This window comes from Vanessa cardui, chromosome 4 (genome assembly GCF_905220365.1).
Source record: "Vanessa cardui chromosome 4, ilVanCard2.1, whole genome shotgun sequence".
Taxonomy (NCBI): Eukaryota; Metazoa; Arthropoda; class Insecta; order Lepidoptera; family Nymphalidae; genus Vanessa; species Vanessa cardui.
In genome coordinates, this window is record NC_061126.1 from 12,011,806 (window position 1) to 12,153,309 (window position 141,504).

Genomic DNA, 141,504 nt, shown 5'->3' on the forward strand with positions numbered 1-141,504 from the left:
GTCGATACCGATTCGATCATCGTCCAAGCTAATAAACACAAGCAGAACATAGTATATTTAGTTTTGCTAGTACTGTATCCAACAACTCATAGTGAATCCAGTTTTTAGGGTAAATGAATCAGTGTAATTGTGCCTGTAACAAGAAATGTAAAATCTTAGTTGTTCTATCTCAATGTTGGTAGTGCATTGGCGATGTCAAAAAATTCCAAATGCAGAGATTTATATTGTCAGTGGTGATCATCAGTCAGTGTTTTGCATTTAGGCGAACTTATAATTCCGAGCCACAGTAAATAAATGTCGAATAGAATAATATTGGCAACATAGTATTGGCAATGATGACAATGCGCCTAACAAAATTACCGTCTTCACAGCATTTGTGTTATTACATCATGTTTTATCATATAAAAAATAATCCAAGACTTGTCATATAACTCCTTTCAAACACAGAGATAACGTATTACAAATCAGAGGCTCCAACAAAATTCAATTTATTAAATAAGCCCGCTCGCAGCGAGACCAAATACTAAATAGTCGCGCTGCACTCTTTCTCGTCTTTATTGGACCATATTGAGCCTCTGTGAAATGTGTGAAATTGCCAACAGTGGGATTCAAGACAAACTTTTGAAACGAGTTTCTCGCTGAAGCGGTCGGTAAAGAAAACTAAACAGTTCCGGAGTCGTGGAAGTTGGTCGGGACAATCATATCGGGTGAAATTTATCGGGAAAACTAGATCGTGAAATATATAAATGATTATTCTTTTTGAATTTTATGAATTTTCAAATTATTTTCTATGAAACTGGTGAGGTCTATTATTTTGACTCATCTATGTAAATACTTTATCCTTATACTGTATTTTCAATGAAATGTTTCATTTTGTAAGGCGAGTAAAGTAACAAACTATTAGATGACCGACTGCTGGAAAAAATCACCTACTTTCTGGCTTCTTTTGGAGTCTATTACGCAACATAAATACTCGCTGACAAAATAAATGATAATTTGTGGAACGAAATGGATTAAATTAATACAAACTTATTTTAGGATATTCATAATTATAAGATCGCTATTTCGTTATGAAACTAAAAAAGCTTGGACTTTTTAATCTTTATATACCGATCACCGTGACCCAAAGCAAAAAGAGAAAATAAGAAAGTGTTGTAAAGTGCTGGTTTTTCAAACAACTGATATTCGAGAACAATCTCGTGATGGTTCTTATGACTTTTTGACAATGGTGAATCAATTCAAATTTCACATAATAAATACATTTATCTATTTGCAAGAACTTTTACATAACCTTATAACGTTTACAAAAGTAAAATTTCCAAAGGACAAACGCTTACATAACCTCATAACCTATTAATATGGCATGGATTATATCATAGGCAGTTCACATTCTATGAAGTTTATTAGCACTACTATCAAGATTAAAAGCTGTTGGCCAAGGGTTGGACCCTTTAATTAAGAGCCCTCGAGTCTCCCCGTACTTATATCACCCTGTCGTTCACAGCCCAAATGTGAAAGTTAATAAATCCCTTGTATAACCGAAACTTTAGTCAATTAATAATCTTTATTTAAATGTTCCGGGTAATATATTGCTTCTAGTGACATATTTATGGGTATATCAAAATTCATTGTTTATTAAGAAAAGTTCAGTAAATACATAATTCATTATTAATGTAACTAATGATTTCCATTATTAGAATACCTAAAATTTTCCATTAAATACATTTCATTTGCATTCATTTTATTTGAATATGGAACTGCCTAATAGCTTTAGGTTCAAATTCTACATTTTGTTATATATATGAATTGTCAATAAGCTATCTATCTGTTTGTTAACTCATCACATCTTAATCACTGAATCGATTGTAATTAAATTTGACAGAGATGTGCTCTGTGAACTGTATAGTATATGGAGACATAAGCACATGAATTACGACAGATTTCAATGACGGTGGAGTCGCAGGAAACGCCTAGATTTATATATATTTTATTTGGATTTAAAGCACGATAAACATTTTTTATTCAATTGATTGAAAAGTGTTTTAAATGTGCCATTACCACATATACAGGTTTATTCTGATTATATAATTCGTCAACCTAAAAAGTGCCTGAAGTTGCAAAATACTCTAAGTTTTAAGGTATTTCTATAAAAACTAGTAATTTTGAAAATTGTCGAATTTGTAATATTATTATTTTGTATTAAAATACTTGCTTACTATATAACTATATGTTGGCAGTCAAAATCAACAATAGATGATACAAAGGCTGTATATAATAAGGTTAGGTTAAGGATTGATTCAAGCATGCACTGTGATGAGGCGTACCTATTTATACACAACAACAAACAAACCAATCCGAGTGTAATTAAACGTCAAACTGTGAACGGAGAAACTAAAACAATTACTACTACATATAGCGCAAATGATGAGCGTGAGCGATCTTAGTTCACTTTATGAAGCTAACGTTCTAATGTTACCAGTTAAATCGTCACGATCTTTTCGTTCGATTTTTGAATTTCTTTTTAAAAATCAAATAGCTTCCAAGTAATAAAATTAAATAAGGTAACCAGTTCATATCCCACAAACTAGCTAAGACCCCTTCCTTCGAGGAGAGATTTTAAGGCTAATTCCACTGTGATCCAAAGCAGGCAGGAAGTCATGATAGAATTTAATTAAAATGAACCGTTTTCATATGAAAACAACATATGAAAAACAATGGTGTCTGACTGGGTAGACCATCTCGGACCATCTCGGATTTACTCTACATCTACTTGGAACAAGTAATATTTCAATTTTTTGTTTGATTAATTTTCAGTAGTATTTTTGCATCAAAATAAATATTTGAATATAAATAAACAAAATACTCGCTCACTGTATTGCCCTAAGCTATATTTTTACAATATTTCTCTATTATGTAATTCTAGAATAGCTTTTATATCACTTAAAATATTGAAATTCAGTAGACGGTCAATCAGACTGAATAATTTAGATTTTGTCTTACAAAAACTTTCTAAAGTAAACTTACAACGTCAAATTTAGTAGTGCTTATCCGGAGTCGAAGCAATTTTATTTTCTTAACGTGCTTTTTTTGTAACATCTTGACGTTAGAGATTAAAAATTTATGAGTTATGAGATTGTTAGACCTATTTAATCCTAGGTACGATACATATACCACGATATATATACATTAATATTATAAACTTACCTTTGTAATTTTGTACAATGCTTTCGTTAGATCACATTTAGAGTATGCGTCAACTGTTTGGAATCCACAATATGCAAAATATGTCAACTTAATTGAAAATATTCAAAACAAATTTATCAGGAGGTTGCGATACAAATTTACTTTTCCTGACTCTGTTTTTATGCCACTTGAAGAACGTAGAGAACAAAGAGACCAAATGTTTCTTTACAAAATATTAAATAATTTAATTGATTCTCCATATCTGCTCAATAAGATTTTATTTAAATGTCCTCGTTTTAACGCTCGCTCTCAGGATACTTTTTCAGTACCTTTTTGTAAAACTAATTATGTATTTCAAAAATTCTTTTATTCTAAGATCTTGTAATAGTCATAATAGAAAATACAACCACATTGATCTGTTTAAAAATAGAGTAGTAGTAAGTAAATTTTAGAGTAGTAAGTAAATTTTCTAATCTTTTGAAAAATACTTATTAGTAATTAACCATAACCATATTTACGTAAAAATTTTACTTTGTCATAAATAGTTATATTTTATGTAACATCAAAATTAGTCTACTTCCCTGTTAAAACAGTAGTGGAAACTTAACTGGCATAAGTGTTAAAATATGATTATTATATTAGTTGTACTATACGATATGCTGTATGTTTCCCTAATAAATAAATAAATAAATAAAAATAAATAAGTAACTGTCTGTCTGTCTTTGTTGTTGTTGTTTCTTTCACGACCAAACCGCTAACCTAACACATGACAACTAACCCTAAAACGTGGGTGACTACTTAGTATATTTATATATATATATATATATATATATATATTAATTCAATGATTATAAATTCATTTGTTAACAGCAATTTTTAAGTAAACAACGCTAAATCTTTTGACTTAAAACGTTTGTCAAGTAGCGGCGACCGTTTGATTAACTTTGGCGCCCGGGTTATTTAATGTATTTTGCGTATTAACAGATGTAGCTCTTTACTTGTCGTGTAATTTACTTTCACTGTCCTCACAGTTGATTTTAGTAAAAAGTTAGATAACGTTTAAAAAGGTATTGAAAACAAGTATAACATGTATTACTTTTTTATCCTAATAGATTGATTTGTGTGTTTTTTTAACATTTGTTCTAAAGTTATATTTTAATGATCGAATGATTTACTCACTTTCATACCAGATTAGTATTAAAATTGTGCATACAGTGTTACCCCGTTTCCATAATCAGTGACTTCCAGCAAAATGTATACATAATATAACGCACATACTGTACAAGTTGATATATCTCAACATCCAGCCCTTCTGATATTATAATAATCATCAATGGCAATGGATCACTCGATTGTTAGCAATAACTTTATATCATTATATGTATAGCTTAAAACAAAGTCGCTGTCTATCTATCACTATGTATGCTTTGATCTTTAAAGTAACAGCTTGAAATTTTCCCACTGCTGGGCTAATGGCCCCCTTTCCCATATACCAATAACTATAACTACATTATATAATCGTAAATCGACTTTTAAGTAGTCTAATATTTTTCATTTCATTTAACTTAGGAAGACTCTAAAAAATATGTTGAATACGCAATTATTTTTATTACTTTTTTGTGCATATTCATTTGTTTTAAAATAGTGTTTTGTTTGAAGTCAGTTTTTCTTTTTGTTAAAATTTTTATTTATTACGAGAAATAATGGCTTATTTTCGTAGCGTTGTTAAGCAAAACAGCATTAATCCTTATTCAATTAAGTACGTTAAATACATTGTGCATTTAATAAAGATCAATTTGGTATTTTACAGCATGCATTTTAAATTAATATTTTCGAAGATATTACAGATTTTAAACGCTATGAACTTTATATAAAATGACATCTGTAGTATGCTTAGTAATAGTCATGTGAAGCCGGGCGGATTAGTTTACCTAATAAATGAAAAAGAAGACCATTACAACAGATTTGTATGTGAAGTTAAAGATAATAATTGGCACTGACCGAATGTGGCCTCCAAGGCACGTTGGGGAGAACCACAATTAATTTGAAATTTCCACATGCACTAGCTAAGGATAGATTACACATAGCGTACAGATGGAATACCATCTGTACCTGACCGTACAAAACCACCGAAGCGGACTACGATTTTAATGGTGCTTTTATGATCGTTTACCGAAGCCACAATTGAGACGAACTTCAACGTCACTTAATATTCATATTTCTCTATATTGTCATATGGATATATAAAAATACATTTTAGACGATTGGATATCAATAATTAATTTGTTCTTGATTTTCTGCATTATTGTGTTGTATGATTGTGTTTGAACCGCCATAATTATAATGCGCATAACATGATGAAAAGGCTCTACTTGAAGGTTCCTAAGTTATATTTGTTCGGAGAGATGAAGACTGGTTCTGGCAGAGTGGGTAGAACCACTAAATACAGAAATCGTTTTAAAAAAATTATTTTGTAAAATTCCGAACATCTATTTGGTGTTGATGAGAATACAATTTTGACGACTGTACCTTTTGTTAGCTGTTAGCTGCTCTTGAAGCACATTAAGAGATTGGTTGTGCATGCTGTATTCAAAAGGCTCGATCACCTTTGCAGGCCTAGCTAGAAGGAGTCTCGGAGAACTACCGGTGATGCTTATAGTGCGGTAAGAATAGCTCCGAGGACTATTACTCAGTCTTTTTGCCTGGAATGGGTCGTTGGAGGCACTCTCAACACGCTTTTACATCATCGAGTGAAGCTCCTCCTCCTCACATATGCGAATCAGAGCTCGTTTTGATAGAACATCTACCTTGAACGATTACCACAGCGGCGAAATGTACCCGTCGTTGAAAGACTTTTGATATGGCGATCAATGGAAGAATTTAATCTAATTTTGTTCTTTAATAGTCAACTAATGCTTTTTTTTGTCTGATAAAAAATATATCTTTTGAGTTAAATTACTAGTGAAAGAAAAAAATATACAACAGCTTACAATTGCTACGGATAACTTGTAACAACTAAAAAGTACCAACAGCTAATTCTGAGCTGCAAAGGCTACTAGTTTAACCAAAACAATTACTAGGGACATAGCCGAGTAAATTGGCGCTTTGATTAAACTGAAACCACGTCACACCTTGTCACGAGTTTATTACTGGCGGTTGCTTGGCTTCAGCATGATGTATTTATTCTGACGTTGCCAGCAAGCGATATTTAAATATTTTACGTATATTTATAAATTTAACTGTACTTTGACATTGTAACTACAATTCTGAAAAAGAGTAACCACTGAGTTTATTGCTGGTTATTCTAAGTAGAATATACTCACTAGCGATACTAACTTACTCGAATATTATGATTTTAATTAAATATTTGTTCATAATTTACTCATTCGATTTTGCAGTTAGCAGCAAATACGAATACGACATGAAAATCTTAATATCTCAAATAAAAAGTAGGGAAGCGATTTTATAATTTTAAAAAGAATATTTTTTTACGATCTGCGTCAGTTGCAATAATTTTCCTTGTCGCTACAAATCTGTAGAGGTCAACCAGTCCCAACACTAATTCCGATTGCGAAATGTACCAGTTCCACTAAAACAATTACCACGAACATCGTCGAGCAAGTTACCGCTTTGATTAAACTGAGACCGCGTCGCACCTCGTCAAGTTTATACTGTCAGTGTGAAATGGTTCTGGAGTAATAAAATTGTAAGGTCGGTAGATTTCGTTACCATCAAAGTATGTTATAACATCGTTATGCTGAAGTAGCTGAGGTTTATGTTTATGGCGTTTGATATATATATTTTTGCTTGAAATGTCAATGAAAAATATATAAAAAAATATTACATTTTAATATTGACTTCATATCAATTTACTTATTTATTATTAGTAAATTAGTATTATGATTAGATCAATAAAAATCTGTCATAGCTATGAAAGGTTAACAACACAAAGGGAAGTTTAATTTATGGCTTTAAATTGCTTAAAACTACATTTCACAATATTAATTGGATTACAATCAGAAAAGACTATTCCAATGAATTTATTACGAAAGATAGCAAAATTATATTTGCAATTCAATGATAAATCATCTCTCATTATTGAGCGATGGCTTTCCATGTAATTAAATTTCTGATTTAATGATAATACGCTATGCAAAAATAAAATTAAATGTCGTATAACATTAATAAAATTGATAAGTTTCACAAACGTCATAATTATCGAAATATATATTTTTTATTCCCGTATATATAATAATTGTTATTATAAATAGAGATACATATGTAGAGATAAACTTTGAAAGAGTAAAAAGTGAAAACTCTAAATGACAACATAACATAAGATATGAAGAAACGTTTATTTGAGATACTCAAATTTCAAAAATAAAAATACATACCGGCAAAGTAAACATACATTGCATAATTCAAGCATAAAGAGAAAAATGTATTTAAAATCGTGTTCTAAGTAAGTTTACCATTCAGATTCCGAATTGGATTCCAAAGCCGAACACTGATTTTCAATGTTATCGTACGTACGTAAATATAAAATAATAATACTAAAACAACAACTCAACATAAAAATAGTAACCAAAATTGCATTAAACGTATGCTATAATGATGCGATTTGTTTTATTAAAATGTCTTACATATAAATACGAGAATTTTTTATAATAAATCTGTGGTGACTACCAAGTCTGAATTATATACTACCTAATTTTATTTTGAATTATAGGTTATAGTAAGTACAGATTATATTATTGATAAAAATGAATTTTCAGCGAAGACAAAGATGTAAGCAGAAGTAGAAAAATCAATAATACATAATTTAAAATCAAAAATAGGATTATTATGGCAATTTAAGTTAGTGTCCTTGTTAAGTTTATTTTTGATATGTGTAAGCTCTTAGCAGAGTAAAAACATTAAACGGTTTTGCAATTTGTAATTTCGAACCAAATAAATTACTAAGAAAACAACCGTAATGATCTTTCCGGCTGTGCTCTGTAACACAACTTTCTTTAGGTTTCCGAGTAAAAGTTTTCATAATATGTTCAATATATATATATGTATATATTTCGCGGGCAGTTGGCAAAGTCACTTGATGTTAATATTGGTCACCTCTACTCTTATCATTTGGCACTGTAAGAAGATTCTGACATCGACAAATCACCACCAACATTGGCACATAGATGTCCTCTAGTTACAATATATACAATAGCCCTTCAAAACAATACTAAATATTTCTACTTGACATTGTAATTGATGGGTTGATGGTACTTAACCAGACATTCTTACCAATCAAATTAACCAAGTGAAATAAACCTCACTTATCTACTAAACATCAATACTATTTTTATATTGTTAGATGAGGAGTATTTATTTTTATATTTTACTCAGTGGCTTTATGTATGCCCATCTAGGTGCATGTAACTCTTCAAATATTCTATTAACAAACATCGATATTCTGTATTGTTGTGTTAAAGTTGGAAAGTTTAGAGAGTCAGTGACGGACATACAGGACGTTACATCACATGCAGTTTATACCTCTTAATGTCAACCTATGAACAATTACAGCTATTCTAAAATAAACATAATAATACTTTTCATTTTATCAAGGAAAGTATATAAGAAGTATTAAATAATTGAATCATTAAAACCGACCAAAAATATAAAGCCAGAAATAAATTTTAATTAAATTTACGAAATAGCGAAGTTTCATTATAAAATATTTGATTTGCGTACTCGTATATCTAATAAGAACAGAAGACATCAGTCTTAATTAAGGAACAACAATGTGCTTAATTGTGGTTAATTAATGTTGTTAATTTGCACAACGAAATGACATTAATTGAACAATAGGCTTGCAGTGTGCTAACTCGGTTTATATAACGATACCTACCTGTCTGATTTGATGCTTATGAAAATATGCATTATACGTATTATTGATTTTTACTAGCAAAGTACGAATCGTCAGATTTGATGAATAGGGATTATACGATAATATAATACATTATTATTTTTACTTATTAATATCATTATCGTTTATAGTTTCTTCTATCATTTAAAAACATACTCTAACGTATCTACTCTCACGTGTTTACTTGTTAGATCCTTTTATATTTTAAGTAGTACCAGTCTTTCTGTTATATACTAGTTTTACTATACTCCTACAAATATGTTTCGGTTTTATAGGTTATTGAGAAATTGTAAGTACAAGCACCAGGACAACAACTAAGACCTAAAATTGATGGCGCTTTGGTTATATAAGAAATGGTAAAAAAAATCATGCGGCACACATCACACTATATGGACAGTGGTGATTAATAATATTAGAAAGCCCATTCTCCCTTCCACCTACTAAATTAAAACTAAACTACTCATTATGACCATTCTAATGTTCTCAATTATGATACATCTGCTTTAAGTAACCGTTAAAGCATTAGGTAGTCGCTTTTCAAACCAAAAGAGAGCTACGTTACTGGCATTTGACATTAGGTTTTTTGGCATGGATAATTAATAAACTAAGAATATTATACTTTTTATTTTATATTTTATAGTATAGGTTGGCGGACGAGCATATGGGCCATCTGATGGTAAGTGCTCACCATCACCCATAGACAATGAAGTTGTAAGAAATATTAACTCTTTCTTACATCGTCAATGTGCCACCAACCTTGGGAATAAACATGTTATATCCCTTGTGCCTGTAGTTTCACTGGCTCACTCACCCTTCAAACCGGAACACAACAATACTGAGTACTGTTATTGTATTTGGCGGTAGAATAACTGATGAGTGGGTGGTACCTACCCAGATGGGCTTGCACAAAGCCCTACCAAAAAATAAAATTATAATGTAAAATTATAAAATTATACATTATTATACTTCAATGAAAAAATAAACTAAACGTGAATACAACTTTAGATACGAAAGCATAACGTAAGAAATTGGTTTAATGGATTGTGACGAGTATCTGTTGTGTCCTTCTTACTTTTGTTCTATGTTACGAGTTTCATTCACACGTCCTCGTTCAGTCTTGGTGGACAAAGTGTGGTTGCACACTCTGTGGAGTTAAGCTGAAGTTTTGTTTAACTATAGGTGATGCAGTTTTCGTGAAGATTCGTGTAATATCGGAAATTACTTGGCAACTTATCATAAGTTGCCAAGTGATGTGCTTTCTTCCCAGCCGTATTTGAGCAGAAAATTAAATACGATTCTTAATTGCCATTTACTGAATTATTACGTATTAACAAATAATTAATTTTGAAGAACGGAAAAACGTCACTGGCCGGAAAGAGAGCAGCGCTGTGGCTGTATATAAAAAAAAGTAAAATGTGCGAACAGACGTCAGTATATAACAAAATAAACAAAACAAAACCTGTCATAGAATTCGAATCTCGTATAAACCATAAACCAATTGAATAGACGTGCGTTCCTTACTAGTGTCACTGAATTACATTTCATCTACAATATTAACTTGATTATAAAGAAGGAGGCGTCATTACAACTGGCTCATCCGCTTTAATAGCTTGGTTACAGGCAAAGGCGTATAACAGCAATGTGGAGGCATAAAGAAAGGGATTGCCTATTACGGCAAGCCTGATTGTTCTCATTTCTTTAATTGAACTTTGAAATAGGAGATAATGCGAAATTTTATAATTCAATTCAAATTGTAACAAAATACATTGAAATTGTCATGCTTGTAATAACATTGTGAACAGTACAGGTACAAATCTGCTTAATGATATAAATATCATCATTAAAATCAAAATCAAAATAAACTTTATTCAATTGGGCCTTTACAAGCACATTTGAATCGTAATTTAACAATTAAGTGAAGCTACCACCGATTCGGAAAGTAGATTCTACCGAGAAGAATCGGCAAGAAAATTAGTAGTTACTCTTTTTAAACATTTAAAAAATACAATCATATTAGTTAAATATATATATGTATGTAATGTATCCTGCCTGGAAGTCAATAGGTATTAATTCCATGCTTTTTTATCATCTACAAAATTTTGTATCGAATAATATGCCTTTTTTACTAATGTATTTTTTATAAACGATTTGAATTTACGAAACGGCAAAGTTAAAAATGCCTGCGGAAATATAGTTATGCACTTTTAAATTGTTATTAAACTTACCGAACTATAAGTCAACTAACTAAAACTACTGAACTAAGTCAACTTACCAACAGTTCGGAATGTATCTATCGAGAAAAACTACCAATTAACTTAATAGTTTATCTTTCCCAATATTTAACATTAGGTAAGTTACATTTAATAATGTATTTTACCGGAAAGTCAAAAATCAATCGATCAAATTAAAGAAACATTAGTAAGTATATATTACATATCCTTTAAAATTTTACTTTATTTAATTTTAGGTTTGAATGGTGAGTGAGCCAGTGTAACTACAGGCACAAGAGACATAGCATCTTAGTTCCCAAGGTTGGTGCCGCATTGACGATGTAAGGAATACTTTATATTTCTAACAGCGTCATTGTCTATGGGTGATGGTGACCACTTAGCATCAGGTGGCCCATATGGTCGTCCACCTACCTATTCCATTCCATAAAAAAAAAGTTCGCACTACCATCTCTTGTTTTGTTAGTTTTATAGGACGTGACTATACCAATCAACCATTCCCCTTGACAATTAGCATATACTTGAACACGGTGTATAATCGTTTGAGAAAAATTGTATCGGATAATAGTCGTCAAGATCATTTAAAAAAAAAGTTCTGCTCATTCGTTAATATAAATAAGGAAATGTATATTCTCTCCTACAAAAATACCTGCAAAAGTGATACAAAAACTTATATTGCTTATTTTAAAATATAAAAAAAGAAATCTTGAAATCTGGTCAGTATCTTTAATAAAAGTCTCACCGTAACTTGAATGCAAAGTTTTCGTCCGTGGCCGATGTGATTTGAATTCAATAAACGGCTTCGACTCAAGGATCGCTTTTCATGGAAATGAAGGGGGTATATTTTATTTGAAAGAAAGAATAATACCATCGCTAGTAATCGTACTGAAAGTAATGTATTAAAATTTTTCTTAAAAATGCTCTCTTATGCTTGAGTTGTCGTATAATATTATTGATATTTATACGACAAATATGTAAAAGTATATCTTAGTATGATATGTCCTAACCGTATAAGATTTATAACATTAAATGCTTAAATATATACAAATATAAACTAAAACTAGTTACTATATAAATCTTGACCCCGTGGAATGGTGGCACGATCGACAGAATCGACAATTATGACATGATTCTTCGTTTCCAATAGTTTATTTTGAAAATTCTGTTGTAAGAAAAAAAGCAAATTAAATCATATCAATAAAAATGAAACAGCCAAGATCTTTAGTAAATAGGAAATGTAATTTACATGTAACTGAGAGTCGTGGGTTAAAATAGAACAACTGTGTTTTGAAATTATCTTCGCAAATTGTGAACGTACCTTTTATGAAAATTAACTAACATACTGAAAAACGATACATGTTCCCTGTAATGCACTCAAACAGTGTGAATTTAAAAAAGAAGTTTCAAATCTTCTCCTTAAGACGAATAAGTAATTATCAAGAAGTGAGACGTGACTGGACGATTCATTACTTTAAAAAAAATTAGAGATATTTCAGGTAATCCAATGAAAGCGATATTTAACACCAATGCCAGGTAAATTTAAATTAAAAATCCAAAGTTAATTCCGAGATAGAATGCGGATAGGGAAATTAAACAAAAATTAAAACGATCTTAGTGCTAGTTCAACGTTCTTTTAATTAGCATTCCTTTAGAACAACTTCAACAGACGCTTAACGGAAGAAACCGTACAAATAAATAACTTCACATTCATAAATTTTAAACCGATTACTACCTACCTTGAACTGTTTGTTCTTACAACACGGTTTTAGTAGAGATTTTTTCAAAATTACTTCATAATAGAAAAAAATATTGAAGGTTTCAATATTTATCTTTTGCATGTATTGAAGTTGTATGTATGTATGTATGTATGTACTATTTACTATTTGTTTCCAAAATAATAATAATAGAGTCCTTTGTTGTGACCACAAGTTGAAATAGTTCATGTGTTTTTAAGTAATATCTTGTTGCTGAGCAAGAGTAAGTAGATAAGTAAGAATATTTGCTATGCAATGGTAGAAGGTTCTGTCAAGGAACTTTCTTTTGATAAATCATAATTTACTTCTCATATCTTACTTATCATAATTCTCGCATGACTTGACAAAATATGATTTTGAATCACTTTCTGTAAATAATTTATTTCATTTGATAATTTGATATGATACATAATATTACATAAATGCAATATTATGTATCCTTTAAAATGTTTATATTTTAATTGTATCGCCGTTTTCGTTGATCTTCAAAGGTTCAACCTTGAAATAAACATACCAAATTCAGATACAGACAGAGATACTTTCGCATTTATAATGTTACGAGTATTAAAGATTTTGTTCGTAAAAGTTATGAAGCATAATGATGACGTTGTTGATTTTATACAATGGAAGGGTTTTCCTAATCCGTTCTATTTATTATACATTGATAAATAATCTATGATCATCTTAAAATACACCATTGTGATTCATGATGTACTTATTTAATTAAATAATATATATACACATTATAATTGAGACAGTATACATATTTTATGTGTGTGTATGTTTTCATCTTGTTGGTATTCATACACACATGTACATTTTAATAAGTAAGTATATTATTTATTCATCAATACTTTAATAGCATTATTGTGGTGATGAAAACCGATACTATTGAGTCGTGTACTATTCCCAAGGTTGTCTGGAAGAGATCGCTTAATAATAAGGCCTTTGTAAATCTTCTCTACTTTAACCTTATTTATATATATATTTTTTGTTTAATTGAATATAATTTATTACTAATATTAAGTCTATTAAAATTGATTATACAACTGTTAATAGAGAAAGTTTCGCTGTCGTATTTAAATGTACACTCAGCGGCAAAAAATGTGGCCCAAACTCTAAAATTCTTATAACATGCAATTTTGGTGTTGCGTATGAGAATTTTAAGTGGCAGCGTATCGTGGCGTTAGTTTTTGTTAATTTATGAGTTTCAAAGTTATAAAAAAAGTTTATTTGTTTAACGTAAGTGGCACTTACCGCTATTAAGTGTAAAAACGCCCAAAACTCAGTTGAGTTAAAGTTCGATATTAAAACGGTCGTGCATTTAACCCTTATTGTTTTGTTTTTAATTTAATCTTTAGTCATTTTTCTTACTAAAAACTGAAAACTATGGCCTTAAGTTCAGCACAAATCGCTCAAGCTGTGTTACTTCGGAGTCAAGGTTTAACGCAGCGTGAAATCGCTGTATCTTTAAATTTACCACGTACAACTCTAAGATATGCCCTAAAAAGATACGATGAGACCGGCCTATACACGAGGAGACCAGGAAGTGGCAATATCAGATGCACATCAGCTCGAGATGACCGATTTATCATCCTCGCAATATTGAGAAATCGTTTCCTTACTGCGGGTGAAATAATGCAGCGTCTACAAACGACAAGAGGCGTCCGTGTAAGTGAGCGAACAATAAGAAGAAGAATGGAGGAACAAAACCTGCGTTCCCGAAGACCAGCACGAGGTCCAGAACTGCTCCGACACCATCGTGTAGCTCGACTTCAATTCGCTCGCGAACGCGCTAATTGGACTCACGAGCAGTGGGCTAAGGTTCTGTGGACCGATGAATGCAGAGTAGCCTTAAGGCATCCAGATGGTCGCGAAAGTGTGTGGAGAAGGCGAGAAGAAAGGTTTTTATCCACCACTACCTGGCAAACAGTAAGTTTTCATGGTGGCTCTGTTATGGTCTGGGCAGGAATAAGTTCAGACGCACGTACGGAGTTAACAATAATCGAAGGTCGCTTAACAGCAGTGCGATACATCGAAGAGGTCCTCCAAGAACATGTTTTACCATACATGGAATTTATTGGAAGCCAGGAATTTCTTTTAATGCACGATAATGCGCGACCTCATACAGCATTTTGCGTGAATAGCTACCTATCGGAGGTAGGAATTTCAAAATTGGACTGGCCAGCACGAAGTCCGGCTTTAAATCCAATAGAACATGTATGGGACATGCTTAAAAGACGCATCAGATCCAGCATCAACCCTCCAGAGTCTACCAGTGATTTAAAAACCGCCTTAATAGCCGCCTGGGAAGAAATACCCCAGGTTGACATAAAAAACATAATTAAATCCATGCCTGATCGCATGCAGGCAGTCATCAAGGCTAGAGGAGGCAATACCCGGTATTAATTTTAAGTCCCGTAAGTTTTTGTAATTTTTTTTTAAATCTTTCTTTTGTTTATTTTTTTCCAATTTTAGAGTTATTTGTTATTTTTAAGATAAAAAATTAATTAATTGAGGTATTACTTTTTTTTACTTAATATTCACTTTAATACCTTTAAATTTTATGTACAAAAAAGAATACCCCTATTTCGTGTTTAATTTTTGTGTTTAACCACATTATGTGTTTGGGCCACATTCTGTGCCGCGGTTTTTTTACGTACACTTATGTGAACTCAGCACTTACGAAGTCAGTATAATAACAATAATGTACTTCATTATCATTGATGCCGCGAGAAATGAGTGGAACGAATGAAATCCTGATATACGAAAAATAATTAAATCACGATATTCGCCTACAAATTAAATATGACAGTTATTATTCCGTTGTCGATTTATACGACGAATCTTTAGGATTAAAAGGTCAAATGTTACCAACATTGTACTAACATATGTATACAATTATTCGATTCAATCGTTTCAATTATATCGATTTGACTTTAAGCGAGCACTGACAAATGACAATCTATTTTAACATTTGTCAAGCTATTTGTTACGTACGATATCTTTATGTCTGAAAGTTCTTAAATTGTAGTACTCTAGTGCTTTTGTACTCACCATAATTCACTGAAGTTTGCATATCATGTCTGCGGTATACGAGTTTTCGAATTATACACAAACGATCCATTCTGACTTTGCTAGACTTGTATTATTACATCACTGTGATATCTTTATTAAATTTTATAATTTTTATTCTTGGAAAATGATATGCAGCTACTGAATTTATCGTAACTTTTTAGGTGTTAAATTTTATTCAAAAGAATCTATTTAATATACTTCAGTGCATTTAGATTTAAAAGTACGTAAATAAATTTAAGACTAAGTATTTGGTATATTCGAAGAATAATTTATCGTATATAAATAATCTTTTTCAAGCATTCGTTCAAATCGTTATTATTAAATGGTATTTTGTTATCACATTCATTGGATACAATATTAAATAACCGCATACTTTAATTGACGTGGAAACGTGATTTGCTTTCTGTATTAATTTTATCACTGCATTGAATATTAAAGCAGCTGTAACCACTAAATCAAATTTTCGCAGCTTCATAATTGTCAGTGATAATAAAACTACACGGGCACAGCAAAAACTAATATTTGTACACCGCGTACATGTAGATAATGCTGTTAATAAATGAAGCATGCCTTTGTTTCGCTGTATAATACAATCCTATTGTAAAGGTTATTTATGTTTCCATTATGGTTGGTCACGATGGTAGTTTCAGCAATAACCACGCTATCATTAATTTAAATTGAATTATTAAGTTCTCCTAACTTACCACCCGTTTAATTTTGAGCTGCAATGTTTCAACTCCCTGCCTCTACCTGCATTTGCATTGTTACAAGGAGCATCCTCGGTCATATTATATTCCTGTTCGAATTGTTTCTCAGGTCGTTTTTAATTGTGCCAGTTTTAATTACTAAAATGATTTGCATTATCGAATTTAATGTATAATTTTATATTATGTTGAACATTACCCTTAAAATCATTTGTAAAGTTTGGCATTATATTGAGATAAATTATAAACTGAACTATTTCAAAAGTTCTTTCCGCACGAACGATAGTTTTTAAACTACTGTTATTTGTTTCATTTGCTTCCAATTCACATGCATACGTGCATTTGTGAATTTGAAGTATTTATAATGCTGATATAATTTTATTTTATTTTAGAATTATTATGTTATATCCGTATTTGTACTTGATAAATGAACAAAAATTCGACTTTTTGATTTCGGCTAACATTGTGCATCCAGCATTGTTAAAGAACTAAATCTCAGGTCAAGTGAATATATGCTAAGAGCTGAAATGACCCAGTGGGTTACACGCATGCATCTTAACCGATAATTACCAGTTCAAACTCAGGCAAGCACCACTGAATATTCAGGTGCTAAATTGTGTTTATAATTCATCTCACGCTCGGCGGTGAAGAAAATCATTGGAAGGAAACTTGCATGTATTTAATTTCTTGAAATTAATTCTCTTGCATATTCTAACAACACGCATTGGATTGTGGTGGTGAAATATGTCCCAAATCTTCTTCTGAATGTATTTTTACGTGTAAAAAATGTAAAAATGCTAAAGCATTCAAAAATCGATACTGAAAACGACTCACCATCCATTTCACCAAGAACAGCATTCCAGCAATATGAAAACAGTGTCTCAAAAATAAAAAGGGATCAAGAGTCAAATAGTAAGTAAGAAAAAAAAAATTACAGCCATTATGAACACGAGGATATGAAATCCACAAGGGTACATTACAGTGATTAACAGTTATTTGATCTCCCCTTCCATATTATATCGGGGCCCAAAACTTGATAGCGGAGGAGTTAACCACATTAAAGCATAGATTGATGGAACAATCAATTGACTGTAGTTCGGAACGATTATGGTAAAAGTTTATTCGATAGTAAAGACTAACTTTAGGACTTAATTTCAAGATGTAGGTTTCGGGGAAAGTTAATAGGCATATTCACAAAAAAGATGTGAAAACTTATTGTCTTATATTTGTTGGCATTTATTTACTCTAGTCAATACTTTTTTTTGTTAATATATGATTAGGTACCGTATCGTAAATGGACTGCTGATGGTAATTGCTCTTTACTGCCCACCGATATTAAATCGCTGATGCTCCTCTAACAATAATTAATATGTTATGACCCATGTTCCTGTATACTGACTCAATCACCAAATCTGAATATCTGATAAATGAATGGTACCTACCCTATTGGATACAACATTTGCACAAAGCCCTACTGACCGAGTAAAGTATCATAAGCTGAAATCTATTAAATTCTTAAACAATTGACAAGCGATTGAAATTCGTCTCGAATTCGACTAAATAACAAGTTATTTAAAATACACGCCTGCGATAAGTCTCAAGGGAATTTATGTCCATTATGGCGGGAATATTTTTAGCTCAGGAGTCAGACGTTCGGCATTGTCCTATTCTATTTGAACATCGACGATATGACGTTACGCCTGACAAGTCTTAAGACATTTTCGATTTCGGTTCGAGATACCAGGGTAAGCGTGGAACATACTTTTAGTCGCGAGTTTAAAGCGATTAGCTGACCGAAATGAGGTGTTAGAATTGTTGTATGTGAAATCTGTATTGACGTGGCTTTGTAGTATGACCAACTCTTACGACTTGTCTTTTATATGTAAATTAATTCTTTCAATATCCATTGAAGATTACTTTCAATCATTACCATTTTTGTGTACAGTACTAGTACTATACTAGTACCTACCTACTGTAAGTATAAATGTTTTTTTTTTTTTTTTTATAGGGTAACATATCTTCTTTACATTCAGGTCTTTTGACTCTTTCAATATTTGCACGACTTGATAAAGATTTTATTTCAAAATGATTTGCACAAAATTACCATATTTGATATAAAATAATTACTTATTGACATTTTATTTCTTAAACAAAAGACGAACAAGCAATACAGATTCGAAAATAGGATTCGCTGTAAGCTATTGGCTTCGTTAATTTACGATCGCTAGGTTTCTAACTTGGTCCCTCTTTATACGGAATCGTTAAGTCGTTTCAAGACGTTTCGAACCTCCCGCCTCGCGGCCAAATTACCCCTTTAGACTGAATTTCTCCCCGAAACTAACTTTGCTTACTAAAATTAATTTAGTGGACCCGCCATTGTACGGAACAATTTAATTTTCTTGTCCACGGAGCGCGTTCCGCTAGCTTTAAACTTGGAGTGCTTTTTAAATTTTTTGATCGTTTACGCAAAATGCATATCCATGTTTGATGTTTCAGATTGCTCATTCACAGATTGATATGATAGAGCACAATTGATTTTTGAACAAACATCTGTCTATATGAATTGATTTGAAATTTGCTAAATACGAAATTCGGAGTCAAGACTTTAAACCTATAAAGGCAAACGTGATATCACTAAATAGTGTAAAACGAAGTCGCTTTATCTGTCCCTATATCCCTGTGTATGCTTTAAAACTAAGCAACCTATTTTGATGCGTTTTTTTTTTGTAATAGATAGCGTAATTCGAAGGGAAGGTTTTTGTATATAATGCATGGACATTATGGTAAAGAAATACTGATAATTTTAGTAGTTTGTAATGTGATGTCATAGATAAACAAATCCTGTAGTATATTTAGTATCAGTATTGAAACCATGCGAAGCCGGGACGAGTCGCTAGTTCAATGTATAAAACTATATCATTATATTTTTCAAATATTTTAAGGAGAAATAGTTTATATTTAATTATTTTGTAAGACAATAAATTAACCTTTCCGAATATTAACATTACTCGCCTTTTCGAAGCAGATGCTTGCAAAATTGTAACAATTTTACTCAAACTTTCCTGAAGGAATTGTAGAATCTTAAACAGCTCTGCAGGAAGTTCGTAGCAGCATATAATATTTATCTTTCATGGGCGAGATGTAGAAATGGTTTTTTTCTGCTTATTGGAATTGTTTAAATTTTTTTCATTTTATGTAGTTAACTTACAGTAAAAAGATTTTTTTCTTAGACATAATTATAAATTATTTTGAGTGATAGATGAGACGTGTTTATATTGTGTGCATTAAATTTGGAACTGATAATATATATGTATATTTTTCGCAGTTTGGACTCATAAATGGATTTTTATCAATAACAACCAGCCATTGATACTAGCACAGAAAGAAATATTATGTATCCGGTAGGATGTTAATCGACCTAATGTGTTTTGTATCTTTTACCTGTAGTTACATTGGGTCACACATCCTTAAAATCGAAACATACCTACCTTCTGTTGCTAGTGCGAATATAATCCGATTGAGAGGCTTGCACAAAGCCCTACTACCAAATAAAAATTTTCTTATTTTCTTATGTGTCAATAACGTTAAGTGATAATGAAAACCTGTTGAAATTTGAAGGTTCCTCCAGAATATTATTACACTTTAATATTATTACAGCCCTTTATTCCAAACAATTAAGTTATTTGTATGTATATAGTTGTGTTGTTGTTTTAAAAGATACACTGAACTGAGGGACATTACACTTTAATAATCATATTAAAAAATATTAAAAAAAAAATATTTATGAAAAGGCTAGTTATAGTTACTCTCTGGTTTTTAGAAATCTCTATAGTCTTGTGTTTACATTACCCAACAAGCAATATCCCTTGATAAAACTGGATTTATCAGTATTATCAATTGGCTATATATGATTTGTAAAAGCTATTGCAAGTGTATACTGACAACAACAATTAAAATTTTCAGTTATACAATATAAAGGGGAAATCACACTTGCGTGATTAAGCGAAGATAGTATTGTTATTTTTTTGGGATTCGGTGGTAAAAGAACTCAAGTCTCGCCTTGTGGAAAGCGACTATCACCGCACTTGGACATCTGAAACATCAGGGGGCTTACATGTACCAAGTCTTATTGGTTAGGAAACACTACCGACAAATCGCCAACAGACCGCCTAGAAAATACAATTATATTGTGTTTATATATATTTAATTATATATGTACATTGTACAATTTATTTACTATTTTTTATTTTATGGTCAGTTTACAAAACAAAATGGCAATCAAAGTATACATATGATTACATTTCTCTTGATATAGATACGAAATGCATTTAATATTTAGTACCAATTAGCGTCTAGTCCTTATGGACTAGACGCTAATTTAAAAATTGAAAAATTGTATTCTTGGTCTCTTCTGCTGTTATCAGCAGAAGAGACCAAGAATACAATTTATTTTTTGTTTAGGTTTTTTTTTAGGTAAGTCACCATCATCCATAGACAATCACACTGTAAGAAATATTAACTATTCCTTGCATCGTCAATGTGCCAGCAACCTTGGGAACTAAGATGCTATGTCCCTTGTGCCTGTAGTTACACTGGCTCACTCACCCTTCAAACCGGAACACAACAATATTGAGTACTGTTATTTGACGGTAGAATAACTGGTGAGTGGGTGGTACCTACCCATATGGGCTTGCACAATTCCCTGTCACCAAGTAAAGTGTTATTCGAGGTATATAATATGTCATCCTTGCAAGATTTTTACCTGTGCCGAAAATTATCTCATTGGTTGTCTAGCTTGATGTAGCATTTTAACCAATCATGTTAGCTTATCGTATCGCTTTTGCAACCTGGTGTGTTCAATACCTAACTACACGCGAAATAAATAGAACTTTTTCATCACGCGGACTTTTTTATCATGTCAATAGACATGATTGCTGTATCATTCAATATCGACGAGTACTTTGAAGTTGAACAAATAAAACCGAAATCGAATAGACCTAAACAATTTGAACTTGGAACTTTGGACGAATAATATGATATAATATTCATCACGTTATATTCTTCAAGTGACCGGATTGTGTGTACGACTATTTTGAACTCTATGTCAGATATGTAAGAGTCGAATGTAATTTAAATTCATATTGATGATTTAATTCCTTCTAAGGATGTGTGTATCAAAGTCACATATTGGTACTCGCAACTGAAAGAGGCAAATCAGGCTTTATAGCATTTGTTACTAATGACAAGAAATCAAAGATCACAAAAGTAAAAGAAAGCTCATGTTATGTAAGGCTAAAACTTCTTGTTACTTGCTATGTTTTTTTATGAAATAATAAGAAAAAAATTGATTTAAATTTAAAAAAAAGGATTATTGTTTACACAGGACCAAAATGACGATTGTAACAAGAATTGGTTCCATCTCATTCCACTGTTCACGATGTTGTGACTTTCTGGACCCTAAGAAATTATTACGATTTACTTAATAGCTTTATCCTCAGTCATATTTCCAGCGATACCGTTGTTACTTCGTTTTATATTTAGAAAACTGATTTTTATAATAATTATACATCTTTACATGTTACAAAACAATGTCGCTTTTTCTGTCCCTATGACCCTTTGTACGCTCAAATCTCTAAACGTAGTAAACTAAAACTACGTTTAGAGATTTGATCGGATTTTGATGCGGTTTTTTAATAGATAGTGTGATTCGTGGAGAAGGTATGTGTTTATAATACATGAATAATATAGTAAAGAAACACTGATAAATTTAGGAGTTTGCAATGTGATGTCGTAAATAAACAAATTCTGTAGTATGTTAAGTATCAGTATTGCACCTGTGTGAAGCCGGGGCGGGTCGCTAGTACATAATATAGCATTGAGGCTACTTGTTGAAGATCTTGATATGTTGGTATTGTTCTCTCTTTTTTAATATAAACTTAGCATTAAATTTATGAGTCACAAACTACATAAGCTTGCTTGCCTAGAAAATATTTTCATATTATGAAGTTTTCGTTGAATTTGATTGAAACTTCAACGCCGGCTTGAAATACCTACTCGTAAAAATTACAATGTATACTCTCCTCTTAAAGTAGATGTTATTTACTTCCATGATGAAACTTCAAGTCTGAACATACTTTCAAAGTTTTAACCACAAGAAGTTTTTAATAACTGTATTAAGTTAAAGTTCACGTTGTAATAAATAATATCAGAAATGCATTTTGCAAACAGTAACAATGTTTTTAATTATTTTAAAAAAGCAAATATTTTCAAAAGTTACAAAATAATAATAACAATGCTAAAATACATACAATATTTATATATGTTTATGATATTATTTAAAATTGTCAGATTAAATTACGACCTTTTAATATCTCCGCACTAGAAATAAATAAATTAAAATTTACACAAGTTATTGCCAGGCAGTATCACAATTTTAATTTTTTTTTAATTTAAAGTTGATGTCAAATAGTTATTATTGAATTCTACGAATGAACAACGTAATTAACAAAATCAAAATAAACTTTATTCAAGTAGGCTCTTGCAAGCACTTTTGAATCGTCATTTTACAATTAAGTGAAGCTATCACCGGTTCGGAAAGTAGAACCGGCAAGAAACTCAGTAGTTACTCTTTTTCAACATTTAAAAAATACATATACGTTTCGTTAGTTTTTAGTAATAATAACATACGAGTAGGAAAAAAATTATATATTAAATATATATTAAATATAGAATATAAACTACGGAACAATGAGAAGAATAAAAAAATGTATACTTTTATTTTATATTGCGTGATGAATTCTTCCATAGCCATTCACTACCTAGATAGCAATAATTGTTATATATTATTGTGCTACAGTTTGAAGTGTACATGAAATCTTAGTTCCTAAATTTGGAATATACCATTGTCTATAGAAAGTGGTGATCACTTAGTAGTAGGTGATTAATTTGCCCGTATATCTACAATTTTCATTAAAAAAAAATTGCTTTATGAACTAGAAACTTATTAAAATGTCTTGTCAAATACTATGTAGTCTAACGACGATGTCAGAGTTGCACATCTAAAAGAACGTATGTCGCTTTGATCCGCAAAACTTTAAACAGCTCTTAAAAATGGACAACAAAATATGTGGAAGCTAGTACAAGTTAAAGAGCGCAAAGTAGAATTAAAAAACATATATGGTTCGTATTGCAATTTGCAACAATCACGATATACATGGCATGTTTAAACATAGTGAAAAATATTTTTTCTAATATAAATATTGTAATGTCCACAATATAAATTAAATCATACATAAATATTTGTAGTAGAATATTTTGTGTAAATCATGACCTAAATTCGGATACAATTGCTCTCATTCGATTGGGTGTATTTATTTATTGAGCAATTCAACAGCTCCTATTAAATAATTATGAAATTGTTTAAAAAACTAAAAAACATGCTTTTAGCACGAACTAAAAATTGTAATTGATAATTTTTTTCGTATCCCATTAAACAAAACCTTTCATTTGATATCATGGGGTGCATTTCAAATAGCCTGTCAGCCATTTTGGAGATTCCGCCATATTGGATTTGTAATGACGTTTCTTAGCTAGTCATGTATTGTCACCATAACTCAGAGCGTGTGAAAATTTAACCCTAATCGAAGACTGGGAAGAGGGTCAAATTAAGATTCTAAGATTTTCTTACATAGGTACATAGTTAGTTAGTATACATTTATATTGTTTTAACAACTAAAAGACAATTCAAATAAAATTAGTTTCTTTAAAAATTATAGTAACAAAAACGCAATTTAATATGTATATGTGTGCGTCTGTCTTGCTGCTGTGTTTGTGTCTATGATTGCGTCTTATATGTGTGAGTAATATAAACTGTCATCATTGTTTTAGGATATGAATTGGTTTTAAGAATTGACTGGATTTCAGGTAAGAGTGAACATGATGCAGTTGTAGAATTTTAACCGAAGGACCAATTTTTCATGGACTATCCTATGGCGAGCATGTGTCGGGCGAAAATCTGTAATAATTCTACAAACTAGCACGGAACGGCGCACTAAAAGTTGGGAACTTGCTACTCACAATGTGTAAAAGGAGTCTTGGTCCAAAAGATGATTGAGGTTATTACTTTTATTTTACTTATATTTGAAATCGGAATAAATCAAGAATTTACAATAACATCGCTGTTGCACATTATGCTGGACATGGAGAATATCCGTTCACATAACCGTTAAAAAATATGGCTGAAATCATTGTAAAATATAATTTAGTTCTTTTTGGGTTCAAAACATGATCTGGCAAAGTCATATCACACATCACTATCGGGGTAACGACTTGCCAGGCCTGTTTGGCTAACACCAAGTCTAGCAACGCCCTGGAACCCTTCCAACCGCAAATCGCGGAATTTATTTGCCTTCAACCGTTACTAGTGCATCTACGTGGCCTGTTTACAAAATGCATTGATACGATGGTGTAAAGTTACTGGATGAGACAAAACAAAATATATTTATATGATTATCAGTTGTACAACGTTATGCAAGCCTATCCAGATCGGCATCACCAAATCATTATTACTGTGCTCAGATTTGAAGGATGAGTGAACCAGCGTTACTACAGGAACAAGGTACTTAACATCTTAGTGTCCAATATCGGTGACGCAGATACATTTTTCTTATCTTGTTTATCATTTTCTTACATATAGCATTTTTTTTTCTATTCACCTAACAATAATACAATAAATCAAAATGAAGGCAAATTTGCAGGATCGACTATCAATTGGCTATTGTCATCGTACCCTAGCACAAGTTTTCTGGGTAATTGGAAGAATTTCAAATATTAGAACCTCCTCGAAAAAAAAACATTTAAAGTACGGATACGTTTAATTTGTAAGGTTTAAATAATACATTATGGAATAAAATAATGAAACTAATTATTCATGAGATTGTAGGTATTAATTAGTCAGTTGCTAGAGAAGTAAGAACTAAACTATCTACTAAGGCTAGGCTTACTAGCTACTAGGCTACATATTAAGTGAAGTTCCTCTATTCGATTGGGCTTATTGTAGTGTTATTCAAGGAACTTCGTTAACTAAACTTTGGAATCTGGAATTGGTTTTTTACACGCTCTATTATTCACTGGAATTAATTATATTTAAAGTAGGCATAAAAATAAAATTTTCACCATTTTGTTCTGAAATTTGCGAAAAATGCGTTGTACTACGATTATGTTCACAAATAATTGATCTTTAAAAATCTTACTAAGCCTTCCATTATATAGATTCTAGATCAGGTAGCTTTGTTGAGAGTGCAGTATTTTAGTTGGTCCAGTTATGACGTTGCAAGTCGAGTATTGAGCGATAAATAAAGTTCAAGTATCGGAATTTTAGCAAACGTTTCCTAGAAATGCGGTAACGAATTTGTCAGATTTTCAAGTAAGAACTTAATAAGACTTCTGGTAGATTTTTATTTATTTGATTTAAAATAATTTCAATTTAAAATAACTATGATTTTATTTTTAATATGTAAACATAATAAAGTAATTTTAATAAATATCCTTAGAAAATGACTCCTAAGATTAGTAAGCTCTTTACAAAAAAAATTAGATTCAGAACTATTGTGTTACTAAAACGCAGTGGGAATTGACAGGCTGTTGTTGTTGTTTGTTCTAATCTAAGTCTAGTAAAAATCTAAGTCAGTTTTTCAAAAACTGCGTAAAACAAAATTATAAGACATGACGTATCACAACATTTATAATTAGAAACTAAATGGTTCGCTATTTGTATCAATGAACAGATAAGAAAAAAAAATCTACTTTTGAAAATATTTAAATGACGAGAGTTTAAACATTGTTAAAAAAATAAGTTTCAATTGTATTATACAGACACATGTATAAAAGAAAGAGACAGAGACACAGATAAAGAGACAGCAATATCCCTCGGGAGGTCTTTCTAGGTACTACTAGTCTTCTGTTAGCCGCGTTAAAGAACTTCGTTCCAAAAAAACATGTCTATATCTTGGTTCATTGAATTAAATAACGATTTTCTGTTAAATATTAATGACTATGAATATAGAAAACTGATAATTATTTTGTGCATCAATCAACTCGTTTGAAGGTTTAAATGAATATTAAAACCAATCATTAATAGGGCTGTCAGTTTAAGATAAGATATAATCGAATATTTTTTGAAGGATGTTACAAGAGCTTTCATTATAATTATTAATTACTTCCAGTTCGGGGACCAAACTTCAATAAAGATTCACCTTAATCATTTAAAAAATTAACTTTTGTCATCACCAACCCTGAAATTATTTTTAAAAAAGATTAAGTTCAGGTTTCGTCATTAATTTTGTTTCCAGATTTTCCCACTGGTAACTATGGTTGTTGGATCAATTTTTTTACCCTTTAGGGCATGGTCTTTTATAGCACTAGTGCTAATTTTTTGTAGGTCATTTAAGTGCTTTATCATATCTGATAATTGCCATCGTGCCTTCAGCCCAAATCTTCATGGATGGCCACGCCAAAGGTCAGCGTCATTAAAAACTCATGATCTGTCTTTCTGTTATAGCATCAATAATGTTTTAAACTATAAATCATACTTGGTGGTTTGTTTGTCGAAAGTGACAAAATGAAGATTAAGGGATAAGATTTATTCTATAAAAATAAAAACAAAAACGGTAAAAGTCATGACTACATAGAATGGTGTCAAGAATGCTAGCAGAATTTCCCCTTTGAATTGCATTTCCGTTCCTCTGGGCAAAAAAATGAGTCTGTTGTCTGTCATCAGTGGAGACATTAAGGCGACGTGTGTTATACTTTTAATGAAGGTTTTTGGGACTAAGGGTCGTGATTACTGGTGTCTCTTTGAAATCAGTTTCTTCTTCTTAATGAGATTAATTCCTTTCAAAATAATTTATAGCATTCAGATTTATATTATCATTGACGGTTTTGGAATTTGAATACATAAGCCGTGGACAAAATTTGACCAATGATTCACATTTTTGTAATATAATATATATGCCTGTGTGAGATACTTATATGTGTTAAGAAGCCATAAATCTTAACAAATTATGAGTTCAAGCCTGTGGCAGGTGTGTCCGTTAATCCATATTCAAGTAGCGTGGTGAGGTATGCTAGAATTTTTTTCCTAAGGAATTAAGAAGAGTCCTGCCAGCAGTGAGAGTAAAGGTTGTTGCATGCTCATAATTAAATGTACCTACTTCATATTTTCATGCCAAGCACATTTGTTTTTTTTTATTTACACCCGTTCAAAGCTACCTTTTAACTAACAATATGGAGCGGCGTAGATTAAAAAAAAATGTCTGTTATTTGAAGCAATAATAGGATGTAGAAGACAAGTATATTCTTTAAGCCTATTTTTCATATTTAAAATATGATGATTACTTCTAATTAAATTGAGATTTACAAGCCTCCAGACGTGTATTTACGCATGACGAGAACCATTTGGAATAAATATGCTAAATTTCAGTTGCCTTTATTGTTTAACTTAAATATAGGTTACAGAATTTAAAAATAAATCTAATGCATGTATCGCAGCCCTGTTAATATCTTAAAATGAGAATGTAAGGTAAGTTTAATAAAATTCATAATATAAGAAACGCTTTGATGTACTTTGTACGTGTATCATGTATGAAAGGTTATTTACAGGGCACGAGGATGTGTGAGAAATGTAATATGTAAGATATTGGGTGATTTCAAAAAGATAGATACGAAATTTTATACACGTTATATCCTAGTTTATTACTCTTAGGTTTGATATCTATTTTGTAGACTAGATTTTGTGACACAGCTGATTCCTTGATAGTTCAATGAAAGGTTTTTGCGACATAATTATACTCTCATTACATTACTTTACATTAACAGTCTGTTAATTTCCCACTGTTAGGATCAATTCAAATCAAATCAAAATAAACTTTATTCAAGCGGGCTTTTACAAGCACTTTTGAATCGTCAATTAACAATTAAGTGAAGCTACCACCGGTTCGGAAAGTAGATTCTACCGAGAAGAACTGGCATGAAACTCAGTTGTTACTCTTTTTCAACATTTAAAAAATACAAATTCATGTTAGTTAATACAATTATTTAAATTAATATATCCTGCCTGGAAGTCAACAGGTATTAATTCCACGCTTTTTTATCATCTACAAAATCTTGTATCGAGTAATACGCCTTTTTTACCGATGTATGTTTTATAAACAATTTGAATTTACGAATATCTGCAATATAGGTATTTATCTTTTACATATGCGTAAACTTTGTAATTCCACCTCTGCTTCCAGCGTAAAACTAAGACACGAAGCGTTCAGTCTGAAAGTCAAATATAAAGATATAGTTCCCGTAATGCAGTTAATACTATATTAAGCAATGATGGAGTATTTTGTATAATATTGTAATCGTAAAGGCTAGACATCATTATTTTCTAAATGCTCTTTGACTTCATATTATTAACGAAATAATGTACATATATTCTAAACAAAATACTAAGAAATTCGTATCTTCCCACAAATAATGAAAGTAAAGTACCTACAGACAAACGCTTGTTTAATTTAGCCCAAAAACGTTTATTATCTTTAGGGAAATTTAGCAAAATCGTGACTCGAATGATACATTCTGATTTTCTTATTTATTATTTATAACAGTATTTCGAGTAGTATTTTATAAAATATTTATAATGTTTGAATAATACCAATTTGACATACAACTGGGAATATAAGAATCAACATCAAACAATGTGCTCGTGAAAAATATGCTTTTATGTTTAGCCTACCGTACCCCCATGGATATTTGTTATAACGACGTGGAGGTTGGATCGACATTACTAAATTTATAACATACATATCATTATGATGTATTGAAAAAAATTTATTTTTTTTTCTAAAGCTATAATGACGTAATATAATATTTAAACGTATGGGTGGATATAGCGTTTTTAACTTGCACCTTTTACGAGCAGTTACAGTTCCTCTGATGATTTTCTATAATAGTAGTCTTTTCTGAGGAATTTTAGGATAAGATTGCAACATTTTGGTGGACTTGCAAATGGTCAAGTCATATTTTATACTATTTTTATATATAGTTTATTATTCTCAGCTTAAATATATATGATGAAAATGTGCTATCTTGTACAAATCACTACCAAAAAATAATTAAGATCGTGTAATAATTAAGATCACTCGTGTGTTTATTACTCATTGATGGTCGGCGGTGAAGGAATACATCGTGATGAAACCTGCATATGTTTAATATCAATTATTTCTGCCATATGTGAATCCACCAAACGCGCATTGGAGCAGCGTCGCGGAATATGCTCCAAAATCTACTCCACAAAGGGAAAGAAGACCTTAGCCCAGCAGTATGCAATTTATAGGCTGCTGTTGTTGTTGTTGTTTGGTCACATGTCGTTCATATATGATCAACAACAACTGTTCTGTTTAAAAGCGCACGAATGTTCTTGAGAATGTATTGCTTGATAATTGGTAGTTAAAATGAATGTCAGTTGATCTTCATTATTAGTGGGCTGACCACGATCAATCAAAAATATACCTAATTCAAAGAAGCTTTTATAATCACTTTTGAATAACAACAACAACATTTAATATTGTTATTACAATTTAAGAAATAGACGCTTTGTAAGCCTTTTATCTAGTAGTACAAAGTTCTTTTATCATAGGGTCCTGTTTGGTTTGTGATCAGAGAAGTCGTCACTGTAAGACATATAGATATGGATTTAAACCTGGGAATCACATTCGGGCAGTTTTTGCGCGACATGATATCTCAGATCTTCGGTATGACATGTGAATTATTCATAGAATATTTTGCTTCAGTCTGCGAACTCAAAATCATGTATGTTTAAGGGACTAAGATGTGGATTGAGTTTCGATGTGCACGACCGGGTTCTATTTACGTAGAAATTTCACTTTTAAATGTTCGCAAAGCTTTGACTTGTTGAAATTTTTGCTTTTTAAACACGTCAGTGAGGTTTGATTTTTTAGCTATATTTGGATTCGAGAAAGATTTTTCTGTTAACATTCGTATAGAATAACATGTTAATTTTAACGTTTCAACTTATCAACGAAACGATTTGACAACTTAATAAAGAAAATATTTAATATCGATTAGTACGATGTGATAGGCGTTCCTGCGATTGAAATAAATCTATTAAAATCAATTTTACTAACAATGAGCGTTATTGAAATGCTAATAGGCTATTAATTTTTAGTACCTCTATAATACTTGTCCCACAACTTTCAACTAACCCCGACTCCGGTACAAAGCAATTAAAACTTAGCCCATTCATCTCTTCGATTCTGGCACGTTTAGTTTTTGCTAATCGTATGCTTTACAATACAAGTTTTAATTACTACGTATTTGCGGGCCATAAAATTTATCTTCGGCTTTCAACACACCGATATTATATTGTGTCCCAAAAGTTCCATTATTAAATTAAATTACGTTAGTACCGGATACAAGGTTGTATTGTATCGGTTGCTACATTAACATTGTTTTAAACTAAATTAAATTAAACACGCACTCTGCTTAATTTGCAACTGATATTGTTTTCACATGGAATATGGTTATAAAATTTATAACGGTCAACGAAATTTTCGTTTAAATTTCGTTTTAATCGAGTGATAGCAGAATGTATGAGGACACAGAAAAGGTTGAAGCAAATTTTTGTGAGGTTTTTTTTTTGGTAACTGTATTGACGATAATTTAGATAAACGCTTTGTATGTATTACAAACATTTAAATTAATCCTTATGTCATTGTGTATCTCTCTTTAACTGAGATAAGCTAAATTTATAGTTTTAAATAGAACGTTATAGGGAAAATTTCGTAAATGCATTCTGAGAATTACTTAAATAACATTTTTATATTTATATATTAATCAGTGGACGAGGACCGAGGAGAGCATGATTTGAAGTATATTTTTTTCTTTGCATTTGTTTAAAAATAAAGGTGAGTTAAAATTAACGATGAAACACAAGAACACGGTTCTCATAAAACTATCACCTAATGATATATTTTTTATTGTTATGTTTTTTTAATGGCATAGATTTTTAGTAATATATTTCAGTAATAAAAAAATAAAATGATGTTTTATATATTAATAATATTGAACTATCGAATACTGTACAAAAGAAAACTATGGTAGTTTCTTTGATTTGATTCCACAATAAGGGTTGGTTGTTACACATATGCCCAAAACTCGTTGAAATTAGTCACATGCTTTCCTCACAACGATTTTTTTACCAAGATGAATTAAAAAAATACAGCACCACAGTTTTAATTATTGGACAATATTGGACAACATCACATACATTACTTTGATCCCAATGTAAGTAGCTAAAACACTTGTCTCATGGAAAATTAGAAGTAACGACGGTACCACAAACACCCAGACACAAGACAATCTAGAAAACTAATGAACTTTCCTTCATCGACTCGGCTGGGGATCGAACCTGGGATCTCGGAGTGGCGTACCCATGAAAATCAGCGTACAAACTACTCAACCACGTCAATAAATTATTTTACCCCATGTAAAGAAAAAATCTCATAAAATGTTTGAAATAGTGTTTATGCTACAAGAATTTATACAGACATTTTGCAGTTCTCAATGTCTGTTTCTAAGCTCACTGAAGTTTATATAACACGGAATAATGGCTATTGAATGTCCAAACACAGATGTCTCGTTGCAGTTCATAGCCTAGGTTTAAACCTATCTGGGTAGAAGCCTACATTCACCTGGGGTTGTTCAATTTGTTTGTTTATCTATTCAAATAACGCAACAGTATAAATAGAAATTTTCGAATTTTCTATCAATAAAACAACAAAAACAATTATTTTGTGCCATGCTTATTTTTTTAAATAAATTATTGCACGTGGCTTCGCTTGCATTTTAGGGGAAGTAGTATTAGGTATGATAAAATAGCCTATAGGAAGGAATAAGGAAGGACTCCTTGGAATTAAAGCTTACTACTACTACGAGCAACAACAGCATACACGGGTTTATTTGGGAGACTCTGTACCACATGTAATATGATCGTGGAATTGAAAAATAAAGTAAGTTATATGATGTAAGTCTTATATATATTTCTTGTAATATGTATATCTTAGCCCGAAATTGAAGATGTTTTGTAAGAGACGTGTACGAACATTTTTTGTAAGTGTGGTGAGATAAGGTTCTAATTTTCTCTTCAATAAATTTTTTGAAGATTCACTGGACATGTTTTAAATTTAAATACTCCCAATGATGTTGAGATGTTATGAAGGAATTATCCAAAAACTTATAGAGATAACCGAGTACTGGGGGTGTAAAGTAAAATAAACACAGTTACAAGCAGACATAGCAAAGTCTACAAATATGAAATACATACCCTTACTAAATGTTTTATATTAATCTCTTATAAAATATGTTTCCGGAAAATTCAACCATTCAAAAGATACCTTACCTTACCTAAATATAATATTAATCCAAACAATATTTGACAAATTTCAATTAATATTATATATTTTCAAATACTAAATAAAAATCGAAAATTCTAAAAAGTTTACCTAAAGCAAAAGTAGTAAACCAGGCACTCAAAACTTTGACCAAAAGCGGTTGGAACCAATCTACAGGCTGTATTTCTTGGTTGAAAACATTTTAACGCGGTCCAAATCTAACCATACATTTGTTAAAGCGTTAATTCAAACAAAGCAATGCAAATCTAATTTTATTAATTCTAAATAATTATATAAACATTTAAGTTTTCTATGTATATCTAAGTTTAAATTAGAAGAACTTGTTTATAAAGAAAATTAGCCGAGATGGCCCAGAAGTAAAAACGCGTGCATCTTAACCGATGATCGTGGCCGGGCCAAACAGCACTGATTTTCATGTGCTTTATTTATGTTTATACTTAATATCGAGCTCGGGGGTGAAGGAAAACATCGTGAGGAAACCTGCTAGTAACGAATTTCATCGATATCCTGTCACATGTGAACCCATCTGCCTACATCGGAGCAGCATAGCGTAATATGTTCCTAAACTTTTCCACTAAGGGCGAGGAGATCTAAACCCTGCAGTGGGAAGGGGAGGTTGGTACTGTTATTACATAGAAAATACATTATTGAATAAAATAAATGCATATTCCAAATTATATTAGCTTTAAAATATTAGTTTCTGATATATTAAACTTAAAACTCTCAAGAGAAAACTATTAGTCATAGATCATGAACAAAACACGTTAATTAAATAACCACGTAGTGAAACTTGGTTCAAACTCCTAACTTATGCTAAGTATGTCAAGTTATTCAGAGCTTCGGAGCATCGACCGCACTGGATATTAGAACGCAGTGTAACGTAATAAAAATCTATTTTCCATGTTTAACATCGTAGCTGTAAAGTATCTTCGCTTCAGCTTCTACATTTAACTCAGTATACACTGAAAGAACATAAAACCCGAACGCTAAAAGGTTGTATAAAGTTTGAGAATAGGTGCCACGTTTATAAAATTCCCTTAAGACATGCTAGAGTACATTCGAGACTGTTATATGTAAATATCATTTTATTTATATTGTCAAAGTTTGTGCATATTTTAGAGTTTGAATTATTATAAATGTGAAAATAACTTTGAAAGTCTAACATATGGCAGTAATAAGTTTCAATTATTATATCCATTGTTTTAATGTTTATACTAAAGAAAAATATTCCATATCTGAGCTAAGGTCTCTCTCCTTCTCAAAGATAAGGCTGTTAGATTATTTCAGAAAGCTGCTTCATTATAAATTAGTGGACGAATTTTCTAGGAAATTTGTCATTGTAATTAAAATGAATATTATTTTTAAAGCAAGTTTATTTTACTTTTTCCTTGAGGTAAAAGTTATACATTAATATTATAAAAAATACAAGCACACTATAAAAATTATAATAATAAATTAATCATTATAAAATGCTTTTGAAACGCTTGAAATAGCGTAAATTAATATTTTTTTAAATAACCTTTTTGGAGGGAAATTTGAATTAGATAATTTTATCTGACGGTAGATAAATATAGACAATAGGAAACTGTAATTGTTTTAGTTGAAAAAATAAAACATTGACGTAACGCAATAACGCATTTAAATAATCCTATAATTAATTTAACATTTGTAGGAGATTTCAATAATTACTTTACGAGTTCAATTGAGAAGAAATCGAAATTTTAAATGTTTTCTCGTAAAATAATTAAACGTATGTATAATAATATAAATATCGAACTCTGTCGTTTCGCATAATTTCGTAGATGTGAGATTTCAAAGTTACCAGGGTCAGTGAATCACCCTCAAGAGATTTCTAACGGGCCTTCGAGTTAAAATTTATATCGGACCTAGACCCTAAAGTTAGGATCTACTTTATTATTGCTTTATTCGGGCGATAAGTAAAACTAATTTAGTTGAGGGGAACGAGTGGGAAGATGTTTGTTTCGTAAGTAGTGTAATTATAGTATTCGTTTTTGCTGTTAATACACTGGGACCTAGGAGTCATAGTGCAAAATGCTTAGAAGTATAACACTCTCATCTGATAGTAGAGCTGTTTCCTCTTTCCCTGAGGATCGAAGTTGCGATTTAACGGGAAAATGCTGCTAGCACTCTTGCTACCGTTCCACGCGAAGATTTGGATGAAGTAATACAGTAACTATTTTTAAGTCAAATTATTACTATATTAAATACTATATATTAGAATTTATAGATAACTTAAACGAGATCTGTCAAAAATACGGCTAACGGTTAGAGTGAGAGAAGAGGAGCCTGCCTACTGCTGCCATATGCGTAACAGAAAAGGCAGACAGACAGATTGGCACCATAACGCGTTACGTGACAAAGTGGTATACACTCCCAAAAAAATTTATCACTTTAAAAAATAAAGATCTGATCTAAGAATTTCTCCTTTACGAGATGATTTGTGCCTAATTCGACTGATTTCGATTCAATAGGCTATTAGACAATGCGAAAAATAAAGCGTCAATTATTGTAATCGGTGTATATTATGAGTTTAAAAATGGTTATTTATCAACGAAAGTTGAAAATAATACTTAATTTATTCAAAAATTTCGATCCTGATTGGCCAGGCTTATGATGAAGTCACTTACTTGTTAACCTTGCTTTTCTACTATATGTACCACAGATTAAAACATAGGAAAGTGACGTCACTAACCCTATTGCAACGCCATATTGTCCAAGTAATGTTTTCAAGCGCTATTTAAATATGGAATTTTTAATATGACTTTTCTCAGCAAATATGTACTAGAAATAAAAAAAAAATACTAAATTTGGTTCTTAACCTCTACTAAATAATATAAAATTGTTTTTAAAAACCAGTCAAATAGCCTATTGACACTTGGTATCAATTTTCTGAAAACTTTCTCGAAAAATTCTGCTTTAGTACTACACAGAGCGATTTCTATAAATCTGTAGTCCGTATGACAAAAAAAAAATACATCGTGAAGTACGCTGACTATTAGTAACTTTATATTTACGTATTTATAAATATGTCATGAAAGTTTTTCTAATAAACACGTTTTCACAGAAGCACTTGATGTATAAATTTCTGGGCTTTGTGAAAGTCTGGGTAGGTACTACTCCTACTTATAAGGTATGCTGCCTTCAAGTAGCCATACTTGGTAATATTGTGTTGCAGTTTGAAGAGTGAGTGGGCCAGTGTAACTACTACCAAAAAAGGACATCATTTCTTAGTTCCCAAGTTTGGTGGAGCATTGGCGAAGTAAGAGATTTTTGATATTTCTAACAGCGACAATTTCTATGGGTGGTACCCACTTAACAGCAGGTGGCTTATTTGTCGGTTACCTATTACATCAAAAATAACACAATTGCCTTATCAATTCTTTAAAGACTCGAGTACCACGTATCAAAGCGAGTCATAATTATTTTTATCATGGAACTGTATTTTTTTATTTTTATTAAAACAGAATTTTTCAAAAGCTTAGTGTGAATATTGCATTTACTCTTTTAAAATACATAACATGAATTAATTCGATATTCAAATAACTGTTTTATTCATTGTAATCGGTTTACAAGTACGAATAAAGTTATGTTAGCTTAAATTTGTTTGAAAACTAAAATATGAAATTTTAAATTAAACATCGAATTTCAGCATCACAATAATGTCATTGATACCATAAAAACAATAATATAGATTCGTATTATATAACGCAACTATAAATAATATTAGTGAATTACTTTTAAATAATAAAGAATTAGAGTAATATTTTCTGGTTCATTTAATTTTAATAGCCAGTAAACAATGCAAATAATTAATTTTAAATCGATGTATATTGATACAATTCAATGCGTTGCTTAAATTTGTAATATTTAGCAAGCTTAAGTCGCCTACGGAATACTACAGCACTCTATAGGAGCTATTAGAGCCATGGAAGCCTTTGACTTACGATACCTAAAAGCGTTCCCAAAGCCATCCACTTCAATACTAATCAATGCCGAATCCTGATAGATGTGACCTATCTAGGCCCAATTTGCCTTGACCTTCTAGGTTAAAATTGACCTACTGATCAACTAGCTGGTATGGTATGGAAGTTACACTCGATGCAACATAGCCTGACCTAGGGCTGGTGAGAAAACCACAAAGCCGACTAGACTAAACCTGCTCCTATAACGTGTGACTAATTTTACGCTAGCGATCCGGCACGGCTTCGCATGAGTTCAATGCTGATGCTAAATATACGACAGTTTTTTTCTTGTTTCTTTACTATATTGTCCATGTATTAAATACAAAAAACTTCCTCTCGAATCACTCTATTTATTAAAAACCCATATCAAAATTCGGTGCGTAATTTTTAAGATCTAAGCATACATAAGGACAGACAACGGTAATCGAATTTGTTTTATACTATGTTATGATGATTTGAATTTTTCCATATAGTGTACTCTTTGAACATAGATGAGACTGTAAATGGACTTTAAAATAATATGTAAATAAAGTCATATACTTATGATTGTTTTTAAATATTAAAAAAAAACTTAATACTATGTCTATTTACACTTAATATAAAAAGCGATTGTTTGCTTATTTTTAACTCAATCTCTCTTCAAACCGGAACAGTTTACGGTACTAGGTATTGTAGCTTGATAGTAGAAGGTTGGTTGGAATAGACACAAATCAACAACAATTATCCACGCAGATAAAGCCTAGGATGTATCCCGATCTCCCGCGCTTAGACACAAATGTAGCTATGCTGTAATTGCTTATACTTACATATTTATCTTCTTCAATACAGGAGCTAAATTCTGAAAATAAGATTTTTTATTATTAAAAGGTTTATTTTCGAAGTATATCAAATGTTTTAAATTCCACTTCAATTCATAAAAATGATTGTATATATAAATAAAATAATTGAGCACGAAATAAATTTAAACAGAAATTAAGAACATGACAAGTCAGTGATCTGAGCTCCATCTCAGCTCTCCAACACAAACTTTACCTTTTTGAATATAAGAAACAATAATGAATATATAATTTTATTACATTTCGTTACAATATATAATTTTTAATTCGATCTAAAAGAGATTATCTCATCTTGATAGATCGAGTTTTGTTAGTATAATTTAGAATTTATGACATTATTCTAATAAAAAGTAATACCCAGTTAACCCTACGTAATTTACCGGCCATTAAACCTCCTCTCATAAAATTTCACCTAAACCTTTGAAGAATTTAAAAAATGCAGAGCCTATTCTACTTTTACTGCCTTTTAGCGTTAACCTTTTACGTTCCTTGCATACTTGTGCTCTAAACTAAAAGAACTATGTACAGTTTTATGTATTAGAAACTACTTTTACCTGCAGTTTTACTTGGATTAAATACATATTTATATGTATACATGGCAGCTGAACTTTTTTAAACGATTAAGAATATAATTCACCATATTTCTCCAATACAGGATGGAGCTCCACTTGTATATATGGTATATAAGAACAGCTTTGTCATCCGACACACAAGATTATTTTATACAATTTTCCACGACTGCCAAGAATCGGATGAAGTATGAATATCAAATTAAATAGATACACTTTCAGCGAATCTTGCTCCCACTTAAGCCACTGAATGAGGTCATCTCAAATTATGATTTTGTTTGGTCAGAAAAAATAGTATATGTTGTCTTTCTTCGAATGTATAAAAATGATTACATTTGCATATAATAATAATAATCTCTAAAGAAGTAATAATTATTAAGTAGTTACCAGTATTGTTTTTATATTGATTCAATGATAATAAAAAAAAATATTAACGTTATTAATGACGATTCGAAAGTATTTGATCAAAGTTTACTTGAATTTGATTTACTTTGAAACTTAACTACAACCTTAATAACTTTATTGTTAGTATTAAAATAATAACACAAAGCAATATTTAATGCGAATATTTCCACAGACACGCTAAATTTATAAACGTTAAAGTATATGTAAGTTATAATATTGAGCCTTATTGAGTCTTAGCCTGACAAAAAAACTAGTCCTTTCGAGGAATCAAAGTAGAGCACATATTAGTAGAAATCAAACTCTTGTTGTAACTCTTGACGTTCTAGAAATTGTGTCTCGATTTTATGCAAAAACAGTAAAAGTATATGGTAATGTATATGGACGTCCTCAGGCACGGTGGAGTGACGATTTAAGCAAGGCGGCAGGCAGGAGCTGGATGCGAGTAGCCGGAGAAAGACCACAGTGGCGTGCACTTGGAGAGGCCTATGTCCAGCAGTGGACGGGTACGGGCTGATGATGATGATGATGATATGGTAATGAAATTAGAAAAGACCCGATTTCAGAATTTAGTCTTGTAACCAAAGCATTGCATATTTTCTTTAGAAATAGATCATAATCTTGTCACTTAATTGATGAAGCTATCAGTGATTAATAATTGTAAACGAATTTAATAATTTCAATATATTTTATGTGTAATGAATCAAAGCTGGGATTATAAAAGCCTTTCGCCTAGTCCCTTGCCAAGAGTTTTTTGAATTCGCTTTTCCATTAACTTATTGTATTTCTGTTGAAAGCTATGTACAGGCAAAAGCAAAATTGTTCTACGGCTATAAAAAAAAATAGAAAGGAATGGAGTTTCTAGTACTTTGTGCAACGTTATATTTTTGGTGCATAATTTTACATTAATTACAAAACTCGGTATAAAATTACTCGTCGCAGGTCGGGCTTTCACCGTTTGATAATCTACGACGAACATCAATTATTTCTTTAAATTGCTGTATTTTTTTAATTTTAAATGTGCCAATTTTTGACAAAAATCAAAACAAAAAAAGGTCAAGCCACATTTAATAAATGTATAGGCATACTTTTTTTTACAAAAACGAATAACATAATTAAATTTGAAATACTATTCCGTCTATTATTATCATCCACATTATCATGTATTAATATAAAATATAGGGCAATTATTCTTCAAATTACTTTTAAACTAGTTATCACCCTCAGCTTTGCTTGAGTTTTAAGGGTTAGGTTGTCATGTCTTAGGCAAGAAAGTAGCCTATCTCCTTCCTTAGAGTTCTAACTTCATAACATACTTCATCAAATTCGATTCAGCGTTTTGGTAGCAAAACATCGACAAACATAAACACAGTGTTATATTCACATTTATAATATTACTATACATTAATTAATCACCAAAGTTGGTATTTTGAGACATTCAGTATAATGATGTCACATTACACGGGTGAAACGAAGTGTTAACTTCGCATTTTTTTTTTCAATAGTCATTATATTATGTTTCTTTGCTGTCAAAGGGCTTTTGTGTCTCTTGAGTATTGGAAGCTTATTCCTGCATATTACTTCAAAAATGATTGGTGGCGCATATATCAGAAATCATTTGGCATGTACAGATTTCCTCGCGACATTTTTTTTTTCAAAACTAAACCACGTATGTATATTATTATAATTTAAGCTTTTACCAAATAACTTCTGAACTGTTTTTTTTTTTTTCAAATTACTAAATGGAAATGATATGTTTTAATAGCGTTTTTTATTTTATCATTATTTTTTAAAAGTATATATAGTTGTTAATACAATAAATTCAAAGCTATAATCAATATGATATAATAAAATACGAAACAACATAGCAATTCGAAACGCAATGTCGCTACCAGAGTCATGAATTTCATCCAAGTTAATGGATTGTATTTAATCTTGAAATGAATAGGAACCGTTTTTATTGTCAGGTATATCTTTTATTTTATACCCCGTGCCTATTTTCATTTGTCACAGATATTTCGCGAATGTAATATTTTAAATGATTAAAACGTTTAATTCTTGTATTAAATTTAATGCATAACTCATTAGTTATGTAAAAGGAAAGAGAAATCCGACCATAGTGTTATCTTTTTTTGAGGTCATCAAAGTTCACCGATAGTATATTGAAGCCTCGGATTATAAAAGGCGTAATTCAACAAAACCATGACGAAAAACAAGTGTTAATGTAGCTGTTGTATCAATAAGGATATCGTTTAGGGAAAATGTGTTTTTTTTTTCAGTAGAATGACTTTATTTTAGTGACGGTTGCTTAAATCTGATTAAAATTTTAAAATAAGAATGTCTTATAAGCCTAATGAAATAATATAATCCGTAATGACATGTGATTCCTAGCATATAAATTGAATATAGTTGGAAGGTATTACAAGGGAATTTCAGCGTAGATAATAATCGACTTGAGTCCGTATTTTACGTACAATCTACCGTGTTCAAGGTTTCTATATTTTACTATCGTTATAACTAACTGTCATATGTTATCAAATTTATTACTCCAAATGATAAATGTATATTAGCTGAATATATATTATTAATTTCTAGGAAGCACCATTGATTATAAGCTGCAATGGAGCCCTCATATTAATAGGTAGGCGAATAGATTGAACTCTACTGTTCGCGGTTAGAAAATTCAATCTTTGATTTATGTGGGTACGACGCCGTATTCACTACAGATATTATCACAGTATAATTTCGTATGTTCGTAAAAAATATGGCTTATGTAGAATTTTTCCTTATATTATTAGGACACCGCGTAGTCAGGTGTTGTATTGAATAATTATAAAACAAATGATTCTGAACTCTTTTGATAAAAACATACCTACGGAATGAAACAAACACTGAAACAGAAAGATAAAAAATTGCATTATAAATAAAATTGTTGCAAAAAAAGTATGAAAAATCCCGCTAAATTTCTTTGACCCATGACTTTTACGAAGATTTTTTTAAAACGTTTTTGCTTAGTTGCTACCTTATTGTGTATCTATGTATGTATATGTCTTCTAAACTATTCCTGAAAGTTTTAAGAAACGCGATTATATCGTCGAACAGTATATAATTGAATTCCATTCGACAGCTCAAGCCATACTGTTCCCCCATTAAAATATCGACTCCCCACCAAGCCGTTAAGCAATCCCCATCTCATCAATTAGTAGTGCCGACATTCATTTAAACATCTACCTTCTGTTGTATTCATTCAAGTGTTAACTCGATGTTTCCTAACATATATATATAATTAGTCGTTAGTTTCATTATTGACGTTTGATTTGACAGTTTCGACGAATCGATGTTTATATATGTATGTGTGTGTGTGTATATGTATACAGGCACAAGTAGTGTCGAGTGAAGGGCAATGTAAGTGCTGATATCTATGAGCGTCATAATTAGTCGTTAGGAAACGTCTAGTTAACACTTCAATTAAATATAAGAACGTAGATGTATATATATTTAATGTACATATGTTTAAATCTATTCGTTGGAAATGTCAAAATCGAATATCATGAAACTGAAAAAAAATTGAATACATATAAACTATTTAGTATATATATAAACTATTTAAAATGTATATGTATATAAAAAACGTAAAGACGCATACGAGTACATGAGTCATCTGAATGGCCACCATTAAATAGAAATATTGGTATTTTAAGAAATATTAATAACTCTTTTAAAAACAAAGATCTTATATTCTTTGCGCCTCTACACTGGCATACCCAAATTTCAAACAGACATAGTACTAATAATCCTGTCGAAATTAACAAAAAGTTGTGGTAAACAGTTACGCTTGAGTATAACATCAGTAGTGGAATAAGTTTCAAGTAAATAGAAAGTCCAAGATCAGTACCAATTTGTAACACAACGCGAATTATTTTCAACTTGCACTATATCTGAAATTTATTCTATATCACTAAAAGTGTAGAAATAGTAAACAGACCCGTACCTCGAAACCACTATTGTATTATAATATGTACATCTGCACATGAAAAGCTTATATTGAACGTGTACCGTTTCTATCAGTCACGCGTTTCACTCGATTTTCCATATTTTTGAAGTGGTGTGTCGCGAAGTGCCTTCGGAGAATGAAATATAATATTTCAATTTCATTTATATTACAATTTGTTCTCTTTTGACAAAAAATATTTATATATAAAAAGGTATTTCAATCAGCTTATCCAGAGACGTGCTTCTCTGCCATTGCCAAAGGGTAATCTGAAAAAAAGTGATTATAGGCTAATTTCCGATCACTGCCTGGTCCACTGGTATTTAAAGTAGGTCACTCGTAGGTGCTCTTTAGTTTTATAAATTTCATTCGATATGTTTTTTCCTCGTGTTCTTTAATAAATCGATAAATGCCTGAAATGATTTCCATGTTCATCGCGTTTTTAAAAAAAATCTTCTTTCAAAGACCGAGATGGCCCAGTGGTTAGAACGCGTGCATCTTAACCGATGATTTTGGGTTCAAACCCAGGCAAGCACCACTATATATAAGTGCTTATTTTGTGTTTATAATTCATCTCGTGCTCGGCGGCAAAAAAAAAACATTGCGAAGAAACCTGCATGTGACTAATTTCATTGAAGTTCTGCCACACGAACAGCGTGGTGGAATATGTTCTAAGCCCTCTCCTTAATAGTACAGGAGGTCATTAGCCCAGCATTAGGAAATTTACAGGCTGTTACTTTTTTTTAAAAAAAAAAACGTTAATAAATAACTTTTCTTAGTTCGGAAATAACATAAATTAATAGTTTATTACACCTTCACGCTCGTAATTGGGCGGTTAAGAAAATGCCTCCACTTATTTGTTTTGGAGTTTTATCCACCGCGCTACTCCAAAGCGAATTGGTTTTATTTTTATTCTCATTTCACATAGATTGACAAACGCCACCTCTCATAGACTGCAGCACTTACATTGGCCTTCCCTGTCATCTCTTGTGCCTATAGTTACAGCAACTAGCTCATCCTTTAAAACGGAACAATACTAAGTATAGTTATACTTACAGTTGTATGGCGGTAGAAAATATTATGAAAGATAGAATTTTTTATTTGATAAGTGGATGATACCTATCCTAACAAACTCGCAACACCCTACAACTCATTAAATAAATTGTAATATATTTTTGATGTATTCTGCAAAATCAAATGCGTATCTGCAAAACCAAATAGGATGAATTAAAATTAAAAGCTTCGGACGGAAGAACGATTTAGACAATGTATTTAAGTGGGAGTTAGGTTTGAAACTAACTCGGATTCCCGTCAGCCTAGATCCACAAGTGGCGAAAGTTTTAAATTCAATCAATTTCTAGTTCAGAAAATCCTCTTCAAAGTTTACGTATTTCACAGCAGAAGTTTAACGTTTCTATATTTTTTCGCTGTTTGTATACAGATATGAATAGAAATGTAATGGATCTAGAAAAATTAAAATACAATCCAAAAAGAGCTCAAGAGATAAGTACGCGAAATTATTCATTATAAAATAAATGCAAAATTGTTTCTAATTGTTTGTAATCCAAAGTTATTACGCGAAACACATGGCAGTGAAGACTGCATTGACTATCGAGTCGAAAATATGAAACAACTAGATTCTGGTAGAAGTATAACAAGACCTGCGAGTAATCGAGTCAGAGGTGCTCCGCTGCGAATTATAAGAGTCGTAACTTCCTCTTGTGTGATTATTATTGTTCAAAGGGAGAGCCTAGAACTGGATCAGAAAAGGACAGACACAGACAAAGTAATGATAGCAAATTCGTGATATACACTGATCCCGCAGCTCTTTTTAGCTATCTATCCCAGGATGCCCATCAAAAAGGTTTTAGTAGGAAATCTCAAATACCCCGGTTCCAATATGAAAAAATTGTAAAATATAATACGAGCAGGAATAATAAAATCACTTTAACTATTTTAAAATTGGAATTGTTATGTATCATTTGCTGATTCCATTCCATTCTTTTATTATTCAAATTTAAGTTTACGTATTTCTCGACAAACATAGTATTCATGAATTCTCAGAATGTTTCTTGAATTTCAGAACAATATTATGCTTTAAAAGCCAAATACTGCAGAGAAACTACTGTGATGTCTCTCTTGTGGACAACTGCCATCAAGTTCGATTCCTTTAACGAATTATGTTTGCTCTTCCGATATATTCGACAAGTTCAGATCGGGTGCATATATTGAAAATGCTACTTTGAAAACAACGTTGCTCTTTACTGCTATTGCTTTGATAGCCAATAACTTTAATTATACAAATGTGAAATGTTTATGGACTATTTGATTTTTGTTACAAGTACCTTTGAAACAAAATTTATTTATTAATGGCCTTCGCGAATACTGGCTGGTACGATTTTTTTTAATCATAATCTCCATCTTACCACGGTTTGTATTTTAAAGCCAAATACCTACAATAATTTAGTTTTTTTTATATATTATTTTATATCTAATAAGATAAGTACATATATGTATGCATTTTCGATATCAGGTGCTGTACATTATTTTATTTAACTTTTAAATATATTAATATGTCACTGTATTTATTTATTATGATTTTATCTGTTTTCAACCGACTTCCAAAAGGAGGAGGTTATCAATTCGTCTGTATTTTTTTTTTTTTTTTTTTTTATGTTTGTTACCTCATAACTTTTGACTGGGTGGACCGATTTTGATTATTTTTTTTTTGTTTGAAAGGTAGTGCTTCCCGTGGGGTCCCATTTTTTTTTAATTTTTTTCCGATGATGATATCCGTATGAAAACGACATAAGTCTTAATTTTGCATTATGTATATGCGCGACAAATAGGTGAATAACTCAAAATCACGTTTACCAATTTTGATGACTGTAGTAGTAGACTGAGTAGTTTGGTGAAAGTTTGGTAAGGTTCTGTGCACAGGATCCATGACAAATTAAGGGAACGGGAGGGAACGGAACAATTCTGAGGAGCACGTTAGCAATACTCGGTCGAATCTTTCATTTATGGGTTACTTGGATATTTGAATCACCTTCCGGAACGTGGTTATGTTCATGTTATTGTCATAATCGAATATTATAATCAACTAGCGACCCGCCCCGACTTCTCACGGGTGCAATACTGATACTAAATATACTAAAGAATTTGTTTATTTACGACATCACATTGCAATCTTCTAAAATTGTCAGTGTTTCTTTACTATATTGTTTATGTATTATATACACAAACCTTCCCCTTGAATCACACTATCTTTTAAAAAAAACCGCATCAAAATCCGTTGCGTAGATTTAAAGATATAGGGACAGAGAAAGCGACTTTGTTTTATACTATGTAGTGATGGAACTCCTATACGGCTTGCAGTTAGGGTGCGATATGGGGCAGAATTTCTTACTATCTTTAATCAAATTTTGTGTATGTGATGTGATGTCATATGATGTCCGAAATATAGTTGGTCTTTTTCAAAGTTTTTTTGCTGAGTTCGATTACAGCTCTTTCGAGGGATCCTTGTAGTTTACGCCGCGTGACGTATTAAATCCGCATTTTCGAAAGTCTATTTTTGCTTTATTCGCAAGATTCTTTTGAAATTGTCCTCGAAGTAGTTTCTTACTCATATAAACGGAACGCTTAATCTATCCATATTAAAAAAAATTAGTTAGTCAACATCAGCTTCACTCAAAATCAAAAAATAAATAAAAATTTTAACAAAAAGAAAAACCGACTTCAAACAAAACACTATTTTAAAACAAATGAATATGCACGAAAAAGTAATAAAAATAAATGCGTATTCAACATATTTTTTAGAGTCTTCCTAAGTTAAATTAAAAGAAAAATATTAGACTACTTAAAACTCGATTAACGATTATATCATGTAGTTATAATTATTGTTATATTTGGAGTCGGTGTCAGCCAATAAAACCCTACAGTATATCTATCAAAAAACAATACGAGAATACTTTAACAAATATGTTTTTTACAAATTACCTTTTACACAATAATATACTGGATCAATCAAGGGGCTCGTATCGCTTCTTTCTTTTGATTGTTGTGGCAAGGGCACCGTGGCTGACACCGGCTCCAAATATACCAATAACTATAACTACATGATATAATCGTTAATCGACTTTTAAGTAGTCTAATATTTTTCTTTTAATTTAACTTAGGAAGACTCTAAAAATATGTTGAATACGCATTTATTTTTATTACTTTTTCGTGCATATTCATTTGTTTTAAAATAGTGTTTTGTTTGAAGTCGGTTTTTCTTTTTGTTAAAATTTTTATTTATGTTCGCCCCTATCTATTGTTCACACCCTTCTATATCTGTTTCTCTCCTCTACTTTAAGGTTGCTTCTCTACTGGAAGAGATCGCTATTTGGTAAGACCGACTCTTGTGTATCTTTCTCAGTCATTAATTTGTTTGGAGCTCTTAAGTGTCAAAATGTATGTGTTTCCAGAAATTGAATTTGTAAAAGCTTTATTTGTGACTCACACTGCTACAGGAAACTATATTAAAAAGTCCACTTTCACATAATAATAATATAATAATAAGAGCAACGACACAAAAAGAAAGGTTACCCGGCATTGAAACTCAGGGAAGCATACAATGACCCGCAAAGTTCAACGCTGATTTTGAATGTCCGTCTCAGAAGGTTTCGCCTTTTTAGCAATAATTCCTTTGCGATATTCATGGTACTCTAATGGTACTTTATATTTTTTAGGAACCATGCAATATACTTATAATTCCATATATTTAAATTGTTATTTTACTATCAATGATAAGAGCTATGGTTTTTTGAGGATTGGGTTGAAATTAAAATTAATGATGACGGGCTGCATGCTTGTCGGGTGTTTTTATTTAACTTTACCCATTAATACGTATATGATTAAATTTATAAGTGAAGTCTATACCAGTTCCACTGAAACAATTGATTACTAACAACCTGTTTTTGTGTTGATGTACTAAGTCGTTTGTCATATTATGAACTAAATAAGTATTTGTTTTGAATTCTTTTTTCAAACTTACACTCGTTTCTAATTTAAATATATGTATTGTAACGAATCGAATAGAAAAAAAAATATTTCGAAGATAACTTGAAAAATAATAAGACTTTAAAATAAAGTTTCGAAACGATTTACAGATAAAAATGTTATGCCACAAAAGATGAGAAAAACATCTTATAAGTTTCGAATTGTTTATTTCAAAGTTTCAAGCATTTTCGTTGAAGGTAAGCGGAGAATAATAGCTACAAAGCGGTGAACTCTAACCTTCTTTGTAGTCTGATCCATTGAAGTTGTAAAATCAGTTGTCCCCTAAACCTTAAAGAGGATTTGTTCTGTATATTATTCTTGAAAGATACTTTAAGCCTACGCATTAACTATTTATAAAATATCATATGTTATGCTGGTTTTTTAAGCATCCAGTTATGCTTTTATTGAATAAATTGATTTGTGTTATATTTTTGTTTAATTGTATGTGTGATTATAATAAATGCGATTAAAAATATTCCAATTCAGAACTGTTGTTATAGCTTGGAGAAGGCCTACGTTAAATGTAATAGAGCTAATCTAAGTATATTAATTATATGAATGAGAAAGTAAGTCTGAGCATCTGTGTATCTTTTATGTATTCTAGTCGAGATGGCCCAGTGGTTAGAACGCGCGCATCTTTACCGATGATTGCGGGTTCAAACCCTGGAAAACACCGCTGATCCATGTGCTTAATTTGTGCTTATAATTCATCTCGTGCTCAGCGGTGATGGAAGATATCGTGAGGAAACCTGCAAGTGTCAAATTTCATAGAAATTCTGCCATATGTGTATTCCACCAACCCGCATTGGAACGGCGTGGTGGAATATGTTCCAAACGTTTTCGTCGAAGGGAGATGAGGCCTTTAGCTCAGTAGTGGGAATTTACAAGCTGTTGTAATTGTTGTATGTATGTGTCCTTTCAGAGATTTCAAGCTTTCTCCATACGAAATTTCATAAATATCGGTTCAGTAGTTTCCTCTAGGATAACGACAACAACAACTTACATTGTTTTTACCAAAAACCTGACCTCTAACCAACTTTTTTTCTAATTAACTATAAAAATAATTATTTTTATAAAATTTTGTTAAACGTCAAATTATTGGACAATCTTCAACTTTAGGGGTTTTGGAATTATTCTTTATCACTTGCGTGTTTCAAGTTAATTGCTTTTTTGCGATTGGTCTTAGAATGCAATATACTTTTGACGTCATCTCTTATCTGTATATTTATGCAAATGAATGAAACAACATAGATAATGTTAGGACTGGAAATAAAACTTGTATTGTGGCTGTTACAACACGTTACTAAAATACCAAAGTAAACACCAATCACGCAGTTCAGTTTGGTTATTCTAAATTGAAATATTTAAAAAAAGCCGTTACATGTAACGTGGCTTACATTTAAAATCGAATTCCCATTTAAAATTTAACTGATTCGATCAACTATTTCAAATGTAACAAAAACAACGTCCCTAAAATCGCTACGTTGTACATGAAAGGCTTATAGCCGATATGTTCCATATATTATGTATGCTGATCACGTGGCTTACTCAATTATCTATGCAGTGAAGTGAGGTGTCACAAAGCCTCGTCATACGGGAGTTGGTACGTGGGACTTTCACTTTCATATGACACTAGTCTATTAATATTATAAATGTGAAAGTAACTCTGTTTGTCTGTCTGTCTTTGGCTCTTTCACGAGCAAACCGCTGCACCGAATTTGATTAAATTCTATATGAAACAAACTTGAACTCCATGAAAGGATATAGGCTACTTTTTCTGCCTGACACGTGACAACTAACACCCTAAAACGCTAGCAAGTACTTGTATTTCACATTTGCAAAAATAAATAGTAATAGGACTACTTAAGTTTAATATATCTTTCATGTGAAAAATATATAACCGAGCTTTGAATTGGTAAAACGTAATCACAGGCCGTAACGGAAAACGGGATGACGTTTGACGACCTCTTATGACGTCATGTCCACTTTTTGCCACCTCTCTACACTCTTAAACGTAAGTGTATATGTATACGAAGTTACTAAATACTATTAAGAGACTTGCAAGACTTTTTTTATTGAAGTATTAACCGTACTTCAATAAACGACAATAAACGCCTTGATGAAATAAATTACAAACTACAAGCGGATGCCTTTGCATAACAGTGATGTTTATACGCTTTGACAACTTACTATAAAGCCATAAATAATATGATTGTTTTCATAAATATGAACCGAGAATATATTTTATTTCACGTGTAATCTCGAAGCAGCGAACTGACATCATTATATAAATATGTAACGATATCAGAATCAAAACAGGTGAATTCCTATTTTCATGAATTCTATATCCGTGAGAAACACGTTAGCACTTTACAACGAGTTTTGAGTTCTACGTTTCCTTTATCCCAGCAAATATCCAGTATATTCGGTCGAAATAACGTACAACAGCTATTCGGGTGACATCACGCGAGTGGACATGTCCCATCACGTTCGACTTCTTTAACGAACCGTGTTTGCGCTGTATGGACGTATTTGACAAGTACAGAAAATTTCACGTGCATCGAAAATTATATTGCTACGTCCCATTGAATGTATTGTCAGTGCTTATTTCAGTTTGTGATTTTCAACAATAAAATAAATTAGTACAATCATTATATTGATTGCTTCAAGTATTACGAAGTACTGCAACTAGACTACGATATTAGTATCTGATAAAATTAGACGCGCCTATAAGAAGTTCCTATTACTATAAAGCTGGAAAGACGCACTTTATTCAAATAATATATGGAGATTATAAACGTAACAATAACTTTTAATTTAACTAAATATTAATTCATATCCATGTACGTTCGTTTTCGTTTCATCGTTCTAGTAGTTAGTTAAATCAATTTTAATCAAGAAACCACATCTACGCATATACTATATTACTAAGTTTTTGTAACGCTGTTGAGCTTTTATGATTGTCAGTGTTAACAAAAGTATAAATCTTAATATGAAAAAAAAATCTGAATAAAAAAATGTCACCAACTTTAATAAGATCATAAAAAATGAGAAATTTTGTCAGGAAAACAATCTTAAAACGCATACTCATAAAAGCTATAGTTGTAATTGAAAAAAGGGCCTTCAGTTTTAAGCGATTTCAGATAACACGTTCAAATACACAGCTATCGGTTCGTTAGAGAGCTCCGAATAGCGCAATTGTAAAATGAAGCGCTGATAAAACAAACACCGCAGTTCATACGAATGTGTTTTTTCAAACGTACGAATAAATCTTCGCAAAATGTAAGGAATTGCAAATTACTTAAAATTAAAAAAAACAACACTAAGAAAAAAGTAAATATTTTCATTGCAGGTTTTTTCTCGACGTTAAAATCGGCTGAATGGTGTAGTCACCTTAATTACTGTCTAATTGTATCAGTAGAAGACTCTTGGCGATTAGGTTAGGCTTTGTGTCTATCGAGGTAGCTGGTACTGAATTAATGTACATCACAGTCATTAAGTGCTAAGAAGCTGCTTAGTATTCTTGTTACTTTGTATTACAGGCAGAGGGAACATAGCTTCTTAATATACGGCTTGAAGGATAATTCCATGTCAGCTGCAAAATTGAAGCAGTTAAAGTACTATTAGAATAACATCATCGGAATCGCATTAGCGATGTGAAGAATAGCAAATATTTCTTACATTTACAGTCCAAAATATCAAAAGCAAATTTATCCATTGCATACATAGAGCAGTGTAATTTGTTTATTTCTAAGTAGTTATCTCCGAAACTAATAATAAAGAATTAAAAAAGAAACACTTGTAGAGAAATACATTATTTCTAATTGCTGTATTGAATTGTATTTTTATAATTTTCTTAATTGATATACTAGTAATAGCCTGCGGCTTAACTCGGGTTGGAGGGTGTTGATTGTCATGTGTCAGGAAAAATAGAAGCCTATGTCCTTTGTTAGACTTCAAATTAGCTTCATACGAAATTTAATCAAAGTCGGTTCAGATGTTTGATAGTAATAAAGTAATAAAGCGACAGATAGACAAAATTACTAATTGTCACATTTATAGTATTAATAAAGATTGCATCCGTGCGATGTCAGGGCAGATCACTATCTTATTAAACGTTTGTTATCATAATTACAATATTCATGAAGAAAAAAACAGTTTAGCGAAGCTAAATATACAAGTCGAAATGTTTTTTGAATATAATTATGATAATGATAATAGAAATCGAACGTTAACGTGAGTTCCCTTTTCCTCAAAGATATATCTTTTTTTAAAAACGCTTTTGATTTCGGGACTCTTGCAAAGTAACACGTACATTCAACTCCCAACCATTAAGCCTCTGTTTTCTTTATCGAGTTAAAATCGCAAAAGTTCCATATTTTACGTGACGGAAGCCACCTTCACGTCGTTGTGATTATCGCGATTGCTGTTATTGCAACGGGTAATATTTTTGTCATCTGTTTCGTAAATGCCTTACATTTTTTCATATACATATACGCTAAATATAATATCTACACTACATACATACATATATATTTCCATGTTCTATGAAATAAATTTATACTTGTATAAAACAAGAAAACAATATTAATATATTGTTTAGCAATCAATAATAATAATCAATTGAATGCTATATGCTTTACACCAACGCGCATCGAAGCAAACCAAACCTTCACCTCAAATAAAGAGGCGTCGTTAGACCAATAGTGAGAAATTTACAGGCTTTAATTGTAATGTAATAATAAAAAATAATATAAGTGAATAGTATATTTACTTCAGTTATGATGAATTTTCAAAGTATGGAATATATTTTGATATGATTGCTTCTTATGGGAGGGTAAACCGCTTCGTTATGTAACGCGTTACGGCGCCGGACTGTCTAGCTTTAAATTCAAATAAAACAAAACGCAGCAGACAATTAAGAAAAGCATAAATTGATATGTTATATTATGAGTTTTAAAGGGCGTTCTTGTTTGCCATTAACCGCATTAATATGCACATAATATCACCCATGAATGTCCGATAAGCAAAGTTTGATTGGCAAGTTAATTGATGGTCGATGCTTAAATTAATCTAGTAAGACACACTTTAGATTTTAATTATATTATATATTGACGAAAACTTTTCTTGTCAATTTTGTTTTGAATTGATAATCTTGGGTTAGAAACTACGGATTTTATTCAATGAGCTAACTTGTACTCATAACATTTCAAATGCTTGTAAGTTAAACTAGAAGAAATTAAAACACAGCCCATGCCCATAATTTGCATGGGCCGTTGTTAATGTAAAAGTACCAATAATTTTCCTAACTTTCCAAACATTACACATAAGTTGAAAAATATCCAAAAAGTAAAACATTAAGTGAGCCATATACTTAATTCCTCTCGTAAACAAACCTGCAGAAAAATTCGCTAAAACTTTTCGAGAATTTTAAAAGCGCAAAGCCTATTCGAACTTTTACTGGCTTTTAGCTTTAACCTTTTAAATTCTCTCCTCGCATACATACGCTTCAAAGTTACGAAATTTTGTATCAAAAAACGTAGAAGTCATTATTTTTGCTTAAACAATTAGTGTGGGTTAACATATTTACCTGATTCTTTTTCTTTTACCAATTACGTATTATTGTATGCCAATTTATACCCTGTTGGTCTAGGTCAGGTCGACTGGACAAAAAGTTAATTAATTATTTTTTCGATAAATCCTTAGTAACATAACAGAATCAGAAGGAGTTAGATATGTAAAAATACGTTTGTCCTACACCTGAACTATTTCAAATCATGTTTAACCTTCATATGAAATATGATCGAATGAGATTAAGGAAATAGAAAATGCAACTAAAGTTTGCCCACACTTGTAAACTATAGATAGTATGACCTGCAAAGTTGGCTGGTCTCTCGTGAGACTGGGTACAGTCTTCATTGTGTGTAATGGAACTCATGTGTAACAGTATATCATTAATAAAAAACAGTCTCGTAAGTAAATTAAGTAATTTTAATACCGCAATTCTACTTAAAACCTGAACTCAGAGATCGTACATAAAATATTTGTACAAAATACTGAGTGTTTAGAAAACGTGAAACTTAATTGAAGTTTGAAGATCAACTTGAGCAAGAACCACTAAATTTTCATACGTCTAATTTGGTTTTATAATATAAAACAAACTAACTGCCTTAAAGTTTTATATCAATAAAGAACTAACCTATAATTTACTTGTATTTTTTACTTATTGACTTCAAAGCGCTCCCGTTTGTTTATTCTATTTAAAGTAATATAGCCCCGTCACCTGGCTGTCCCCGAAAACAAGCATTATCCTCAACATCCAGCTGAGTGGCAGACCAATTCGTTGCGTCCCTTTGCTTTGAAATAAACTGTTACTATCATAACGACATTATTATCATTTTCATATTTTTTTCTTTCATTCGTATTAGTTGTATTCATTTTTCTTTTAATCATAATATTCAGTATTTTATGAAAGCTTAAGCTATTTTTTTATGTTTTTCATAATTAATGTGTTTATATCTAATTCCAAAGTTCAATAAACCATTCTTCATAAAGAGAGCGGGCGCTGCATGACAAAAACCACAAAAATAAACCTCGAGTTTAGTTCATAAGTCTTCGAGTAAACTCAGGGTTGTTTGCGTAAGTCCTGACTTAGCATAATGCTAAGACTTAAAGTCTTTCACATCTTGGTGATTCAATAAACATATTTTTATGATCTATGTGTAAATTTTCAATACGACATAACCGTATTACTTTAAATTATTAAATGTTTTACATAATAATTTTGAAATTCGAAAACCATCAATTTAAATAATTTTTCTTTTACTTTTACAGATCATGAAAAAAATAATATAAACCCATTGAAATTAAAGTATGTAGCATATTGACATCTATTTATTTTTTATGCGTTGCAAATTGTAATTAAAAAAAAGTAATTCTATTTTGTATAACTTTTGAACTTATTTGTAACCCAGTGATAATTTTCTTTATTAAAGTAAGCGAGGCGAAGTATATTTAAAAAAATGACCTCCACTTTGTCATTCAAACCCTTAGGTTGTCGTGTCGGATTGCCATCTAAGCATATTAAAACAGATAGAGATAAAAAAAGGATGAACCTTTTCTGACACACCTTGTCATATCAATATCTCATACGTAGTAATATTGAGAAAAGACGCAACCACAAAAAACCGGTTAACTATATATTGACGTTCTATAAAAAAATTTAACAAAAAGAAAAATCGACTTCAAACAAAACACTATTTTAAAACAAATAAATATGCACTAAAAAGTAATATAAATAATTGCATATTTAACATATTTTTAGAGTCCTCCTAGGTAAAATGAAATGAAAAATATTAGATTACTTAAAAGTCGATTTACGATTATATAACGTAGTTATAGTTATTGTTATATACACTACCTTTCAAACAAAAAAATTATGAAAATCGGTCCACCCAGTTAAAAGTTATGAGGTAACAAACATAAAAAAAAAATACAGACGAATTGATAACCTCCTCCTTTTTGAAGTCGGTTGAAAATCTTTGTAGAAAGTGATTGTCAATATTCCTAATTCGTAAATACTTTGGAATACAAATAAACGTTATCAAATTTGTGGGCATTTGTGAGTATAATTTTTCCTGGTGAAGAGTTGTCGTTCGTATAAAACCGAACCGCTATTCTCATTTCATCAACTTATTTAAACATCCATGATTACGAGTTCAGAGACTGTCGGGTAAAATATTCAATGAATAATTCACATGTTATAACGTTGAGAGTCGTATAAGGAATCATATTGTCGCATCAGCGAAAAAGTTGAAAAAATGTCCTTTCGTACAAATAAATCCATTACAAATACTATTAAGCTTAATATAAACGTAATTTAATTATAAAATGATGGAAATTATATTACTAAGAGCAACATTAGGTTTCGAGGAGACGCTGAGAAATGATTTCGGATATTTTAGTCACGATTGTGTTAAATTTCCCTAAAGATAATAAACGTTTCGAGGCAAATTAAACAACTGTTCAACGCACCCTGTTTTGCTGAAGGTGCTTCAGCTTACGCGTTATTTTGATAGAACTTTTGAGCACCCACAGAACGAGCAGAATACGTAAACTTGAACATCAATGTTTACGCACACAGGCATATATTTCGATAATATATTTTAATGAGATGCAAGAATTAACGACGTGTCAATAAACTGAAAGTAGCTTATAAACAAAATTTAAGTAAGTCTGTTAAGAATAATAATGACGTTAGTGTATCTTTGAGCCGAGATGGCCCAGCTGTTACAACGCATGCATCTTAACCCATGATTGTGGGTTCCATCAATGAATATTCATGTGCTTAATTTGTGTTTATATTTCATCTCGTGTTCGGCGGTAAAGGAAAACATCGTGTAGAAACCTGTGTCTAATTTCATCGAAAGTCTGCCACATGTGTATTCCACCGACCCGCTTTAACAGCGTGGCAATGTGTTCCAAACCTTCTCCTCAAAGAGAGAGAAGGCCTTAGCCCAGTAGTGGGAAATTTACCGGCTGTTGTTGTTGTTGTCTATCATATGAATTATAAGATTTATGTTCAATCGTGACGTTTTATTATTGTTAGCATAATTGCAGTTGAATAATAATAATTTGTTGTTCCCCAACAACTTTGACTTATAAAATAAGACGTTAAGAATATAATCTCAAATTAAAAGTGCTATAGCTTTTTGTATACTAAAGTGCATTGCAATGTAGAAATGACGAGTTTTGCATTTTGATGAGGGCATGAAATATTCTTTTGCGTAACACTACATTAAAAAAATTTGCATATTTTTAAATTTAAATTTACTATTTTGTGCTATTTTTTATAAGAAATTTTAGACATAGCTGAATATTACAAGATCTTTTTGAAATGATAATATTACTTCGGCCGAAAAGCATTGGCACTGGATGGAAATAATAACCATTCAAACCGGGACTTAATAATATTAAATAATATATTACTGTTTCTTGGTGGACTCTTCTGCGATAAGAAACATACCCAGACAATCATGTACATAAGCGCGTATCAAAGTAATTATTAACAGGCCGGGACGGGTAAAGTAAAGTAACAGCCTGTCAATTTCCCACTGCTGAGATGTGTGATTGTGAAATGTATATGTAGCAGAATTTCTCCACGATGTTTTCCTTCACTGCCGGACACGAGATGAATTATAAGCACAAATTAAGCACATATATATACAGTGGTGCTTGCCTGGGTTTGAACCCGCAATCATCGGTTAAGATGCTCGCGTTCTAACCACTGGGCCATCTCAGGTCACCAACCCGGGACGGGTACGACAGTGAAACTCCACGGAGCAGCGAGTACGTAATATAATGATATAATATGTACGTACAACCTCATTCGTCTCATAATAAACTCTCAGTAATGTGTAACCGAATTAAAATTCACCCACACTGTCAACAACACCACAATCCACATTAAGATCGCGTGCTATTCATTTAAAATTCATTTCAGAGATCGAAATACATTTTCTTCTTACAATTTCTTTGTATTTTAATATGTTTAAAAGTGTACTGGGGTTTATAGAGGCCGTCTCAGTATACTAATTAATTCCTAAGTCATTGCTCCTGATTCGCTTAGGATTAAAAAAAAATGATTATACTATTTCACTTAACCGTAGATATTTCAAAAATTCCTTTAATCTCTTGTTGCAAACCTCCCTGGGTTGTTGACACCTTTACATATAATCTACCGTTAAGCTGCAATACTGAGTATTATTGGGATATCTCATTTTCCAAAGGCGATGTGAGATATTATAAAAAGTTCATCTATTATGTAGCATTTATTCGTCCGTCTCTTAAAATTAAACGTTTTTTCAAAACATTGTGTCGTACACTACTCAAACAAGAAACAAATAATCATTCGATAAATAAAGAAAATAATGTTTATACATGGAACTTATGCTCTTATGAAACCAATATGTGTTTTGTAAATACAACTCTTATTTTTTCTTTCTCCTGATATACAACAACGTTTTATTGCCTCCAGAGGTGACCTGATGTGTTCTATTTTCATACCGAGATCGAATTCTGATTGAACGAGAAAATACTGCTTATATTATAATCACCAAAAAAAGTTTAAATAAAATTGTTCCCTTCTATAATAAGGTTTGATAGGTACAATATTAAACTATTTTCACAGCAATACTTCAGGATAAGTTTTAAATAATGTTTGATCAGTGTAATTGACGTTTGTACTACAGTTGGTTAAGTTGAGTTGATGATGTAAAGAATAAAAACTCTAAAGAAACTAAACTTAAATTTCAATATATGAACACTGAGACGTGAAACCAAAGATGACATATAACATTCACAGAGCATTAACCTCTACTCCAATGTATACACAATACCTTTCTTTTGAAGAAAATCCGATATTCGATACAATATGAAGTGTACCATATCGATGCGGAGAACTTTGTTTAAAGAATTTTTGGATAAATTTTACTAAAGTAAATTTCTATTCCATTATTTAAAGATGATTTATATTTTTTACTAGTTCATACATAAACCAGTTTCCAGTTTTGATGGAAAAATTAAGAAAACATCCCTTTCAAAAAAAGATCTACTGTTAGCAGTTGCTTAGACTAAGGCTTCCTCTAACAAGTGGCGTAGGTGACGCGGACACCGCATACGGCTATTATCCGCATATTTGTGCTAGGTTCCTCGTGCTTGCGATATTAAGAGTAAAACTACCCACATTAAATATTTCTTACTTGAAGAGTACTTACATATAATAAAATATTGTGTAACAAAAAAAAATATACCCTATCTCCTCGTAACAGTAGACTGCATGAAGCGTTCTAGGCATCGGCGAGTTGCGTTTCCCCTCCATTTTGGGAAATGCGTACTGTATTCAACAAATGAGAAAAAAAGACAAAAAGGCGCTGATATAAAGTCAGGAGTTTTGCCACCACTGCTTCCCTTTCCTCATAAGGGCAAGGTGAGGCTTATTATTCATCACACTGCTCTAATGCAGGTTGGCGGATACACATGACCTAATTTAAGCCAAGGCGACATGCTCACATGCAGATCTTCTAATGTTTTCCTTACAATCGAGCGTGAGATGAATATTAAGCACAAATTAGACACGTGAAAACATTCACCGGCTTTAACTACTCAGCCAACACGCGGCTCATTAATCACATTACTTTGATAAATAACGAAATTCTCATATTATCATTGAGCAATAACACGAGTATCAAGGTAAGCGATGTCTCTGCTAATATTGTAATATATCTTTGTCGCCGATTTTTCAACGAACATTTTTGATATGCCACTCAAAGAAGTATATAAATTTGTATGTATCTCATATTGTTTCAGATTTAATTTATCACGTTAATTTCTATTATGCGTAAATCAAATTCTTGGAAATGATGCCAATAAACTCTCTCGCAGTTTCTTTCGCCGGTTCTTCTCAGGTCAGGGTATTTTCTTTTCCGAACCGGTGGTACTGTTTCAATTGACCATCGATAAGAAAGTGTAATGCTTCTATATTGCATAAAGTTATTTGAGTTGGAATTTGAATGAGAAGAATATCTAGCCAGCATTTCAAATAAATTAGTAAAATAGAACTAATACGAAAATAAGATACAAAGCAATCGCATGATATTGTATTTTACCCTCGTTGCTATCGCTTTGCGCATGTGTTAGATCATTAAGCTGTTCCCGTTAAACACTTTAGAACAAAAAGCATTTAAATTAACACGAATGTTTTCAATATTATTGTATGCGTTGTTTATTGAACGACGTATTTGTGATTATATTGGTTTGGCGATTGGTGTTAGCCAAGATACTTCAAGGGCTTGGGTCCAAACCCCTGGTTAATAAAACGTTCTACGTGTAGTAGTAGTCCATTGCGGTGTATTAAGAAAGCACTTGCGTAGAGCACACGTACTCGCACTCTAAAATATGTCCTTCATAGTTATGTTTTGGTTCTTCAGGATGGCAACACATGGTCAGGTCATATTCGATTAAGAGATTATTTAATCTTGATTATTATATAAATCATAATTGTTTATTAGAATTGATTGATTGGTCTGTAGTCAGTGGTTTTTAAAAATATACTACTGGATTTAGTAAGAATTAATGCCTACTGATTTTTGTACAGAAAACTCATTTGAAGATATTAAATAGTTAGTGTCCACTATAGTAAATGATGTCAACAACTAAAGTTTCTACGTGTTTACGAAGTTTCCATATAAACTGTTTAGTTCTTACTAGATATAAATTATAGTATTGGTCTTATTTGTTATGTATTTTAAATTTACGCTTATATAAAAATTAAGATAATCAACAGTCTTAAATTTTCAAAAATTCACACTACGTTTTTCATTATAACTAATGTTTATTTTGATGTCGATGATGTCGTTCGGCTGTGGTGAACATTCTCCGGAGAGACTATTCAATTACAGAGAACGTGTTATAATGAACAAGTAATAAGATAGGAAAGTAAAGAGTTTTGATGCAGGACGAACGGCGTTTACGTGCTCTCCAAGGCACGGAGTGTACCGCTTACAATTTCCAAACTACGAGCTCTTGAAAGTTTTTTTACAGAACAAGCTAATAACTTATTATCAGCTCTACCTTGAGGTTTACACCCAGGACCTCAGGACCTATAGGACTATAATTACAGTATACTATTTGACACCCGCGGCTTCGCTAGCGTTTTAGGCGGTTATTTGTCATATGTTAACCAAAAAAGGTAGCCAATATCTTTCTTGAAGTTTAAATTTACTTCATACCAAATTTCATGAAATTCGTTCATTGGTTTGGTCGTTAAAGAGCGACAGACAGACAGAATTACTGTCGCATTTATAATATGAGGATAGATATGTATGTATTTATAATAATTGTAGGTATTGATTTCAAACAAATTTCATTCGACACGTTATATTAGCATACGTCGGTACTAATGGCAGAACTTTCTGGAAGCTTGTCTGAGAAGATTCCACCCATTAATGAGTTACTCTACCGTCAAACAGCAATTATAAATATTGGTGTGTTCCGGTTTGAAGATTAACTGAACTATTATTATTACACACGAGGAATAAACACCATCGATGTCATTGTAAATTAACTGCAAATGGAGGATAGTGTATATAAATTGGTCATTCGGTACATTTTCCTGCCTAATGAAACCTTTAAATGTGAAAATACAATCACGATAGTTCTAAATGACTCATAGAAATTTTAAATTTTTTGTACAATTTTTGTATAAGATTGCATTTGCATATGAAACCTAACGAAATGCAAATAAGTCGGTACCTGAAGAAAAAAATGAATACAACCGTGTTATCATTAATCTTTTATTATCATTAACTCACTACTATCGATAGTAGACTACTTACTAACGATAGTATGCTACTGACATATAATATTTTTGTACATATGAGCATGTTGTCCATCCCCTCGATGCCCTTACCCTGCAAGAAAATCCCACTGTTTACTTTGGAAGGAAAAACGTACAATTAGACTTTCTAACACCTGGGATCCACTTATTAAAAATTTTAATCCCAAATCCAACAGACTGCAAGACCTAAAGATACAGTTAGTGCCTTCTGCGTGCAACCGGAACGTTACTCAAGATATCAACTGAGAAATCGTTGGCGGTAGTTGTTAATAATATTTCCTTTGTTCTTCAAATAGACAAATGTCATCTTAGTCTACCCGTGACCACGAACACTGCAAAGTGCTCGAATCGTCGGGATGTTTAAAAAAATAATTAATATACGCGATTCATCCGTTATAATTAGTTTTATTTAAATGTGTAATAATCGCGAAAATTTAAGACAACATTACTAGATATAGACGTGCCTTCAGTAAGATTATTATTATCAATGCTTGTACACTTGAACCTCTGAATAACTTTCCAATATTTTTGGGAAGAGCGGTCGTAAAGTTTATTCGCATGCCGAATTTTAAGTATCGGAGCTAATCGGATATATTTTTTTATCGTTAGGAAGTTAAAGGGGCGATCCCTTACTTTTGTTCAATCTGAGGAATATATACTTACTTATAATATTATTTATCTGATTATTACTTTATTGATTTATATATTTTATTTAATGCTATCGTATTTATCAATAAAATATATATGACTAAAAAGTAAATGTAAATTTGCTGCATTGCTGGGCTAAACTATTCTCTCCTTTTTAAGAAGAAGGTTAAGAACTTACTCCACCCTGCTAACTAAATAATTTACTTTTATTAAAATTAGATATATGCATGCTTCTTCACGATGTTTTTCTTCACTGATGAACACGAGAAACATTTTAAAAATATTATTTAATAACATGAAATTTCAATGGTGCTTGTCTGGGTTTCAACCCATAATCATTGGTTAAGATGCGTCTTCACCAAGGTTCGCATACAATTGCTTGATTGTAATTAATACGAGACCATGGTGTCGATAAAATTAAGAGTAAATTATTCACTGACACAAAATCACCAGTCAATTATTTTAAAAATGGAATAAATAAATATAAATTTTGATCGTAAGAGAAAATCTATTCAGAAAATTGGGGCGTGACATTTGCCAAGTTACTCAAGTAAAATGTAAAATAAGCGTGAACGAGCGTTAAATTTCCACGAACAGCCACACATAATGCTTGAGGCTCGTAAACAAAAGATAAAACAACTGTATTCAGCGTTGAGAAACAATATACGCGTTTAATTTTACATTTATAAGGAACATGTAATTTTACTTTTTTTATCCTTAAAATATAATAGCTTCTTCGTGATGTTTTTACATTATAAAGATTATATATTTTATGAGAAATCGTATTGGAAGTAAAAATTGAATTGTCTGCGTTCAAAAATTTTATTATTGACAAGAGCATGTTATATACTTTTTTTGTTCAATCAGAATGCTTTAACATGTGAATCTTTACCTAAGGCTGTGAGTTCAATTATGGAAATTCACTAAGTTTTATCCCAATGGATATTATATGTTAAATTGGTATTTATAATTCATCGAGGTTTCATTGAAGAAACTTATTCTGACGAAAACTATTTCCGATAGCTTTCTGACGATTTTGTATTCATCATTCAATAATTGCTTGTAAGTAGCTCGGCTCTTACTAGTAAAAGCTCTAAACATGCTCCTAAAAAGAAGTAAAGACGTAAGTCCAGCAGTTGATTATTTACAGGCTATAAATGCTACTTACTACGTTTTGCTTTTACGTTGTTCTTTTAATTATACTGACCCACTTGCCCTCTAACTTCATACCGTAATATAGTGATAATATTTTCTTCTTACATCCTGCTCTGAGCTCTAACATTACTACTTAGTAATAAGTAATATTTAGGTTAAGGTTTTACCGCACGTTTCTATGAAATTTGTGCAAGGATAACTTTTACACTTTCCGGTGACTAAATATAAAACAAATTTTTAAAAAACGAACATTACACATGAATATTATTTTACAAATAAATAAAAAAAAGTAAATAGTAGTTGATTTTCGAACAGGATGTGTAATATATGTTGTATACAAATATTATGCGTTATTAAATGAATTAAATAGAATCACTTGTGTTTTAACGGAGTTTCATTGAATAACACGACTTGTATACTATAGCACATTCACATTAAATTATATGTATATTAAAAATTATATTATGTTAGTTAAATTTGCCGCTTAAATCTAAGACGACTAGTAAATAAAAAATAAAAAGTGTTTTACTGTTCTGTTTTGATGTAAAATTTATTTAAAAATACTACTTACCGCCTATTAAAATGTTTTAGTTGATATATTACAATAATAACTTATAAAAGGTGCTAAATAAATCCAAATAGCAATACACAATAGCTGCGTTTTTATTTGTTTACATTGATATTACGTTCAAATTAAAATCATAATCGCCTCTTTTAATTACTTTCAACAACAACAACAACAGCCTGAAAATTTCCCACTGCTGGGCTAAAACCTCCTCTCCCTTTGAGGAGAAGGTTTGGAACATATTCCACCACGCTGTTCCAATGTGGGTTGGCGGAATACAAAAGTAGTAGAATTTCTATGAAATTAGACACATGCAGGTTTACTCACGATGTTTTCCTTCACCGCCGACCACGAGATGAATTATAATCAATTATAAACACAAATTAAGCACATATATATAGTGGTGCTTGCCTGAGTTTGAGCCCGCAATCATCGGTTAAGATGCACGCGTTCGAACCACTGGGCCATCTCAGCTCAATCTCAGCAAAATTATTTGCATATATTTAATATCTACTTGATAAAATATTTATGTTTACAGTAATATTGCATTTTCACATTAATATAAAGGTAACAGAATAATTTAATTAGTCTGATTAGATAATAATAAATTTTAATAGCCCAGATTAGTATTTTGAAATGGTAATCATTTAATACGTGATTACTGATAAAATTCCCACGAGACACTGGTAATACAATTTTGTTATATAAGTTTAAGCCACACGTCACATCATAACCTCTTTACTACACCTCTGACCCCGGTCTCAAAGATCTCATTGTACAAGTAACGATATAAGTTTAAGCGCCTCTCAAATTAACCCATCTTGTCGACCTGCATAAATCTGTTAACATTAAAGTCGGTCCTCGGATTTTTTTAGGCAAATAAAATAATAGTAATAATAATTATATGTATGTGAGCTGATAGCCTTATGGTTATATCATGACATCTGATATGATTACGGATTCAAAGTCAGGAGAGCACTATTAAATTTCCATGTTTTTAATTTGTGTTTATAATTCATGTCGTGCGTGATTAAGAAAAACATCGTGAGAAGATTTACATATCTAATTTCAGTTAAATTCTGCCACATACGAATGTACCTATATATCATTGTATATATAGTACGACACGACTTAGATGTAGCATCGGAAAATTCAATAAAACTGATTTCTGCCGATTCACACGACTAATGAAATAGCTCCCTATCGCGCCATTCGATGCTATTTGTCGCTATAGATCCTCGCGTCAGTTCAACTTGAGAAAGCAAGTGCATGTAAATCGACGTGTCAAATTGACGAATATATTAGGTCATATGATATGACAAGTTATTACGTTTCTGTAAAGACCATATTCACATAAGAAATAAACATTGATATTTCGGGATAGCGAACTTAGCTCGGATGTTTTTCGGTCGTCGGTTTTACAAATTTTGTCGATGTTACATCTAAGTTGTGTCGTACTAGAAGAATTATTTAAATTTATTGGTTAATAAATGAATGGAAGATATCTAACAGAATGAAAGACTATTCCGATATAATGTGTCGCATACACATATTCATATTTACGTACATATATGGAAATGCAGCCACCCGTCTTTTGGTTACCAATATACTTCTACTTAATAAAGCAAAGCAAGCAAAGAAAATCTTATAAATTAAAAAAAAATGATAAAGAACTTGTAAGAAAAGTTTTACTAACAAAATCGGAATACCTGTCTGAATCGGAACGAAACGTTTTAATGGTTATTAGTGTTAATGAATTCTGCCAGTCTGTCATTCAATATAACAGCAAAACACAATTCGCCTGCACTTGCAGTTAGCAATTACTCAAACCTTTGGCACTAAATTGCATGATAATGAAGCGGTATAGACTCATTTAGCTTGTCCGACACTTCATTGATATGCAGCTGGCTCTTAACCGGGACGTTTTGAGAAAGCAGAAATTTCAACGATTTAATCCGTGCTATTTCAGGTAAAATCTTAATTTTATAAAGCAAATTAATCCTTGCGAATATCTTGGATCTTTAATAAAATATTTTAGATGTAATGTTTGTATAAGTCTCTGACAATATTTTGATTAAAAAGTTGCTTTATTTCATCTCTTGTGTGAGGGATAGTTGTACTGTGAATTTCTTTTACTAGACACACAGTGTTTTTATTTAAGAATTTAATTGTAACGTCTAATTAAGTAAACGGTAAATAGTTTTTTTTTTATAGAATGTCACTGTGATTTTAGAAAAATCAGAAAGGACAAAAACTTTAAAATTAATGCTCTCATAAATAACTTATACATTTTTAAAATGCCTAAGTATCTAAAAAGATTTTAGATCATAAGTACTCTTTGAAAGCAATGAAGTACAACATTATGTAAAAGTAGGCATATTACGAATATTAAAAGCAACTTTCTATAGCACTTGTGACAGACATGATGACCAACTTCGCGAACGAGCCAAAAAGTTAAGCAAACTTATAAACCAATCTTATTTCACCACTAAGGAAAGAAACGCTTTATTACAGATTACGGGAACATTATTGGGTATACTTCTGAAAGCGTATTACGAGTAACAATGAAATTGATGAGCTTTATACCCTACTTTATGTTTCGAATTCGGCGACAAACATAAATTTACACATAAAATACGTTCGCGTTAAATTACCCGTATGAAGTTATTAGTCACTCATTTGGGCGTTTTCTTGGTTTTAAACACGAATAATTTTGTGATACAAGTATGCATTTTGCATTTTTTTTAATAAACAAATAAAAAATTGTCTTGTTTGTATCTAAATCAAATCAAATCAAAGTAAACTTTATTCAAGTAGGCTGTTACAAGCACTTTTGAATCGTCATTTTACAATTAAGTGAAGTTACCAGCGGTTCGGAAAGTAGATTCTACCGAGAAGAACCGGCAAGAAAATCAGTAGTTACTCTTTTTTAACATTTAAAAAATACAAAGTCATGTTAGTTAAATACAATTATAATATATCCTGCTTGGAAGTCAACAGGTATTAACTCCACGCTTTTTATCATTTATAATTCTAATCTATTTATATTTCGAATATTTAATGTTCACATTTACAAAAATGCAGTGACTGTTTTACATGCCTATAATTTTAAACATTATACCTACATCAAACTCAAATTTACCGAGTGAAGTTCCATATTTTTAGACTTCAAAAGGTTCAAGACTCTAGAGATTTCTCAAGAACTAATTGATACTTGAAATGAGTGAAAACGTTACTTAATATTTGAGACTTTACAATCCATCATATAAACGACTACGATTCACGACAAAACACTGAACGAGTAGAGTAGTCTAGTAGTCAAAATAAGGTAGTATATTTAGTAATATATTTCATAACACATTTGAAGACAATAATCATATACTCTGAATTAAGTTAATTATTCATATTTATAATCACACAATTGTCTTGGTCTTATAAAAATAAGTTTTTTTAAATAACATAATTGAATGCTCATTAGGAGTGGACGATTATGTTCAGCAGTGGACGTCTTATGGCTGATATGATCATGATGATGATATATTATACTAATAGCAACCCGCGGCTTTGCTAAGTTAGGCAAAAAAGTAGTCCTTTCTTTGAGTAGTCTTTTCAAGTAGACTTTTCAAGTTTGCTTCGTACCAAAATTCATTAAATTCGGTTCAGCTGTTTGATCGTGAATGACTGATAGACAGACACACCCGCAAAGTTCTTTTCGCATTTATAATATTAATGTAATTAATCAATATGAAAAAAAAATTTGGTAAGACAAATGTAGCGCTTTTGCAAATTCGTCAATCAACCTTTAATTGCGAATGCTAAGAAGATTATAAAATCATTTATTAATCGAAGTCTTAATAAAATATATTGTAACAGATAAATCCTCCTTCATTCCTTCCCTTCGATTACTTTTTATGTAATTGGCAAGGGACGAGGGAATTGGTCACCTGATCTTTAGGGCTCATCACCACCCATATACATTGGCGCTGTAAGAAGTTCTAAACATTACTTATATCACCAATATCATCACCGACCTTGGTAGCTTAGATTTATGTCCTTGTATTTGGTATCACTATGTCACTGCAACCTAAGCGGAGGTCTACTGATGTTTAGTTAGTGATTAAGAAAATTGTAAACTAACCTAAACAAATAGAAACATAAATTAGAAAAACTGACAAGAAATATGGAAACTTGTACCTATCTCAAGTTATCTCAAGTTATAGTCTGTGTAACTAATAATAGTAATAGTGAAAAAGAATTACTCTTCACCGACTATCAGAGTAAAGTAAAGTAACAGCCTGTAAATTTCCCACTGCTGGCCTCATCTTCCATTAAGGAGAGGGTTTGGAACATATTCCACCACGCTACTCCAATGCAGGTTGGTGGAATGCACATGTGGCAGAATTTCTATGAAATTAGACACATGCAGGTTTCCTCACGATGTTTTCCTTCACCGCCGAGCACGAGATGAATTATAAACACAAATTAAGCACATACATATGTATAGTGGAGCTTGCCTCGGTTTGAACCCGCAATCATTGGTTAAGATACACGGGTGCTAACCACTGGGCCATCTCAGACTGTCAGAGTCTAGTGTAGTCTTTAAGTTATAACTTATCCTGCATAAAAATCAACAAATACTATTGATTATTTTTATGATCTATAGAATTGTTTGTCGAGTAAAACGCCTATTAATAAAATATTTTTCATGATGTAAAACAACAACAGTGAAAATTATTTGGAGATATTACATAAAGTGGACATTTTGCCCAAGGAAACCAAAAATAAAAATTTAGTTAGTATTTTTTGGATTTTTTTTGTTACATTTTTTCTATACGGATTGTTTTTTTATATAATGACTTTGATTTATGTGATGATCCTTGATTTTATTGATAGTGATAGCGTTGTGCTGAAGTTGGCATAGTCTTATCTGATAGCTATCAATCAAATCAATACTGTTTTGTATAATTGTATATGCTGGCGAAGGTTAATGTATAGTCTTATCAGGCTATTTTTGGGACGATAGCTATCTATAATAGAATCAATACTGTTTTAAATTATTGTATATTTTGTTGAAGGTGAATATAATCTTATCAGACACCTACTCTTGTTTTGGCCCTTGAGTTAGACAGTGTATCAGTCAAAAAGTTGATACTTAATTGTTATCTATTTGAAATAATGACTACGATTTCATTTCCCATAATTGTATAACTAGGCAAACACTTCTGTTATACCCGACCGTATTATTATCATTTCAAATTTATTAAATATAAAAATATGAATATGTTTACAAATTAACTTATTTTTTTTAATGGAATAGGTTGTTGGACGAGCATATGGGCCTCCTGATGGTAAGTGGTCACCATCACCCATAGACAATGGCGCTGTAAGAAATATTAACTATTCCTCAACCTTGGGAACTAAGATGCTATGTCCCTTGTGTCTGTAGTTACACTGGCTCACTCACCCTTCAAACCAGAACACAACAATACTGCGTACTGTTTAGCGGTAGAATATCTGATGAGTAGGTGGTACCTACCCAGGCGGGCTTGCAAAGCCCTACCACCAAGTAAATATATATTACATTGATGTAAGACCTCTTTGTATACGTCACTTTTTTCTAGTTAAACAGTAGCCTATTTCCTTCCTCAGGCTCTTGATGATTTGTGTACCAGATTTCATTTAAATCGGTCCAGTAGTTTTGGCGTTCAAGCGTGACAGACACAGTTACTTTCGCGTTTATAATATTAGTATGGTTCATACCTACTTTAAAATTATTATCATATTATGTAGATATTGTATTTCTCACATGTTTTTTAGATAGTAAAATAGCAATACGACAATTTGAATAGCATATCAAGCTCTTAACGTTTATGGAAACAATAAATCTCTCACAATATGCCATCGTAATGTAACAGAAATCAATTCATAGATTATTCTTATTATTATGGCTTTCTGAATGACTCACAAAGTCCGGAATAAAGCAATTTATGTTCGTTTTATATTCACAAAGGGAAATGGATCCATTATATAGTAAAGTTATTTCACTTATTCCCATATCGTATTATGTATTCGTGTATTTATATACGACAACAATTGTAAAAATGTGTTTTGAATACTCTTCATATTATTGTCAAAATCGCTTTCACTTCTCCACCCACACAGACATATCTATGCATATTTAACTTTCAAGTGATTCAAGTCTGAACTCTTGGTACATTTGTTTTATTTTCAAATTCCATACTACATTTCGACACCTCCCGCGCATAAAGTCGTATGAAAAAAATTGTAAAATTTGCAGTAGTATCTTATGAGTGAGAAAATATGTATTTTTCAGGGATGTGTAGTTTTCATTATAGTATTGAAATTTCATTTTGAACAGAAACCATGTTACGATTTTTTGCGTAGAGGGTGTTGATATTTTTCGCAGGGTTGTTGACAAATGATTCATTTTTAACTTAATGTCTAGTTATTTTAAATAGTTAGTCGTATCTTCCTATGTAAATATTACGTTATTACTTTTTCTCCAAGCAAATGAATATAAAACCGATTCTTTCGGATACTTAATCTATCAGAGTCCAACCCTGATCTAAAAATGCTAATTGATAGTAATGACTTATCATCTAGTAACCAATTCGTAAATTTTTCTAAATATGAATAAAAACAATATTGCTTCGATTGTCACATGTAGCTTGATACAACCTTTTCTACTATTCATAGAGTTAACAACGTGTTAAAATAAAAAATAAGTTTATTCAAAGCTGCCAGACACAGAGCAAAAGCGTTATTCGTAAACAAAAATTCAAACGTAACTCATCCAACGACCTGCCTGGAGCAACTCGCGATATTTTTCATTCCAGCAATACATTAAACATTCATAAAAATATGTTTTGTCTGTGAACTTGGTAACGTTAATGTAATTTGATATGTCATACGCAATCTCAAATGAATGTACTTACATGAGTAATTTGTATGTAAACATATATTTTTAACTAGATCTGCCCGCAAACTTGTATACGATGGAATTTAAGAAAAAAAAATGTAGACTAAGTTACTTATTATACCAGTTAAAAGCACCATCGAAATTGGTCCAGTCGTTCCAGAGGTAAGCCGGAACAAACAGACCAACAGACAGATGGATAGACAAAAATTGTAAAAAATATTAGTTTGGTATATGTACCGTGTATACACATACATACATATACATTGAGTAAAAGAGGGCTATTTTAATATTACAAACAGACACTCCAATTTTATTATATGTATATAGATTAACTCAGTACTGTACATATTTTCATCCTGAGGACGTAGGTTAAGTCAATAAAAAAAACAAAAGCAATGCCAGTCTCAAGTTGGATTTTCGATTCTTATAAAGCACGCAACCTGTTGACTCTAAATCTGACCTCATCCAAACGTAACACATAAAAATATTAGTCTTTTAGAATGAAGGAGAAACGTTCTCAACGGTGTTTATTCGCTTTCAAGTGATGTAACAAAGAGGCCGTATGCACTGACAGTGCTTTGAGAAAGATTTCAAATTTGAAGAAAGGTTAGAACGCCTTTAAAAAAATATACCATTTGTATAATCATCAAAACAAAGTCGCATACCGATCTGTCCCTATGCTATCTTTAAAATGACGCAACGGATTTTGATGCGGTTTTTTTAATAGATAGAGTGATTTGAAAGAAAGGTTTTTGTATGTAATACATGGACAATATAGTAAAGAATCACTGATAATTATAGAATATATTAATAGTTTCTAATGCGATGTCATAAATGAACAGATTCGGTAGTAGTATTATCAGTATTACACCTGTGCGAAGCCGGGGCGGGTCGTTAGTGTGTCTATTAAACTTACAAAAATAAATCTTATACGTTATATATTACGGTTAAAAGTAACTTTGATGCATTAGACTATAAAAAGCAAGGGTGTGTAACATACAAATTGAAGGTTATTGATAAAACTATAAACATGGAACAAATTAATGAATGAAACGTTAGAAATACATTATATTTTTGTCATTATTTGTACAAGACCAACCAAACCAGTAACGAAAATAAAGAATAAATGTCACATAAACAGTTCGAAGACGACATGCTGTTTGCCGTCACGTAAAACGAATCGGTCTAACTCGCAAAAAGTACCAATAGAAGCTTATTATCAAAAAATAAAATCATTATTATCAATTTGAGTCGAGATGGTCCAGTGGTTAGAACGGGTGTACCCGTTAATCGATGATTGCGGTTACAAACCCAGGCAAGCACCGGTAATTCATATGCTTAATTTGTTTTTATAATTCATCTCGTGCTCAACGGTAAAGGAAAACATCGTGAGGAAACCTGCATGTGACAAATTTCATAAAAATTCTGCCACATGTGTATTCCACCAACCCGCATTGGAACAGCGTGGTGGATTATGTTCCAAACCTTCTCCTCATAGGGAGAGAAGGCCTTTAGCCCAGCAGTGGGAAGTTACAGGCTGTTGTTGTATCAAATAACACTTCAACAAGTAATTTGTACCACAAATATAATACACCATACGATATTAACTATCAATAACGTTTCTGCTATAAATAACAAAAATAACCACTTAAAAGAATTCAAAAAACATTCCTAAACCTAGAACCTGACGATAAAAGGCGAAATATTTTATCGAAATAAACTGCCTTACAATGTAAAGAACACGTAGCATACAGTGATCTATCATTTTTATGAGCTACCCATAAAAGCCCTAAGTCCGCAAGCCGAGTGTATGTAACAGCCTATATAAAACCGTTCTTGTGGGGAATTCGCAAAAGTTTTGGTTAAGAACACAAAACCAAATACTTAGGAAACATAATGATAGAAATTTAAAATATGTAATATCTCAAATCACACGTCATAAAAATAATATGTTAAGTGTAATGTAAAAATACTTTGAGGTGTATGGATGATATAGTTATTCAACGATCTTTTATTTTACATCTGCCCGTATCAGCGTTCACAATTTATTATTTACAAAAGACAATTCAGCTTCATTAATTTTAATTAAGAGTACCAAGTAATAATATAATAATAATATGAGACAACATCACATACATACGGTACCCTGATCCCAATGTAAGTAGCTAAAGCACTTGTGTTATGGAAATTAGAAGTAACAACAGTACCAGCACCCAGACCCGAGACAACATAGAAAATTAATGATAATCTACATCGACTCGGCCGAGAATCGAACCCGGGACCTCCGAGTGGCATACCCATGAAAGCCGGAGTACACACCAAACGACCGAGTATCACTTATAATATTGTTATTCTCATTGGAGTAACATATCAAGTAAAAAAGTGTATTTTTATAACAGCGATACGACTGTAATACTCGTAGCTATATAGAGGTATTCAATCACAATATTGTTTCGTTTCCTCATCGGGAATATATCAACTCGTAGCGCTATCAAGCATTAACCTTTATTTGTATAATCTTATCTGAATAGATCCAACGAATGATCCTTAATAAAGCTGATTTTTTAGATAATGATCCAATATTGATCAAAGTTCAACAAACTAATAGTTCAACTAGCTTTTGGCTGCGTTGGCTATGTACAGCAAACACAAGCGTGCACTAAGGTGTACTTTATATTTCCTTGGGGTTCGATGAGACAGATACAACATGATCCGGCGTAGAACTAATAGTTCTATGTAATTTCTAAAGCATGGCTCTAAAACTATTAATTCCGTAACATTGAGTTTCTATTCAGAAGAATTTAATAGTAAAGTTCAAAATCTATAGCCAAATCGGCCATTTGAACAAATGTTTCATATTCAATCGATTACACTGTGTTACTAAAATAATATATAAATACCATATAACACAAAATCATTCCTTTACCAAATATCATGGAATCTGTTTTTTCTATATTCAAATAAATATATGACAAGCCAAAATATACATCATCAAAGAAATGAAGCCTTGGAACACGTTTTCATGTATACGTAAAATAGCATAAAAAATAACCACTTTTGAGAAGCGATACGACTTGTCTCCATGCTATATTCAGGTCTGCAAGACATACTTTATGCAACCTAGCGCGATTTCGCGTGAGGAATTACATGATGTTTTTTTACAATTTGTTTTTAATTATTTGTATAAACTGTGATCATCATGTATAACTTTACAAAACAAACAAAGCTGGGGTTGCAAACGAGTCCAATAGACACGGATGAAGTTAATTATTGCCATGTTTATCTGGTTTATTATTATACCAAGTAGCAGTGTCGACGATGTTGTTGTATGCAAATGAACTCTGATTTAGGACATGGTATCTCGGTGGAATAACGTACTGAAATAATAAAGGCAATGTCCATGTGTTGACTCTGAAAGCAAGCAGAGCTGAATCACTAAATTGTTTCGTTTTGCTTTACACATGAATTATGATATACATTCAGTACAATACACGTTAACCCTTTAAATTTTATCAAGCGATTGATGATGGATGATTTTTTGAAAATAGTACAATGCTGAAAAAGATAGGTGAACAATGTATGACTAACAATAGTCTTAAATACATGACGACATCCGTGGTTGAGTGGTGTGTACACCGGTTTTCATGGGTACACCATGCTTATGCTTATGCCCGAGGTCCCGGGTTCGATTCCCGGCCGAGTCGATGTAGATTATCATTATTTGTCTATGTTGTCTTGGGTCTAGGTATTTGCGGTAGCGTCGTTACTTGTGATTTTCCATAACATAAGTCCTTTAGCTAGAGTAAAAGATATTTGATGTTGTCTCATATCTATTTATTTATTTATTATGTATTATATTATCGTTACGATAAATAACAGTTTTCAGAACAAGAGACTATTGCCTTCCATATAAAGTTTACTTTACCGTCTGGTCGAGATTTTACTGCTGCAATACCCAAATAAATAACAAATTCAAATCCCAGGTTCGAATTCCGGTTCAAACAAATAAAAGTTATTGGATTTTTGTCTTTGGTCTCGTGAATATCTTGGACAGAAGGCAATGTTGTCCTCCTGTGATGTTTACAACAACCTTTCTTTAGAAGGAATTAATAAAGTTAGATTCGATCAGGTCTTAGTTACATAATCGCCGCCTACGTAGATACACAGGCAAAGTAAATAAGATATTTATTTATGCTAATATTATAAATGCAAAGGTAACTAATGTACCTCTATATGCTAAAACTACTGAATCGATTTAGAATACATTTTGTATGGCAGTTTGGGTTCTGGGGAAGGACACGGATAACTTTTTTAATTCATCCATTGAACCCTTCAAGGGATGAATTTAATGCGGGTGATAGTTTGTGTGCTATAAAATTTTATAAATTAAGCGGAAGCAAAGCCGGATATACGGTAAAACAAGTTTATAATATTCTAGAAGTTAAGGTCCTAAGTAGTAATATTGAATAAACATCTTACATATTAACCATACGCATAGATGTATACTGTGCTGCTGACTCATAAGAAAGTGAAGTAAAAATATTAGGAAACAAATTATTCACTTCGATCAGAAATGAAATTTTATAGTTGTAATATTTTTCAATAATTATTCCTCGTTGTAAATAAATTTATTTAAAAACGATTCAAAATGTTAAATTAAAGATCATATAAATGTAAATGCTTGAAGGGAATATCTATGACAGAAGTCAGGTAACGAAACCATTGATCACTCTGATATCTTACAGTTCAAATGACAAATGACGTATAATTTCAATTTCTTTACGTTTTGACGCCAGATAAATCGTCTATGTATTTTGGTTTGATCGAATTTTCATATTTTCTGACGCTTTGAGCTAAAAATAAAGTAGTATTGTATCAGAATTATAATTATTAAATTATGAAAATTAAATAATTCATAAAACAAACGGATTTAAAAAAATAATCATTCTCTAAACATACATCTTAACGTTTATGATTGACGATTCTTGACGGCGTTAATTGTGTTTTAAAACTCTTAACAGAGCAAAGCAGAGTACACTTTGCTTCTTATTTTAATATGTGATAATCCACGAAGAATATCAATTAGGTATTTTTTAGTCAAAGCATAAAAAGTACAAACAAAAACAAAACTACAATTACTTGTCGGCCAACCGCGTCTCTAATAAAACGAAAATGTATGTACGTAAAGTTCAGAGGAAATTCTCTCCAATTAAATTAGCGGTTGAAACGCATTGCATTTATTATAAAGCTGTATAGTACGACACAGCTTAGATGTAGCATCGGCAAAATTCGTAAAACCGATCACATCCGAATTAAGTACGCTGTCCCAAATTATCAATATTTATTTCTTATGAGAATATGATCTACACAAACGTAATAATTTATGTCATATCATATGACCTTATTAATATATTCATCAATTTGAGACGTCATTATGTACTTGCTTTCTCGGTTTGGTCTCACGTAAGAAAGATGGGGAGCTATTTTCATTGGTTATATAAATCGGCAGTAATAGGTTTTATTGAATTTGCCGATGCTACATCTAAGTTATGTCGTACTATACCTGACTCGCTTTTAGGTTATCCAGGTTAAGAGCTTAGTTGTAAATTAAATATAAGTCATTATGTAAATTACTAGCCATAACTCGTTGTTACAATAGTCTTAGCAGCCTTGCTATTAAATAATCAGTGATTTTTTATTTGTACTTTATGTGTACTGTACCACATACATGTCGCGAGTAGTATTAATATAATTTACATTAGAAAAGTAAAAACGTAATGTAACTGCAACAGGCTCATTAATATTTTTATTATTTATTTAATGAGTCGTAAAAAAGACGGGCATAAGAGGTTAGGTCAAACTTTATGGTATACTAGGATTTATATTTGGTATTCGTTTTTAATGTAGTCGTATGTATTTGTAATTTTCGTATATTAGTTGCCGCCCACGGTTTCACATAGAATTTATTGGTTACATGGCAAGTATAATCATCTATTTTGTATCAAATTTCATCAAACCAGATTGGCTTACTTTCGCATTTATAATAATAGTTTCTATAAGAACGGTTAAAATATAAAATTACTTTGAATAATTAATATCTGTCTCTACAAATCCGTTGAGCAATATTGCTTGTCAAAATCTATAAATACTCACTCCGGTTTGAATTTACCTTTTCCCGTTTTCCGTTGTGAATTTATATACAGAGAATTATATGTTATGTGATTAATTTATCTGTTATATATTAAGTTGGGGAAAAAGTCTTTTCGCATGTAGTATGTATGAACTTGTAATAAAAACTTTTTGGCTATACCATTTGTATCTGGCTGGTTTTGGTATCATTAAAAAGTTTTAATTTTAAAGAAGGCACTTCCAAATTCAAATTAGGAATTTGTGTGATTTTCATTTGTTTTTGTTGTTGTTAAAATGAGTGAATCTAAAGAAGAAATTCGATACATTTTAAAATTTTACTATAAAAAAGGTAAAAATGCAACTCAAGCCGCGAAAAAAATTTGTGATGTTTATGGACCTAATGCAGTATCTGTGAGAGTAGCGCAAGTTTGGTTTAAGCGTTTTCAAGCCGGAAATTTTGATATCAAAGATGCATCTCGCTCTGGTCGCCCTGTTACGGACAAAATTGATGCCATTTTTGAAAAAGTTGAGCAAGATCGGCATGTTAGTAGTTACGATGTAGCTGAAGAACTGGCACCTGACCACAAAATGGTTTTGACTCATTTGAATAAAGCTGGGTACACAAATAAGCTCGATGTATGGGTGCCTCATGAACTCACTGAAAGAAACCTAATGAACCGTGTACTCATTTGTGATTCTTTATTACGACGTAATGAAACCGAACCATTTTTGAAGAAGCTGATAACTGGTGATGAAAAGTGGATCACATACGACAAAAACGTGCGAAAAAGATCGTGGTCAAAGGCCGGTCAAGCTTCACAGACTGTGGCAATACCCGGATTAACTCGCAACAAGGTAATGCTGTGTGTATGGTGGGATTCGAAGGCCATCATTAATTATGAGTTGTTACCGCCCGGCAGGACCATCGATTCAGAACTGTATTGCGAACAATTGATGAGATTGAAGCAAGAAATTGAGAGAAAGCGGCCAGAATTGATCAACAGAAGGGGTGTGGTTTTTCACCATGACAACGCTAGACCTCACACATTTTTAGCCACTCAACAAAAATTACGAGAGTTTGGCTGGGAGGTATTAATGCATCCGCCGTATAGTCCTGACCTTGCACCTTCAGATTTTCATCTGTTTCGGTCTCTGCAGAATTCCTCAGGCAGTGTCAGGTTAACATCACGAGAGGACTGCCAATACCACTTGTCGCAGTTTTTCGATCAGAAGCCCCAAAATTTTTACAGCAATGAGATCATGTCACTACCAACAAGATGGCAAAAAGTTATGGAACAAAATGGCACCTACATACTTTAGTCAAATGTAAATAAACTATAAAAAAAAACTTTTTGAATTTTCATATAAAATACGAAGAAACTTTTTCCCCAACCTATTATATTAGTTCAGTGAGAATTGGATTACATCCCTTTTTACTCTCACTAAAATTAATTATTTATTAAATTGTAACAACTTAGTAAATTGCAATAAAGAATATTCTTAAATTCTCTGTACTTGGGGTCTTCAAAATGAAACCAAAATAATTTTTTTTTCAGCAGCTTCTTATAACGAATAGGACAAAAATCGGCTGAGGCTATTAATATAAGATTACAGTCACAGTAATTTTGACGTATCAACAAAATGGCGCATTGTCTAGCACTAGCAGAGATAAGAACAACGGTTACTCCTATACATATTTAAAAAAAGTCAAAATATATTAGATGTTAATTGGTTCGAAATGTAGATTCTTGAAATATTTCCAAATGAAAGCTTTTAATGTGAATTTTTGTCGCTATATTTATTTATATACCTTCATTTTTACTATGACGACAGTTATATAATATCTACCGACTAATATGAACACATATTAAATATTAATAAAAATTAAGTTGTATATTTAAAAATATCCTACATTAATTAAAAAAAAAAAAAGAAACTAATAACGATATCAAACTTGCTTTGCGTTGAGGATAAAACTTATATGACGCTTTTACACCTCATGACCTCTCCCCTCTTTCTGTTCCCTAGTCAAGGACATGTAAATTATACTAGTAGCATTGCTATACATATTTTTATAATAAAAAGAAAAATATATTCATACTATACATGAAACTCTATGCTTTTATTTATATTATTCCATATATATTTATAAGACACTGGCTAGATCCTAGCTAGATGTATTCCCAATTATGTATTGAGTATTTGACGAATGATTTATTAATTGGAAAAAGATATTCGTATTACTGTTACTTGAACCTATACCAGTACGCAACTATATATAGATTCAGCCAATAAAGAGCAGTACCAGATATAGACATGAAATGCAATATATTAAGGGTTAAAAAACCACTCGATCGTAAAAGCCTTTCGCCGTCGAGTGTTGTAATTACTTTAAAGTCGCCCATTAACAGGATTCTTGCTTTAGACCCAGTTTATTTACAGACGCCATGGAAAGGAATTTAGTTGAATACTTGATCTGGTATCGGATGTCCGTATTTGTTTAAATACAAACTTATCTGAGGTAATATTATACGGCTTCATTGATACATTTATTTAAACGAAATATTAGCAATATATGGTGCAAACTTATTAGAAGCAACAAGTAGATAACGATAAATCTGTATATCTTGTATATTTAATGTGTTTATTCAGATTTCTACTTAATAAAAAAAAAAAGAAATATTACGAATTATTTACAAAAACAATCAGATTTTTTAGAAATCAAAATATTATTTTTAAAATATGAAAAAATAATGAAATCAATAATAGTATTTTAATAACAAAAAAATTTAACAAAAAGAAAAACCGACTTCAAACAAAACACTATTTGAAAACAAATGAATATGCACGAAAAAGTAATAAAAATAATTGCGTATTCAACATACTTTTTAGAGTCTTCCTAAGTTAAATGAAATGAAAAATATTAGACTACTTAAAAGTCGATTAACGATTATATCATGTAGTTATAATTATTGTTATATTTGGAGCCGGTGTCAGCCACGGTGCCCTTGCCCCAACAATCAAAAGAAAGAAGCGATACGAGCCCCTTGATTGATCCAGTATATTTTGTGTAAAAGGTAATTTGTAAAAAACATATTTGTTAAAGTATTCTCGTATTGTTTTTTGATAGATATACTGTAGGGTTTTATTGGCTGACACCGACTCCAAATATAACAATAATTATAACTACATGATATAATCGTTAATCGACTTTTAAGTAGTCTAATATTTTTCATTTCATTTAACTTAGGAAGACTCTAAAAAATATGTTGAATACGCAATTATTTTTATTACTTTTTCGTGCATATTCATTTGTTTTAAAATAGTGTTTTGTTTGAAGTCGGTTTTTCTTTTTGTTAAAATTTTTATTTATTTTTTGATTTTAAGTGAAACTGATGTTGACTAACTAATTTTTTTTAATATGGATAGATTAAGCGTTCCGTTTATATGAGTCAGAAACTACTTCGAGGACAATTTCAAAGGAAACTTGCGAATAAAGCAAAAATAGACTTTCGAAAATGCGGATTTAATACGTCACGCGGCGTAAACTACAAGGATCCCTCGAAAGAGCTGTAATCGAACTCAGCAAAAAAACTTTGAAAAAGACCAACTATATTTCGTACATCATATGACATCACATCACATACACAAAATTTGAGTAAGAAATTCTGCCCCATATCGCACCCCAACTGCGAGCCGTATAGGAGTTCCATCACTACATAGTATAAAACAAAGTCATTTTCTCTGTCCCTATATTTTTAAATCTACGCAACGAATTTTGATGCGGTTTTTTTTTAAAAGATAGCCTGATTCAAGGGGAAGGTTTGCGTATATAATACATGAACAATATAGTAAAGAAACACTGATAATTTTAGAAGTTTGCGATGTGATGTCGTAAATAAACAAATTCTGTAGTATATTTAGTATCAGTATTGCACCCGTGCGAAGCCGGGGTGGGTAGGTAGTTGATTATAATATTCGACTATGATAATTAAATAATTACGGAAGGTGACTCAAATATACAAATAACCTATAAATAAAAGATTCGACCGAGTATCGCTAACGTGCCCCTCAGAATTGTTCCGTTCCCTTCCGTTCCGTTACTTTGTCATGGATCCTGTGCTCAGAACCTTACCAAACTTTCACCAAATTACCCTTGAAGTATATATTTTATAATAAAAAAAGAATTATCAAAATTGGTTAACGTGATTTTCAGTTATTCACCTATTTGTCGCGCATATACATAATGCAAATTTAAGACTTATGTCGTTTTCACATGGATACCATAATCATCATTCATTCTCCTGCCCTTATCCCAATTTTACTTGGGGTCGGCACAGCATGTCTTCTCCTTCCATACTTCTCTGTCAGACGTCATCTCACAAGTAACATTCTTTCTAGCCATATCGTCTTTCACACAATCCATCCATCGTTTCCTTGGTCGTCCTCTACCTCTATATCCATCCACATCCATGCTCAAGGCCTTCCTCACAATGTGTTCCTCATTCCTCCGCATTACATGCCCATACCATGATAGCCGCCTTCCACAAAACTTCTCGGCTATCGGTGTCACTTTCAAACTTCCTCTTATATACTCATTCCTTACTCTATCCATTCGCGTAACACCACACATTCCTCTCAGCATTCTCATCTCCGCAACATGCAATTGTCTTTCAGTCATCCCTTTTGTAGCCCAACACCCTGATCCATACAGGACAGCAGGTCTGATCATGGTCTTATAGATCTTCCCCTTAAGTTTAAGGGGAATACGGGGATCACAAATTGTTCCCGTAACCTGCCGCCATTTCATCCATCCTGTGTTAATCCTGTGCTTCACCGTTCGATCTATTTCGCCATCGCCTTGAATGAGTGAACCGAGATACCGGAAGTCGGAGCAGACTGGAAGAGCTGCGCCATCAAGCGCTATGGCTTCGGGACCGGAGAGACCGCCGAAATCGCAGAACATGTATTCAGTCTTCGTTCTACTGATTTTCAGGCCAACATTCTCCAGTTTCCGTTGCCAATCCTCCAATCTGCTCTGGATCTCAGGTCCATCTTCACCAACCAGTACAATGTCGTCGGCAAAAAGCATGCACCAGGGTGCCTCCTCCTGTATGTCCGCCGTTAGAGCGTCCATAACCAACAGGAAGAGGTAAGGACTTAGAGCCGACCCTTGGTGCAAACCTACAGCCACATTGAACCGGTCGGTGTTACCGGCAGACGATCGGACGTAGGTACAAGATCCCTTGTACATAGCACGAATTAACTCCACATACTTCCCAGGCAAACCTTTCTCTTTCAATGCCCACCATAACACTTCACGAGGCACCCTATCATAGGCTTTCTCGAGATCAATGAACACCATGTGCAGGTTCTTGTGAGCACGTCTGTACTTCTCGCACAATTGGCGGAGTGCAAAGATAGCGTCCATTGCCCCTCGACCTGGCATAAACCCAAACTGATTTTCGGTAATTTCACTCTCTTCTCGCAATCTTCTCTCTATTACCTTCTCCCATACTTTCATAGTATGTGATATGAGCTTAATCCCTCTATAGTTGTTGCAATCCTGTACATCTCCTTTATTTTTGAAGATGGGCACTAGTGAACTACTGCACCATTCTTGTGGGATGGTTTCTTCATGCAACAACTTATTGAAGAATAAAGTCAACCACATACATCCTTCACTCTTTAATATCTTCCATACTTCAACTGGTATATCATCTAGACCCAAAGCCTTCCCATTTTTCATGCTTTTGACTGCTGTCATTACCTAATCCATGCTAATTTCTCTTACTAATCCCTTATTTACTTGCGCCTCTCGAAGAACACCATTCCAGTCATTTTCTTCATTCATAAGCTTTTCAAAATAGACCTTCCATCTTTCTTTTATTTCCTCATCTTTACATAAAACTTTACCAGCCTCATCTTTCATGCATTTGATATGTGTTATATCTCTCGATTGTCTTTCTCTCTCTTTCGTAATTCGTTAGAGATCCTTCTGGCCTTTGGGGCTATTCAGTGAGTTGTATAACCTCTCCTGTGCCTTCGCTCTGGCAACCGCTACCACCTTCTTTGCTCTCCTCTTAAATTCCCTATAAACTTCCTTTTTTTTATCTTTCAAACTTGCATTTACATTTTTTACAACCTGCCATTCTTTAAATGCCACTTTCTTCTCTTTCAATACATTTTGCACTTCGTCATTCCACCACCAGGTATCCCTATCTATTAAACCCTTTCCTTTCGACTCTCCAAACACATCTTTTGCGACCTTCCTTATATACCTAGCCATCTCAATCCAACATTCATTCGCCAATGTCTCTTTCATATCACTCATTTCTATCATTTTCTCCAATATTTGGTTCCTAAATCTAATAGCACATTCATCATTCTCTAACATACGCCATCTTGTCTTAGGAAGGGGCCGTGTTCGGCTGTTTTTGGGCGAGACACTTAATTTAAAATCCATTAGGATTAGTCTGTGTTGGGTGACTAAAGCTTCGCCTGGCAGCACTTTACAGTTTTTGACACAGCATAGACTCCTTCGCCTCACTAGGAAATAGTCTATCTGTGTCGCGTGGTGGCCACTCTTGTAAGTTATTAGGTGTTCCTCTTTTTTCTTAAACCACGTGTTTGTTATAGCCAGGTCGAAGGCACAGGCAGCTTGTAAAAGTGCCTCGCCGTCAGCGTTCCGGTTTCCAAATCCCAACCCACCATGCACTCTCTCATATCCATCACTCTCTTTTCCTACATGGCCATTAAAGTCACCACCCACATAGACTTCCTCGCTATCCTGTAAATCCATCAGCAGACAATCAAAATCCTCCCAAAACTTTTCTTTCACGCTTTCCTCACAGCCTGACTGTGGCGCGTATACACTTATTAAATTCAGTGTCACGCCGTCCACAATTAATTTAATCGCTATCAGTCTATCATTCACTCTTTTTACATCAACCACACATTCTTTCAACCTACTATCTAAAACTATACCCACACCATTTCTCTTCCCATCACTTCCACAATAGAATAACTTATATCCTTCTCCTATTTCCCTAGCCCTTGCACCCTTCCACTTTGTCTCTTGCAGGCACGCTGCATTTATCCTTCGCCTTTTCAAAACATCTGCTAGCTCCCTTCCTCTTCCAGACATCGTTCCTACATTCCAACTCGCATACCGCAATTTTACCTCTCTCACACTTCCAGCTCGCTTCTTACGTCGCACCCGCCCGTTTTGGTGCGACAACCCTTGTCCATTTCCCACAGGGGCCGGGTGCTGCTCCTGCGCGTCGCCTGTGGGGTACGCCCTAGCCCTATCATTCTTATAGTTTTCATTGTCCATGCTGTAAGTGTTTCGGCTTATATTTTTAAAGTCGGCCGCCTGCCTGACACTAACCCTCCTTGGGAATGCTATCGTGGTGGTTTACCCGCCACCGTGCGGGTGGCCCAAAGTGCAGATGATATGCACTGGGCCCTAATATAAACCCTTAGTCGCCTCTTACGACACCCACGGGTAGAGTTGGGGAGGTCCTATTCTAATCCGGGACCACACTGGATACCATAATCGGAAAAAAAATAAAAAAATGGGACCCCACGGGAAGCACTACCTTTCAAACAAAAAAAAATTTATCAAAATCGGTCCACCCAGTAAAAAGTTATGAGGTAACAAACATAAAAAAAAAAAAAAAAAAAAAATACAGACTAATTGATAACCTCCTCCTTTTGGAAGTCGGTTGAAAAGCACAAAAATTGTAACTATTAGTGTTGAGTAATTTATGACAACCACCGCCGTTCGCCCGGCTTCGCACGGATATAATACTGATAATAAATATAGTACTTTATCTGCATTGTTTCTCTAGCTTTGTAAGTCATGTAATGTCTTGAATCAATCTATTTATTGAAAAAGACACCATCAAAATCCGTTGTGTAATTGTTAAGATCTAAGCATACAAAGGAAAGACAGCGGTAAGGGACTTTGGTTTATACCATATAATGAGGCTATGTAAATATAATTTTCTCTTCCAGTGATTGTATAATAATCATTTCCAGGTTTAAAGTTCAAAGTAAGGTTCGAGATGAGTAAAATTGCAATAGCGTCTCAATGATTAGAAGTTCACATTGTTTCTACTTCTACATTATGTAACTATCGTTACTTTATCTAAGCAGTGTCATCGGTCTTTACGGATAAGGTTTATGAAGCATGAAGAATACTTTTCATGTATTTGCATTAACTTAAGACGTTTGTTTACTATATCTCTTGAGAAGTTGGTCTCTAACGATACAAAAATGTAACATAATAATATGTTCTGCTTTAGTCAATTGTCAGTCATATTAATTTATTTGATATAATATATTCAATTAATGAAATGAAGTTCCAAAGCAGAATTAAAAGACCGTAAACAATTTATAACAATCGACAAACCACACGATACAAAATTTAAATATCGAATTCACAATCTGAAACAAAGCTTAAACGTTTTTCTCAGCATTAAACGTATCTTACATTACGTGATTAGAATTGTAAGGAATTTCTTAACAGTAAGTCGATTTCTTTTGAATATTCAACAGTGATGTCGGCTTAATTCAGGGACGTAATCAGCTCCCACTTTTAATGTCTTTTTAACTCAGTATTGTTTTATTTCCATTCATTTGTCTTTTTAAATTTATTCTTATCTTGTCTTGTGGGTTTAAATGGTAATGATGTTATATTGTACATGATAAACGTAAATTTACGTAACTGCTGATTGTATGCATAATACATGTGTTTTTTCATTGGAACATTCTTTCGTAGTCAATAAAGTTGTCTCATGTTGCGTATAGAAATAAATTAAACAGTTATATAGAGCTATTTAAACATACTAATACAATATGAATGTGTGAAAATGACTTTATCATTAAACAGTTTAGTTTCAAAATACCTATTGATGTAAGTGACATATATTAACTAGACTAGACTTGACATTTTGTTATTAGCAATTGTCCAATATAAGGCTGAATAAAAAGAGTGGAACAGTTTTGTAACTTAATATTTTCTTAATTAAATAAGAAAAAAAATGTGATAAAATTTATAATGAATTTTAATTAATTTATATCGATACAAATTACAACATATTTCTATGGATTCTCATTAAGAACAAAACTAAAAAGTATGGCTTAATTTCCAGAAGAGTAATTTGTCGCTCTTTATACTGCATAATATTTGATTAAAAATTAAAACTATTTGATTAATATTACTCATACACAAATCAATATGTTTTTAATTAGCATCTAATGGATTTAGTAGAATTAATTATTTATATTTATTAATTTTATCACCAATTACAATAAAAAAATACAATGAAGATAAAAATAAATTACGCTCGTAATATTTGTACTTAAAGTAAGTAACACAAGCGTTTGTTAACTTTATTGCCCTTTTCCCCAGAGGTTAAGTGTATTCCGTAATAAATTCTAAGTTGATTCACTATAATCTTCCATCAATAATGACATTCGATTAAACCTTTATTTGCGGTAGGGCTATGTGCAAGCCCGCCTGGGTAGGTGGTACCCAGTACGCAGTATTGTTGTGTTCCGCTTTAAAGGATGAGTGAGCCAGTATAACTACAGATACAAGGGACATAGCATCTTAGTTATTATTTAAATTTCTTACAGCGTCATTGTCTATGAGTGAAGGTAACCACTTAACATCAGGTAGCCCATATGCTCGTCCGCCAAGCTTTTCCATAAAAAAACCTCTTTTTAAATTTTGCATTCAGCAAATAATTTAAATTTGGAACATCAGTAATAAATAATAGTATCGCTATTTACATAACCTTGATTTTTTTCGTTTCAAAAAATTGAGTTCCTTAGTCAATTATTATTATAAGGCATGAAAAATAGGAAGTACGAGCTTGTTATTTGTATATTATTGCACAATATTACCCAGTGATACAGTCGAGTATATTCAATGAGTCTTATCTGTCTAATTATGAGTTATCTTATTTACTATTACGATGGTAATATATGAGTTAACTACTTCAATTATGATATAATTAATTAATTTAAAAATAATTATATCTTAAACATATTTCGAGGACCTTGAGAATATATTATATTACATAATATTGTCGTAGGTCAACATTTTGTTTTTATTAATATTACTCTTTACTATTTTTACTTTACCTTTATAAAGTAATATAATTACTTTATTTATATAATTTATTACAGCTTTATTTAATTCCACACAAAATTATAATTCAAAAATTCAACAAAATATGTATAATACATAACATGCAGATTAACCAAATATAAAAAAGTAACAATCTGATTTCATTATTAAGCATTTCGGGTGATATTGTATTGTTGTCTGGACCCCCTACGGGTAAAAGCCTTTTTTTTTTTTTTTGTTTTACGAGGAGGAAAGGCATTTACGCCTCCCGCCCGGCCGGGGGACCGGGACGGGTATGTGGGACTCGACCGGGGCCATAAGGGCCCCGTGCCAGGGCAGAAGGCCCTGTCCTACCCACTAAAACCTCCTCGGGTTTCCACCGTACCGCGTGATGGAGGGGCTACGGGAACGCTAGAGCATACTTCCGCGGCCCCCCCGCGGCGACCGCCGTGAGGCGGTCAAATCGTTGAATGCGCGCCCAAGGGCGCGCCTTCCTCCGTTGCCTCCGTCCAGTAAACGTGACGGACTCCCCCGAGTCCGCCACTGGAGGCTGGGCGCCAACAATGCTGACGCCCTGGTGGCGGAGGATAAGATGACAGGCTCCGCCGCCGACCATCGGTGTATCTCCACACCACACGGTGGACCACCACGCATCAGATGGTGGACCACCACTCCTCCTTCGACGCTCATAAAGAGCCCTCCGTTCTATATACATATATATATATATTGACATTTACACAACTATTTACAATATTTACATAAATACATATAATACATATTGTACATATAGTACACTCCTCCGCTATGCCAGCGGGGCCGCTCACATAGTCCACTCCGCTGCGCTCGGAGAAGTACTAGGAGCGACCTCGCGGCCTTCCTCCGCGTCAGTCTTAGCCGCGGCCGGCGAGCACACAAGCCGGCCCCGTTGCCCAGGGTGCGCCACGAGGAGGCGACTGACATGCACCCCAACGGGTAAAAGCCTCCTCCAAGTAATTCCATCTTTCTCTATGCCTGGCTGTCTTACTTTCTTATTATCAATCAGAATATATTAGTGAACTATAAATATTTTTCGTTCATATATTGATGTCATTAAATTAATAATTAATCACTGTTTGTATAATTCTTGTTATCCTAAAAACGTAATAAAATAAATAAGATCGTGACGTCGACATCTGTAATTATTTAAACACATACAATATATGACAGTTATCACATAATATGTTATAATATTTATGACGCAAATTATTTTATACCGACAAAAAAACCAAACACTTTAAATCACAATTCTGTTTAATTCAATTTACACTTGAACATACATCACCTGTATGTACATACAAAATATACTGGTTTTGTCAACTCATTAATATTGACTCAGTATATCTAACTAATAAAATGACGTAATCGATATATAAACTAAAGGTGAAACAAGCTATCTATTAGCAAGTTCTTGGCATTATTTTACTGATTGACCTATTACTCCACCGTCAAATAAAAATACTTCCTCTTTTGTATTGTGATTCAATTATGAGTAAGCCTCGCACTTCACTTGACTTTATTATTAGACCATTATTGTTTTATACCACTCGTAGTACCAGCTTTTATAGCCATAAGTGACCACTTACATAATATCTGAAGGCCATTCCCCAGTCAGTGTTGCTGATATTGAAAAAAATGTGAATGTTTGTTATATCTCCACTAGGTGGGCCGAAAAATGGCCTACCTGATGGATAGTGATCACCGTTGCCCATAAATATTGAAAATATAAGAAATATTTATTGTTCCTCATTACACCAATTCGCCATCAACCTTGTGAACCAAGATGTTATATCTCTTGTGCCTGCAGTTTCATTGGCATACTCACCCTTCAAACCACACACCACAATAATGGATCGATTTGAGCATAGAAGAGTTGTTGGTACCTGTACGGATTTGTAAAGTTTGCTTCAGTTATTATCATATCTAAATTGCAGTGTCATATCATTAAAATACTTATCAAACGGGCTTAATTTAACCTACCATACACATACTAAATTTACATATAAATAGAACTGCATTGAATTCGTCTGCGTTTGCATGAATGCTTTCAAATGAGTTTCAAAAACAAAGTTGTGATAGTGACGGGAGCCAGCTCGGGCATCGGTGCATCGGCATCTATCATGTTCAGCAAAGAGGGCGCTCGCGTGGTGATGGTGGGCCGCAACGAGACCAAGCTCTCTGCCGTGGCTGCGAAATGTTCATTGCCACTCGTGGTTCGCGCTGACATCGCCAACGACGATGATGCTCGCATCGTCATAGACCAAACCATTAAGAAGTTCGGTCAGATCGATGTCTTAGTTAACAATGCTGGTATGATGATGGAAAATGGCGGTATCCTTGCTGATGATATGATGAAAGTTCACGATGTTATCATGAATATCAACCTCCGAGCAGTTGTTAATTTAACAAACTTGGCTGCCCCATACTTGGTCAAAACTAAAGGTAATATTGTAAACATTTCTAGTATTGCTGGCACTATGCCTCCTTTAGGTACATGAATGAACGACTACTACATCTCAAAAGCAGGATTGAATCATTTCACCGTTTGTTGCGCAACTGAGTTGGGCCCACACGGCGTGAGGGTAAACGTGATTAGTCCTGGACCGGTAAGAACCGACTTAATATCCAATGCTAAAGCTGCCTTTACTTGGGACGAATTTCCATCGAAAACTCTCCTAAACAGAGTGTCCGAGCCGGAGGAAATAGCAGATATGATTTTGTACCTGGCGAGTGATAAAGCGAAGTCTGTCACAGGAGCCAACTATATTATCGACAATGGCATGCTTCTTAAACGGGCTTAATTGAGTGTTTATATTTTAAATCATTTATTAAAAAAAATGTTTTGTTATGGCAGTAAATCTTTATTTTCATAAATCTCCTCTTATTTTATATAATAAGTATTTATTGTTTTAAGAACATCTGGCAATACCCTACTCATACATAGCCCACTGGCTAGCAATAACAAAATATACTTTCAATCATCTTTATTATAATGGTCACATAGATAGCTGCCTTTTTCATTATAATTACTAGACATATTCTTAACTTCTTAATTTTCCTTAAACGATTTACGTATACTAACATTTTATATAATAACATAGTCGAGTTTCAATCACAATCTAATTAAATTCCTTTGTTCAATATATCAATATAGAAAATTTCACTTACTTGTCGATTGTCAAATCAAACACCGCCACATTTTCGGCTCAAAATACAACTTCCTTAGAAGGAACCGGCAGAAAAAAACTCAGAGGTATTGTCTTTGTCCATACATGACGTTTTACAATTACTGAATCTTAAAATAATCGCCTGTAGATGATCGTTTCATTCCTAAGCTATGCAAGTAACCTTGACCTCAGTTATGTACCAACAGTATGTTGCCCACTAGCATTTTTATTATTTTCGTTTAATTTGGTAACAGATACATAGTTATCGCAGGGATACTATTACTATTGCATTCGAGTAATAATAGTAACAAGTTTGTGTTTGTTCCTTGTATCAATTCTATCAGTATCACATTCCCTTACTAATTTAAATCAGTAATATTTTTACATATATAATTATTCCGAAACATCACAGAATGATAAGCATCAACAATTATATTGATTTTTTAAATTTATGCCTTAATGATTTTTTAGATCGTAGGTTACAGATTGCGGGAAAAGCCCTTTTCTGCAGCACACATATTGTGTGAATAGCAGCTGCGTTACTCCAGAGCATAATACTGTAAGATATTATACTGCTTACGGTAACGGAAATATACTAAGCGGGCTGTATCAACATATATTTCATTTTTTTCCACGACAAATGCTGCAGAGCTTATTCTATTCATCAAACCTTTTAGAGGCACAAACTTATTGAAAATTGTCTTCAATAGAAAGGCCAATAAATTCAACTGACTTAACTGGATATTAGAACATAATGATAAAACGATAAAAACTACCGTTTTTATCTTTGTCGAATAGTGCCATAAATCTAACTATTATTGATATAGATATTAGAAGAATTGGAGGCTAAAAATCCTGGCATTCAAGTTTTGGTGGTCTTTTCTGACAAAACCTACAAGAGAAAATGATCTTATCGTAACCTTAGATTAACGTCGAAGTATTTTAATGCACATCGTTATTCTAAAGATTAGATAAGCAGTAAAGAGGAATGTTGATAATCAGCCAGTCCTTCTCAGGCATTATTCAGATTAGTTGTCGGTAGTAAACTAATTTGATAGTAGCGTTGTTTTAGTAAAGCTTAAGAACAACAAATCTCCGATTTTTTTCCCATGGACAATTAAATGTATCATGTTCAAGGGTTAGAAGACTATCTGCGATATTTGTTTGTATTTTATTTTATTTAAATAGATCACAGGGTGATCACTAAAATCGTCGTCACAGAAGAGTTGCCACCTTTTCACCAATATACCTGGCCAAAAAGAGAAAAATTAATATACTTGATTTTTTTATTCATTTATATACAATCTTAATAAAATAAGAGCTTCATAAAATACAGAATCTGCTGATTTATAGCTTCTTGGGTGGAACAAAAATCGCCAGGCCCGCTCTAAATTGAAGTGTTATATCATTAAAATACTTACCAAACGTGTAAAATTTTCTATAATTAACATTCTATATGCTTAAATTTACATATAAATAGAGCAGCACGGAATTCATCAACATCAGTCTTACTCGGAACATTTCAAAATGAGTTTCAAAAATAAAGTTGTAATTGTGACGGGAGCCAGCTCGGGCATCGGTGCATCGGCATCGATCATGTTCAGCAAAGAGGGTGCTCACGTGGTCATGGTGGGCCGCAACGAGACCAAGCTCTCCGACGTGGCTGCGAAATGTTCGTCGCCACTCGTGGTTCGCGCTGATATCGCCAACGACGATGAAGCTCGCGGCATCATAGACCAAACCATGAAGAAGTTCGGTCAGATCGATGTCTTGGTTAACAATGCTGGTATGGCGATGAAAAATGGCGGTATCCTTGCCGATGACATGATGAAAGCTTATGATACCATCATGAATATCAATCTCCGAGCGATTGTTCATTTAACAAACTTGGCCGCCCCATACTTGGTCAAAACTAAAGGCAATATTGTAAACATTTCAAGTATTGGTGGAATTATGCCTCCTTCTGCTGATGGTATGACCAACTACTACATCTCAAAAGCAGCATTGAATCATTTCACCGTTTGTTGTGCTATGGAGTTGGGTCCTCACGGCGTGAGGGTAAATGCGATAAGTCCTGGACCGGTAAAAACTGATTTAATAGCCAATGCTAAAGCCACCTTTACATGGGGTGATTTTTCACCGAAAACTCTCCTTGACAGGGTTTCTGAACCGGAGGAAATAGCTGATATGATTTTGTATCTGGCAAGTGATAAAGCCAAGTCTGTCACTGGATCTAATTATGTGAACGACAACGGCATGCTCATTAAAAAGACTTAATTAAGCATTCATATGTAATAAACATTCGTTAACAAAAATATTTGTATTATCATGCATTAAATCTCTGGTCCCAAATATCTCTAATAAGGTATTTTTGTTATTGTAAGAACATCTGGCAATACCGCACTCATACAAAGCCCGCTGGCATTATCTTATATGTATGACTACTTTCTGTACTTTTTATAAAAAAATATATACACATATATTAACATATCATATGATCAACTTGTAATTTTATATCTTAGTCGAGTTTCATGAAAGGTAAATTACTAAATTTACCTTTCGGACACAAGTGTTATCATTACATTGTATAAAGTAAAATCGCTTACCACTGTCAATTTTTAAAATTATACAACGAATTTTTAATGCTGTTTTTTGTACGAGATATTTTGATCCAAGAGGTAGGTTTAGTTATACTATACTGCACAATATAGTAGAGAGAGGACGGGTTGCTAGTTACTTTAATAATTCTGCTTTCTGTTTTTTTTCCCTTTTCGAGAAGTATTAGAAATACACGGGCCTAAGCCAAATGTATCATATCAACCGGTGTAGAATTAAGCTTATGTTAATGACAAGAATTGACGTGTAAGATAGCTAGTTTTGAGATAAGCTGCTTTCTGATTTTCTTTGTGATGGCGGATGGTGGCATTTGCAGGGCATTTACGTTACTTGAGAGGGGTTTTGGAACAACGCCCGTTGTAGATATTATACTGCTGCTATCATTAAACTACTGCATTTTTTATTTTTCATCTATTACTGTAATATCCTATCTATTATAATGTATTGTCTTATCTATAATTATTCTACTATGCCAATGTAATTTAAATTGGACATTTTGTTATATCGTGTAAGGCGTATGTTTGTAAAACGTCACCTTTTAGGCAATAAGCAAATTATGTATGAGCTACGAGTAGGTGGTGTGTTCAATGATTTCAGAACTACTATGGTATCGTCTGCATAAAGCAGTTGGTAAGTTAGGTAAGAGGATGATATGTTTCGGTAATTACGAGCTACGATTACAAAAGCCTTTTCAAAGAGCTTACCTCACCGAAGCCAGTCATTTGAGGCATATCTGTTGACGTGTTACTAGCTAACACCGGATAGATACCTTCGTGTAAAGACTTTTGGGCCCACGAGTCTATTTATTAGAAAAAATCAGTGTTTATTATCAGCCAGCTCCTCTCACGCGTTATTCAGACAAGGTCTTGGAAGAACACAAAACTCTTGAAAAACTTGAGATACCTCTCTCCTACTAGAGTCACGATTTAACCATTTTTAAGTGTTGTAACGAACCGATTCGCTGGGTGATTTAACGATTTCCAGCCCTGTACTGTAGGTTAATAATAATAGGTGTATTTGTAATAGACATGACTAAATTATGAAAAAAAAGACCATATGCTATCTAGAGTGGCAGAGGACTCCAGACTTCAGCAAAACAAATAACACCAAACAAGACAAATAACTCAACAAAGACAAATTCCAAGTCAACATCATCGTTCAACGATGTTTAATGCAAACTATCTAATTTCATTTCCATTTCAAGACATTTGGATTAAATACTCTATATATAATCCAAATAATGCTGTTATAATAATACTGTATAAGAGCAGCGCGGAAAATACGTCTATGAAATCATAGTAACACAAACTATAAATAATACTATTCGAAACTTATATTATTCACTAGATTGTGAAGAGACACAATTGTGACACTGAATTGGGATGGGATGCGGTCATTCTTTGCATTTTAACCATCGTGACGGATTTGTTTATCGCTGATTGAATCAGACATTTTTGTAGACTCTCTCACTGATGAGATAGTTCTTGTTATGAAACGTAAAATTGGCCGTCGGCAGCGATTCCCAACCTTGCTTTGGTCACTCCCGCAGAACGCTGTCACGTTGAAAGTGGGAACCTCTAGGCTTACGCATCAGCGAAGGTCCTCTGCCTTTAGGTCCTTCGAAAATTAAAAAAGATCGCGGCAAATTAGAAGAAATGTAATATCAATTAAACATTATGGTAACACAAAGATTTTGTCAAAAAATACTATTATTATTACAAGGCATGTAAAATAATAACTACAAGTTTGTTATTTGTATACTATTGCACAACATTACCCATTGATATGTAATCGAGAAAATTCAATGGGTCTTATCTCATTTACTATTACGATGGCACTGGATGGAACTGCTTTAATCATATCGATAAAACACTTATCATACGAGTTTGATCTACTACAATTATCATCCCATATACTAAAATTTACATATAAATAGAGCGGCATGGAATTCATCAACATCAGTCTTACTCGAAACATTTCAAAATGAGTTTCAAAAACAAAGTTGTAATTGTGACGGGAGCCAGCTCGGGCATTGGTGCGTCGGCATCGATCATGTTCAGCAAAGAGGGTGCTCGCGTGGTCATGGTGGGCCGCAACGAGACCAAGCTCTCCGCCGTGGCAGCGAAATGTTCATCGCCACTCGTGGTTCGCGCTGATATCGCCAACGACGATGATGTTCGCAACGTCATAGACCAAACCATTAAGAAGTTCGGTCAGATCGATGTCTTGGTTAACAATGCTGGAATGACGATGGAAAATGGCGGTATCCTGGCCGACGATATGATGAAAGCTTATGATGCCATCATGAATATCAATCTCCGAGCGGTCGTACATTTAACAAACTTGGCCGCCCCATACTTAGTCAAAACTAAAGGCAATATTGTAAATATATCAAGTATTGCTGGAATTATGCCTCCTTTTGGCCCCGGTATGACCAACTACTACATCTCAAAAGCAGCATTGAATCATTTCACTGTTTGTTGCGCAACTGAGTTGGGTCCTCACGGCGTAAGAGTGAATGTCGTAAGTCCTGGACCGGTAAGAACTGATTTTATGGAGAATGCTAAAGCCGCCTTTACATGGGACGATTTTCCACCGATGACTCTCCTAAACAGAGTGTCTGAGCCAGAGGAAATGGCAGATATGATTTTGTTCCTGGCAAGTGATAAAGCGAAGTCTGTCACTGGAGCCAACTTTGTGAACGACAATGGCATGCTTATTAAACGGGCTTAGTTTTAAGTGTTAAGTTAATTTAATAAATATTTATTTCTAAGAATATTTTTTTGTATTATTATTACCTTCAAACACTAGTCCCATAAAATGTGGATCATTATTCATATTATGGAGTATGTATTCTTGGTATTTTTTTTTTATATTATGTTTAATATTCAGCGCTACCCTACACGGCACATAATATGCAGTCCTCTGGCGAACTGTCGTGTTTGTATGGAATCTAATCAATGTCATTGTGATGGTCTTATAGACAATTACTTCTTTTATTGACTTATTTTATAATTAGAAAAAAAAAAAATTATTGGATTATTTTCATATTTAGTCCGACTCACATTATAGTCAAACCAGGGTTATAATCATAAGTACAATTTAGAATAATAATAAATATGTATTTTTAGTTCATACCAATTTATGAAATAAAACATATTGCAATCTATTACGTATTTGTTTCTTTATAACAATAAAGGAAAAACGAGTTGATACCGACTTACAAATATGACATTATTTTATATATAATTAAAAAAGATGAATAAAAAGAAAACCACTCCAAGCAGAACATTATATCAAAACAAAATAATATGCCCTAATAAGGAAAAAAAATGGGAATTCTGTTGTAACTTAACAATCAATTTATCTATCTAATTTGCTTCTCATTAACATGTTTGCCTACTTTAAATCTAACTCAATACCATACCGATGAATAACAGTGATCAAAATTTGTTTTGAAATAGTGTATTATTTGAAATCGGTTTATTTTTTTTATAAAAATATTTGTTTATTTCGTTCTATATCTACACTGTCCTGTTTACGGTAATTCCTTTTATTAAATATTTGCCAGAACTGAGTTAGCCATGTGGTTATCCATAGCGTAGATGCGATATTTTTATTTTTGTGTTCATTTTAAAGAACTCCACCAAGGATAGACCACAACTATATTAAAAAACTAAAACACTCAAATATACAGCAAAGAATGCGGTTTCAAAATGACAATTCAAATTTTCGCGCGAAAACAGAACTATATGACTTATGACGTAACTGCTGTCTGAGACTGCCCCTTTGATCATACTTGTCCTCACTGGCTTTCATACTTATTAATTATTTCTCGACCTATGAGATTCTTTCTTGTAAAAATTTAAAACGGACTATCGATACTATGCAAATAAGCTTTATTGACGTATTTTTTGTGCCAATTTGCTCATCACTTCAAAAAAGTTTTCAAATAAATGGTTTATGACAGGACCTTCTGACACAAAACTGAGATAAAAGTGGTTTCAAGCTGAAAAGGGGAATCTAGAGTCTGCTTTGATAAATCCAACTTCCATTTTCATTCGAAAAACGCAATTAATTTTCGTTTCAATGTTCAATTTTTCACAACTATAACCACATGTAAGTAGTCATAACATGAGTGACGTCACTGAACGCTATATTAGTGTTTTGAAATATGTTCCGTTTCAAGTTACTTTAATTCGTACTTATTGTTAAAAAACAAAAATTATAACAATTATAAACTATAATATATTTTTTTAACAATTTATGAGCCATTTTTTCATAAATATTATATTTGCATGTTCCCTATTATATGGCATCTTAACCGATGATTGCGGGTTCAATCCCAGGCAAGCACTACTGAATATTCATGTGCTTAATTTATGTTTATGATTTATTTCGTGATCGGCGGTGAAGCGTCTAATTTCACCGAAATTCTGCCACACGTGAATAGCGTGGTGGAATATGTTCCAAATCTTCTCCTCCATTAGGCCTTAGCGAAGCAGTGTGATATTGACAGGCTGCTAATGTAGTGTATTACACTTGCTATATTTTCGTATTGCCGTTTACTACATTATGTCCCAGCATAGTGTCCTATTAAAGATCGTTTGTTTGGTTTTATTAGGTATTGGTATTTGTGATGTTTCAAGGTCGCAGATATTGTCGTCGTATAATATGGAAAAACTTAATAAAAAACGTCCAGGATTCTCGTATTATTTTTTGCTACACATATTGTAGTTTTTTCGTGGCTGACACCGACCGCAAAAATAACAATTATTGTAATCACATTAGATAATCGTAAACTAACTTTTAAGTCATATTGATTATTTGAGTTTCCTTAGGACTATCTTTTAAAAATATTTTGATAATTGTTATTCGTCGGTATGTGTTGAGTTAGATTAAAAGAGAATAAATATATTAATGAATAGAAAATTAAGGTGATTCCACATTTGTATGTATGTGCAATTATTATTTTTTAACTTTTTAGTGCATATCAATTTATTTTGAAATAGTGTTTTGAGTGAAGTCGGATTTCTTTCTGTTATTTTTTTCTTTTTTTTAATTTTAAGTGAAGATAGATTATGACAAGAATTAAACGAAGTAAGGGAGAACCGTGTACGTAAACGGAATAAAACTACTTCGAGGACAATTTCGAAGGAGACTTGCGAATAACGCAAAATAGACTTTGAAAATTTTGTACACGCACAATCCACGTACGGTGCTATATCGTTTGTGCTATATAAAATAATCCCTAATTCCTTATAAAAGTGTTATTGGAAGTGACTTTTTTATTTCATGTTGTTTAATAAGTATTAGAGTATAATTGTGCTTGTTTTTAATAATATACAAAGACACAGTATAATAAAAAATATTTAAAATACTAAAACAATCACAGTAATTACATTGAAGTGCATACTATTTGAAGAGAACGCGTAAGTACGCGATATACGCGGCGCTTACGACTTTTTGGGCGCGAGCTTTTATCGAAGAACAAGGTAAATTGAATACGCTGTGTTAACTTATTAAAGCTTACCTACATTTATTTAAAATTGAATAGAATGGAGTGTAAACATTGCTCATGCTTATTGAAAGTTGAAGAATCTATTAAATGTACTGCTTGCTTAAATATATATCATCATGGCTGCGTGGGAATTTCGCTTGCGGACTTTAAAAAGATTCTACCAATGAATAAAGCTAAATGGAAATGTCCAAGTTGTAAACAGACCAAAAAAAATAATAATATAAGTCCCATTACACCTAATGTCGCCAACGAAACCAATTTAGATCTTGCACAGCCCTATTTGAACTTGAATACTAAATCTATAATAGACCACTTTGATGAACGTTTCACTCATTTAAATTCATCTATTGAATCATTTAAAAGTTTCATAACCAATGAGTTTAAAAAAGTTACCGAAACTGTAAACGAATGGACAAAAAAAATTAAGCTCGTTGAATCATCAATTGATATGGTCATGGATCAAGTTAATAATTTTGACAAGGAAGTTACAAAAATACATAACATCGAATTGGAGTTAAATGAGCTAAAGAATTCTATGAAAGATTTAAAAGATAGCCATTACAAGAATGAACAATGGGTTCGACGTTCAAATATCCAAATTAGTGGAGTTCCCCAAAAGAAAGGCGAAAACCTTATACAGTTAATAAAGGTGCTCGCTGATAAGTGCAATTTCCCTTTGGACCCGCTTACTGACATTGACTTTATCACAAGAGTAGCGACTAAGAATGATTCCAATGACATCAGGCCTAAACCAATTATTTTAAAAATGCAAGCTCGTTACAAAAAAGACGATTTTTTGTCATCGCTTCGAAAATTAAAAACTATAAGAGCTTGCGATATAGGATTCTCAGGAATGCAAAATCAAATTTACGTTAATGATCACCTTTCTACTCGCAATAAAAGTTTATTCAATGAGGCAAAGCGAAAGTCGAGGGAGAAGGGTTATTTGTTTTGTTGGGTACGTAACTGCACGATTATGGTTAGACGCACAGAAAGCTCGCCTGTCCTACACATCACTTCTCAAGATTGTTTAAAAAAAATCGTATAAGTGCGAAATTGTTTTATTTAAAACATAAGTTTCAAGTGTCTAATTTTATTTTGTTAGTATTTTTTCATAACTTTACTTTATTAGTTAATGTCCATTTTCATGACTTTTTTAGTTATTATTTTATTGTTAGTGTTGTATTTTCTTTTATGATTTTATTCGTTTTATCTGAGCAGCGTTCATTGCGGGAATCATTTATTTATGACTTATTAGAAATAGAAACTATGAAGGAATTTTTATTACAGATATGTAATATATACAATTATTATTTGTGTTTTAAGTATTCAACATGTTCTTAAATATTTTTTATCAAAACGTCCGAGGTTTACGGACTAAAACTAATCAATTTTATAAAAATGTGCTTAATTGCGATTATGACATTATATGCCTAACAGAAACTTGGCTTTTACCTGGAATCTTTGACAGTGAATTATTTGATGCTCGATATAATGTTTATCGTAACGACCGAGATTACGAGCAGTTAGAAATGACAAAGGGAGGTGGTACTCTGATAGCGGTCCGTCGCGAAATTGATGTTGATGTGAGAAATGTTCAGTTGCCTAATTTTTCTAGTGCTGAAGTCACTTATATAAAAATTATAACTAAACACGGTATTATTAGGAAAATTTTGCATCTTTTTTGTTGTTACTTTCCACAGAATATTTCTCAAATGGATTCACAGCTTAATTTTTTTGAATTTATATCTGATTTGACTATAGAAAATTCACAAGATGATATAATTATTACAGGCGATTTTAATATACGAGATGCTGTTTGGTCATTAAATAATAATAATTCAATTTATATTTTAAATCCCTCGGAATGTCTCCTTGTACATAACATATTTGTTTTTATGAATTTTACTGGATTAAAACAATTAAATTATATTCTTAACTTAAATAACAGGCTCTTAGACTTAGTACTTTCCAATCTGAATTGTAACATATCTCGTGTGGACCCTTTATCAGAACCTGAAGATGAACATCATCCTTCCCTTTGTATTGAAGTTGATATGAATACCATTGAGCGAAATTTAAATCCAGCTATTCGAGTTGTACGTCGCTTTCACAGCGCTGATTATGATAAAATTAATTCTGAATTAGCAAAAGTTAACTGGCAACACGAATTTAAAAACAAAGATGTTAGTCAGGCAGTTGATACGTTCTATCTCATCGTAAATCACATTATAGAGACATTTGTCCCGTCTAAGTGTATAAATGAGAGCAATAAATATCCACGCTGGTTTACGCGACCCTTGATAAAATTAATTAATAAAAAATTAAAATTCCACAAAAAATGGAAAATTTATGGCCATCAAAGCGATTATAACAAGTTCTCTGAATTGAGACTACAATCAAAAAACTTAGAAGGAACGTGTTATAATGAGTTTTTGGAACGAGCAGAGAATAATATTCGTTTTAGCTCAAAACAGTTTTGGTCCTATATAAAGACTAAAAAAGATCATACATCTGTACCTAATGTAATGTATTTTAACTGTCAAGTTGGATCCAATGGACACGATATAGCAAATATGTTTAATTCTTATTTTCATTCAGTTTTTGAAGATAATAGTGGAAATCAAGCAATGGATCACTATACTACTAGCGCAAATCAGACTATTATCAGCTCCATCGAGATTGTTGACAAAAAAGTAGAACGATATTTATCGAACATAGACACATCCAAGGGTTATGGTCCAGATGGAATACATCCCATTTTCTTAAAAAACTGCAGTAAAGTGTTATGTGTGCCTTTAACCATGCTTTTCAAAAAATCTTTGGACACTGGATTATTACCAACTATTTGGAAAAAATCTTTAATTACGCCGATTTATAAGTCTGGAAATAAAAACGATATAAAAAACTATCGCGGTATTTCTAAATTGTCAGTTATTCCAAAACTTTTTGAAAAGATTGTCTATGATACGATATTTCCATTATTAAGGCCTCTACTTACCTGTAACCAACATGGTTTTATTAATAAGCGATCCACTGAGTCCAATCTGTGTGAGTTCTTGCATACAGTATTGAGTGCTATGGAAGCTGGTTTCCAGGTAGATGTCGTATACACTGATTACTCGAAAGCATTTGATAAGATATCGCACAACTTGTTATTACAAAAACTTAACAACATCGGTATACATGGTGACCTTCTACGTTGGCTTACATCTTATCTCCGCGAAAGATCTCAAGCCGTTGCTATTAAAGGATATACGTCTAGTTTTATTCCTGTAACATCGGGTGTACCGCAAGGTTCTCACCTTGGCCCTTTACTTTTTAATATTTTTATTAATGACGTAACTAATTGTTTCAAAAATTCTCAAGTTTTATTATACGCTGATGACACTAAAATTTTTAAGATAATAAAAAATAATCAAGACTGTTTTCATTTACAAGAGGATTTAAATAAATTAGGACAATATTGCATTGCTAATAATTTGCAGCTTAATGTTGATAAGTGTTGTGTAATTACATTTTCGAGAAAAAAAGAACAAATAATTTTTGACTACTCCATATTTAATACTAAATTAAAAAGGGTAACCGAGGTGAGAGACCTTGGGGTACAACTAGACAACAAACTCATATTCGATAAGCATATTGAGAAAATAGTGATGAAGTCGTATAAAATGCTCGGATTTATCTTTCGGCAAGGGGCAGATTTTAAAAATATTCAAACCTTTGTAATTTTGTACAATGCTTTCGTTAGATCACATTTAGAGTATGCGTCAACTGTTTGGAATCCACAATATGCAAAATACGTCAACTTAATTGAAAATACACAAAACAAATTTATCAGGAGGTTGCGATACAAATTTACTTTTCCTGACTCTGTCTTTTTGCCACTTGAAGAACGTAGAGAACAAAGAGACCAAATGTTTCTTTACAAAATATTAAATAATTTAATTGATTCTCCATATCTGCTCAGTAAGATTTTATTTAAATGTCCTCGTTTTAACGCTCGCTCTCAGGATACTTTTTCAATACCTATTTGTAAAACTAATTATTTCAAAAATTCTTTTATCCTAAGATCTTGTAATAGTCATAATAGAAAATACAACCACATTGATCTGTTTAAAAATAGTTTAAGTAAATTTTATAATCTTGTGAAAAATACTTAATAGTAATTAACCATAACCATATTTCATCACGTTAAAATTTTTCTTTGTCATAAATAGTTATATTTTATGTAACATCAAAATTAGTCCACTTCCCTGTTAAAACAGTAGTGGAAACTTAACTGGCATAAGTGTTAAAATATGATTATTATATTAAGTTGTAATATACGATATGCTGTATGTTTCCCTAATAAATAAATAAATAAATAAATAAATAAATAAAAATGCGATTTTACATAAAAAAAAATTAAATAGGGACAAAATCGAAAACATTGTCATCGTGACAGCTTGATTATTAAGCTGGTCAGTGACAGTCAACAAACTACAAGGTACGAACATTGAGCTGTAATCGACCTTGGTAAATAAAACTTTGCAAAATAGCTAATATATTATGTCGTACATCATAAGGGAATCACACATCATGTTGGAATGCGGCAACGAACGTAACATTGACATTTGATCAAAGACAGTAATCCACATATCGCATCCTCACTTTGAGCCGTTTAGGAGTTCCATTGATTATTATATTTGACTTTGAAAATTACTAGCCACGCAACGAAATATGACTCAAATATCCAAATAACTTAAAAAAGAAACGGATGAGTATCGATAACGTGTTCCTCAAAATTAAAGAGTTCCGTTACTTTAGATCCCATGCTCAGAATCTAACCAAACTTTCACAAAAGTTGACATAAATCCTTACTAAAAAAAGATTCATTAAAAATGGGTGGCGTGATTCTAAGTTATTCATTCACTTATCGCGCACATACAAATCGCAAATTTAAGACTTATATGTTTTTTTTTAAATATGAATACCATCATCACAACTGGACCAAAATAAATTGCGGCATACACGGAAAGCACTCGCTTCCAAACAAAAAAATATCGAAATCTGTTCACCGCGTAAAAAGTTATGTGGTAACAAAAATAAAAAAAAAATGCAGACAAATTGATAGCCTCCTCCTTTTTGAAGTCGGTTGAAACATGTTTCGTAACGTATTCTCGTATTATTGTTTGCTAGATATATTGTAGTGTTTCCTTGGCTCAGTATTTCAAATGTTAAATAACCGAGGCAAAGAGAAGAAATGTAATATCGATTAAACATTCATTTATTAAATGATTTTGGAAAAAAAAAATACAATAATTCCATGCCTTGTTTACTACAAGGCACGGAATTATTGTATTTTTTTTTAAAATAGGAAGTACAAGTTTGCTCTTTGAATATTATTGCACAACATTACCCAGTAATATGTAATCGAGAAAATTCAATGAGTCTTACCTCAGTTACTATTACGATCGCACTGGATGAAACTGCTTTAATCATATCGCTAAAATACTTATCATACGAGTTTGATCTACGATAATTATCATCTTCTATACTAAAATTTACATATAAATAGAGCAGCACGGAATTCATCAACATCAGTCTTACTCGAAACATTTCAAAATGAGTTTCAAAAACAAAGTTGTAATTGTGACGGGAGCCAGCTCGGGCATCGGTGCGTCGGCATCGATCATGTTTAGTAAAGAGGGTGCTCGCGTGGTCATGGTCGGCCGCAACGAGACCAAGCTCTCTGCCGTGGCTGCGAAATGTTCGTCGCCACTCGTGGTTCGCGCTGATATCGCCAACGACGATGATGCTCGCAAGGTCATAGACCAAACCATTACGAAGTTCGGTCAGATTGATGTCTTGGTTAACAATGCTGGTATGACGATGGAAAATGGCGGTATTCTTGCCGACGATATGATGACAGCTTACGATAACATCATGAATATCAATCTCCGAGCAGTAGTACATTTAACAAACTTGGCCGCCCCATACTTGGTCAAAACTAAAGGAAATATTGTGAACATATCAAGTATTGCTGGAATTATGCCTCCTTTCGGTCCCGGTATGACCAACTACTACATCTCAAAAGCAGCATTGAATCATTTCACTGTTTGTTGTGCAACTGAGTTGGGTCCTCACGGCGTAAGAGTGAATGTCATAAGTCCTGGACCGGTAAGAACTGATTTTATGGAGAATGCTAAAGCCGCCTTTACATGGGACGATTTTCCACCGATGACTCTCCTAAACAGAGTGTCTGAGCCGGAGGAAATGGCTGATATGATTTTGTTCCTGGCAAGTGATAAAGCGAAGTCTGTCACTGGAGCCAACTACGTGAACGACAATGGCATGCTTATTAAACGGGCTTAGTTTTAAGTGTTAAGTTAATTTAATAAATATTTATTTCTAAGAATACTTTTTGTATTATTATTACCTTCAAACACTAGTCCCATAAAATGTGTATCATTATTCATATTATGGAGTATGTATTGTAGGTATTTATTATTTTTATATTATGTTTAATATTCAGCGCTACCCTACACGGCACATAATATGCAGTCCTCTGGCGAACTGTCGTGTTTGTATGGAATCTAATCAATGTCATTGTGCTGGTCTTATAGACAATTACTTCTTTTATTGACTTATTTTAATATTAGAAAAAAAAAATATTTGATTACTTTCATATTTAGTCCAACTCACATAATAGTCAAACCAGGGTTATAATCATAAGTACAATTTAGGATAATAATACAAGTTCATACCAATTTATGAAATAAAACATATTTCAATCTATTAAGTATTTGTTTCTTTATAACAATAAAGGAAAAACGAGTTGATACCGACTTACAAATATGACATTATTTTATATATAATTAAAAAAGATGAATAAAAAGAAAACCACTCCAAGCAGAACATTATATGAAAAATAATAATATGCCTAAAAAGGAAAAACAAAATTGGGAATTCTGCTGCAACTTAACAATCAATTTATTTTGCTACTCATTAACATATTTGCCTATTTTAAATCTAACTCAACACATACCGATGAATAACAGTGATCAAAATTTGTTTTGAAATAGTGTATTTTTTTAAATCGGTTAATTTTTTTATAAAAATATTTGTTTATCTCGTTCTCTATTTAAACTTTCCTGTTTACGCTAATTCCTTGAATTTAATATTAGCCAGAACTGAGTTAAGGTTAGAGAAGATGCGATATTTTTATTTTTGTGTTCACTTTAAAGAACTCCATATAGGATGGATCACAACTATATTAAAAATCTAAAACACTGTAATTTACGGCAAAGAATACGGTTTCGAAATGTCAATTTAAATTTTCGCGTGAAAACAGAACTATATGACTTATGACGTAACTGCTGTCTGAGACTGCCCCTCTGATTGAGGACAAGCTCACTGGCTTTCATACTTATTCATTATTTCTAGACCTATGAGATTCTTTCTTGTAAAAATTTAAAACGAACTATCTATACTATGCAAATAAGCTTTGTTGACGTATGTTTTGTGAAAATTTGATCATCACTTCAAAAAAGTTTTCAAATAAATGGTTTATGACAGGACCTTCTGACACAAACCTGAGACAAAAGTGGTTTCAAGCTGAAAAGAGGAATCTAGAGTCTGCTTTGATAAATCCAACTTCCATTTTCATTCGAAAAACGCAATTAATTTTCGTTTCAATGTTCAATTTTTCACAACTATAACCACAAGTAAGTAGTCATAACAGGAGTGACGTCACTGAACGCTATATTAGTGTTTTGTATTATGTTCCGTTTCAAGTTACTTTGATTCGTAATTATTGTTAAAAAACAAAAATTATAACAATCATAAACTATAATATATTTTTTTAACAATTTATGAGCTATTTTTCATAAATATTATATTTGCATATTCCCTATTATATGGCATCTTAACTGATGATTGCGGGTTCAATCCCAGGCAAGCACTATTGAATATTCATGTGCTTAATTTATGTTTATGAATTATTTCGTGATCGGCGGTGAAGCGTCTAATTTCACCGAAATTCTGCCACACATGAATAGCGTGGTGGAATATGTTCCAAATCTTCTCCTCCATGAGGCCTTAGCGAAGCAGTGTGATATTGACAGGCTGCTAATGTAGTGTATTACACTTGCTATATTTTCGTATCGCCGTTTACTACATTATGTCCCAGCATAGTGTCCTATTAAAGATCGTTTGTTTGGTTTTATTAGGTATTGGTATTTGTGATGTTTCAAGGTCGCAGATATTGTCGTCGTATAATATGGAAAAACTTAATAAAAAACGTCCAAGATTCTCGTATTATTTTTTGCTACACATATTGTAGTTTTTTCGTGGCTGACACCGACCGCAAAAATAACATTTATTGTAATCACATTAGATAATCGTAAACTAACTTTTAAGTCATATTGATTATTTGAGTTTCCTTAGGACTATCTTTTAAAAATATTTTGATAATTGTTATTCGTCGGTATGTGTTGAGTTAGATTAAAAGAGAATAAATATATTAATGAATAGAAAATTAAGGTGATTCCACATTTGTATGTATGTGCAATTATTATTTTTTATTTATTTATTTAGGACCACTAGTAGCTTCTACATGTTTTAATGACAAATGTAAAACAACTATGCGAAAACAGCCAACATGTGAAGCTTTTTAAAGTAGTCACAACAATTACAATATCTGTTTCAAAAATAAATTAACACACAATTACAACAACATGAGTAGAAAGATTAAGAAAAAAAAATAATGTCAAAATTGATAAAAATTAAAGAGCATAAAAAATAAACAAACACTTAATAAAATTAAAATTAAAAAAAAAAAAAAACACAAATAATTTGAATTGATATAGGCACAAACTAAAATTAAATAATTCATTAAATTCAAGCAAAGTTTACGTTACAAAAATCACTAAAAATATAATAATTAATACAAAATAAATTAAGATAACATTATTTATTTATTTATTATTTGCATCTCTCAACAATTCTAGCGCCCGTTTACGATAAATCATGGCAGAGTCATTAAAAATATCTAGATCTTGACTAAAACCATTGTACAACCGAGATGATCTAGGTATTGGTGCATTACATCCTAATTTCGTTTTTGATATTCTGACATCAAAAGTACCCAGAAAACTACGAGCATTGCGCCTTGGAATACGATAGTGTATATTTTCAAGTAAGTAAGTACATTCGATCTCGTTACGAATTATCTTAAATAGGAAAGAGAGATCTAATAATTGTCTGCGTACAGAGAGACTATCCATATGAAAATCTTTCAAGAGATTGCTGTAATTTTTATTAAATTTATTGTATGATATTTTTTTGTTTCTGGATAGATGATATACAAATCGCTTCTGTATTCTCTGTATACGCCGACGATGTACATCGTAACAGGGATTCCACACTACACTACCGTACTCCAGTACACTACGCACGTAAGCGTTATAGATTATTTTTTTCGTGTTATTCGTGAAGTGTTTACCGTTTCTAATTAAAAATCCTAACGTTTTGGAACTTTTCGCAATTATTTTGTTGAAGTGCGGGACAAAAGTAAGCTTGTCATCAAAAATGACACCCAAATCACTTATTTCAAAAACTTCTTCCAACTTGATGTTATCAATGCTATATATTGTTTCAATTTTATTGAGCTTTCGCGTAAATTTTATATGCTTGCATTTACTGACGTTTAATTCTATTTTATTATTTTTACACCAATTATATATAGCATTAATATCCACCTGCAAGAGCTCTGAGTCAGCTAAGTTGTTTATTACTTTTGTTAATTTTAAATCGTCCGCAAATAGAAATACTCTACTATATTGTACCGTATCGCAAATATCATTAATGAAGATATTAAAAAGCCAAGGTCCTAAGTATGACCCTTGCGGAACCCCGGAGCAGGCTTTATATAGACTCGAGCTAAAACCTTTTAAGACCACAAATTGTTGTCTATTGTATAAATATGATTTGAACCACTGAAGCATATTACCATTGAATCCGTACTTACTTAGTTTTAAGAGTAAAATATCGTGCGAAACTTTGTCGAAAGCCTTGGTTAAATCAGTATAAATTGCGTCAACTTGCTTGTATATTTTATTGTTATCAATAGCTGCCACAATGAATTCACTGTACGAAACAAGATTTGATGTTGTAGATCGACCCTTTATAAAGCCGTGCTGGTTATTATTAAACATTTGCTTAACATAACATTCTAGATATGGGTAAACTATTGCTTCAAATACTTTGGCAAAAGTGGAAAGTATGGAAATCGGTCTATAATTCTCAATGCACTCTCTACCCTTGGACTTATATACCGGTACTATCCTAGCTATTTTCCACTTATCGGGAAAAACACCTGAGCTAAGTGATTCGTTGTACAATAAATATAATGGGAAACTTAATACCCATGCACATTTAGAAATAAATATAGGAGGGATATTATCATTACCTGTCCCTTTAGTTGTATCAAGTCTTTTTAAGTATTGATAAATCTGCCTTCGTGATATTACAAAATTAGTGAACGCTCCACAGTCATGTTTACATTGATTATTATAAGATGGTAATGTATATGAAATTTGAGATTGTGTGTAAACAGAAGCGAAATATGAGGCAAATTCGTTACAAATTTCTGATCCAGATTTTATTACTTTTTGTTTGTAAGTCATTATGCCTGGCAGAACGGTACTATTATCTTGTGTGCCCTTAAGGTATGACCAAAAATATTTAGGATTTCTACTAATTTTTTCTTCAATAATCTTAATGTAATTATTGTAGCAAATTTTCGATAAATCTGCACAACGTTTGCTCAGAAGACGTAATGAAATTTCATCATGTGGGTTTTTATATATTTTGTACTTATTTAAAAAAACTTGTTTCTCTTTATATAAGTTTATCATTTCCTTATTGAACCATGGAGGATATTGTTTACGTTTTAGTTTCTTTTTTGGTACATATTTTTCAATCAGTTTGTTCAAAATTTTATAAAATTTATCGATCATTAAGTTTATTGACTTACAATTACAAAATTCGCTTAACCAATTGATAGTATCTAATTCTGAAATTATACTTACGTAGTCAGCTTTAAAATAGTTCTTCCTTTCACCAATAACGTTGCTTTTTAAATAAGATCTTGATGAATAAGAAACCAATATATCTAAAGGAGGATGGTGGTGATCTGGAGGCACTATTGGGAAAATAGACTTACTAATTTTTATGTTATTATAATTACTGAATATTAAGTCTAATATTTTATTATTTTTATTACAAATGTTATTATGTTGAACTAAATTATTAAGAGATGCAAAATCAATTAGCAAATTTCCTAGGGAACTATTAGAAATAACATTATCATTAGTAGCGAACCAATTGATATTACTTAAATTAAAATCTCCCACGACCATAACATTTTTTTCTATTCTCGGCGATTCTAATATTAAAGTTATTGATAAAATTAGATAGCATATTACGGCTAACGAGAGGAGGCAAATAAACTGCACATAATGCAATTGAGTTATACTCGTCGTGACAATTATCCCGTTCAATATTTATCCAAAGATCTTCACACTGACTTTCACAAAAACTGAGTCGCATTGATTTCAGTTTATTGGAGACCGCCACTAAAACTCCACTACCATCTTTTTTACAATGTAAACGTGAATTAACACGATCTCTTCTGTATACTGTATAACGGTTGTCGAATAATTCATGGTTCTCTATTTTATCATTAAGCCACGTTTCTGTTAATATAATAACATCATAATTTGTACACGATAAATTGCAGATGAAGTCATGTGTTTTAGTACGGAGACATCGGACATTCTGGTAGTATATATTAAGACCGTTGAATTTTATAACATGAAACGCTAAAATGATCTAATAGTTTAGAGAGCAATGCAATTTACTGGATATTATTCAATACAGTATGATTTTTTACATAAATACATTCTGAATGTTCTGTCTTTCTCATAAATACCTTGCCCTGTCTAACCCACACAAATCTGTATTTTTTTTCTTTAGATTTTATTCGAGCTGCTGCATGTAAAGACTTAATAGCAGGTGACAAGTGTTCCATAATATATATAGGCTGCTTATCTGCTGCAATACCTATGTGACTTGTGTTCAGTTTATCGTCAGGATGCGATTTATTGTAATTGATGACACATGTTAGCATCGTGTCTCTCAATCGTGGTGTGGATAGCTTTACAATCACAGATCTGGGTCTTTTGTCACTGTTGTTCAATTTTGCAACTCCAGTACAGTGATGTATATCAGACTCCTTTAGATCACATGATATCGTTTTATTCAGTTGCATTACTGTACTAATTAAATTTTCATTTTTATGCTCAGGAATCATTTGTATTTCAATGTTATTTGATCGATTATACTGCTCCATAGTATGTATTCTTTGTTGCAAATCAGATGTTACTTTTTTTAGTGCATTTTTCTCTCTTTCCATTTCCGCAATTTTATCGTCGTAGCTTGCAATTATTGTTTTAGTAGATTCGTATTCTTCGCTCAAAAAAGTCATCGAGTTTTCAATAGTAGATATTTGCTCTTTTATAGGTTTAAGATTTTCTTGAATCATTTTGTTTAACATGTTAGTGATATCTTCCAATAGTAAATTTTTAAAGGCCTGAAACTCATTACGAATGATTTGTTCAACGTCTTGTTTAGTAAGTTGTTCTGATGCAGGCGACCACTTTTCAGACTGATTGTTTTTTTGCCGGTTTGTCACATTGTCAGATTCTGGAGAAGTATTTTTTCTTGTTGTTATTATTTTTTTCTGTGGAATCATTCTTATTTAGTAACGACTATAACAGCAACTTCTTAACAGAAAAATAAATAATTTGAAATAGATCGCCATCAACTTGGGTTTGAACCCGTATCGCTCGTGTGTAGAAGTATGGTTCACACCGTTGGGCCAACGATATGGTTAATCGTTCAAGTAAAAATTGTGATCTGTATGTACAATATTATAATCTGCGCCTGGAGTTTTTATTAAACACCCGCTACAGAAAAAGTTATTCTCTTTGTATCTACTCACTTCACTGTATATTTTTTTTAAAGTATTTCTTTGTTTTATTTTAAATTACTAGAACTTTAGGTGTTTCTAATCGTTTATTTTATTTTCTTAAAATCGTTTAATTGCATTTATTTTTTATTAATTCACTACTTCCTTAACTTATTTTGCTAGTAAAATAGGTCACTGCCCTCAGTAAAAGTACCTGTATTATATAATTATCGTTTCACCCTTTTGCGTATTACACTTGTTCAAAACAATAATGTTTTTATATAGTTCACACACTGACTTTGTTATTTACACATATCTACGTTTTATAATTTCAAAACACAGTTCTTTTATTTTAAAACAGTTTTTTTACGGAGCTATATAGTTCCGTGCGCTTACTTGTGGACGACACATATTTTAACTTTTTAGTGCATATCAATTTATTTTGAAATAGTGTTTTGAGTGAAGTCGGATTTCTTTCTGTTATTTTTTCTTTTTTTTTAAATTTTAAGTGAAGATAGATTATGCGTGCTATTTATATGAGTCAGCGCCTTTTACAAGAATTAAACGAAGTAAGGGAGAACCGTGTACGTAAACGGAATAAAACTACTTCGAGGACAATTTCAAAGGAGACTTGCGAATAACGCAATATAGACTTTGAAAATGCGATTTTACATAAAAAAAAATTAAATAGGGACAAAATCGAAAACATTGTCATCGTGACAGCTTGATTATTAAGCTGGTCAGTGACAGTCAACAAACTACAAGGTACGAACATTGAGCTGTAATCGACCTTGGTAAATAAAACTTTGCAAAATAGCTAATATATTATGTCGTACATCATAAGGGCACACATCATGTTGGAATGCGGCAACGAACGTAACATTGACATTTGATCAAAGACAGTAATCCACATATCGCATCCTCACTTTGAGCCGTTTAGGAGTTCCATTGATTATTATATTTGACTTTGAAAATTACTAGCCACGCAACGAAATATGACTCAAATATCCAAATAACTTAAAAAAGAAACGGATGAGTATCGATAACGTGTTCCTCAAAATTAAAGAGTTCCGTTACTTTAGATCCCATGCTCAGAATCTAACCAAACTTTCACAAAAGTTGACATAAATCCTTACTAAAAAAAAGATTCATTAAAAATGGGTGGCGTGATTCTAAGTTATTCATTCACTTATCGCGCACATACAAATCGCAAATTTAAGACTTATATGTTTTTTTTTAAATATAATACCATCATCACAACTGGACCAAAATAAATTGCGGCATACACGGAAAGCACTCGCTTCCAAACAAAAAAATATCGAAATCTGTTCACCGCGTAAAAAGTTATGGGGTAACAAAAATAAAAAAAAATGCAGACAAATTGATAGCCTCCTCCTTTTTGAAGTCGGTTGAAACATGTTTCGTAACGTATTCTCGTATTATTGTTTGCTAGATATATTGTAGGGTTTCCTTGGCTCAGTATTTCAAATGTTAAATAACCGAGGCAAAGAGAAGAAATGTAATATCGATTAAACATTCATTTATTAAATGATTTTGTAAAAAAAAATACAATAATTCCATGCCTTGTTTACTACAAGGCACGGAATTATTGTATTTTTTTTAAAATAGGAAGTACAAGTTTGCTCTTTGAATATTATTGCACAACATTACCCAGTAATATGTAATCGAGAAAATTCAATGAGTCTTACCTCAGTTACTATTACGATCGCACTGGATGAAACTGCTTTAATCATATCGCTAAAATACTTATCATACGAGTTTGATCTACGATAATTATCATCTTCTATACTAAAATTTACATATAAATAGAGCAGCACGGAATTCATCAACATCAGTCTTACTCGAAACATTTTAAAATGAGTTTCAAAAACAAAGTTGTAATTGTGACGGGAGCCAGCTCGGGCATCGGTGCGTCGGCATCGATCATGTTCAGCAAAGAGGGTGCTCGCGTGGTCATGGTGGGCCGCAACGAGACCAAGCTCTCCGCCGTGGCTGCAAAATGTTCATCGCCACTCGTGGTTCGCGCTGACATCGCCAACGACGATGATGCTCGCAACGTCATAGACCAAACCATTAAAAAGTTCGGTCAAATCGATGTCTTGGTTAACAATGCTGGTATGACGATGGAAAATGGCGGTATCCTTGCCGACGATATGATGACAGCTTACGATACCATCATGAATATCAATCTCCGAGCGGTCGTACATTTAACAAACTTGGCTGCCCCATACTTGGTCAAAACTAAAGGCAATATTGTGAACATATCGAGTATTGCTGGAATCATGCCTCCTTTCGGTCCCGGTATGACCAACTACTACATCTCAAAGGCAGCACTGAATCATTTCACTGTTTGTTGTGCAACTGAGTTGGGTCCACATGGCGTGAGAGTGAATGTGATAAGTCCTGGACCGGTAAGAACTGATTTTATGGAGAATGCTAAAGCCGCCTTTACATGGGATGATTTTCCACCGATGACTCTCCTAAACAGAGTGTCTGAGCCGGAAGAAATGGCAGATATGATTTTGTACCTAGCAAGTGATAAAGCGAAGTCTGTCACAGGAGCCAACTACGTGAACGACAATGGCATGCTTATTAAACGGACTTAGTTTTAAGTGTTATGTTAATATTTTTTGTATTATTATTAAATCAAATCAAATCAATTTTATTCAAGTAAACTTCACAATGAAGCGTTTTTGAATCGTCAACAATTAAATACTACCACCGTTTCGGAAAGTAGCTTCTAGCGAGAAGAAACGACAAGAAACTCGCATAGTTGCTCTTTTTAAATAAACAGATTTACAATGCTGTTGTAAATGTGTAATTAACAGTAATTAGTGTCCTATGATGGAACCCGAGCCTAACTCCAGGTGTTTCTTTCTAAAAAGTATTCTTTTAATGAAAAATAAGATTTATTTAGTAATTTAGTGTTAAGTTAATTTAATAAACATTAATTTCGAAGAATGTTTTTGTATTATTATTATTACCTTAAAACACTAGTCCCATAAAATGTGTGAGGAGTTTATGACTGTATATATTGTAGGTATTTATTATTTTAAACATTCAGCAATACAAGAATTTATAAATTCTTTGAAGGCGACTTGGACGGCCCCATCGCAGTTGAATTTTTTCTTCTAAGAAGATGTTCAAATTCCGGAAAAAGTTGAATTCTGTAGCAAGGTCCGCGGGTTGGATGTCGTAGACATTAAGATTGTAGCTCATCTAACTTAGTGGTTGTTTTTGGCCTGTCTTGGTTATTTAGCAGCTACTTCCTCCTCCTTGCAGTTGCTGAAAATAGATATCTGCCGTTATTGTTTCGCTAGATTTTAGAAGACTACAACTCACAAGTATCTTTTTTCTGAGTAAATTTTCGTGTAGAAAAGGATTTGGCAGTGTCTCCAGGGTTCAGTCATTGCAAAGAGCGCTTATGATTTTCATTTAGTATCCACTTTTCATCACGAGCAATGAATCGATTTAAAATCTCTATATTATTATGTCGGTTGAGCAAAGTAACATAATAGCCGACACGTGTTTGCAAGTTCGATACATTCAATTCGTTAACTAGCCATCGTTCAAGTTTTTTTACTTTTTCGATTGTGTTATTAGTGGATTAATATATTTTTATCTTTTACCCCGAAGCCTGTAGCTCTCTCTGAAGTGCTTTGTGATGGATGCGATTCAACAATACCCTATAATTCTTCATTTTCCACTTTGTTCTCCGGCTGTTCACGGGATTGGGTCTGGAGGTAGAAATTTCCAAAATGAAAACGTTGAAACCAAATATGTACTGCGCTTTCGAATTCACAGTTGCTAACACAGCTTATTTTTAGTCAAACCGGTGACAATATTTAATATGACAATCAATAAGAATACTGTTTTTCTAAAATACTTTTTTTTATGGAGTAGGTTGGCGGACGAGCATATGGGCCACCTGATGGTAAGTGGTCACCATTACGCATAGACAATGACGTTGTAAGAAATATTAATCTTTCCTTACATCGTCAATGCGCCACCAACCTTGTGAACTAAGATGCTAAGTCCCATGTGCCTGTAGTTACACTAGCTTAGTCACCCTTCAAACCGGCACACAACAATACTGCGTACTGTTGTTTAGCAGTTGAATATCTGATGAGTGGATGGTACCTACCCAGGCAGGCTTGCACAATGCCCTACCACCAAGTACAAAAGTAGTAGTCCAGTAAAAAAGACATTGCGCTACGGAAAAAATAGGGGATTGCCCAGTTTTTGTCGAAAACATTTGATAAAGAAATTTTTTGCCATAATTATGACTGTTTACGAGATAATAGAGAAAATCTGTTTGTCGCGAGCTTTGACCCTGGATAATTTTTTAGTGGCACGTGGTTCAATTGGAACTTTTTGTGCTTTGTTTAGAACCACATATTCAACATACTTTTTAGGGTCCTCCTAGATAAAATGAAATGAAAAATATTAGACTACTTAAAAGTCTATTTACGATTATAGAATGTAGATATAGTTATTGTTATATTTGGAGCCGGTGACCACACGGAAAGCACTTGCTTTCAAACAATAAAAAATCAAACTCGGTCCACCCAGTAACAAGCTATGAGGTAACAAACATAAAAAAATACAGACGAATTGATAACCCCCTCCTTTTTGAAGTCGGTTGTAAAGAAGGCTCATTTAAAAATGAAGCTTTGCTTTAATTTTTCCGAAGTACGTTCTTTATTTTGCTTTATTCACTGGACTATATTGATACATAAAATAAAGGATGTGTTTGAAATGATTCGATTAAAAGTGAAACTCCGCTATGATATAAAATCTTAATCTGATTATATAATATGTTAGTCAAGTTTGCTGTTTATATACTATTGCACAATATTACCCAGTAATATGTAATCGTATTAACTTAATTAGTCTTATCTTATTTACTATTACGATGGCACTAGATGGGACCGTTTTAATCTTATCGATAGAATTCTTATCATTCGAGTTTAATAAACTATATTTATCGTCCAATAAATGTTTATTATGGGTTATCCCTAAGAAATAAACATATATGACCTTTTTCGTATTTTTTTAAGGTGCACAATACTGTAATATTTTTTTTTATCTGTCCTGTAGGTTCAGCCAGTGTTCGCAATGTAAGCGAAAAATAATTTGTATTTAACCAAATTATTAACCTCTAAAATTATCAGTGTTTGTCTACTATTTTAACTTGTCTTAGACGTATAAATCTCCTTTTTAATCACTCCATCTATTAAAAAAAACCGCAAAAAATTTATTTGCTAAGTTTTTAAAGATTAAAATATACACAGGGATTTTTTAATCCTGTACCTTTTATGAATAATATTTCTTTTTTGTTTTTTTTTTTAAGTCTATACTTAATTAATAATTAAAACATAGCCTTTTACTCAAGGTAATTGTAGCCTTCTAGCGGTGAAAGAAGTCTTAAAATCGGTACAGTAGTTTTTGACTTTACAAACACACACACACATAAGTACATTTTTATCTATTTATAATAGTATAGTATAGACTAAATTGTGAGTAAAGGGAAAATTATATATTTAAAGATAGAAATTATAAATTAAAATGAAAAAAAAAAGGTTTTTAGAGTAAAAGTTTTGGGTATTGATCAAACTTAAACGAAGAGTATCGTGTGAAAAAGAGTAGATCGATTGGATTACTCAAATTTATATCATATTAATACAATATTCAAATTTTCATTATGTTTACAATCTTGTATAATTATAAATAGATGTTAAATATTTTGTATTGATTATCAATAACAAATACATCTCCCATCCGAATAAAAATAGTTCCTAAGTGTTGTTACGAACCGATTCGCCAGGAGACTTAACGATTTCCTGACACGACACCAAGCTTTCAATACCGTAGTTTAATAATAGAAGTATCTGTACTAGACATAAATTAATTATGAAAAGAAACAGGCCAATTATTATCCAGACTGGCAGAGAAATCTCGAATCCAACTAATACTTAACAAAGATAAATTCCAAGTAAACATCACCACTCAGCAATGATTAATGAACACTTTTCAACATTAATTTGAATTCCAAATAATTTATTGATTCCGTCAGGTAGTAGTAATGCCAGGAGCATTAAGATACAGGCAAATTAAGTATAATTAAAATTTTGTATATAAAATAACAACAGCACGGACAGGAGAAAATCATCAACGAAGTCACACAAATTAAAAATTCCCTAGCCAAACCTCATATTATCCAGCAGTTTGTGATGCAACACGATTGTATCAGGTAATTGGGATAGGATGTGGACATTCTTTGCATTTTACGATCGATCGATTACGATGATCCGCACATAGTTGTAGACTTTGACGCTGACGTACTACTTCTTGTTATGAAACATAAACTATTTTTTAGAAACCATTGGAGGTGATTCCCTATCTTGATTTGGTCGCTCCTGTGAACCAGCTTCACGTCAAAAACGGGAACGAGTAATCTTGAGTATCGACGTTTCGATATAAAAATACCAGATCAGTCCTTCCAGAATAGAGATGAGATGTAATATCGATTTAGCATTAATTTACACAATGATTTTGTTCAAAAATAATATTATTATCATAAGTACAAGAACAAGTTTGTTATTTGTATACTATTGCACAACATTACCCAGTGATATGTAATCGAGAAAATTCAATGACTCTTATCTTATTTCCTATTGCGATGGTACTGGATGTAACTGCTATAAGCGTATCGATAAAATACTTATCATACAAGTGTGAATTACTATAATTATCATACCATACACCAAAATTTTCGTATAAATAGATCGGCGTGAAATCCATCAACGTTAGTCTTACTCAATACATTTCAAAATGAGTTTCAAAAACAAAGTTGTGATAGTGACGGGAGCCAGCTCGGGCATCGGTGCGTCGGCATCGATCATGTTTAGCAAAGAGGGTGCTCACGTGGTCATGGTCGGCCGCAACGAGGCCAAGCTCTCCGCCGTGGCTGCGAAATGTTCATCGCCACTCGTGGTTCGCGCTGATATCGCCAACGACGATGATGCTCGCAAGGTCATAGACCAAACCATTAAGAAGTTCGGTCAGATCGATGTCCTGGTTAACAATGCTGGTATGACGATGGAAAATGGCGGTATCCTCGCCGACGATATGATGAAAGCTTACGATGCCATCATGAACATCAATCTCCGAGCGGTCGTACATTTAACAAACTTGGCTGCCCCATACTTGGTTAAAACTAAAGGCAATATTGTGAACATATCGAGTATTGCTGGAATAATGCCTCCTTTCGGCCCTGGTATGACCAACTACTACATCTCAAAAGCAGCATTGAATCATTTCACTGTTTGTTGCGCAACTGAGTTGGGTCCTCACGGCGTGAGAGTGAATGTGATAAGTCCTGGACCGGTAAGAACTGATTTTATGGAGAATGCTAAAGCCGCCTTTACATGGGATGATTTTCCACCGATGACTCTCCTAAACAGAGTGTCTGAGCCGGAGGAAATGGCAGATATGATTTTATTCCTGGCAAGTGATAAAGCGAAGTCTGTCACTGGAGCCAACTACGTAAACGACAATGGTATGCTGATTAAACGAGGTTAATTAAGTGTTTTTATTTAATAAATATTAATTTTTAAGAATATTTTTGTATTATTATCATCTGAAACCACCAGTCACTCAGTCCAGTATTAAGAGTATATATTAGTCTATATTGTATATATATATTGTTAGAAAATCCAGGTACACCCAACACAGAACAAACATATCGTAGTTCTCCGGCATACTGTCATGCGTGTTATATGATGGTCTTATAGACAAGTTCTACTTTTATTAATAAAGTATTTTATAATTAGTACTTCTTAACACGTTTACTTGCTTTCTTTGCAGTACAATTTATGAGAAAATAATTCTTTTCTATAGTGCAGTGATATGTTTAGGCTGACTTACATTTCAGTCAACTCTGATAATAAGTACAATATTGATTATTTAATAGAAAATAGAATACAAATTAAATTAAAAAAATATATCCGGGAGCCAAACTTAGATCTGGATTTAGAGCCTTGCAAGCTTCTCGACGAAATACATTAATTACAATGACTCAATTTTTACTTAATTTTTTTTACTTAAAAATATTTTTACTAAAAAAACATGAATAGCACTTTTTTGTTACGTATAATTACGCACCGTATTCCTACTCGCGATTAAACAGTATCGATAATAATATTATTAAATATTATTTGAATCTTAAAAATAACCCAACATTTCATTTTAGGATAAACGAAATCTGTGCTTATACTTCGAACTAAATTATTAAATGTAAAACATTTCAAAATATTATTTTATTCTTTACAACAATAAAGTAAGAACGAGTTAATGCCGACTTACAAATGTGATATTATTTTATAAATAAAAACCGCTAACACTATTTACTGTAGCACTCTTTGTTTTTGATATTATGTTTAACAAAAGAAATCAAGAAAGCTTTTAAAAATATTGCAATCCGTTGAACGAACGGATACAATAAAAATATTTCGCTTTTATTATTATTATTTTTATCAATAGTTGGAAGGCAGTAAGCAAATACACTATCTGATAGAGAGAGCTTTTCTGTTCGTTGAAATTGGCATTACAAGAGAGATTACAATACAAATTCAGCGATATAGCTTCATACTTTTTATATTATTAAAAATTAAAGTGAATAATTCAAAATATGACAATTTGTATGTACTCAATAAAAACCATCCCCGAACAGGCTTAGTTTAACTTAACAATTATGTAAGAAAATAAATGACTACTATTTTTATATTAATAATTATTGTTGATTTAATTGGAATAAATCTCATTTTTATATTTTATCATCTTAACTATCAATAAAATGAAATAACCTAAAAAAAAAAATATTAAATAAAATAGTATTTACTTTCAATTAAATTGGTGTGTAATTTGAAAACTTTTAAGAGACGTAAATCTTCAAACATTATGGATAATCTCATAAATATCGATTAATTAGTGTAACCATGAAAACGTTACAGGCTGACTAAGTTAATACTGCGTCTCGGGAAAAATTATACTCCTGGGTCTCTTTATCCCAAATACATGTATTGGAACAGGATTTAGACGTACAGCCTAATGAAGATTACTTAAGTCAGATATTCAAGCCCTTATTCACATAGAGATAATTCACTGTAATTACCAACTTTTTGTTTGCATACTTATTTTTTTTAATAAAAAACAAAAGGTTAACCTCACTTGAGTGAGTTCCGAAGATTTTTGGACATATGCATTTCTTCATAACTTTCCTTATTGCTGGATATACACTGACATAGTCTTAAACTACGTTAATTGTCAAGATACATTCGAAGTAAACTTTACAATCAAGTATTAAAAATATTTACACAAATTTCAATTGAAAAATTGTTCAGTTAGTTATCTTAATATCAGGGTATCATATATTTAAGTGTGTGTTTATTTAAGGGAAAGGACTTAACTAAAACGATACATGTTTTGTAGCCAATTCATGATCCTTATCCCCATACTCTTCCCAATAAGGAAATTTTGGAGTAGGGCAGTGCCTTGCAGTACAGTATTTCTTTTTATCTTGTGATCCCATGTGAGGTACTGCACTGTCGAACTACCTCATCTAGCACTTGATGAATAATGTCGATGATCAAAATTGGAGAATGAACGTCATAGAGGAATTGCCTACAAAATGAATACGCTTTCAGTATTTTTTTATTCAAAAGTTGCAAACGAGTAGGAAGCTCATCTGATGGAAATTGACTACCACCGCCCATGGACATGTACCGGGGGGCTTGCAGGTGCTTTACTGGCCATTAATTGCAACATTATGTATATCTCTCCTTACGCCGATAATCCATTTTTGTGAAAAACTTTGATATTCTCTAAAAACAATACCCTATTTATATAGGGCTAACATTTGAACAGCTTGTTTGGATGATGTATCCATATTTATGGTTATGAAACTTTTTTTGAGTCAAAAAGTCAAAGAATAATGTAAATTGCCAAACCAAAAAGGAATAAAAAATAATTAATTTCAAACTTTCAGACGATGCATAAATAAATAATAAAAAAAAACATTACACATAAACGCAACTGTAATTTTATTTTTTACTTCAGTCAGAATAAAAAAAGTTGCATAGGTACTTATCAAAAATATTATCTCCAAAGTAATCCTCAATTTTGATACAGTCGTGAAAAGATACCCAATGTGACGTAATTTTTATTTAAACATCTAATTATGAGCTTTTTATTTTCACTTACATGTGTGCGTTTACGCTCACATTGACGTATATGATATTCACTTCCTATTAAGATACATACATATAAATTCGCTTTTATTTGTATAAAATCCCCCAATTTCGAATAGTCTAATATTATATGTATCTTTGTTTTACAACTCTAAACCCAATTTAAAATTTACGTGTGAATTTTCACAGGTATACCAGAGGTTATTGCCGTAACTAGACTCAAACTGTGTTTGAAATGAACGTCCACCTTAATGTAACGATCCATTACATTTAAAGCGCTATTATTTTGTTTATTATTTTAATTGTATTTATTGTCTTCAGAGGCGAGATGGCTTAGTGATTATAACGCGTTCACCGATGATTGTGGGTCCAATCCCAGGCAAGCGCCACTATATTCATAATTCATCTCGTTCTCGACGGCGAAGGAAACATCGTAAGGACCATCTGCCACATGTGTATTCCACCAACCCGCATTGGAGCAGCCACGTAGAATATGTTCCAAAACTGCTCCTCAAAAGCAAGAGGAGCCCTTTGTCCAGCAGTGGGAAATTTACAGGCTGTTGTTGTGGTTGTTGTTTTGTACGGTGTTCCAAATCAAAATCAACCACGACTACGTCACCGTACACCGAGGAACTGGGCAAAGGTGTGTTTCACAACAAGTACACTTTTTTACCCACTCACATAACCCGAAGGGCTAGCATGTCATGAGTATAGTGTGTCACACATACACTAATTGCATTATAATACGTACGTGTTGCGTAGTTAGAGAAATCCCTTTTTGATTGGCCGCCCTTGCTGAATCAGTCATCACGGCAGGACATCACTGCCGTTTGTTCCGGCAAGTAGTTTGATCCCAAAATAATTTGTATGCTAGTATATGTATATTCGTTCTACACTTTAAACTAATCAATAGAATATAATATTATTCGATTATTTTTGTTAGTAATTAAGAGACAATAAATCATCCAGATTTCATGTAAACATTGTGAATAGTTGACCTCGATTATCAGTCAGAATATTATTTTTTATACAATACATAATAAAGATTAAAATCCATCCAAGCTTATTGGGTCGAGCACCGATAATACCTTCGAAATAATTGTATTAATCTTAAAAAGGGAAATAAAATGAAGAGTTGAATATTTACATAATAACTCTTTGTGATGCAAAATTGTAGTAATAACATTTTAAGTAAAATTCTTATATGCTGGTGAAAAATTCGTATGAATTTCATGACCATCAGAAGACATGGGTTCTTTATTAAGCCATTGAATTCGAAATCCTCTGAATATCTTTTCAATATTTTTCTTATTTATTAATCAAAAAGGTATCTTAAATAAAAAATAAAATCCCAGCTTTAGTGAAATTATATTACTTTCTAATATAGTAGAAGTTTAGCAGGGAAACGCGTAAAATTATGTGGATTGTTATCCTAAATATTGGTACTGCATTTGGACTGGACGCCCAACTTCCTGCGAACAGAATTCAATTTATCTCGTTAAACTAAAGCGGTTCCACTGAAGCATTATACAAGCCTACACCTAAATTACTTGCAAAACATTAGGCTATTACAGAATTTGTCAATGCAATTGCGTCGCGAACAATCATAATCCATATTATTATCTACTTGGTGTTACGACATGTTATGTTGAAGCCGGCTGTCAAGGTGTGGAATTGTTTGAGAGAGGAATGAGGATCATTTTGTGAGGAAAGTTTTGAACATGGAATTGGATGCCTAATTGGCTAAAATGGCAATATTAACTTTAATTATTAATTTCATATCTAATGAACCCTTTGTTGCAAACAAATATTTTGCGTTTTTGTCATCTGCTATTTTTTATTTTTTTATGGCATTCGTTTCTAAGAAATAAGGATTTTATTTTATATAGCTCAATATATATTTAAATCAAGAAGCAGAGTAAGACAAGAACAGATATTACTAAGTTTCTTGTTGATTCTTTATTTAATAAAAAAATACTTTTATTTTTACAAGATTAATTACATGTATTTTTTTACTTATTATGTAAGTCAAAATGATCGTAGAAATTCTTGTGTTCGAAATTAGATTTAAATTAAACATAAAGAAATTCAGACCTAAATTGACAATTAATTACATAAATAGATGCTAAAAATCTTAAACTCAATATTATATAGTATGTGTAATAGCTACGATTTATTTATTACACTAGCGGACCCGGCAAGATTTGTTCCGCTTTAATAAGCCTATTTTGGATTTGAACTATTATTTTTTTCAGCCAAATCGGTTCAGTCCTTCTTTTGTCATAAAAAGTGTAACTAACATTCTCTTTTACATAGATTTAGCACACGACTTAGTGTCAATAAAGTCTTCATCAATATAAATAACGGCAACTGTTCGAGTAACCATCAAAATTTGACGAAAAGCGATTTAATTACGTCGACATCAAACGACCGCTCAGTCACGTACTATGACGGGAGCTGACGAACTCTGGACCGAAGTGTCTGGTAAAACAAGGGCCAATAGTATTTTCAGCATGATTTTGTTTATAATCTTTTATATTCATATGTAAATTACTACATACATACTTATATTATAAAGGCGAAAGTAGCTCTGTCTGTCTGTCTGTCTCGCTTCTAAAGCCTGAGAAAGGACATAGATTTCTTAATTAGAAAAAAGTATATACAAAAAGGTTTTGTAATATTTTAAGTTAATTTGTAAATATATTCATATTTTCTGAGCGAGCAAAGCCGCGGGTATCTGCTAGTTTTGTTATAAATATTCTACCACTCGTCATAATATATTCTATCGTTAAGTAGCAATACTCAGTAATGTTGTATTCCGGTTTGAGAGGTGATTGTGCCAGTGTGGCAAAGATATGTGGGATAGTTTCTACTTATAGATTTTCTTGGTGGTAGGGCTTAGTGCAAGCCCGCCTGGGTAGGTACCACCAACTCATCAAATATTCTACTGCCAAACAACAGTACGCAATATTGTTGTGTTCCGGTTTGAAGGGTGAGTGAGCCAGTGTAATGACAGGCACAAGGGATATAGCATCTTAGTTCCCAAGGTTGGTGGTGCATTGACGATGTAAGGAATAGTTAATATTTCTTACAGCGCCATTGTCTGTGGGTGATGGTGACCACTTACCCAGGTGGCCCATATGCTCGTCCGCCTACCTATTCCATAAAATAAAATAAATAAATAGTACATTTATGATAATCAATAAGCCTTTAAATTCTTCACGGCTAGGTTAAGATGTCCCTTTATATGTGGATTAGGTTTTGGAGATTATTACGCCTAGCTTACTCCAACGCGGGTTGGTAGATATAAGTGTGGTAGAATTTCATTGAAATTAGAGACATACATATTTCCTCGTGAATATTTTTGCCTAGGTTTGAACCCGCAATCATCGGTTAAGATAAACGTGTTCTGACCACTGGGCCATCTCTCTTCTATATTATTTAGAATGAATAGAGAGATATACGCCTAATACATACATACTGTATTATCAGTAAGGAAATGTCGATATCAAATTTTCCTCAATCATAAATCATTGGGTAATTTAATTTATATGAAAAAATATGCATCATTTTAACAGAATAATTACTTACATTGCTAGTAAAGATACTTTGATAGAGATAAACTTAATCGGTATTAAATATTAATTAATTTTCATAAAGTTTATTATACTTATTAATTTGTAACGACCTTTAACTTTATTTGAACAATCTGCGAATAAGTCGTTAGCATAGTAAGAATATAATAAGGGTACAAAATAATTAAATTACTTCGGACTTCTTCAACTCGTAACACCGGAAATTTCATTACAAACTTTCATATTTAATAATTTAAATAGTAGCTGAGTTAAATTAGCAGTTAAATGAAATTTAAAAATATTTAGTACACTAGCTACCATAAATGTTTGTACAAGTTAAAATCAAGTGTACCAGGTGATCATTAATAAATAAATTAGGAGTAAAATATTTATTAACATAAGAATTAATAACACTAAATGCTTAAATATATAAAATATGCACTAAAACTAGTTACTTTTTAAATCTTGACCGCGTGGAATGGTGGCAAGAATGCTAGCATCAGTTCCCCGTTGAATCGCAATTCCGAACCTCTGGGCAAAAAACGCACCAGCCCTCGTGTCACCAGTGGAGGCAATGAGGCGAGGTGTTATATAAATAAATTAATATTGAACTAGTTTAATTATCGCTCAAGCTCAATGAGTACAAGAATAAGAAGGTAGTTTTTTTCCTAATTTATTCTAATTTGCTAATCAATAGCAATACTTCTGAAATTTATTGACTGATTATAATTAGCATTCACCATATAATTTGGACATAAGTTCATAAATGAATGTAAAGAAAACAATCCTACAAAAAGATAAACTGAAGTTTGAATTTCTGTTTTCTTGTAGTCTGCTATGACCTATTTTTAACGATGCAAAGCTCCAAACTCGTTTAACAGATCTACAAATCTCTCATGGAAAGTTTTGATGGCTGACTAAAAATATATACTGTGTCTTGTCTCAGATTGATTGGCACGTTTCACCATTCGATTAGTTGCTATAGAAAATTAGATTTTATTACTCTTTTTAAAATACAACGTATAAATATATTAAACGTAATTATGTAAAATTTATTCGTCCAAAGAAATAGTTTTATTTTGAAGATTTCAAAAATTAATATATTTTATGCAATATGGACTAAAGAAAGTCAGTTATAATTTCAAATTGAAATAAATAAAAATACAAATAATAAACCATTACTAGTTCGTAGGCGATATTGATAACACTGAATTACCGATTGCAGAAGCATACTTCAACTTATTCCAAAATAATAATGCTATCGAAATTATGAAAAGTCATAATCTGTATGATTTTACTTCAAGATTAATAATTGAGATTACAAAGCACTTGTTGATTCGAGCGGGATTATTTTTGAGGCGGCGAGCTAAGTGAGTGAGGATAAAGTGTAACAAGGGTCGAAAGGACAGCTGACGTAACCGCAAGGGTAATAACAGCTCCACTTGAGATGGGACTTTTAATATCGGCCCGCAATGTGACAGTACTCCTTAATATCCTTGTAATTTGACAGGATACTTTGATGTTATGATCAGGCGTCTGGTTTTATGAGTTCTCCTCTTAGTTACATTCCGATAAGTTTTGCCTTTGTTGTTGTTTGGCTTATCTGGATTATATAAATATCTAAAATAAATACTTAAGCAATATGTTTGAATTGTTTCACGTCTGCGTGAAGGCCTTCCTTTCTGGAAGAAGTTTACTACTTTATTCCAATACTCCTGCGGTTTAGTATTACATACGTGGAAGAATTACATCTGACGCATGTACCTACGTTTCCTTACGAGATGATGTATTACAAATTTAATAAAAATTAAGCATATGTAAAGTAAATGATTATACGACCAATGAAACTTAATTATTAATTGTTCTTTAACGTAATATTATTATACAATCGTAATAATTTTTATTATTTCCATAGTATTATCACTTTTCTTTAATTTTTATCGTCATGGAAGTTATTTTTAACGTTCCTTTTTTATAAGCATTGAGAAAAATTGTAAAAGAAGCGTTTGTTACAGTATAAAATGATATTGAGTTTATGGTTACATTTATTTAGTTAAAAGATCAAATACAAAAATATGTCTTTTGTAATTTATATTAATTAACAGATGTAGTTAATTAAAATGTAGAATCAAGGTTTAATTGTGACTCAAGGAAAACTGGCTGACATTAAAATCGATTTAGAAAATTACTGACGCCGCCGAAGGAGAGCACTCGATTTATTTACAAATGAAGAAACTTCCGCGGAAAAGGCGAAATTATTTACCGAGGCCGTTTTACCATTTCCTCGCGAAGATTGACAAAGACTAATAAAATATTCGAGAATCGCCTCACAATCAATGGATTTTCGTTTGTATAATATTATATGATAATATAAATAACCGCAACTACATAAATAGCTGATGAGGAGGCTAATCTATGTAAAAATAGGAACATACTGATAAATAGATAGGAACTAAAACCCAAAACACCGATAATTTCCGAGTGGATTGTCACAAAAATCCACAAATCGTACATTAATATTATATATATCTTAATACAGGTGCAGACAACATGTTAGCATACTAACAAACATTTATATACTAGCAAATAAATCTCACAAGCGTTCAAACAAATTATTATCATGAATTTCCGTATACGAAACTCACTAATTATTGGTCATGCATCTGTCCAATCTATTCTACGTCAACCATGAGCGCTGACGTCTTTATAGACATCAACGGCAGTAATGCGATTACGTTGTCTCGGATATTACTTGTCAAAGGTTTACCAACCTCTCTTTGTTTCTGTTTTGGCTAAGCTTCCACCAATACATAATAAATCCGTATAAAGTTTCATAAGGTCGCTATAACTTTCGTGATAAATAATGGCTCATTTTTTATTTTACTTTTATTAGATTGAAAATAATTGATGTAAGTCTGCCTGTCGAATTATAAATTGTTGGTAAATATCGGATGGAATTGAATCGATATATTTTATATTTATGAGAGTACTATATTGAGCTGATAAGACTTAATTGAGCCATTGTAGAAATATTAATATATTGTAGAAATCACAAGGATGTAAAACCAAGATTGTCAGATCCAATACGTGCAAGTTCTACTACTACGTTACTATTTAATTATGATGCTTCTAATTCATAATGTGATCGCCGATGAGAAGAAGTACATATTGAAAAAAAAAAAAAAAACAAAATTTGAACTCTTTTCATAGTATGCTCCTGGAACTACCCTTATACTTACCTAGCACTGGGACTTTTACTTTAATGCATTTTGATGTTATTGTTGGCTCCTACGTGTGGACCTACACTACATTTATTTTATATGACATTTTTCTATGTTAACTACGATATTCTACATAAATTTGTAATCCTTTTTTATCTATGTACATACGTTACTTCCTTTACATTTCAAATTTTAATATCATTCCGCTACGATTTCTTGTCTTAGTAACACATGTATCTTCAGATAAAATTATTTAGCAAAACCAAAGAAGTTTTCTTTAACCTGCCTAAATACCGAACAGTTATAATATTCTGATTAGTAAAACAAATTTCCATTGTATCGAGAATTTTTCAATGTAGTTGAAACCTAACAATTTAATATTAATATTAAAAATAGTTCTATATACTATTCTAGTCTGATAATCTGAGATACGTTTAGATGTTCTGGTGTGATTGAATAACTCACTTTCAACCATACAAACTTTCTCATTTATTAGTTAGAAGAAAGAGTATCATTTGTACAGTCAGAGTGGGAAAACCTTCGTCAGATTTCAAAATTCATTCCTTTATCAAGTTTTAAACTCCTAGTACCTTTTGAATCTAAACATCAAATTATTGCGACTCAATATGTCATTTTCGATTGGTAAAGCAGATTATCGCTCATACTGAGCGAACGAAAATAGATCTTAAGGTGACGAACCTTTTCTTACCCCGACTGTACTTTGGTATTATATTTATAACTGTTTATTATTTGGTTGACTTCTAACACATAGGACGATTTAAATTATAAAGAATGCGACGGTATGTGAGACGAGATAACACTACAAATTGAACTCCGTAACAGAGTTTGCACAAAATACCTTATGTGTCGTAATGTGAAAAGTTTAACCATAGAACTGCCATAAAGGCCACCAAGGCAAGCTATTACGTTATTATTAACTTGAAACTTTATTAATTTAATGTTTTCCAACTATGCAAGTGCTTGCTTAATGCATTCTCGTCTAATAAATAAATAGCTTTGTATGTGTATTGGTTTTTGAATTTCGTTTATATAAATTCATCTTTTAGTTTTCTTTTTTATGAATCATACAATATTTTTTTGTTTCCAATGAATGAATCAATTAATTTATACAATTATATTTAAATAGTTTTAGACGACGTTTTAACAGTCGGATATAACTGAGAAAATATACACATATCTTAACAGCCGTAAATATCCTTGTACTAGTATAATCTTTACATAGTATAAAACAAAGTCGCTTTTTCTGTCCCTATGTCCCTCTGTACGCTTAAATCTTTAAAACTACGCAATGGATTTTGATACGTTTTTTTTTTTTTAAAGTAGATAGAGTGTTTCAAGAGGAAAGTTTTTGTCTTTTGTTTTACAAGTTTTGCGATGTGATGTCGTAAATAATCAAATTCTGGACTATGTTTAGTATCAGTATTGCACCCGTGCGAAGTCGGGGCGGGTCGCTAGTAGAATAATAGAATAAGCTACCCATGCACGCTGGTGATGGTTCTTAGGATGTTTGCCTTCATGTAGCATGAGATGTATTATATAAACAAATAAAACGAAACACACACACACACACTTTTTGATTAAGATTATTAACTCACTAAGAAATAGATAACAATAATATATTATGTATAAGTATACATTCATGATAAAGGAAAATACATCTATGATGGCAAATAAACATCGTACTGTGCAAATATTGCCTTGGTTAAGAGACGCAAACAATAACACAAATACAATTTGCATTAAATATTCAATACAAATTGAGATTTTTCTGTATTTTTTTAAGAACATATTCTATTTACGAGTTTAATTTTTTTAATAATAAATAAGTTTTACATTTGAAAGCTGACTACTAATACAAAACTAAAACAGAGAATCGACAATTGCAATGTTCATGCTTTAATTCTTATTAGAACAGAGACTAAATGAACACTAATTAATTAAAAGAAAAAAATTATAAATTTAACGTCTTAAATAAATATTTTAAATTAACTGACACTTCTTATGTCATTAAAAATATATTATGATACGTTTTTTACTGAGACGACTTCCTTCGACCTAACTGCCAACAAAGCTTACATATATTTTTCAATAGGCTGTGCCCAAACATAGATGCGTTATTTATTGCCAATTCTAATAAATTTTAGCAATTTGAATTTTTTAACAAATATCTAAATTAAACGATATAACAATGACAATACAACCTCATTGATTCGTTAAACCAATTTGGAATGAATACCACTCAACCAATAAAGGTGTAACACTTTATACCATACTATTGGTATAATGGATTGGTTTAAAAATTTATATAAATCAACTACAACAATAAATATTACAGAGAAAGTGGTATTCGTGTCTTAAAGCAACTAGTTTGAAACTATTACTTGCAGTATATTTAAGGAGCTAAAGTAGTGCACTTAGCCAAGGTATTTTAAAGTGTACGTCCATCTCGTGCGCCGTTATAGTGAATCACGATTTATACGGTCGAAGGCTTAAGTTTTATACATACTATTCTGTACTATATGCGCTTCTTAAATGTTTAGTTGCTAAGCATTTGCCAGACTTACTAAGACTATATACACTATATTGAAACGACGAAAACTATAGCGTCGAATAATTATAAATTATGCCCTTATTTAATAATAAATTTTGTGATGAAAAACAAAGAATTTCAAAATAAGTTACCAAACAGATTAAATTTGAATCAATAATAAAAAAAAAATGAAATGTTTTTAAATCTTAGATTAATGGCTTAGATAATCTGACACGCATGTAAGGGTTACATTGCTGCGAATTGAAAGAAATAAACAATTCTAAGAATATTCGTGTAAATTCGGTCTTTAGGGAGTAGTGAGTAAAACTACTCAAAATAATGAGAATCGACATAAACCCCGAAGTAAAGTGAATTTAGTAAGTTTATGAGCCCTCTGAGCGCATACTCAGCTAAACATAACCATAAACAGGACTTAACTGAGATGTATCGTGGAGTTCTTATATATAGCAATAAGATAAACGTACATAACGTGCTTATATTTAGGTATATATCTGTATATTAGATATATATACAAGTGTTGTGTAACAAACACAATGTACACTGATACTTACAAATGCATTTTATCTATATCGTTTTATCAAAGTTCTATCTAATCTTTAGCACGACGGCTAAAAATAGTTTATCCACCTTTGTCGAAATAACGTTTCAATTGTAAATCAACATGGTGTATTTAGTAGCCCTATCAACTTTTTAGAGACCTATAAGTATTTGAGTTTCTTTATTCGACTACGACTTTTAACTTCCTGAAGAGAATCGGATGTGTCGACTATTGTGATTCCTTTTCTCATCGTTTTTTGTCAACGTCATTATTTGTTATTTTATTGAATAAAAATAACATATGAAATTCCCTAATAGTGAGGCACTATTCCTTGAGACCTTTCAAATAATAAATAAATATTTGAAAAAAAAACTGTTTTTTGTAGATTACAATATTAATTATTGGCTTTCATCTCATTAATGGTAGGCATATATATCCAACGTAAGGTTAGTTCTATATTTAAATTAAACTTGGAAATATTTGATGTGTTAGAGCATTTAAAAAGCGTGAAAAGCATTTTGCATTTGTTGTAAGTGATGCTTCAGCTTAAGAAGTTGTTCAGCAAGAAAAACTAGCTTGGATAAAACTTGCAATGTACGACAAGAGTTTGTACGACTTAAACATGTTATCCAAAAAAACGTCAGAGTAGGTGATTCTGAAAGACGAATGCAACAAAATGTTGACTTACATTTTCAAACATGTGTAATGTATGGCAACAAATTTTAGAGTTTATGAAAAAAATCTTAGAGATGAAATAAAAACAAAAAATTTTTGAAGACCAAAAAAAACCCATTTAGACGTAGCTTAGATATCCACCACACTATTTCCTGCTCTTAGAAATAGAGTATATCGAGCTTAAGTCTATCTTCATATACGAAACCTTCGACTGACGTTCATTTCGCAAAGCATAGGATTGTGGGCAATAAAGTTGTTCATTCCATAAACTTTAATTTCAAAATACATGACGTTTATGACATTTATGAAAAATTAAGTTTCCCTGGCATGCTGTTTGTTTCCAATCAATATATTGGATGGATGATATACCTTATAGAGACAGCAAACACTAATTTTATTGTCATTTTAAATAATGAAATTCAATACAAAACTAAAGGTTCGGAGTGTAAATTCTTCCGGGAAGAACCATGAACAAAAATAAGTAACATTTTAATACATCTTTCCATCGCCTTCTTTGCTTTTTATTTAATTTTAATCTGTTTGGGCACAAATATAATCAATATTATAAGTAAAACTCTAACTTAGAATCGAATGGAAACATCAACTTCTTAACTGTTTGATTGATTTTAATATGCCTACATGTTTTAGTTTTTAAATATCCATATAAAATATGCAGTGTTTTATCATTACTTTTAGAAAAAGTTTCATAGTAAAGTAACAGCCTGGTAAATTTCCCACTGCTGGGCTAAGGCCTCCTCTCCCATTAAAGAGAGGGTTTGGAACATATTCCACCACGCTGTTCCAATGCGGGCTGGTGGAATGCACATGTGGCTGAATTTCGATGAAATTAGACACATGCAGGTTTCCTCACGATGTTTTTCTCCACCGCCGAGCACGAGATGAATTATAAACACAAATTAAGCACATATATATGTCGGTGCTTGCCTGGATTTGAACCCGAAATTATCTGTTAAATTGCACGCATTCTAACCACTGGGCCATCTCAACTCTGTTAAAAATATGTGTCTTTAATATTTAAAATGTATTATTTATATTGACATGACTCTGGGTCAATAATATACTAATCATGTAATCCAAATAATATATAATTCCACGTTTAATTAGTCGTATCATAATTACATCAATCAAAGCAATGTCTGACGAATGTATTAATAATTCAAGAATAATATTTATTTCGATTATATTGTATTGATATAAGAAAATTTGAAACAATATTAACCTTTGTAAATTTCATAAGTACCCTTCTGTATATTCAAGTATATTTGTTTTAGAAACTACGCGAGTCTTGAGATATTTGTAGCGTAGAAACTGTGCAAATTTAACATACATATGTAAGTAAACACAGGTCTCAGCACGAGTGCTACGTGACGATACATCGAGTTAAAATTTATGAGCTGCCACTGTTAGCTTAGAGTATTATTCAAATTTATTCAATTTAAATCACACGTGTTCTTTTAAAATTGCTGTTGTAAAATCCTAGATATATAAAATGGTATTGTGCTATTGTGTCGTTTACTACTTTAACCTTGGACTAATAGTATAAAATCGATAAGGCTCAAGAATCAAAGAATTAAATCTCGAAAGATGGTTGGCTCATTTTTCGTTTACAAGATTGATTTGTTTTGTAATTATTTTGAATTTGATTGGTGTATAATTAGACTAACAAAATTTTAATTTTAATACGGTAAAATAATATTGCGTAAGAATATAAATCTTAAATAATTGGTGCTTACAAAAAGTTATCCTTTTTGAGTAGTGTTTAAAATTATTTCACCTTTGCCAGTCTTTTCCCCGTCCTATGTCCAAAGTATTTGAAGTCCGCACAGTTATGTTATGTTATGTTTTCCTTCCATTATCTTACATTATTCGTCATCTGATCGTTCACGTCTATCTCTCATATATCCTCACACACTTCCCTTCCATGCTTTTGCAGTCATGCTAATCACTCTTTTTGTTGCATATTTTAACTTCGCAACTGTCATAATTATATTAAAACTTTTCGGGAACGTGTTTTATTTGCATAAACATTGTCCTATAAATGACTTAAAAGTTTTGCGCAGCCGGATGACTGAGTCAAGAACTTATGTGTTTCTCGTTTATTCGAATTTAAACCTTACAAAATTGAAAATGAGAGAGAAAACTAATAAATTGAAATATACTTTAACTAAGTTATCTTTAAGATCTCAGAAGCACTCTTGAATCCTGTAAATAATTTTCAAACTAAAAAAAAACGCTACATGATATATATTCTAATGAGAAGAACTGGTAAATAATTAATTATTCACTAAATACTATGAGTTACGTTACATAGGTTTCTTGTTACAATATTCCTTCCTCATACAATATTGTAGTATTATCTGTTTTATAATAAATCGGTAAACAATCTTAGAAAAAAAAAAGAAACCGATAAAGCGGTAAGTAAGAAAATAAACGATAACTCAGGGTCCATTTCTATCTCTATTTACATTTCGTGTAATTCGTATATTTTCCTCACAAGATACAACTAAATATTCCTCATTGAATCCCTAAATTGAAAGGCATTTTGCGTTCTCCCACACTTTTACCCAAACACTTTCTGTTTATCACGATTATTCGCAACGTTAGACATATCGATTGTTCGACAAAGCCGTGTTTCAGAAGACAGCTCTTCCAAATTTATGCGCCTCTTTTCGCCCTATTTTTAAGGTGTTCCCTGTTTATCATACTTTATAAAGAAAACTCTTTGGATAAAAATTTCCAAGTTTCATCACTTTGCTCGTCGAATAGCTGATTCGATGACGCGACAAGCATTTAATTATATAAAACTGTAATACACTTAAAATATCTTAAACGAAATTTCATATATTTTCATTAATGTACTTTAAATTATATTTGATTACCATATTATTATTTATAAATAATACAATAGTAATCAAATATCATTATTGATCGAGGACAAGATAAGTATTAAATGTGGTAATTTATTGTTTTTTAAGTTATTGAAACTTTTTAGATTACGATACGATATATGTGTAGTTAAGTCTTGACTTTTAAGGATAAAGAGATATAAATCTATTGTCCGAAAAATCGTTATCTAAGCATCTAAGAGAAGCTATTGAACGTCTTTATACTTTCTATATGAATAAAACACTTTAGTCCTCCATAATATTGACTGACTGTTTACCAATTCATAATCACGATTCTTTTGTTTGAGAACATTTTTTTCGTACGATTCAACTATCAATATCGCTCGAAAAATGTTTACTCAATTTATTGAATATAGGTTTATTTTTTGTCTACAGTTTTATGTTTAAAGGTTACACTGAATAAACTTACTTCAGCAAACAATTTCGAATTTCATGGAAATAAAAATGTAGCCTATTTTGTTCATATTAATTGTGTATTCAGGGACTGTATTTCAATGTTAAATAGACTATTAACACATAATGGAAGGAACCCACGCTGCAGTTCCAAGTAACAAGGTGAGATTTATTGTGATTTTTTTGTTTAAGTGATAGTGAATTATTAATTTTATTAATTAGTAATTAAGTACCACAACCACATAGCAATATTTTGTATTGCTGTGTTCCAGTTTTAAGATATTCGTCTATAAAATCGAGCTCATGTCAAAATAAACATTGATAACTGCGGCATATCACCTCATTACCAGATTATATTGAAGATAAAAAAGCGTGTAGTATTTATAGATTTCTAGTTAGGACATTTAATTTTTTTACTTTCTATACTCTGTAATCAAAATCGTGGAAAAAAGTAATACTAGTAGTAGCTATAATAATGAGTATCTTGCTGATTCTAAAGCTTGATGAATCTAAATGAATCTAAAGCTAAATGTTTACATTCAATTGAACAATGTGACGATCAAAAGTGCTTTAATGAGTCTACTTGAAGGAAAAACATTTTTTTTGAATCGGTGAAAATAGACACTATAACACTAATCCTCCTCTTAGTAATAACAGATAAGAATTAATAGCAAAATTAAATTTGCCGCCTTCAATATAACAGTCCGGCATTATAAAACAAGTGACTACTGACTGCCTACAACTTTCTCAAAGGCCGGCAACGCATACATCTGCAACACCAGAGAGGTGTTGCAGATGACCTAGGCGGTGATAGTCACTTTCCTTCAAGTGAGCATTGATCAAAACCAATAATTCTTTATTAAATTAGGGTATTAAAGTATTTACTAAACAAACTAGACTTAAATCTCCCACTGCTAGGCTTAGGCTTCCTATCCTTTGAGGAGAAGGATGTGAGCATATTTCACTTAATTGCTTTATTGGAGATGGTGGATTTACATGTGGCAGAATTTCGATAAGCTATCCGCAGTCGGGTAAAATTTATCCGTTTTTACCGCTGTACTATTTCCGCTGTATATGAATTTATCTATACATACATAAAACATTAATATAATTTTTAAATTCACACTAATTTCGTGAATCATCTCGACTTGGCAAAGAAATTAATCAAAATGTATGACATTTTTAAATAATCAAAATAAAGCAACGGACCAACATTACAAGCAAAATACTCGAACGTTCGCCTATCACAGTTCGAGTTCTTAGTAAGAGAGTATGAAGGCGTAAACAATTTGAGATTGTGCCTTCACCCTAAGCGGAAGCTCCTACTAAGTGGACTTTTCAATTTTGCCGAGTGCGGAGAAATTGATGCTGGAGCGTCGTGTTTTCTTTTCATTTCGAAAAGAGCATTCGCCTTGCTTCAGACTATGGAACTTGCTTTAGGTTTGGAGAAGCTGTAGTACAAAACGATAAGAAAATTTAGGAATTATTTACTATGAGGAAATTTAACTTATTCAGACACCAGTTTGTATTTTAAATTTCGAGACTTTCATTGAAATATTTTTACGGCAAAATATATTTTTAATTTTTCTACTGATGCTATAATATGTATGAAAGTTTGTGACTAAATTGCAAACAAATGTGGCATTATATATGGCAAACAAGCAAGAGACTCACCTGATGAAAAGTGACTACCACTGTCCATGGACATCTGGAACATCAGGGGGCTTGAAGTTGCGTTGCAGGGCTTTAAGGAAAGTATAAGCTCTTCTCTTGAAGGTTCCCAAGTCGTATTGGTTCAGTAAAAGCTGGCGAAAGCTGGTTGACAGAGTGGTTGTGTGAGGTACAAAATGTTTTAAAAATCGCGTTGTTGGGGACTTTCGGCCATCTAGATGGAGCGGGTGAAATTTGGAATTTTGACGAGACGTCCGAAGGTGAAATTCAGCAGCCCGGATTAATCCAAACGATTCCTCAGAATATTCCTCGTGAAAAATTCGGTAGGTGATGCAGATGAACTTATTATCAGGTGGTCCACTTAATCGTCCACGTAAGGATACCATAAGAAAGTAATAGTGTAAATTTGGCCTTAGTGTGGATCTTGAACAAAATCAGGATGACTTGCTAGTATTATATAATATAATATCTGCAAAAATGACAAAAGTGTTACGCCATAAATATAGTATGAAGAACAAAGGCCTCTCATTTGCTTAAAAGAAAATGACGGGGCTTTATCCAAAATTCATGTAAAATTTCCACGGAAACAAAAATATTTTTCTTTTTTTTTTCTTTTAACGCCGAGCAAGAGTTAAATGCAAATTAATATTTGAAAAACATGCAAAAGAAAAATGCTTACTTGGACTTCAAGTCAGTATTATTATATGCATTGTGGTGTGTTTCCATTGAATTCATTGATGAAATTACATTTTATAATTCTATAGAAATGAACATATTTTATACAAAATTCAATTAATTACATTAAAAATTTAAACGTATTAGGATTATAGTGTCCTTTGTAGCAACTAAATTATAAAGTTACAACGTTATAAAGTTTCATTTTTGATCGAGACGCAAGTTAATGAGTAAATATTATATCATTTTATAAAGTAAAATACGTTTCAATTGAAATAGCTCTCTCTTATCTCCTTACTACTTTGACTCTGTAAATAACAAAATATTTTGTCTTGTTTTCTATTTTAATAGAGAAGCAGATTCAAGTGGACATAATATTATGATTATTATATAACCTATATACATTATAATATTAATAATACTAATTGCAAAACTATAGAAACAAGTAACCTTTGTCAAAATTGTATTAATTTTAGTTTTGTTGTCATTAAATTTATTAAATAAGATATTTATCATCAATAGCTCTGAATGCTTTCAAATGGAATTTTTCCGAAAAATATAATATTATTATTTTATCTAATTCTTCAAAAATGCTTTAATATTTATAAAGGCTTGAAAGAATAAGGATTTCGATAATCTCAAAAGGTTCCGTTATCCTATGAATTCTGCGGGACAATGGATACCAGCTGTTGCCAACCGTTCATCCAATTCTAAGAATTGCTCTTTGAAGCCTTCTATTAGGCTGCCGGTCGGTCGTTGCGGGACCATATCGCAATTTCGACAAAACTGAAACATTTTCGGAATCTCACAAATATAAAGTATTCCCAAGTCTCAAACCGTACTGTTTCTTGTATTGTCAGTTAAGAAAATATGGTACGATTTTCGAGTTTGGAACTGTTTATTCCTAATGTTAACCTCTTATTAATTTTAGATTAAATAAGTTCTTGAATGTATTGTATTTGTTTTTCCTTTTATAGATGGAATTAATGTCGTAATCAGATACTTTGAAAATGGAATATGGATAATTAGTGCGTAGTAATATAAAAGAAAAACAACATATTTTATAAGGACTTTATTGAACTATAAAGACTTGAAATTATTTTCAGTCTTGTCGCGTTTTTTTTTATTTGATACGTGGCAAATGAGCAGGAGGTCCACCTGATGGAAAGTAACTACCACCGCCCATCTGCAGCACCAGGGGGCCAGCAGGTGCGTTCCGGCCTTTGAGGAAGGAGTATGCTCTTTTCTTGAAGCTTCCCATGTCGTATCGGTTCGGAAGCTGGTTCCACAAAGTGGTTGTGCGAGGCAGAAAATGTCTAAGAACCGCACTGTAGTGGATTTTAGGACATCAACGTTCGAATTTCAATTCTTACATACAAGAATGAAAAGAATCGATAACCATTTGCAAGTGGTAGTGCCACGCTGTATACCTTCGGGTTACAGCCGAATGGGCCGGCACGCCCGGGGAAGTACCACTCTCTCACTTAAAATCGGCGTAAAGTGGTAGTTATGCTACCGCGTTTCGTCCGGTAAGTGAGAGTTCCGGAGGCCCAATCCCCCTCCCCCCCAAAACTTGATGGTTGTGCAGAATTTGGTTAAATTACCCCAGGAGGGTACCATCAGCGACAGCGGTGGAGAATCCCTCTCTGGGCATCCATGCTCAGGACATACACCACCTGAGCAGGGATGCCCAGGCTGCCCTCCGAATTCTGGGGGGGGGCAATTTTGCGCTCGCCACTGTTCGGGGCAAGCGGAGCAGGCATCATAAGGCAACCCCTACCACCCTCACTGTGGACTTCTGCAACATAAGGGGACTCAACTCCAACCTCAACGCCGTTCACTACCATCTGGAAACGGCGAAGCCGGCCTTGCTCTTTCTAACCGAGACCCAGATATCTTCTCCTGCCGATACGACTTTTCTCTCGTACCCTGGGTACAAATTGGAACATTCCTTTATACCACGAGCTGGGGTATGCGTTTACGTCAGAGATGATATCTGTTCTCGACGCCTCGGCAGCCTTGAAGGACAGGACCTATCGATTATCTGGCTGCGTGTAGACTGCGATGACCATCCGCGAATCTATGCGTGCCTTTATAGGTCCCATAGCGGTAATGCCGAAACCGACCGACTGGTTGAGCACGTCCAAATGGCTACAGATTCCGTGCTTCAGCAGATTCCATCCGCAGAGATCATTATTCTGGGTGACTTTAATGCTCACCACGCAGAATGGCTCGGCTCACGCACCACCGATCATGCGGGTAGATCTGTTTTGGACTTCGCTCTAGCATATGATCTGACACAACTGGTCAACTCGCCAACGCGAATACCGGATGTGGAGGATCATACACCTTCCCTGTTGGACCTTCTGCTGACTTCACATCCGGATGGCTATCAGGTTATCGTCGATCTCCCTCTGGGCTCGTCTGACCACTGTCTCGTCCGGAGTACAGTGCCGGTTGTGCGGTACTCACGGCCTCGCTTTGTTGGGTGCCGCCGAGTATGGCACTACAAGTCAGCAGATTGGGATGGGATGCGGTCTTTTTTTGCATCTTACCCATGGGGGCAGATTTGTTTCTCGCCGGATGATCCGAACGCTGCTGCTGACTCTGTTGCCGATGTGGTGCTTCAGGGTATGGAACTATTCATTCCTTACTCTGCAGTACCCATCGGTGGCAAGTCCCAGCCTTGGTTTGGTCGCTTCTGCAAAACGGCATCACGCCGAAAGTGGGAACGCTATCAAACCTGGGCTAATGCATCTGCGTCTCGTGATGTAAATACCAGCGCATTTAAAAAGGAATACAACTCTGCCTCTAGGTCCCTCAAAAACGTGATTGCTAGGGCGAAGACGGAGTACATTGGCAGAATTGGCGAGAGACTGATGCGTCTCCCTTCAGGAACACGAGCGTTCTGGTCTCTCGCTAAGGCTGTCTTAGGGAATTTCTGTCAGCCATCTTTTCCATCTCTGCACAGAGACGGTGAGTCATTGGCCCATACCGCGAAAGAGAAAGCTGATCTTTTAGGCTCTCTCTTCGCGTCGAACTCGACTCTGGATGACCAAGGAAAATCTCCACCAACAATTCCGCGATGTGATACCACGATGCCGGAGGTTAAATTCCGGCAAAGTGCAGTTCGTAAAGCACTTCTTTCCTTGGACATTCATAAGTCGAGCGGACCCGATGGTATCCCTCCAATCGTGCTACGGACATGTGCTCCCGAGTTGGCACCGGTCTTAACGCGTCTTTTCCGGCAATCCTACACATTAGGCGTCGTCCCGAATTCCTGGAAGACAGCTTTGGTGCATCCGATCCCTAAAAAAGGCAACTGCTCAGACCCGTCCAATTATAGGCCTATAGCCATCACCTCCTTGCTCTCCAAGATAATGGAGTCCCTTATAAACTGCCAGCTCCTGCGGTATCTAGAGGAGAACCAGCTGATTAGCGACCGCCAGTACGGTTTCCGTCGGGGTCGGTCAGCCGGTGATCTTCTAGTTTACCTTACT

At 32.5% G+C, this 141,504-nt stretch overlaps 6 protein-coding genes and 1 pseudogene across 6 annotated transcripts; 6 read left to right on the forward strand and 1 right to left on the reverse strand.

Annotated features, from left to right (window-relative positions):
* Nucleotides 1-16,139: 16,139 nt before the first annotated feature.
* Nucleotides 16,140-84,167, reverse strand: LOC124544244 (craniofacial development protein 2-like). Its single transcript, XM_047122717.1, has 3 exons — nucleotides 83,114-84,167; nucleotides 82,280-82,711; nucleotides 16,140-16,162 (listed from the first exon to the last, which is right to left on the reverse strand). Exons 1-3 carry the CDS (start codon nucleotides 84,135-84,137, stop codon nucleotides 16,140-16,142), a joined length of 1,479 nt encoding a protein of 492 aa, XP_046978673.1. The 5' UTR covers nucleotides 84,138-84,167.
* Nucleotides 84,168-89,218: 5,051 nt separating this feature from the next.
* On the forward strand, nucleotides 89,219-90,000 carry LOC124544413 (annotated as a pseudogene).
* Nucleotides 90,001-91,830: 1,830 nt separating this feature from the next.
* On the forward strand, nucleotides 91,831-92,611 carry LOC124544414 (3-oxoacyl-[acyl-carrier-protein] reductase FabG-like). The gene has a single exon (XM_047122948.1). The coding sequence runs from the start codon at nucleotides 91,862-91,864 to the stop codon at nucleotides 92,609-92,611; it is 750 nt and encodes a 249-aa protein (XP_046978904.1). The 5' UTR covers nucleotides 91,831-91,861.
* Nucleotides 92,612-94,890: 2,279 nt separating this feature from the next.
* LOC124544187 (3-oxoacyl-[acyl-carrier-protein] reductase FabG-like) lies at nucleotides 94,891-95,728 on the forward strand. Its single transcript, XM_047122645.1, has one exon. The coding sequence runs from the start codon at nucleotides 94,934-94,936 to the stop codon at nucleotides 95,681-95,683; it is 750 nt and encodes a 249-aa protein (XP_046978601.1). The 5' UTR covers nucleotides 94,891-94,933; the 3' UTR covers nucleotides 95,684-95,728.
* Nucleotides 95,729-104,036: 8,308 nt separating this feature from the next.
* LOC124544182 (3-oxoacyl-[acyl-carrier-protein] reductase FabG-like) lies at nucleotides 104,037-104,873 on the forward strand. The gene has a single exon (XM_047122642.1). The coding sequence runs from the start codon at nucleotides 104,079-104,081 to the stop codon at nucleotides 104,826-104,828; it is 750 nt and encodes a 249-aa protein (XP_046978598.1). The 5' UTR covers nucleotides 104,037-104,078; the 3' UTR covers nucleotides 104,829-104,873.
* Nucleotides 104,874-113,324: 8,451 nt separating this feature from the next.
* LOC124544249 (3-oxoacyl-[acyl-carrier-protein] reductase FabG-like) lies at nucleotides 113,325-114,126 on the forward strand. The gene has a single exon (XM_047122722.1). It carries the CDS (start codon nucleotides 113,364-113,366, stop codon nucleotides 114,111-114,113), a length of 750 nt encoding a protein of 249 aa, XP_046978678.1. The 5' UTR covers nucleotides 113,325-113,363; the 3' UTR covers nucleotides 114,114-114,126.
* Nucleotides 114,127-118,304: 4,178 nt separating this feature from the next.
* LOC124544152 (3-oxoacyl-[acyl-carrier-protein] reductase FabG-like) lies at nucleotides 118,305-119,129 on the forward strand. Its single transcript, XM_047122609.1, has one exon. The coding sequence runs from the start codon at nucleotides 118,342-118,344 to the stop codon at nucleotides 119,089-119,091; it is 750 nt and encodes a 249-aa protein (XP_046978565.1). The 5' UTR covers nucleotides 118,305-118,341; the 3' UTR covers nucleotides 119,092-119,129.
* The last annotated feature ends 22,375 nt before the right edge of the window (nucleotides 119,130-141,504 follow it).

Excerpts from the sequence above, each read along its gene's own strand:
- LOC124544414 (XM_047122948.1), top strand. The coding sequence starts at position 91,862 with ATGAGTTTCAAAAATAAAGTTGTAATTGTGACGGGAGCCAGCTCGGGC.
- LOC124544152 (XM_047122609.1), top strand. The coding sequence starts at position 118,342 with ATGAGTTTCAAAAACAAAGTTGTGATAGTGACGGGAGCCAGCTCGGGC.
- LOC124544187 (XM_047122645.1), top strand. The coding sequence starts at position 94,934 with ATGAGTTTCAAAAACAAAGTTGTAATTGTGACGGGAGCCAGCTCGGGC.
- LOC124544249 (XM_047122722.1), top strand. The coding sequence starts at position 113,364 with ATGAGTTTCAAAAACAAAGTTGTAATTGTGACGGGAGCCAGCTCGGGC.
- LOC124544244 (XM_047122717.1), bottom strand. The coding sequence starts at position 84,137 with ATGTCTGGAAGAGGAAGGGAGCTAGCAGATGTTTTGAAAAGGCGAAGG. Across the intron at positions 82,712-83,113 it reads TGTAAAAAATGTAAATGCAA|ATGATATACCAGTTGAAGTA; the intron begins GTTTGAAAGATA and ends CTTTGGGTCTAG. Across the intron at positions 16,163-82,279 it reads GTGGGCATTGAAAGAGAAAG|ACATGATATGCAAACTTCAG; the intron begins GTTTGCCTGGGA and ends CGTATACCGCAG.
- LOC124544182 (XM_047122642.1), top strand. The coding sequence starts at position 104,079 with ATGAGTTTCAAAAACAAAGTTGTAATTGTGACGGGAGCCAGCTCGGGC.